General features: G+C 52.2%; 2 protein-coding genes and 1 long non-coding RNA gene across 31 annotated transcripts; 2 read left to right on the top strand and 1 right to left on the bottom strand.

Annotated features, from left to right (window-relative positions):
• Positions 1 to 9991: 9991 nt before the first annotated feature.
• On the bottom strand, positions 9992 to 27507 carry LOC105492431 (uncharacterized). Of its 2 annotated transcripts, none has more exons than XM_071072540.1 (4): positions 27046 to 27507; positions 14820 to 14884; positions 11686 to 12851; positions 9992 to 10947 (listed from the first exon to the last, which is right to left on the bottom strand). In XM_071072540.1, the coding sequence occupies exons 1-3, from the start codon at positions 27190 to 27192 to the stop codon at positions 12773 to 12775; spliced, it is 291 nt and encodes a 96-aa protein (XP_070928641.1). In that variant the 5' UTR covers positions 27193 to 27507; the 3' UTR covers positions 9992 to 10947; positions 11686 to 12772. The 2 variants fall into 2 exon arrangements, with proteins under 2 accessions (XP_070928641.1, XP_070928640.1); XM_071072539.1 differs by having other exon boundaries at positions 11686 to 14410.
• An 11394-nt stretch (positions 27508 to 38901) lies between these two features.
• On the top strand, positions 38902 to 98224 carry LOC105492432 (bridging integrator 1). 28 transcript variants are annotated; one of them, XM_011759528.2, is made up of 20 exons: positions 38908 to 39251; positions 69168 to 69248; positions 75583 to 75637; positions 75752 to 75846; positions 76308 to 76403; positions 77216 to 77323; positions 77997 to 78089; positions 82246 to 82331; positions 82494 to 82569; positions 83975 to 84057; positions 85510 to 85554; positions 87097 to 87241; positions 88659 to 88787; positions 92181 to 92288; positions 92737 to 92760; positions 93820 to 93927; positions 94994 to 95083; positions 95322 to 95432; positions 95711 to 95812; positions 97616 to 98224. In XM_011759528.2, exons 1-20 carry the CDS (start codon positions 39168 to 39170, stop codon positions 97721 to 97723), a joined length of 1827 nt encoding a protein of 608 aa, XP_011757830.2. In that variant the 5' UTR covers positions 38908 to 39167; the 3' UTR covers positions 97724 to 98224. The 28 variants fall into 28 exon arrangements, with proteins under 28 accessions (XP_070928636.1, XP_011757830.2, XP_024651988.2 ...); XM_011759529.2 differs by lacking the exon at positions 38908 to 39251 and adding an exon at positions 42463 to 42546; XM_011759531.3 differs by lacking the exon at positions 38908 to 39251 and adding an exon at positions 63932 to 64008.
• A 36146-nt stretch (positions 98225 to 134370) lies between these two features.
• LOC139356949 (uncharacterized) lies at positions 134371 to 136829 on the top strand. The gene is made up of 2 exons (XR_011609490.1): positions 134371 to 134583; positions 136727 to 136829. It is a non-coding gene; the product is annotated as an uncharacterized lncRNA (long non-coding RNA).
• Positions 136830 to 140360: the final 3531 nt, after the last annotated feature.

The following is a 140360-nucleotide window of genomic DNA, read 5'->3' on the forward strand; positions in this document are numbered from 1 at the left end:
CAGGGAGCCGAGATCACACCATTGCACTCCAGCCTGGACAACAAGAGTGAAACTCCGTCTAAAAAAAAAAAAAAAAAAAAATCTAGCTATCCTACGTGGTTCAATGAATATGAAATATCCAGAATAGTGCCATCTATAGAGACACAAAATAGATCTGGAGCTACAAGGGGATGGAGCGATTGGGAGGGGTATTGGGGATGGAGCGATTGGAGGTGGTTTCTTTTTGGAGTAATGAAAATGTTATAAAATTGATTGTGGTGATGGTTGCACAATTGTGTGAATATACTAAAAGTCATTGAATTGTACACTTTAAATGGATGAATTGTGTGGTATGGGAATGATGTCTTAATAAAGCTGTTAAACAACACATGTGAATATCTTTAGGAGAAAACTTGAAACTCCAGGAAACCCTGACCCTGTGAATGCCCCTGTCAATCTGCATGTCCCATGCTGGAACAGAGGTGAATCCGGAAGTCCCAGGCGAAGTTACCAAGATGAGGGTAGACTTTCTACCGCTATGCAGCCCGTGGGGGCCAGGGTCACCCAAGCTGTTAGGATGCCTCAGCCCAGACCCTTGGAATTAAAGAGGCCTGTCGGCTGGACACACTTCCATCTCTGGCACTCTCAGAAGAGAGGCTTCCTGGAGCCCCTCGGCTTTAATCCGCAGCTGCAATGTGAGCCGGGCTCACTTGCTAAGCTCAGGAACTAGGCAGGGCAGCACAGCTGAGGGGCCAGCTCATCTTTCCCCCAGGACGTGCAGCCACAGCGATCCTGGGCCCTTCCTGCATGGCATGCCGCTAAGAATAGCGAGAGTACAGTATGTGTGTCTCTGAAGATCTTCCTGCGAGTCAGGAGTATTTACAGCCTTTCCTGGAATAGAGCTCCTCCACCTGCAGTACTGCTTGGGAGTGCCTTGTGGTCTCTCCCTTCAAAATCCAGCCTTAAATTCCCCTCCTCCAGGAAACATGCCTTGATTTAATCAAACCTCCCTGGTTGAATTTTTTGAATGACTAAACCTGAATTAGGCTGATGAACCCGTCAGTGCCCTTTGAAGCAGGTTTGTTGGGCTGTGAGGAAGGGCTCTGGCCCCAGCATTTCCTCTCCAGCCTACCCATCCTTTTTTTGTATAACCTGATGTACACACAAGTATTAGTTACAACTCTTTGGTTGCAAGTGACAGAAACCCAAACCAAACCTGGGTAGGAGCCAGGGTGATAGAACCAGGAACTCAGTGCTACCAGCACGCCATCTCCCCTGTGGCATGGATGTTGCCTTCTCTTCCATAGCACACTGGGCTTTTCTATACAGCCAAGGGAATGACTGTAGAAGCTGCTTTGCCTCCTCTTGTATTGGACGCCTAACGGGCTTCCTCCTGGCTCCTGCTTTGGAAAATCCCTGGGAAGGGCTCTGATTGGCTCTACCTGAGTCAGGTGCTCTCCTCTGAACCAATTGCTGAGCTCAGGAGGCGAGTCAGACTACCCGACGGAGGGGAGGTGCAAACCCTAGCAAGAGGGACGTCTGGTAGAGGAGTGCGAGTGGGGCTGGGTGCAGCGGCGACGGTATTGGTGCCTGGTGCTTCCCTGATTCTGTGCCGTGGAAGCTGTTCGGGATGTTAAACTCCTGGGAGATCAGGCTGAGGACGACAGTCACTACTTGTGCCTGTGTAGCATCCTCTTTGCCATAACAACAGCCCCAGTTTCCTCTGGAGACTACCCTGTTGGCAGCGGTATGGGGCCTAGGAGTGGAACACGTGGCCCAAACCATCAGCCAGCACAGTCCCTTTCCTGTGACCACAGCCCCGGCTCGCAGCAGACTGCCAGCACCTCGAGGACAGGGTCTGCACGCTGCTCAGCTCTGGGTGCGGTACAATAGTGGCTCCCAGACCTGGCCTACCAGACAAACCCCCGGGGACCCCTGCCCAGGCCTGGTCCCAGGCATTTATATTTTTAATAAGCTCTGTAGGGACTATGAATAATTAGGTTTGAGAATGGTGGCTGCATGGTGTTTGTATACAGCAGGTGCTTTTTAGTTGCTGCTGTAATGGGAAAGGCTGGAGTCGGCTTTCCAGGAGTGATCATCCTGGCTGTCTTTGAGTTGCCTGTGGACACAGAGCTGCCAGGACCCTCTTTGCATGTTTTGAGGTGGTCCTGTCACTCTGGGCGGGAGACCCTGGCCCTCCTTGTTGGTAAGATGGCACTTGCTGACAGGAACAAGACCTTCCAATGCCAGGAGCTGGCAGAACCCTAGAGGGTTGGGACACTTGAGAAGACAGCCAGCTTGAAAAGGGCTCACCCGATTAGTTCCAATCAGGCCACCTCAGGATGACTCAGTTAGAATGTCAGGGCCTTCTAAAATTAATCACAGCCGCCTCTGAAATCAGCACCTTACGTGAAGTCCCCAGCCCTTCTTGGCCCCACAGAGGGCCTGGGACCTTGGGGAAGCTGGGTCTGGCCTAGCACCATCTCTCAGCCCCTCAGACATTCATCTGAATTTAGATTTGCTAACAGGCAGTTTTCCTTCTGCTTTTCCTTTTCCTTTTTTTTTCCTTCTAATCCTCTCCCTTCTAGCTGCAAGCAAAGGCTATTTTTATGACCAGGGGTTTCATTTCTCAAAAGGAGGATGACAGGAGGTGGATATTTTAGTACCGTGTCCTAAGCTCTCATTAATGGAAGTTGAGTACAAATTTAATCCAATATATTCAGTTCTTTTTTTCCTTTCAAGATGGGTTTTTCTTTCTTCTGAATAAAAAGGTTGACTGTGAACATTGTAAAAATTCAGGTAATACAGAAAGGTCTACAGAAAAAAGGAAAAATTGCTGGAAATCCCTTATCGAGAGAGAAACAATTGTTGGCAGGTGGATGCATACGTATCAAAAAACCCTCCCAGTGCTTTTCAGAAAACCCCCTAAAAGTCCATAGATTTTGAAAAATAAAAATGCGTAATTTGCATATATGGAAATAAATGGTAATTCCGAGAAAGTCTTTGGCTTCTTTGTGACAAGAAAATCTGCTAGAGGAAAGAAATCAGTTATTTGGAGGCTCTACGTCAACGTCACTTTTAACCTTTCTCTCTGGCTGATTGTTACATTATACATTTAGATTTAATTCTTCTGGAAGACCATTGGATCCACGTATATATACAAACAGACAAACCTGCCTCTGCGGCAGCAAACACAATGATAGGAATTTGTCTCAGAGCAGAGTTTCCCAAGCTTTCCTGGTTCTTGGTGCCTTTAGTTCTTTTCTGAAACCTGTTCTGAAAACAGTTCAGAAATGTTTCCATGGCTTTTCCTAGGCCAAAAGAAGCACCTCATAGTTCCATTTAAGTAGTTAGGTCCAAACAACAATTTAGTAGTTGTTTGAAAAAGTCATACACACACTTTGAAAGAATTTTTAAAATTTCATAGTTAAGTAACATCAGATGGCAACAATGGCCAATAGGAGGCAATGGAACAATGCCTTCAGTGTTCCGAGGGACGGAGGTTTGCCACTTGAAGGACTGCTCATCAGGGGGCGGTACCTGCCTCATCTGCATGCTGCCAGCACTGCCCCAGGGCTTGGCTCAGCCCGAGGAGATGCTCAATGCGTCTGAGCTGAATAAGTGAATGAATAAACAAATGGATGAATAAATGAATTTTTAGGGTTGTCACACTTTCCAGTTTTTCTTCAAAGTCGTTGGAGAAGAAGGCGTTGGTCCCTGAAGCTCCAGCCTTGAAAGTTTCCTCTGCATCAGGAGCCAGGAAGGCCCTGGGGCAGACGGCCCAGGAGAGAGGGCGGGGCAGGCAGGCCCAGGAAATCAGTAGCCCTTTGCTTTCAAAGCCTGGTTTGGAAGAGAGTATGATTCAGTGGTCAAGGGGCCACAGACCTGACTCCAAAGTCTCCCTCTGTGTCTCAGTTAAATCACCTGCAAAACAGGAATAACACCCGTCTCTGTTCTCATAGCGAGAATGACCTGTGTGTGTCTAACAGCTTCCTGGTACAGAGCGTTCCTTAAACACTAGCTATTAATATTAGTGGTTGATGTCTTAGAATGACTTTCTGCTCTCTAAAATGGAAATGACAACATGGAGCTCTCAGTAAGAATGAGACACTTGTGGGTCGGCCGCATCTCTCCTCCGCCCGCCGTGAGAAGGCTGTGATCCGTCTGTCTGTGCTTTCCCTGAGTGTCCCTGTCTCCCTCTGAACTTTCTCTCCTACCCTTCCTGGTTTCCGCACTAAAGAGGAACAGGAAGTGAAAGCAATAAAAGCGGGAAAAGAAAAGCACCTTTTCCTTTAAATTAGGGTTGTGCTCTGATGTTTAGCTCCTCTGTGAATTCTTCTCTCTTTTTGAGACAGAGTCTTACTCTGGGACCCAGGTTGGAATGATCATGGCTCACTGTAGCCTCAACCTCCCAGGCTCAAGTAATCCTTCCATCCAAGCCTCCTGAGTAGTTAGGGCTACAGGTGGTGCCACGATACCTGGCTAATTTTATTTTTGTAGAGACAGGGTCTCGCTATGTTCCCCAGGCTGATCTCAAACTCCTGGGCTCAAGCAATCCTCCACCTCAGCCTCCCAGTGCTGGGATTACAGGCGTGGGCCACCATGTCCGGCCTGTGAATTGGTCTGGATTTGGGTTCTTTGAGAGCAGCCAACAGGCTGTGCTGTGTGTGCTGTGTAGAATTCCTGGATAGCAAGGCTTCAGAAGCAGGAGAACTCGTTCCTGTAAGATCCTGGTTCTGGCCACTCCTCTTCATTCCAGAGCTGAGGGTCCAACTGACCCTCTTTCCACTACCCTTGACTTCTCACTCCTGGAAATCCTCCAGTCTACAGGTGCTCTGCAGGGGTGAGAGGACCTTTGGAAGAGCAGAAGGATGGTGGCAGTGGATAGCTGGTGACCCTGAAATCCACTTACACTGGAGATGGCTCTGTGTGTGTCACCCTCTTCGTGCTAGACTCAAGCTAATCCTTTGGGGAATGTTTGAGGTGGACCAGAGGCCCTCGTTTTTTTCTCTTTTATGCTAGGTTAGGACTCCTAGGACGTAGTGGTAACTCATCATTATCACCGTCACACAGCAGCTGGAACCAGCAGCCTCACCAGGCCTTTCTCCTTTAATAATGACAAACACAGCGTCCAGTCTGGACCACTTAATCCTGTTCTGCAGATGGGGACTCTGAGACATAAAGAGGTAAAGAGCATGCAGGTGACAAAGCCAGCTGAAGATTAGTATTATGAGATATGAGAATAGTAACTGAAGGGTTGATTTGTAAATGTGAAAAATTGGAAATCAGCCTTGATTTCCAACAACAGGGTATTGATGTGTAATACAACCACACAGTGGGGTATTGTACAGCGATTAAGAATGGTGCAGCAGTATTTGTTGACATGGGAACATTTTTCACAGTATGCTTTTAAAAAAGATAGATACGCGCTTATTAATAATATAGGTACAGGGACTCAGGTCAAAGTGGGGATATATTCTAAACTCCGGTGACCAGTTTCCTAAACCATGTAGTTTTTGCTATAGAAAACATCTCGTTGTGGGTCTGCTTGTAAAACTCAGTAAATTACCTTATTTCATATGCCATTTATTTCTTCTTTATGAAAATGGTGTCATTCATCTTTATTAATGTAGTTGAAATTCATAAACTTTCTGTGTGAGTCATTTAATCAAGGAAAATATGTTGCAGGGGATAGATTTTATATAAATGAGAATGAAAGAAATATTTCATTGAAATATGTATACATTGCCCAGTATATCTTAAGGAGAAATCATATATATAATATTATTGTATTTTTGTAAGACAAAACAAATGTAAGACCTCAAAAATATTGTTAGGAAAAAAAAAATACATGTATGCATAGAAAAATGTCTAGAAGGATAAATGCTAAAATGTTAATCCTGGACCTCTGCAAGATGGGACTATGGGTGATTTTTTACCCCTTCCTTTATTGTTCACATGTATTTTCTAATTTTTTCAATAACATTCACGTACTACTTATTTTAAAAAGACAGGGGATGAGTGTTTAAAGTGATGGATATGGTAATTATCCTGACTTGATCATGATACAATGTATATATGCACTGAAACATCACACTGTGCCCCAAAACATGTATGGCTATTATGTATTAGTTATAAATAAAATATTAATAAGAAATAAAAAGATAAGGGGGGTACTGGGCTGGGAGTAAGGAAATCCTGCATTCTGACAGCAGCTCTGCCTCTAACTGACTGTGTGATCCTGAGCAAGTCCTTTCCTTTCCGGTTTTGGAGTCTTCATCTGTAATATGAGGGGTTGTTAGCAGACAGGAAGTTCCGCGAGAGCTGGGACCATGTCTATTTTGTTCCGGCAGTGTCTGTAGCACAGGCTATGCTCTGTGTACACTACATTAATGAGTGCGTGCATGAGTGAATGGAGTTAGCAGCTGTGATGGGTGGGAGAGTTTTGGAGACATGGCCTGCTGCAGTGGTCCTCCAATGTGTTCCAGAGGCGGAAGCCTGGGAGGTTGTAAGGCTTTTTCTGGATGCTTTGGAAAAATCACAGGGCAGAGCTTTGCATTTGACTCATCTGCATGAGACGGCAGTGGGCTTAGTGTTGAACAGAGTTGAGTTCGGGACCTAGTGCTGCTCTTTGCCGGCGGTGAAATCTCGAGAAAATTCTGTATTTTTTTGTCTAAGCTTGTCTCCTTACCTGTAAAGTGAGAGTTATTACTAATACCTAACTCAGAGGGTTGCTCTTTAGAAATTAGCTAAATCTCTTTAGAAATTAGCTAAAAATGGCAGACTGAATCCCAGCCACTTTTTCCTATCCCAAACCCTTAGAAATACCAGAAAAGGTAAATACATATCGTCCAAAAATGTTCTAGGAGATAAGAAGGGGCCTCGGTGGATTTAAAGTTGTGAGGAATTCTTGAAAGAAGAAAATCGGTGGGGTTGAAAGGAAGAAACCACTGCCCAAAATATGTACAGGGAGACCTGCTGTCATAGGCGGTTTGGAAGGGACTTCAAGCTTGAAGATGGTGAACAGGGTGGTGGGGACTGACAGGTCATGGGTCAGGATGTTGCAGTAGGAACCACAAGCCAGTCAGCTACCTCCTCCTCCCACCACACCTTTCCCGCTTAGTCAAACAGCAGGCAGCAGGGATCTCTGTCTCCCTCATGCCAGTGCGGGTGCCCAGCCTAGGGAGGCAAGGCGACCCTCTGGACAAATAGACCTCCGACGCGGGCACGCCACGTCCACCAGCTTGTCTCCCACCCACGGTCCTCTTTCCCACACTGTGGCTGGAGGCATCATCCATAGACTGGGTAAGGAAGAACCTCAAACACAAGACAAGCACACACCAGAGCCGCTGAACACTGACCGGGACGCAGAGCACAGGAAACGGACTGACACCCAGAGAAACAGCAAGCAGAGCACACGGACGAAGCACAGTTAATCTCAGAGAGCTGTGCGAGGACACCGTGTGAGGCCTTAGAAATAAAACATGGGACGCTCAAAAGGATACTCAAAAGGGGGCTTCTGGAGCATGATCAGACTGGACGTAGGTCAATAATAGCATATTAGGTGAATTGGAAAATCGAATTGAGGACTTCATCTAGAATGTCCCGCAGAAAGAAGAGATAGAAAACAGAAAATAAAAGTGAAGATACATGAAGAATAGATTCAGAAATGTTAATACCTTTTAAACAGAAGCTCCAGAAAGAGGGACTAGAGAGGTTGGATGTGGGAACGCTAAGATTAATAGAGAAGGAAATTTCTCAAGTCTGCAGAAGGCAAAAGTCCTCCTCCTGAAGGGACCCACTTCATGACAAGCAGAACAGAAAATGATAGACCAGCTGGGCTGAAACTTAGAACATGAAGGACGGAGAAAAGGAAAACAGATTACTCATAAGAGAAAGCAGACTAATATTAGATTTAGCTACAATACTGCGTGTTGGAAGATCTTCAGAGACCCAGGGGAAATATTTTTAGAGATCTAAGGGACACATGTTTGAATCAGCTAAAGCTATCATTCAAGTGTGAAGGTAAAATATGCACATGCAATTTCAGACATCCACAGATGAGAAAATGAGTCACCTTCCATCTTACCTGTAGGAGGATGCACTTCAACACAATGAAAATAAATCCAAGAGAAAGCTACAGATTCGAGAAGCAGTGGTAAGTAAAGGAATTAGTAGAATTTGCTGCTAAGTCTAAATAAGTAATAATGGAACTGGAACTAAAAGTTCAAATGGCATTAACATTACAGGTGGGGAGGAGAAGGAGAGGATGGAAGTCCAAGTGGGCCAAGGTTTGTACTTTGCTGAGCATAATGACAAGGGGCACTATACTCACATAGGCTATGAAGGGAAAATGAAATAATGGTCAGATGTTGGAGTTAAAATTTAAAGGTAAGCACTTAATCAGAAATTAAATGAAGAAGAGCCAATTGATAAAAAAGGAAAACCATGGGGAAAAATAGAAAGCATGGTACATATATTAATATAAAACAATATGGCAGAAACAAGCTTTGACATGTCAGTAATCACAATAAATGGGAATGGTTTGAATTGTCCCATGAAAAACAACAAATCAGGAGGAAAAGAAATCCTTAAAATGCAGCTACATGCTAATTCTGAGATACAAAGAAAAAAATGACAGAAAAATTGAAAACGAAAGGATGGAAAAAAGATACATCAAATATATGCTAACAAAAAAGGTAACAAGTCTAATAATGTCGTAAAAATGGATTCAAGGCAAAACAAAACTAAAAGGAAAAAAGAAAGTATTTCATAATGATATAACAATTATGAACTTTTATTCAGCTAACAACCTTACATCAAAGTATTGGGAGAAAAGCGCACCATGCTGTTTTGTTTACTATAGCCTTATAGTATAGTTTGAAGTCAGGTAGCATAATGCCTCCCACTTTGTTCTTTTTGCTTAGGATTGTCTTGGCTATATGGGCTCTTTTTTGGTTTCAGATGGACTCACAGGAAACTGGTCACAGTGCCTACTCCCAGGGAAAGAATCTGGGTGATTGGGGGATGAGAAGAAGAGACTGTTCTTCTACTCTATGCCCATTGGTACCTCTTAAAATAGATATTCCTTTGACTCAAAAAGGACACAAAATGCATAGGTACTGGAAAGGAAGAGAACTGTTTTATTAGCAGATGGTACAACCTTCTACCTGGATAACCCAAAAACATTATTTGGCAAATGATTAAAATTAATGAAGGAATTTAGCATGCTGGCCAAGTTACAATAGCAACAAGCTAACGTAGGCCTCTCCTATGTTCCAGCAATAATCAAGTTGAAAATGCCACCGCCACTGCCACAGTACACTATTAGGGATTTATTTTCTTGAGCAGGCTGCTCTTTCAAAATGAAGCTTTCCAGAAAAGCCGTCTGGAATCTCCTGATGCCTCAGCTTGAACGTCTGTCTCTGGAGTGGCCAGGGCAGATGGGAGAGCCTAGCCCAGGGTGGAACCAGGGAGGAGGGAAGGGGTTCAGAGCGGATACAGCCAGGGGCTGTGGAGACCTTGGTTCTGCCTTGAGTCTCCCTCGCCCCGGAAGAGTTGCTGTTTTAGGCAGGACTAAGTGCTGGTACCCAGAGTGGGGGGTCTGGGAGGCCCCCGGAGGAAAGTCAAGAGGGCATGCAGCCACAGTCATGGGACCCTGCTGTCGGGCAGTGGGAAAGGTGGCTGTGGCCAGCCGTCCCTCCAGACCTCGGCTTGCCCGAAGTGCATGACTGAGCGCAGGGCAGAGTCCGAGGAAGGGAGGGTGCATCCCAGCAGAAGGGCTAATGCCTAAGCCAGTGGCTGTCAATCTCTGGTGCCCGCAGGGCCACTATGGGGTGAGGGGTGGAGGTGGGGGTGGGATGTCTGCTTAAAAGGCCAGTGGGCAGCCCCAGAAGCTGACAGTGAGAAAGGCAGAGCAGAAAGATGTGCAAACCCCTGGGATTGTGTCCCCACCCCACCGCCCCCACCCCCACCCCCGCCCCCACCCCCACCTCCACCCCTGCCCCCACCCCTGGCGTCCTGTTGCTGTGAGGCCGAATGCCCTAGTGCTTGAAGTCCATTTGGGCGAGGGTTCATGACAGGATGTTCTCAAAGGTGTTCCTCCTCATCGGCTGGTGCTGCAGCCTAACTGGGCTCAGCCTGCCTGCTGGGTGAGCGGTGGTGACCAGTGACCTGCGTCCCGCCCTGAACTTGGAAGACAGCCATCTGCGAGTGCGGCTGAGGAGATGTGCCCAGCACTGCCAGGTGGGCCTCTGTCCCGTGGCCGGCAGGGCAGGCCATGCCCACACCTCCACGCGTGTGAGTGGCTCTCCGGGAGGTGGCCTCAAGGAATGGGTTGCCCCCAAAAAAGCTGATGTGACAGACACGCCATGAGTGGCAGGCTCAGTCCGCAGACATGGTCCTTGTCACACCCTGCCATCTAGGTGAATGTGAGGAATGGAGCTGAAGGAAGCGTGTGAAGAAACCCTGAGAGGGAGCGTCAGGACCTGGATGTAGCTCCAGGACAAGGGCCGTGGAGTTTGGCCAACCATTACCCTTTGCACTGAGTTGGTGTCACCCAGAACTTCCGAGTGGTCATCTGGCTTCCTGTGGCAATGCCCCTGCTGCGAGAGGATGCAGCAGCTGCAGAGAGTGGGACAGGCCCCCAGCAGCAACATTCTCTCTGTCAGTTCATGCGCTGGTGTCTGGCTGGTGCTTGCGTCTGTGATGAGCCCCCAGGCCTGTCCCCTGGGACTGATTGACATCAGGGGCCCTGTGAGCTTGCCAGGGTGAGCCCTCCACAGAGCATGCTGCCCACTCTCAGGCCAGTCCATCTTCTTCTGCTCTCCCAGCACCCCTCTGTGGGCTTGGGCCACGGTGCTGCAGGGGCTCTGAAGGAGGAGGGTGCTTTGGCCCTTGCCTGCAGGGGCAGGTTCCTCCTCAAACTGCCTCCTGTCTTTCTGCAAGAAAAGCAGCTGCAGCCCAGTTCTGCAGGAGATTATTAGTATGTCAGGGACTTCAAAGGCTGAAGGGAAAATTGCCACAAGCCCCATGACCAGCCTCCACTGCAAATTAGGCCTTGCTGGTGACCTAGGCACTGGGGACAGGCAGGTCTGAGGCTCTCAGAGGCTGCCCACGATGCTGCCCTGGCTTTCAGACCAGGACTGCTCCAGTGTCTCCCAGGTTCATCCTGGGAGTTAGTCAGGCCACAGATGAGATCCCTCAGCTCCCCACACCCCATCTACACTGACCAAGCAATGTCCTTCCTGTCCTGTTTCTCTTCCCTCCCCATGGGGGCTAACGCCCCTCCTGCACCCCTGGATCTCCTGTTACATGGCTAAGATGAGGTTCCAGCATTAATCTTTGGGCAGACTTCCAAACTTTCCTTCCCCTATGGCCGGAAATGGACACTAGACCTTCCTGTGAGTCCCTTGGTCACCCCAGCCCTATCTGTTCCATCTTGGGTGTGGAGATGGGGTCAGCAGACTCCAGCTTCCTGCATGGCCCCTTTCAGGCCTTCGCTCTTCCTTCCTCATTCCTCCCCACCCCGTCCTCCTGTACGTGCATCCCATCCCAGGATGCCTCCTCTCTCCATCTTTCCCCGTCTCCCACCCCATGCCCTTCTCTGCTTCTGGATGCCGGGGGCCCTCCCATCCCAGCATCAGGGGCCAGCGTGGCAACTGCTCACATGGCCTCTTGGATGCCCACAATTCCCTGACTTCCCACCTTGCACTGGGCACTGGCAGGCACTTGCCCGCCTCATCGTATTTCTTCTGCATCAGTGGCGGGTCTGCTGTGCCCTAGGCGGCGTCTGACAGGGATCGCTGCGTGAACGGTGAGGCCTCCATGATGCTTGGGACTCTCAGGGCCTGGGTTTCAGGGAAGAGGATGAGCAGACCAACTTGTCAAGACAGACGTCCTGCAGTCCTGCAGCATAGTTAGGGGTTGGCGAGCTGGCTGTAGAATGCTAGGCATTGTCTCTAGGTACCTCCTGAGCAGGCAGCTGAAATCTCCCCAGCCCTTCCCATCCTTCTGTCTCTCCCTCCCCTCATCCATCCATCCATGAAGCCACATAGCTCAGTGCAGAGTCACTGTTCACAGGGCTACGTGGATACCATGAGTGAGTGGAGTGGACCAGGAAGAGGGTGAAAAGTGGCCTTTGATTCTTGTCTTTGGTGTTGGAGGTACAATAGGGAGTGGTGAGGACTGGGGCAAACGAGGCAGAAGAGTCTGATGTAAAGGCGTCGGCTGCTACCCAGCTCAGCCAGTTATTCCCAGGAGGAAACATAGGCCCAGTGAGGCCTGATGTCCTAATTTTTCTAGAGAATTCAGAAATGTGAGGTTTAATGTTAACTCTTCTGATTGCTAAATGTTGACAACGAATAAAATTTAAAACAGTGAGGAGGCCTCACGTGTGTGAATCAAGCGAAACCTGTGTACGGGCTGAACCGGCCTGGGGTCCGCTTGCAACCTCTGGCATGGGATCCAAACACAGGCATTGCAGTCAGATTTCAGCTTGTCTGACAGCGAGTCACTCAACCACTCCAAACCCCAGTGTCCACCTCTGTAAGATGGGGTGGGATTCACCTACTCCACAGGGCTGGTGTGAAGGTTAGGGCAGATTATGCTTGAAAAGCACTGAGCACAACAGTCACCTAGAGTGCCTGCTCAAGCGCGGGCAGCTGTCATTCTTATCGTCTGTCATGAGTGTCTGCTGTGGCCTGGCCCAGTGGCAGGTGTGGCCTGTGAGGACTCTCCCAAGGCAGGGGCAGTCCCTGCAAGCTGGACGCCTGAGGACGAGGGGGCCTTGCAGTCAGCATCGCGACTTCCCCTTCGCCTCTCCCTCCACCTTCCCATTCCATCCTGTTTCTAGTCTTCTCTGGTTCCTTCTTCTGAAAGTAAAAAGGGGAAAAGGGTATTTTTAAGAAGCAGAACAGAGATTTCTTTCCTTTTTAAAAAATCCTATTTAAAGTCCCAGTTTCCAGAAAAGTCAGCGTAAGTCACCGGCTACACGTAGGGAATAAAAGAAGTTGTCTTAGTAGGGCTCAGGGGCTGGGGGTGGGGGGTCCCTTGCACTCAGAAGCCTTTGCCCCTCCAAGTGTGTCTGCTTGGAGGGTGCTCTGGGGGATGAGGCACTGCAGTTGGGGGGCAATTAGGTGAGTGCGGGGCCAGGAGGCCCCTCGATTCCATCTGCACCCATGGCAGACTGTTCCCTTGCTGCTGGAGTCGGCCTCAGTTTCTGTTGTTTGCAACCAGAGGCACTTGTTTTGTTTCAGGGAACAGTGAGTGGCCCACATCCTCACAGACCGAGGAGGGGGTCACTGTGGGTCCCCAGTGGCTCCACTCTGGGTCTGAGCACCTCTGGGTCTCTTCTTGCCTGTTACGGTTTCATGGGGGCTATCGGGCAGGGGTAGGTGCCCTGGGACCTGCTGCACTCCTGCCTGTGTGTGCTGCTCACTCCCATACTCTCTCCTTTTCTCTCTCTCTCTGTCTGTCTCTCTCCCAGTCTCTCTCTCTCTGTCCATCTCTGTCCCCCAGCACGGTGTTCTCTCACTCCAGGGTGCCTCCACTTCTCACCTTCCACTTCAGTGTCCCTTGCCAACCAGCTGTTTTTCTTTGAGCTTCTCATTTAAAGAAGAAAGGAGCCTGAGGGAAGAGGTCTGCAGACACGTCTTACCATTCGGGCTGAGCGCCATCATAACTCATGTCTGGTGCTGGCCTGCTCATGCATCGGTTGCCCGAGACAAGAATATTTATTTTACAGAATTGTCTGACGAACACACATTTACTCCTAGCCCCAATGCATTCACGTCTGTATCCTTAGAGCCAGGTTCACATCAGCGTTCAGTAATTACCTGTTAAGTGGATTTGTTTGTGACTGGTGGGTGTAAGCATCCGTGAAGAGTGTTTTTGCTACAAGAAACAGAAAATCCTTTTGCTAGAGGCCTAGTCATGGAACAGGAGCGCCCAGTCAGGGAACTGGCTACACTGGTCCGTCAAGCCCTGATGTCCGTGTGGCCTTGTCTGCAGGCCTTTGCTCTTGCTCGTTGCCTCATGATTGCAAAAGACCTGCTGCAGCTCCAGACATTGTATTTGTGTTCAAGGCAGCAGGGAGGGGGAAGAGAAGGTACCAGCTGCATATTTCCCTTTAATCAAGCAAAGCAGGCCAGGTGTGATGGCTCATACTTGTAATCCCAGCACTTTGGGAGGCCAAGGCAGGAGAATCACTTGAGGCCAGGAGTTCAAGACCAGCCTGGACAGCTTAGTGAGCCCCTCCCCCCATCTCTACAAAAAATAAAAACATTAGCTGGGTGTGGTGGCATGCACCTGTGGTCTCAGCTACTTAGGAGGCTGAGGTAGGAGGATTGCTGGAGCCTGGGAGGTTGAGGCTGCAATCAGCCATGATTGTGCCACTGCATTGCAGCCTGGGTCACAGGGTAAGACCCTGCCTCTGAAAAAAAAAAAAAAAAGGGGAAGAAAAAACAAACCTTTCCCAATCCTGGAAGATTTTCACTCAAGTCTCATTTCCCAGAGCTGTGTCAAATGTCCACTCCGCTGCAGGAGAAGCTAGCAAAGCAAGTCTCTGCCTTTCCCAGGCTCTTTAGGGGAGGCGGCAAGGGACAGGGGCTGAAATCCTCACTTTCCTGCCTGCAGTCTGCCTTAGGTCCTCCTGCCCTCCTCTTTCTGATGGGACTGTGCCGTAGAGGCATTTTGGGGGCTTGTCAGGAATGTGCCTGGAATACAGTACACGACAGAGGAAGGCCAAGTGCAGAATGTGGGCCTGGGGCAGGAGGTTGGTGTTATCGGAGGTGTGACCCTCAGCTAGTTCCCTCCCTGGACCTTGGCTTTTGTCTCCGTACCGAGCTGTTGGATGCGGTGGCGTCTGAGAGCCCCTGTAGATCTTATGGTCTGGCTTCGTGAGGTCCTGTGTGGAGGCCAGAGGGAAAGAACAGAGTGAAGGACAAAGAGAAAAAATACGCATGTGTCTGAGGATATATGCGTCGACAGAGATATATTTGTAGGCAGCGGGAACTGAAATGTTAGATTGAAGCATCCCCCGTGCTGGGTCAACCAGATGGAAGTGAGCAGGCTGTGGTTATGTGTGTGGCCTGAGCAGCAGCGCTCAGCACCCCTGATGTGGCTTTCAGGCTCAGAATGGCTGTAGCAGCCATGGCTGGACCAGGGTTTTGAGGGGCACAGGGCAGCATGGGCAAACAGTTCACTCTGTCTTGGGAACGCGTCGGGGCATCGGGGCTCCTTCCTCTCTGCCTTTTCTTTCTAGGGAGGCACTGATTTATTATTAGCCCTGAATCAGAACATTTGTTCTTTACTCAGCTTGTCTGTGTTTTCTGCTCTTTCTCAATTTGGACACGTATTATTCAAAATTGAAAAAAAAAAAAAAAAAAACACCTCACACACAACAGAAGATATATATGTAAAATAAATCAAATCTTAACCTCATCATACGTTTAAATACCGCTCACCTTCAGGTCACTTGCAGTTACTAGTTGACTCACAAAAGCCAAGTCTGGGCCTGTGGTCGTATTTGTCATCTTTTAGAGGAAAAACTTACCACTTATTCCAAATGTGGAAGTGTGGGCTTAAATTATATTTAAAAATGGCTTGTTAAAATATTATTATTTTTAATTTGTGAGAATGATACAGGTTCATTATAAAGAACTCATTTATAAAAATATTAAAAAACTAAATTTATAAATTGTTAAAAACTAACTTTGTACATTTTCTTGCTGTTCAGGAAAGAAGACTACAACAAACTTCACTGTGACATGTTTACTTGAAACTATGGCCTAAATGGTTTTATTATGTCTTTTAAAGGTATATAAATATAAAATTAAGCATAAACTTCTTACACTGATAGCTCTTACAATACTATAAAACCAAAGCAAATTTAGAAATCATGTATAAACAATTATACAACACCAATAAAATACAAAAGAACAACATGAATTTAACATGAGGGCTGATAATGTTTTAATGAAAGTGAACAATTTATAATATCACCAGCAGGCATAAGGCTTTCTTTTAGTTTATTGTTTTGTTTTTGTCTTTGTTCAGCAGGTTTAGTATTCTGACGTATTCCAAGGTCAAAAAGCGAAAAACAAGTCTTAAACGTCACTTGCTAGTTTTAGTCCTCCAAGTAATATCAGTGTTGTCATTTTGAAACTATTTGATGCATGTTGTAGGTGAAAGTAAATAAGTAAAAATACTAACCGAAACTAAGATTTTTCAGCTTGAGGGAAAAGAGATATGAAGATAAAATTTAAAAAAAGTTAAAGGGGAAGAAACTCTAGAATATGAAAGCTGAATTGGAAATATTAACATGGTTTTTTAAATGTCAACTTTCTGCAAACTACCTGGACTGGGTGACTCATAAACAACAGATATTTACTTCTTACAGTTCTGGAGGCTGGGAAGTCCAAGATCGAGGCACCAGCAGGTTTGGTGTCTGGTGAGGGCCCACTTTCTTGTTCCTAGATGGCCGTTTTCTCTCTGTGCCTTCACAGATGGCAGAAGGCAGAAGGGAGCTCTCTGAGGTCTCTTTTCTTTGGGCACTAATCCGATGACCTAATCACCTCCTAAAGACTCCATCTACACATCCTCTCCATGGGGGGATAGGATTCCAACATATGAATTTTGTCAGGGGACACAAAGATTTAATCTATATCAATGAACCTGAAGTATGTCAGGAAAAAAGGGAACGTTCTGTGTTGGAAAATTTCGTGTGTCACCTTAGACTATGGTGCCCAGTCGTTTTGTCAAATAGGAGTCTAGATGTTGCCATGAAGGTGTTTTGTAGATGTGAGTAACAGCTATAATCCATTGGCTTTAAGTAAAGGAGTTTACCCTTGATAGTGTGAGGGGGCCTCATCCTATCAGTTGAAGGCCTCAAGAGCAAAAACTGGGGTTTCCTGGAGTAGAAGCCATTCTGCCTGATTGTAGCATAGAAACCCTGCCTGCATGTCCAGCCTGCTGGCCTGCCCTACAGGTTTCAGACTTGCCTCCCTCCACAAATGTGTGAAGCAAGTCCTTAAAAAAAACACATATGTGTGTATATATATGTATATATGTACATGTATCTCTCTCTCTCTCTCTCTCTCACACACACACACACACACACACACACACACACACACCCCTCCTTTGGGTTCTGTTTCTCTAGGGAACCCTCACTAAATCACTTTCAAAGACTAATAGGGACATACCAAAGGGACAAGGAACCAGCTAGAAGGGATTCCCGCTGGCCAGATTTGAGATAATATGAGCATCAAAAAGAATAAGGACTGAATTGCTTGGAAACATAGAATAAATAGAAACCCATGAGTCCATAGCAAGTTTAAAAAGAAAGAGAGAGAAAGAAAGAGGGGAAACCCATCTCGTTTGCCCCCATCGATGACTATTCTATCAATTCCTTATTCTGGAAATAAAGAGAAGGAATGAAGCATTTATACTATCTTTTTAGCAAGGCTGCATTTTAGAAAGATTGACAGAATTAGAAAATAACCACTTGGCAAACCCTGGTGAAATAACTCATTTGGAAATCGATCCTCCAGAGATGGGTAAGCCACTGGTTAGAGCGTGCTGGGGGTCAGGATACTCGCATGGTGCCACATGACCATCCCACAGTTCATCTGCTAATTGCAAGACGAAAATAAACCTTGACGACGGAAGGAGCAGGTTGTCACCAACTCTGCCAAGTGATCAACCCGAGTCTCATTAACAACGGGACCAGCTGACATTAGGCACCTCCTGTTGTGATGCAGTGTGAAGTGTGTCTGCTGGAAAGGATCCAGAGCTGACTTCCAGTTTGTGATAAGTCCAGGGGAGCAAGTTAAACCAAAGGCCAAGGAAAGAACATGCAGAATATGGAACATTCTTTAAGAAAACTGACCTGGTTTCCTCAAACAGGTAGTATCATACCGTCTCAGAAGCTGGTGGGGGCTGTTCAAAACAGCCTAAAATATCCCAGCAACAAATCCAATGTGTGAACCTTAACTGAATCCTGTTTTTAAGACACCAGTGTGACAACTGGTAAAGTTAAATTAAATTTAATGTGGATTAGATATTAGATAATAGACATATTATTGTTAAATTTCTAAGGCATGATAATGGCAGTGTGTTTATGTAGAAATTCTTAGGTGATGCACACTGAAATCTTTATTTATGTATTTATTTATTTATTTTGAAACGGAGTCTCCCTTTGTTGCCCAGGCTGGAGTGCAGTGGTGCGATCTTGGCTCACTGCAACCTCCACCACCCAGGTTCAAGCGATTCTCGCCTCAGCCTCCTGTGTAGCTGGGATTACAGGCGCACGCCACCCTATCCGGCTAATTTTTGTATTTTTTAACAGAGATGGGGTTTTGCCATGTTGGCCAGGCAGGGTTTGATCTCCTGACCTCAGGTGATCCACCGGCCTGGGCCTCCCAAAGTGCTGGGATGACAGGCGTGAGCCACTATGCCTGGCCCACACTGAAATCTTTAGGAGTGAAGTGTCACCTGCAATGAACTTTCAAATGGTTTGTATATCTATTGATAATAAATGTATACTTTTTCACCACAGATATGTGTGACAAAGTGGTCACAACTGTTGCATGGAGGTCATGGGTGTATGAGTGTTTGCTGTGTTGTTTTTTCCATTTATTTACTTTCAGATTTTCCATTAGGAAAAGTTAGAAAAAAATCGGTAAAACCCATAAAATAAAAATAACAACATAAATTGAATGTGATGAAGGATATTGCTTTATTATCCTCTTTGCAGAGGCACAGGCTGTAGCTGGCATGCCCGTAGAACTTGCTGTCAGGAGAAGACTCAATTCTCCAACTACTTTACCCAAACTATTGTGAAGCCTTTTTAATGGGGGATTATGAAGTTGTTCGGCCTTCTCTTGACTTGACGCCAACTTTGACATTATGAAATCTGTCCTGTTCTCTTATATTTACCTTGAGACACAGAATTCTGGTTGGTGCCAGTACGATCTCAAACAGAAACTGAAATTCCACGCAGATGTGGCCAACAAGACCTTGCTGTCACGTGGTCAGGCAGGTAATCCAGGGCGCCTGCACCAATTACCTACTTTGCCTCCCTCTACACTCTCAGCAGGGTGGTCAGAGTGCGGTGTCTGCTTTAATACTCACTTTCCCAAATCTCCTTGTTGCTAAGCATGGTGCGTGACCCAGGTCTGGCCAACAGGATGAAAGCAAAAGGCACTCATTGGATGGGGCTTCTGGATATCTGTACAACGGACACCCTTGGGGGGCTGTCGCTTTGACTCTTTACTTTTTGCCCCTCCCCTCTCCCTAATTAATGCAGGAGGCACAGCAGCTGTCCTGCGGCTGTGAGGACAAATCTCTCACAAACTGTTATCAGAGAGACTGAGTTGGAAAACGGAAGGAACCTCTGTCCTTGGTGGCACCCTTGCACAGTTGCATCTGCCCAAGGCTACCTTTCTGCAGAGTTATTATTATGTGGGAAAAATAAACTCGTGAGTGTGTAATCCCGTGTTCACTGACTTAACTTACAAAAAAGATATTCTCAAATGATTCACTCAGAAAATACTGATGTTAAATGTTTAGATGATAATATATGGCATGCATATGGATGCAAAAATTCTTAATGAAAATATTAGCAAATAGGTTCAGCAGTATATACAACGGTTATACATGATGACCAAGTGGGATTTATTCCAGCAAGGCTGGTTTAATATTCAATCACATGATCCTATCAACTGATCTAGAAAAAGCACTTGGCAAAATTCAACATTTGTTTATGATGATAACTTTCAGAAAACTAGAAATTTAGGAGAACTCCCTCAAGTTGACAAAGAACATCTACAAGGAACCTACAGCTAATATACTTGGTGAAAGACTGGTGCTTTCTCTTAACATTGGGAACAAGGCAAGGATGCCCACTCTTACCACTGCTATTCAACATAGTACTGGAGGCTTTAGCCAGGGCGGTAAGTCAAGAAAAGGAAATTAAAGGCATACAGAGAAGAAAGGTAGAAATAAAACTATTCCTATCTGTAAATGACTTGATTATCTAATAGAGAACTCTAATGAAAGTAGTCAAAGAAGATCTAAATAAATGGAAGATATGTAGTGTTCATGGGTTGGAAGATTCAACCCTGAAAAGACGTCAGTTCTGCCCAGACTGATATACAATGCAATTCCTATCAAAATCCCAGCTGGAAATTTTGTAAATACGGACAGGATTATCCTAAAATTTATATGGAAAGGCAAAGGGCCTGGAAGAGTTATTCCATTCAACCAACCCAAACTATTCTGACACCAGTGAGGTATACTGCAGGACAATTCTGGTAGAAGCTATCCAGAGTTAGCACAGACCTCACAAATTAAAGGGCATGGACCTCAACAAGACTGCTTTCTTCCAGACACCAGCCACAGTGGGGTTCCCGGAACACCTGCACTTCTGACCAACTGGCTACAAACCTGGGGGTTTCCCATGACCTCCTCAGATTCAAGAATTCACTAAAATGGCACTCAGAACTCAGGAAAGCACTATATTTATGATTACCGTTTTTTAAAATAAGGGATACAAATCAGGAAAAGCCACATGAAGAGACACATGCGGAGAGGCCTGGGAGGTCCTGGATGTGGAGCTTCTGTGTCCTCTCCGTGTGGAATCAGGATGCATCATGCTCCTGGTACACCGATGTGTTAACCAATCTGGAGGCTCCACCGAGCTTCTGTGTCCAGACGTTTTTTGGGAGTTTCGTCACAAAGGCATGACTGATTGAACATGGATCATCTGATTGAATGCATTCTCCAGCCCCTTCCTTTCTGTGGAGGTTGAGCTGGCTCAAAGCCTGGACCCTCTAACCACATGGTTGGCCTTTCTGGTGACTAGCCCTATCCTGAATCCTTTCATCTCTCTTCATAAACCCAGGTGGGATCCAAGGCGCTTGTGAATAACAGACATTCCCCGTCCTTGGAAAATTCTGAGGAGTTAGTCTCCTTCCCAGGAATCAGGGACAAAAGCCAATCAAATTCTTTATTATACAATAGCTAGAGCAACTTCAAAAAGGAAGAATAAATTGGGGAAAAACCTCTCTACCTGCTTTCACATAGGTACAGTAATTAGCTCTACATGGGATCAGCAAAGGAACAGACACATAGCTAAAGGAACAACATAGAGAACCACCCCCAAAAAAGAGAATCCGGAAATAGCCCCTCAGAAGTGTTGCCAACTGATTTTTGACAAAGGTGCAAAGGTTATCAATGGAAGGATGATAGTCATTTCAATGAACGGTGCTGGAGCAATTGGGTATTGAGAGGCAAAAAAATAAACCTTGCTCTAAACTTCACATCTGTTGCAAAAGCTGACTCAAAATGGATCATAGATTAAATGTAAGTTATAAAACTAGAAACCTTTTAGAAGGCAATATACGGAAAAATCTTTTGAACCTAAGGCTTGGTGAAGAGTTCTTAAATATGACATCAAAAGTGCAGTCCTTGAAAGAAAAAAAAATGGATCAATTGAATTTCATCAAAATTAAAAAATTTTGCTCTTCAAAAGACCCTCTTAGATGGATGAAAAGACAAGCTATGGACTGTGAGAAAATACTTGCAAACCACATATTCTACAAAGGACTATTATCTAGAATCTAGAAAAACTCAACAGTGAAAAAAAGAAGCAATCCAATTAGAAATTAGGCAGAAGCCATAAAGAGACATTTCACTGAAGAGGAGATACAGATGGCAAACAAGCACATGAAAAGATGTTCAGCATCATCAGCCATTAGGAAAATGCAAATTAAGACCATGATGAGATATCACTATATGCTTATTAGAACAGCTAAAATGGAAAACAGTGACAACATCAAATCACCCAATGCTGGTGAGGATACAGAGAAACTGGATCTCCCATACTTTGCTGGTGGGAATGGAGAATGGTGCAGCCAGTCTGGAAAAAGAGTTTGACAATTTCATAGAAAACTAAACATATACTTGTGATATGATCTGGCAGTTGTACTCCTGGGTATTTATCTAGAGAAATGAAAACTTGTGTTTACACAAAGATGTGTACACCATTGTTCAAAGTAGTTTTACTTGCAATAGTCAAAAACTGTAATCAATGTACATGTTTCCCAATAGGTGAATGGTTGAACTGTGATCCATTCACCTACACCATGGAATACTACTCAGCAATGCTGAAGAATGAACTACTAACAGATACAACAGCCTGGAGCTTGGATGGCTCTCCAAGGTGTGGTTTTCAGTGAAAACACATACTCTATGATTCCATTATACAACTTTCCTTTCTTTTTGAGACAGGGTCTTGCCCTGTTACCCAGGCTGAAGTGCAGTGGTGTGATCATAGCTTACTGTAATTTTGAACTCTTGGGCTCAAGGCATCCTCCAACCTCAGCTTCCCAAGTAACTGAGACTATAGGTGCATGCCACCATACTTGGCTAATTTTTAATTTTTCTTTTTTGTAGAGGTGAGGGTCTCACTACGTTGCTCAGGCTGGTCTTGAACTCCTGGGCTCAAGTGATTCTCCTGCCTTGGCTTCCCAAAGTATTGGGATTACAGGCATGAGCCACTGCTCTTGGCCATACAACATGCTTTTTCTTTTCTTTTTTGAGACAGAGTGTTGCTCTGTCGCCCAGGCTGGAGTGCAGTGCTGCAATCTTGGCTCACTGAAACCTCTGCCTCCCAGGTTCAAGCGATTCTCCTGCCTCAGTCTCCCGAGTAGCTGGGATTACAGGCATGTGCCACCACGCTTGGCTAATTTTTGTATTTTTAGTAGAGATGGGGTTTCACCATGTTGGCCAGGCTTGTCTAGAACTCCTGACCTCAGGCGATCTGCCCAACTTAGCCTCCCAAAGTGCTGGGGTTGCAGGCATAAGCCACCATGCCCAGCCCATATAACATTCTTAAAATGACAAAATCTTAGAAATGGAAAACAGGTGAGTGGTTGCCAGGTGAAGGGTGGTAGGGGAGGATGACTGAGGGGTAGCACCAGTCGCCTTGGGAGGTGGTATTTCCATGGTGGCAGTGGTTACTATTGTGGCAGGCCAGTTCTCACTAATGCAAGCCTCCGTAACAACTGATTCAGCACTGAGTGGTTAAGTTAAACATTAAAAGCCAGTGTCCTTATGCAAAGGCTGGAATGTAACAAAGAGCCCACCAAGAGTTTTGCTTAGGCCTTTCCTGGGCCTTAACACATGACAAAATAATGAAGGAATTCTTAACATTTAGGATTAAATACATTTTATTGTGGGTCTGAAGAAACTCCCCAGGCCTCCACAAACAAGCTTATTGAGAGTCTGAAGGAATTCCCCACACCTCTGTGATTTAGCAGGAGACAAGATGAGGGTAATCACCCCAGCACCTGGACCCATTTAGAGGAAGTAAATTTACTGAGGCCCCAGAGGAAGGTCTTCAGGACTCAGACCTTCGTTATACATTAAAAGAAGTTAGTCACTTATGTCTTTAGATGAATGAACTTACACATAGACATATAGCTTAGAAGGTAGGCTGGGCACAGTGGCTCATGCCTGTAATCCCAGCATTTTGGGAGGCTGAGGTGGGTAGATCATCTGAGGTCAAGAGTTCAAGACCAGCCTGGCCAACATGGTGAAACCCTGTCTGTACTAAAAGTACAAAATTATGGCCGGGCGCGGTGGCTCAAGCCTGTAATCCCAGCACTTTGGGAGGCCGAGACGGGTGGATCACAAGGTCACGAGTTCTAGACCAGCCTGGCCAACATGGTGAAACCCCATCTCTACTAAAAATACAAAAAATTAGCCAGGCGTGGCAGCGGGTGACTGTAGTCCCAGCTACTCAGGAGGCTGAGGCAGGAGAATCGCTTGAACCTGGGAGGCAGAGGTTGCAGTAAATTGAGATCGCGCCACCGCACTCCAGCCTGGATGACAAGAGAGAAACTCCATCTCAAAAAAAAAAAAAAAAAAAAAAAAAGAAGGGATATAAGTTCTGGAAAATTTTGTAATTTTGTGTTGGTCTGGCGATAATTTCCAGGCCTTCTCCCTGTACCCACTTGCAGAAATAAAAACTCTCTTTCTCCCCAGTTCATCTGCATCTCGTTATTGGGCCATGAGGTTGCAGCCCAACCTTCAGTATGGTCCAGGAACTCTATGATCTACACATTTCATAAAATGACAAAGACCTATACACATATATTGCAGCAACGCCAAATCCCTAGGTTTTATGTGTTACTGTAGTTATGCAAGGCATCACCGTTGGGGGACACTAGGTGAAGGGTACACGGGATCTCTCTATACTATCTTGCAACTTTCTGTGAATTTGTCATTATTTCAAAATAAAAAGTAAAAAAAAAAAAAAATGCAAAATAAAGACTTCTTGACCTGGCACGGTGGCTCACGCCTGTTATCCCAGCACTTTGGGAAGTTGAAGTGGGTGGATCACCTGAGGTCAGGAGTTCGAGACCAACCTGGCCAACATGGTGAAACCCTGTCTCTACTAAAAACACAAAAATTAGCCAGGCGTGGTGGCGCCGCACCTGTAGTCCCAACTACTCAGGAGGCTGAGGCAGAAGAATCACTTGAACCTGGGAGGCGGAGGTTGCAGTGAGTCTAGATCGTGCCACTGCACTCCAGCCTGGGCAACAGAGCAAGACTCCATCTCAAAAATAATTAAATGAAATAAAGACTTCTTCAGAAAAAAAACCGTAATAGAGCCTATGGGCCTTCCTGTGCATCTCCGTCTGCCTCCAGGGCCCGCTGTCTGGTTGCTGTTGAGGGTGCACTGGGGAAATGAGCAGTACCCTCCCCGGAGAAGGGCTTCATCCAGTCGGAGAAGGTGCAAGCAGCACAACCTTCCTTCCCCCTCCCTCCAGCTCTCCTCCTCTGCTTCTCCCAGGATGCACATTTGAGTGCACACACGCCAGATGGAGATCAGTGAAAAATAAAGGCATCTCCTTGTTGGGAGAGACAGGGGCTAATAGGGTGGAACAAGTGCTGTGAGACCTCATGACAGTGGTGCTGGCCCAGCTGGTGAACCTGAAAGGCTTCCAGGATGGCAAGGATCTTGAACTGGGTCAAGAAAGATGAGCGGGAACCAGTGAGGCAAAGTGCAGCTTCTGCCAACACCTGCAGGTGAGGGCTGGCAGGCAAGAATGTGCAGGGAGAGGGAGGGGCAGAGATAGGAGGGAGCTGGGCAGAGGATGGGGTTGGGGGTGGGCGTGTGGGAGGAAGGGCTGTGTACTAATCTGAGATGTTAGGAATTTATCTTAAAATCTCCTTGGGGAGGCAGTGAAGGGCCGGAGAGTTGCATGATCAGATGGACATTTTAGAAAAATCTCCTCTGGGCAGAGGAAAGGGTGGGTTGGAGGGGGAAGGCCAGGGTCCAAGCAAGACAGCAATGCAGGCAGGAGGTGGGGAGGCCTGAAGGAGGGCAGGCTACGGGCATAAGCAGAGCTTAGGAAGGTTGTCTTGGCGGGCGGTGTAGCCACATGCAGCTCTAATGGTGAGTGCATTACAGAGCACCGTGGGAGTTAAGTGCCCCAGCCAGGCCTCCTCCAAGAATCCTGGAACCCAGCTCCCTCCAGGCTGCCAAAGTGACCCCACCTGGGCCCTGGGGCAGGGTGGGCCTAGGCCTGGGCTGCCTCATAGCTCTCCAAGATGCTCCGCCAAGAGCAGGCTCACTGCTTGGGAACGCCTTAGTTCCTGCAGATGGCCTGCATGAGGGCCAGCCTTTTAGAATGGTAAGTCACAGCGTTGGCTGCAGGGACCTCCCCACCCCGAGACAATTTCAGCTGCCGTGAGTGAGGCCCCGGAGAGGTCTCACACAAGGCAGTTGCTTTCCTCCAAAGATGCTAAGTTTATGTGCCAATTTTAGATGTCTACCCCTGCTCAGGGTGCTCTCCTACTTGTAGGAATTTTGGCAACAGGCAGCACTTTATTCTGTTAATGATGATCATCTGTCTCCTTCCAGACTGTGGGCTGTATGTGGGCAGGGACTTAATGGATTCTCTTTTGTGTATGTCCCCAGTGTCCAGGCTTGCTCAGGGCTCAGTGAATGCTGACTGGGGAGATTTTACTGCCTAGGAGGCAGAATTCACATCAAACAGCTGTTTCTGCATTTAGGGGCAGCCTGCACTAGGTCCTAACTAGACTGCAAAAAACACGTTCATCTTCGAGTTTACAGTGGAGTTGGCATAAATGATCATATGTAAATATAGCTGTACGCAGAATAGTATTTGGAATGCTAGCCAACAAGTGGTCTCCGCTCTGCGTTTCCTGTTACCTCCACCCTCCTTGTTCAAGCCAATGAGCTCTCTGCCTTCATGACCTCGACGAATGGATCAAAATCTTGGCTTTTGACTTCTAAAAGCCCGGCCCTCTTTATAAACCGGCAGACTGGGGACAACGCCTGATGAGCTATCCCAGAGGAAGGTTTCCTCCTGCCTGACCAGAACAGCATCCTCAGGGCAAGATCTTGAAGAATCAGAGAGGAAGTGAAGAAACTTGGATGTTTTGGCCGGGCGCGGTGGCTCAAGCCTGTAATCCCAGCACTTTGGGAGGCCGAGACGGGCGGATCACGAGGTCAGGAGATGGAGACCATCCTGGCTAACACGGTGAAACCCCGTCTCTACTAAAAAAATACAAAAAACTAGCCGGGCGAGGTGGCGGGCGCCTGTAGTCCCAGCTACTCGGGAGGCTGAGGCAGGAGAATGGCGTAAACCCGGGAGGCGGAGTTTGCAGTGAGCTGAGATCTGGCCACTGCACTCCAGCCCGGGTGACAGAGCCAGACTCTGTCTCAAAAAAAAAAAAAAAAGAAACTTGGATATTTCTGGGTTCCCAGGAGAGACCCTAGACCCAACACCAATCTCCAGGCATGGGGAGAGGGCGACAGAAATCCCAGCCAGGATGAGGAGAATCTGAGAGCAGAGAAGACCTTGCCTGGAGCTGCCCCCAGCAGTCCTACAGAAGGCAGGAGAAACATCTGCCCCAGTCCGGGCAGTAGGCTTCAGGAAGCCTCGAAGTGTTGTCCCCGACCCCCACCTGGAAGGAGAAGCAAAATGACTCCTTATGTCTGTCTGTCCACCTACCTGAGACACCTACCAGATTTGAGCATCCTAAGTCCTGAGGGATGTAGACTGTTTCCCCGTGCCCCGAAACAGACCTGGGGTTCAGCTGTACAGGTGACACTTGAGCTTCAGGCAGGGCGGAGGAGGGAAGGGACACCCCAACAGGCCGTGCATGGAGCATCGGCTGGGGGACAGACAGGAGGACCAGCGCTTTCTAAGAATGGAGGCAGGGGACAGAAGTGACCTAGGGTGAAAGAAGGACTTGAAAGAGAAGAGTCGAGGAAGTCAAGTGTTTCTTGCACAGCCAGGATTGTGGGTGGAGAGGCACATATTTTCAGGCATTTTTTATTTAAGGCAGCATTGTTGTGTTGGGGGACAGAACCCATTGAATTGAGCATTGTCAGATGTTTACTTAGAACGAACAAAAACAGTGATTATGTTCTGTGTCCTCCTCTGTAAAATCTAAAACGCGAGAAACATGATTTCACTGCAAGAATGACGTGGACCACCTGCGCCCTGGTGAATGTTCATTTCTGTCTGTCCTGCCACGCTGCCACCCGAGGTTCCCCCAGTCAGGCTCGCTGGGTCCTGCGCTTCCTCCTGTGCCCAGAACACAGTAATGAGGTGGTGGGTAGATAGAAGCCAGCTTTGGAAGCAATACAGGTCAGCAGGGAAAAAGTTAGTTAAATATGTCCAGTGACTTATAAAACCCTAAGGTCATCCCCATGCCAGATGTCAGTAACAGAGAGAGACAAGGTGATAGAGCAGACATAAACAAAAAGACAGATAAGTAGGTGACTTTGGACGATGAGTCCCCAGCTCAGGGTGGGCGCCACCCTCCTGGTGCTGAGCCCCTTCCCTGAGGTTGGGTGGACCACACCCATACATTTGTTGGGTGCCTGATCTGCGGCCAGCCTCAGGGAGGGCACGGGGGTCACAGCTAAGCAGACCCAGCCCTGCCCCCAGGAGCCACAGTTGGAGGCCGTGGTTCTGAGCATCACGTCTACTGAAGGGCAGCCCACATTCCGTACAAGGTGTTGTCACTTCTCAACACAGCCTCTGAGCAGGAAGCGGTTTCATAACCTCCTCCCCCAACTCTGATCCTCAGCAGGCAAAGGGAATCCCAGTGGATGTACCCTCGTTCACTGCCAGAGTTAAGAATTGGGTCCCAGGGCACCTTCCCCCACTACTGCAGAATGACTGTTTTGGAGGGGTGCTGGGTGTGTGAGAAAGCGAAGCCCCGGACTCCGGGGGAGGATAGACGAGGGCCGCTTAGCCCCACTGAGACGAGTCAAAGAGATCTCCCTGGAGGAGGTGACACCTGTGCGTGTCTGTAAAGGTGAGGCGGGTTACCAAGTTGCCTGGGGAGGAGAGTTGGGGAAGTCAGATGTGTATGCCTATGTGTTTAGGAAGGACACATGCAAAGCCTCATAGGTGTTGGGGGCTGTCTGGGCAAGGCTGAGGTGGCCATGTCGGCTCTGGAGTTGGGGAGCCCCCTCCATCCAGGTATTTATTTGTGGTCACAGGGACTCTCATGGGGGTAAAACAGCAGCTGGGCCCACAATCAGATTTCAGATACGCACGATTAACTGGGGTAGGAGATGGCGCAGGAGGAAAAAAGAAAAGCGGAAATTCATCATGACCGAAGGAGGGCCCTGGTTGAAGGGACAGTGGCTTGGGTAGAGCTCCAGTTGCTCCCACTCCCACCAGCGCTGGGTGTTGTCAACCTTTTAAATTTAACCATTTTTGTGAGTGTATGGCATTAACTCATTGAGGTTTCAATTTGTATTTCCCTAAAGACTCCTAAAGTCAAGCATGTTCTCCCATGCCTACTGCCATTTGTATATCTGCTGTGGTGAGTCCTCTTTTCAAATCATTTGTCTTTTAAAAAAAAAATAGATTGTCTTCCTTATTGCGTTATGACAATTCTTAATTTGTTCTTGGATACAAGTCCTTCGTGAGATATCCGTACCATGAAAAGTTTTATCTGAGTGGATTACCTCTTCATTTTCGTAATGGTGTCTTTGGAAGCGCAGGCTTTAAAAATTTTCAAGTCTCGTTTATCAATTTTTAATGGTAGCTTAACATTAAAAATACAATTGACCCTTGGTCAGTGCGGCGGTTGGGGGCACTGACCCCTCACACAGCTGAAAATCCGTGCACGACTTTTGGCCCCCACAAAACTTAACTACTAATAGCCTATTGTTCATCAGAAGCCTTCCTGATAACATAAACAGTGGATTCATACACATTCTGTATACGTATTATACACTGTATTCTTACACTAGAGTCAGCTAGAGGAAAGAGAATGTTATTAAGAAAATCGTAAGGAACAGAACATGTATTTACTATTCATTAAGTGGGCATGGATCATCATAAAGGTCTTCATCTTCACGTAGAGTAGGCTGAGGAGGAAGAGGAAGAGGAGAAGTTTGTCTCGCTGTCTCAGGAGTGGTAGAGGCGGAGGGAAATTCACGTTATGTGGATCCATGCAGGTCAAACTCATGTTATTTAAGGATCAACTGTATGGATAAACCAAATTTTAAAATTAGCAAATTTAACAATCCATGCTTGGACATTTAGATTGTGTCCAACTTTTCACAGTTTGACTCATTGTGAGGACATCACTGCACTCGTGACTATATTCTAAGGATAGAATCTCAGACGCGTATGTTTGTAAGGCTTTGGTTAAACACGTGAAATTGCCCTCCTAAAGGGCACCTAGTAACTTGTAAATGAAGCCCAGTTTCAAGGAACCAGTCATTCATCTTAGTAGCCTCATAGCTTGTCGGTGTGTTGATAAAAAAACGAGACCTTAGAAATGCTTAAACACGTAGGTGTGCAATCTTATCTCAGCACCCTGTTTAGAAAGCCATTTTTAAATAGATAATTAGGATAAATTTCCAGTGAGTGTTTCCAAAGTCTGGAATCTTCTACAGGAACTAAGCAGTGATTTATTAAAGAAGAAGTGCTGGGCAAAGGGCTGTTTGCTTTTCTGCACCTTTATCTGACCACCTGGAGAACCAACAGAGGTCTGCCCCCTGTGTCTCACCAGCAATGCGGGCACAGACTAGATTAACTAAGGGACTGGGTGTCATAACAGCAACTATGCTTCACCAAGCTCAATCGGCCCTTACCAGGGACTGCCTGGGATCCCTAATCCTCATCGGCAGCCTTTCCTGGTGAGTATGATGGCCCCACTTAAAAGAAGCAGGCAGTGATTGGCCCAGGGCCACAAGACTCATACCGATGGAGCCAGCCTCTGGCCTAAAGCCTGTGTTGTCATTGTCAGCATCTCAGTCTACTACCTTTTAGCCACTGCATAGACCACGCAGGTTTAAAGACATGCAGGACAAACACAAGCAAGCTGATTATTATTATTATTATTACTTTTGAGATGGCGTCTTGCTCTGTCTCCCAGGCTAGAACGTAGTGGTGCAATCTCGGCTCATTACAACCTCTGCCTTCCAGGTTCCAGTGATTCTACTGCCTCAGCCACCCAAATAGCTAGGATTACAGGTGCGCACCACCACACCCAGCTAATTTTTGTATTTTTAGTAGAGACCGGGTTTCACCATGTTGGCCAGGCTGGTCTTGAACTCCTGATCTCAGGTGATCCACCCTCCTCGGCCTCCCAGAGTGCTGGAGATTACAGGCTTGAGCAACCGTGCCCGGCTAAGCTGATCATCTTGAAAAAGGTTTTGCTCTTGGAGACTTCACTTGCTGGTGGCAAAAGGAAGTAACTCATTGCTGGAGGCCTTGCTAATATCCTGGAGTTAGTTGGGGGTCCACTCACTGGCTCACTCCACAGGTCTCTCCTACACGGCCTGGTGGAATTGGATCTAAACATCTGGGTCCCTTAGAAGCCCAGGGACAGGGCTTTCCAGATGGTTCTGTGGGGAGCTGTCTTTTTGTCTCTGCAACGATCGCCTCAAGGAAAGCTGGACGGGCTGGGGAGGCTGCACAGGCCTCAGTGTTCCGTGCCAACCTGAGCACAGTGTACCATGTCCTCAGCCTCTTTGCCAACCTTCATTCTGAACTCCTACCTCTTAACCCAGCTACTCACACATCCATTTGCCCAGGACAGGTCTGGCTTACACCTGCTACCCAGGTGTAATTATTATTTTTTTCCCCTTTCACTCAAAATTGTCCCAGTTTGGACACTCCATATTAATACAGATGGGTCAGGTGCAGGCAGTCAGGAGAGACCAGTTTGATGATACCTATAGCATAACAAATGAGTTAGAATTGGCTCTCTGAAGGTCTTTATTTTTTATTTTATTTTTAGTTTTTGAGATGGAGTCTCGCTCTGCCGCCGGGGCTGGAGTGCAGTGGTGCGATCTCAGCTCACTGCAACCTCCACCTCCCAGGTTCAAGTGATTCTCCTGCCTCAGCCTCTCAAGTAGCTGGGACTACAGGTGTGCACCACTATGCCTGGCTAATTTTTTCATATTTTTTTTTTTTAGTAGAGAAGGAGTTTCACCATGATGGTTGGCCAGGATGGTCTCGATCTCTTGATCTTGTGATCCGCCTGCCTCAGCCTCCCAAAGTGCTGGTATTACAGGCATGAGCCACCATGCCTGGCAAAGGTCTTTATTAAGATAATGGTATATTGGCCGGGCGTCGCAGCTCACGCCTATAATCCCAGCAGTCTGCGAGCAGATCACCTGTGGTCAGGAATTCAGGACAAACCTGGTCAACATGGTAAAACCCCATCTCCACTAAAAATACAAAAATTATCCGGACATGGTGGTGGGAGCCTGTAATCCCAGCTGCTCGGGAGGCTGAGGTGGGAGAATCATTTGAACCTGGGAGGCAGAGGTTGCAGTGAACTGGGTTAGCGTCACTGCACTGCAGCCTGGGTGACAGAGTAAGACTCCATCTCAAACAAAACAAAACAAAACAACAACAAAAAGATAATAGTACATTAGTCATGATTCTTGATTGCAAGTGGCCTCAAATTAGCTTTAGCAAGGAAAAAATGTCTTGGTTCCTATGGCTGATAGTTGGTGGTCGGAGTGGACAGGATTCGGGCATCACTGGGACCAGGTTCTCAAGAAATATCATTAATTCCGTTTCTCTCTGTCCCTGTCTCTCCATCTCTTCACTCGTCTTGACCTCAACTTCTAGGCAGGTCTTTCGTGTGGTGGGCAAGCTGGCGTCTGGTAGCTCTAGACTCACATCCTTCCAACTCCACGAGTCCAGCAGAAAGGGGAACTTCTGGGTCCCACAAGTATAGAGCATCCCAGGAAAGCTCTTCTTGGGCTCTTCCCAAGAGAGCCCAAACTTCACGTGGTCATCCCTGAGCCTGGGCTCTGTGCATATCACAGTGTAAGAGACAAGGCTCATCAAAGCACATCCACTGAAGAAGGAGTTCCAAAGGAAAGCAGGACAATGAGCAGGGCACACCACAGTTAGAGCATCTGCTACCCACTATAGATAGCCATCATCTGCAGAGTCACTTCTGATACTCCAGGGGCTGTAAATATAGTGTTCGTCATTTCTACCATAACCTAAAGAGGATAATTTACCCCCACATTATAGATGAGGGTTGAACAGCTTAAGTAACAACATACCCAAGGATGGAAAAGTGGTAAATGGAGTAGCTGATTACTTTTCTTTTTTTCTTTTTTTTTGAGAGACACGGTCTGGCTCTGACACTAATGCTGGAGTGCAGTGGTGCAATCTTGGCTCACCGCAGCTTCTTGGGCTCAAGCAATCCTCACACCTCAGCCTCTCAAATAGCTGGGACTACAGGTGCACACCACCACCCCAGCTAATTTTTTAATGTTTTGGTAGAGACAGGGTTTCATCATGTTGCCCAGGCTGGTCTTGAACTCATGAGCTCAAGCAATCTGCCTGCCTCAGCCTCCCAAAATGCTGGGATTAGAGACATGAGCCACTGCACCCAGCCGAGGAGCTGATTTCTGAACCCAGGTCTATCTGCGCTTTCCAAAATATCATGGAACTTGAGAGTGGTGACATTTTACATGTGAGAAAGGTGGAGGACAATTTTAGTCAGGGAGCTCTTCCTGAACAGCACATCACACTTATGCTGCCCTGAAATAATGGGTGCTGCCTTAGAATCTTCTGCATCCTAAGCAAGACAGCCCCCTCCCTGTCTCTGTAGGAGGTGAAGTCTTCTGTCCCAGGAGGGAGGCACAAAGCTGGTCTGTTCCAGACACCACAGATGACCAAGTGCTAATTGATCTCAGTATAGGACCTACCAGCTGCGTGCCTTCAGCTAAGCCCACTTTCTCCAAGTTTCCATCTATACAAGGGCAGCGAAAGGTCTATCAAATGCAGGATTGTTATGAGAGCCAAGATAGTATAAACAAAAATTGCTTTGTAATATAGAGTGATGATGAGGATAGTAATATTGCTAGCTCAGAGCCTCTTAGTTCTTGAGTTGGAGAAGAAAATGGGGCAGGTGATCTTTTCTCTCCAAGGGATAGGAGGACTGTCCTTTGCTTGCCTCTGTTCTTCATGGTTAAAAAAAAAAAAATCATTCCCCAAACGAATAAGATATTACACACCTACCAGAATGGCCAAAGTCCGGAACACGAAATGCTGGCAAGGAGTTGGATGGAGCAACAGGAACTCTCATTCATTGCTGGTGAGAATGCAAAATGGCCCAGCCACTTTGAAAGACAATTTGACAGTTCCTTACAGAACTAAACACACTCTTAACCATACGATTCAGCCATCATGCTTCTTGATATTTACCCAAAGGAGTCAAATACTTATGTCCACACAAAAACCTGCACATGGATGTTTATAGCAGCTTTATTCATAATGGCCCGAACTCAGAAGCAACCAAGATGTTCTGCAGTAGGTGAATAAATAAAGTGTGGTGCATCCAGAAAATGGAACGTTACTCTGCGCCAAAGGAAATGATCAAGTCACGAAGAGACATGGAGGAAACTTAGATGCACATTGCTAAGTGAAAGAAGCCAGTCCGAAAACGGCTACAAACTGTATGGTTCCAATGATACGGCATTCTAGAAAAGGCTAAACTATGGAGACAGGAAAAAGATCAGCGGTTGCCAGGGGCTGTGGGGTGGAGGGAGGGATGAACAGGCAAAGTACAGAGAGGATTCTTAGGGCAGTGAAACTATTCTATATGATACTATAATAGTAGACACGTACCATTGTACACTTGCCCAGACCCACAGAACGTACAAGCCAAGAGTGAGTTCTCACATCAACTATGAACTACAGAGGATGACGATGCATCAACGGAGGTGCCTCAGTCGCAACAAATGTCCCACTGTGTTGGGGATGTTGATAGTGAGGGGGGGTGTGCATGTATCGGGCAAAGGTTATGGAAAATCTCTGTCCCTTCTGCTCACTTTTGCTGTGAACCTACAAGTGTTCTAAAAGCCTGGCCAACATGGTGAAACCCCATCTCTATTAAAAATACAAAAATTAGCTGGGTGTGGTGGTGGGCGCCTGTAGGCCCAGCTACTCGGGTGGCTGAGGCAGGAGAATGGCATGAACCCGGGAGGCGGAGGTTGCAGTGAGCCGAGATCAAGCCATTGCACTCCAGCCTGGGGGACTGGAGCGAGACGTCATCTCAATAAATACATACATACATACATACATACATACATACATACATACATAAAAAATAAAGTCTATTTAAAACAAACAAGCAAACAAACACAGAAACATGGCTTCTCCAGCTCTCACCATTTAGATGCACAGCACACACCCTCTGCCTCTGTGCTTTATCTTTCTATTCTGCCACACTGAGGCTTCCCAACTATTGCCCCAGGGGACATTGTCCTCATTTCAATTTGTATTTTTAATAGCATTTCTTTCTGATGACAAAAAGAGTACACGTACAAAGTTTGGAAAAAGAAAAAGAAGTAGGAGAAAAAAAAAAACCCACCCGGAATTGCTCCATCCGGAGATACCAATCACGTTTTGGATAGTGGCTGGTACGATACTGTTTATACTATTTAATAAACTGTATTATCCTGTGAACATCACATTTCCTATGATGAAAAATTTCAAGAACATATTCTTTTGGTAAACATTTCATACGTGGCCATACCATAGTTTAGTTCATCATTCGGCATTCGGGTGGTAATATTTAGATGTGTTCAGTTTTGCATTGTTATAAATAATAGGATGAACATCTGTATGGAGAAAGCTTTGCCAAATTTTTGAATTATATCACAGGCTTGGAATTATAGGGTGGAAGAATATGGATATTTTGGTTATTCTTATTCTATTACAAGACTGCTTTCTAGACATTCTGTTACCTGTTTATACTCTCAGAAGTAGAATGTGAGAGTTTCTGTTTCTATGGTTTTATTAAGTAACATAATTTAAAAAATAATTTATTGATTTGATGAAAGTGAAATCAGAAATGGTATTTCATTGATTTAATGAACCTTTCTTTTTTTCCTGGTAAGTCTGATCTTTGAAAACTTATTTATTAATTATTTGAATATCCAATTTTATAAATTGTCCATTATATATTGGGGTCTTAATGTTTTTCTTATACATTTGTAAGAGTTCTATTTTATTGTCAAAAAATTTTTCCCTAGTTTCTTACAGTTTAATTTTTACGTCAAACTTATTTTCATAATGGGAATAACCCTTTTCCTGGTAATTAAAATAACAGGCTCTCATGGTAAAAAAAAGAAAAAAAACACACTATAGAAAATTATACAGAAAAAAGTAAAAAGCTTCTACATTCTACCCCTTGAACTTATACTAACATTTTTAGATCATTTCCTCCCAAACTTTTATCCTATGTTTTTATGGTATTTTTTGAAGTTCAAGAATTTTAATTTTTATGTATCTCAAAGCAAGCATTTAAAAATTTCAATATATTCTCCACTGCTTTTGTGTTTAGAAATGTCTTTCTAATCTAGCGATCTGATAAAGAACCACTTCTAAAAAAACAGAGCTGTGATTTTTTTTTTTTTTTTTGAGACAGAGTTTTGCTTTTGTTGCCCAGGCTGGAGTGTGATGGCATGATCTTGGCTCACTGCAACCTCTGCCTCCCGGGTTCAAGCGATTCTCCTGCCTCAGCCTTCCAAGTAGCTGGGATTACAGGCATGCGCCACAACGCCTGGCTAATTTTGTATTTTTAGTAGAGATGGGGTTTCTCCGTGTTGGTTAGGCTGGTCTCGAACTCCCAACCTCAAGTGATCCGCCTGCCTTGGCCTTCCAAAGTGCTGGGATTACAGGCAAGGCATTATGTCATATTATAGAATATTTAGGAAATTAAGGGGGAAAGAAGTCAGCCTTAATGCCTGGACCGTAACACATCTACTTCCTTTACGCATTGTTCTTTCAAGACATTGATCATGAGCTTTTAATGTATTTTAATTTATTTTAATGTGGTTGCAAGTACAATTTCCTATCTTTTCCTTTCCTTCATAATTATGCCCTAAGCATTATTTTCTTGTTGCTACATAGTCTCGGTAACAGTTGTTTTAAATGATTCCCTAACAGCCCCTCTTGTGGCTGTGCTGTCACAGCTGACCCCATCCCACTGATGAACACTTCCGTTGCTTCCAATTTTTCGGTCAAGCGATATTTTGAAACACCAGAGTCCAGTGAAGCAGAAGCTCCCGCTGTTCCCTGGGGGCTGACTGTAACACAATTTGACTTTGCTCATTTCCTCCTTTCCTCAGAGGAGTGTTGGAAGAAAGCGCTTTTAGAGAATGGTTAGAAAAACGACCAACAGAAAATGAGGAGGAAGGAGATCATGAGCTGAAAGCATGTTGAGCTTTTAGGAGGAAGCTGCTTTAGAAGCCCAGACTGTGTAGGTTTTGCTTTTGTGACTCACGAATCGGGCATGAGTTCACAATAATTTTGACAGATGCTTTTCACTCATGCAGCGCTTGGTGCTTTTGAGGGTTTTGGCTCAGGAAGTCTTGATGCAGAATCTCTGCTTATCATTTGCTGTCTGTGTGACCTACATCAGCGGCGCCTCAGTCTGTCTTCCTGCAGAATAGGAATACAGTCAGCCCTTTATATCTGCGGGTCGGGCATCCATGGATCCAACCCACTGTGGATTGAAAATATTTGGAAAAATACAATAAAAAGTAAGAATACAACAATAAAATAACATAAATAAAAAACAAGACCGGGCACGGTGGCTCACGCTTGTAATCCCAACACTTTGAGAGGCCGAGGCTGGTGGATCACGAGATCAGGAGATGGAGACCATCTTGGCCAACATGATGAAACCTCGTCTCTACTAAAAAGACAAAAATTAGCTGAGCGTGGTGGCGCCTGCCTGTAGTCCCAGCTACTTGGAAGGCTGAGGCAGGAGAATCACTTGAACCCGGGAGGCGGAGGTTGCAGGGAGCCCAGATCGAACCACTGCACTCCAGCCTGGTGACAGAGAGACACTCCATCTCAAAACAAACAAACAAGCAAACAAAAAAGCGTTAACAACTATTTACATAACATTTAAATTGTATTAGCCACTACAAGAATCTAGAGACAATTTAAGGTATTTTGGAGGATTTGTGTAGGCTATATGCAGATACTGTGTCAATTCATATGAGGGACTTGAGCATCCCTGGATTTTAGCATCCACGGATGTGCTGGAACCAGTCCCCCGGGGGATACCGAGGGATATCATGATAATAGGCCCAGAGGAGGACAGATGAACATACTGGGTGGGTCATGGGGCAGCACTGAGCTGTGGTGGAAGAACCCCCAGTGGCCAGAGAAAGAGCAGGAGGGCCTTCCAGGAAAGAAGGAATGGCCTGTGTGAACCCAGGCTGAACCTCTCATTCCTGGGACTCGGTTTTCCATTTGTACAAAGTGCTTGGTTTTTGGTCTGCAAGAGCCCTTCCTGTTCCTCCAGGAAGCTGCTCAGGGACCTCCGACCCTGGCCAGCTCTGCTCCTCTGACCGCTGGGGGTCCTGCAGGCCCTAGCCCTGGCTCCTGTGTGTGCACCAGGCACGTCTAGGCCTCTTCAGCGGGACCAGTCTCTCTGCTCAACTCAACCAACAGTTCCTGAGAAATTTCCAGGGGCAGCAAAGTGCTGTAGCCCCTGACATGTTTTAGGGCTGAATGGGAGGTGGGTATCAGCAGACTCAACACGTATTTATTCACTTAAAACAAGTGTCACTGGTCTACTGGCAAAGCTGGCTAGCAATAACCTTATCTTCTCCAGGAACAATGATCATTAATCATTCCTTCCTGCTGGGCGGAGGAGACGACTCGGCGTGTAGTGGTGGAACAACTGGGTGGTAGAGGCAGAGATCTCGTTCCCTGATCCCGGCGCCTTAGTTGTAAAGTGGGAACAGTAATAGCACCTACCTCTAAGGCCACGGAGACCGAATGAAACAACGCCTGTCAAGTCCCTTAGTACACAGTAAGCGCTCAGTAATGCTAGGTTGTTGTTATTATAATAAATTGTTAGCGAACGGGAAGACCGAGCACCGGTTGGTACTGGGCTAGGCGCCGGAGGCAAAGACGTGGAGATGTCCCGGAGGCGCCTAGGGGATCCGGGCGAAAACCCGAGCGGCTAAGGCCGGGAGGAGGCGGAGCGTCGAGCACCCGGCGGGCGGTGAGCCCGTGGAAAGGGAGGGGGCTCCGGGCGCGCTCTCCTAGCAGCCGCGGCTCCTCTGTTCAGGGCCGCACCCCCTTGGCCGCACTTTCTCTTTGATTTCGAAAGCACTCCTCTCCTCCACCTAGTCTCCTTTCCTGGGTTGCAGGAGGTTACTGCTTGCGGGGGAGACCGAGACGCCAGGCCCGCGGATTAGTCCCCGCCCCGGGGCGGTGTCGCTGGAGCGTCAGGGGAGTCCCGCTCGCCGCAGCCCCAGCGCCGCGCGCGCCCCTCCCTCCTCGCGGACCTGGCAGTGCCGGCGCCCGGAGTGGCCCTTTAAAAAGGCAGCTTCTTGTCCGGAGGGGGCGGGCGGGGGGCGCCGACCGCGGCCCGAGGCCCGGCCCCTCCCCTCTCCCTCCTTCTGTCCCCGCGTCGCTCGCTGGCTCGCTGGCTCGCTCGCCTGCCCGGCGCACGCTCCGCCTCCGTCAGTTGGCTCCGCTGTCGGGTGCGCGGCGTGGAGCGGCAGCTGGTCTGGACGCGCGGCCGGGGCTGGGGGCTGGGAGCGCGGCGCGCAAGATCTCCCCGCGCGAGATCGGCCCCTGCCACCGGGCGAGGCCTGCGCCGCGATGGCAGAGATGGGCAGTAAAGGGGTGACGGCGGGAAAGATCGCCAGCAATGTGCAGAAGAAGCTCACCCGCGCGCAGGAGAAGGTGAGAGAGCCGGATCCCCAGCCGCCGCGGAGTCCCAGCCGCCGCACAGTCCCGGCCACCTGTCCCCCTACCCTCCCACCCTGGGGCCTGGTCCTCCGCGGGGATCTGACGCTGTCACCTCCAGAGGAGCGCTTTCGAGGGGCTTCGGGGTCCCCAGGTTGCGTCTCCCGGCGCTCTGGGTGCCCTCTTCGGTTTGCGTCCTGTCTCCTCACACTCGGCCAGGGCAGGACAGGGCCTCGCTTTGCACCTTCGTGGCTCGGCTGCACAGCAGTGGCCGGCCCTGCTCCAGGATTTTTCTCAGGCGCGCGCTCCAGGCTAACCCGCTTTGGAGGCCAAGGGCCGGGAGGCTGGGAGGCCAGGTGGTGACCCCCCGCCCTCCAGGCCCATGCAGGCAACCCAGGCGGGGCCGGCGCTGGGGCGAGAGGGAGTATGTCTCTCCACCCGCGGGGCCACTGTTCCCCCGGACTCCCAAGGCTGCTTTTCGAACCGGCACCCGCAGTTCCCTCTTTCCCACTGCTTCTCCACTTTCGTTCTCCGCGGGCCGAAGGAGGGATGGGGTTTCCTTTCCCGAGAGGTGCCTGCGGCCTGGAAGCTCCCGCCCAGCCTGGCCCCACCGGGAGCCCGGGGCTGTGCACCCCGCAAGGAGGTGCCCTCGCCCCAGCAGGGGCTTAGCGTTTCCGGCGGCCGGGGAGCGGGTGGGGGCACTGGCTTTGGGAGCCCACCGCCGGGTGGGGAGCTGGCCTAGAGGAGGGGCGTGGAAGGCGCCACAGGAAACCCGACCCCTCCTCGCGGAGAGCTGGAGTGGGGGAGGGAGCCGGGGCCTCCCAGGGTGTCCAGAGCGTGCAGGAAATGCAGGGATTGAGAGGTGGGGGTCGGCACCCGGTCAGCTGTCTATCGTAAGCCACCTCTGGTTTATTGAATTGGATCACGCCAGCTGCTGACGCCACTTCCCCTGCCGACTCCGACTCCGAAATCTGAGATTGCAGAATCTGGGTTTCTGCCAGGGTGGCCCCCCAGTGCCCCGCGGCCGGGCCTGCCACCTCTCCCACCCGTCGCGCAACCGCTGCCGCCGGGTGGAGGCGCAGGGACAGGCCGGCCTTCCCCTGCCAGGCCTGGTGGCTGTTTATAAACAATGACTTTTGCTTCTGAGACCCGCGGGCTCCCTAAGGATGCAACCACGTGATTGCTGGGGGAGGGGGGAGAGGGGGGCGCCTAGAGCTTCCCTATACCTCCCTCAGAGTCCTACTGCTCATCCCTGTGTTTCCTGGCTAAGGAGGTGGGTGGGTGTTCATTGAAGGAAGGGCCCTCAGCTAAGCTCCAAATTTGCCCAGACCCAGCTCCCCCACCCCCCACCCCAGGGGAGCAGGAGGAGGAGGAGGAGGAGGAGGAGGAGGAGGAGGGATTAAAGCCCCAGGAATAGCTGGCTGGTGGCTGGGAAGACTTCAGGTTGTGGGGTGGGGGGGTTGGCCGTGGCAGCACAGATGCAGCCACCCCTGCTCCCCGCTGCCTTGACTGGGTAATCCATCTGGGTGCCTGGAGCAGGCAGCCCTGGGCCAGAGCCTGCTTCCTTCCCTAAAGGGCCAGGGCGATGAATGGGAAGCTTGGTTAGCTGAGATGCGTTCCCTGCCCCCATCCCACTGGTGTCCCACTCCTTCCTGGCTCCCCGAGGCTCTTGGTGTGTCCCCTTTGCCCTGGTTGTCTTTTCTCTGCAGCGGCATCTTTGATGTCATTCTCAGGGCAGTAGGCATGGGCTGTGTCTCCTCCAGGGAGGTGGTGATGTATCACTGAGCCCCTGAGCCACCATCTCTCTCACTTGAGCCCTGTTCTGTGGCCACGGGCAGTTGGCTGACAGTTGGTCAGTTATGCATGCTGGTCTTGGCCAACAGCTGACCTTGCCCATACCGGGCTTCCTGAGACTGGAGTTGTTTAGTGTTCCAGCTGCTCTCTGCCTGCTGGAGACTAGTTAGGGACCCTCCCCCCTATCAGGAACCAAGGCAGTGTGACCATCACGACAGGCATCCCGGCCAGGTCTCTGAAAGTAGCTTTCGCCTCTCTTTGGGATGCAGGCCCTGCTCAACCCACAGCAGCCTCTGCTGTGTGCCTTCCTGGAGAGTCTGTGCCATGGCGGGAGGGGCATCCTCAGTGTCTTCGGGTGGTGATCAGTGCGGCATCTAACTCCCACTGTCAATGCAACTGGAATCCTAGTCTCTTACAGGCAGCCCCGCCACTACACCTACCTTGCCTTAGTGGAGTCAGTGGGTCATGGGGCAATTCGTTTCCCTGTGGCCACAGGAAGGCGTTTCCTGAGCAAGGATGGCAGGAGCTGTGCTGGGAGGCCGGGCGAGTCCTGGCATCCTGGTGTAGGAAGAAGGCCCCGTATCTTTCATCCACCCTTCTCCCCCAGCCTTCCCGCATCCACTTCCAGCCCAAACATCCAGACTGTGAGGGTGACAGTGTGGTCAAGGGCAGCCTGCACTCTTGTACCCTGGGCCCTAGGGTCCCCAAGCCAGCTCTTTTTTGACTGTTGTTACCTGTTGACCCTCTTGCCTCCACCACTGGTCTGGCTGCTCCCTGAGGGCAGGGCAGGGCACACATCCAGGTGTGTGCATTGAGGATGTTAACTGGCCCCAGTCGGTGCTTAGTGAACGTTTTTGAACAAGGGATTTGGGCCCGACGCAGGCTGATGGTGGATTGATTTGTGTTGTTTGTTCTCTGCCGTCACTCATTCATCAAATCCTGCCTGGACACAGGCCCGGTGCCTCGTCCTGGGCTGAGCCCCCGATGCTGTCTCAGGCAGGGTGCATGTGGCTCTGGCCTGCCTGGAGCTTTTTCTTGAAGGTCCCATGGCCTGTGGCCTTGGTGTGAGGAGGGCATGAGAATAAATTGGAAGGGTTGCCCGGACCTGCCAGCATGGCACCATTGCTCCTGGCCCCCCAGCCACTGCCCCCCGAATGCCTGGGGTGCACTGTGTGTGCTGGGATCTCGAGCCTGTGGGCACCGTGAGGTCATCTTCCCATTGCGTTTGGCTTGTCGAACCCTCTATAAATGATTGTGTCCATTTTTGGGCCTCAGAAGGGTGGCTAGGCAAAGCCAATGTAGGGTGGAGCCTGGGTCAGATGACGGTGAGGATTAGAGGTTGGCAGGCTGGGCCCCTCGGGGGATGGGGCGGCTGCGGAGAAGGACAGCCGAGGGGGTGGGGATCTGGCCTGCTGGCCCCTGAAGGCGCATGGCTTGGGAGTCCTCATGGATCGGGCCTGACGGAGCTGGGCCTTGCTCTGGCCGCGCCGGGCTGACAGTGAGCACAGGAGGAAGGCTCTGGCAGGGTGGGAGTGTGCATGCTGTCCCTCCCTCCCTGCAGGCCCTGAGCATGCTGGAGGGGTGCAGGCTGGACAGTGGGGGGGCCAGCTGGGAGGAGGGAGGGCCCAGGGTTGTCAGTGCACAGCACAGCGCTGACAAGATGAGAAGAGGCTCACTAAAGGAAGGTGCAGTGGTGGCGATTCCTACAGCCTCGATGCATGGCCACGGATTGCACTATGCTCAGCTGCGTGGTTAAGGTCTCCTCATGCAGTAGCCACCTTAGCCTCCTCCGGAGGAGCCAGGCCTGTACACCAAGCCTTATCTTTGCAGCAACCTTAGAAGCAGCAATGCTACACCTCAGAGTGGGTGCATGGTCCCTGTAACAGAAAGGACAATGGGGACATAGGCAGGCCCAGCCACCTGCCCAAGTCACCCAGGCCCCCAGTGACGGCACTGGGAGCCCACCCAGAAGCCCTGGCTTCCCCACCTTGGCCACTGACTTTGCAGGGGTCCCGCCCCCTTCCCAGGCCCTAGCACAAAGCTGCCCCCCTCTACCCACATTCCCATCTCTGTCCATCTTGGGGCCCATCTCTGTCCTTCTGTCCTTGAATGTCTGAGGTTCTTCCCTGCCAGCTGCTGTCCTGCCTTTTTCTTTGTCTCTGTCTGTACCTCCCTGCTCCAGGCCTCTTTCCTCTGAACTTGCTCAGGCCCTTCCTGCATCTCTCCAGTCTCAGCTTCCCCTGGACCCGCGTTACTTACGTAGATGGTTCATCTCACCCTGCAGGGAAGGCTTCTGAGCTGGGCATCTTCTGTGGGTGGGCCAGGGTGTGTGGGGGCTCTTGGGTATTCGGTAAAGGTGTTTGGGCGTGGGAGGTTGGAAGCATGGCTTCTAGACTTCCCCAATCCCCCAGGGGCCGTGGATGGCCTGAGTACAGCCTTCTGGCTCATGCAGGGACCAAGTCGGGCACAGGCTACTTGTCCAGGAAGACAGAGAAGGGAGCTCGGTAGGCTGCATGGGGCATGGGGAAGGAGAAGGCATTCCAGGAGGCGCAGGCATGGTCCAAGGTGTGGAGAAAGGGGTGAGGGCATTGAGGATGCCAGCTCTCTGAAGAGAAGGGGTGCCTGGGTGGTAGATTCCCTCCAGATTTCATGAAGTTGTGAAGGCCAGGAAGCTCTATGGATCTCAAGGATTCTCAGAGAAGCTGAGGTTTGAACTCTCTGCCCCTTCTTCAAGATCACCACATCGGAGCTCCCTTCTCACGGGCCTCTGACCAGGTCCTTGCCCCTGAACTCAGCGTCTGGCCCAGCTGGTCCCTGACAAACTGTGTGACTGTCCCTGAGCTTCCAGAATCCCCGAGTCCTACCCTTGGAGGTAGGCCCTCTGTCCTCCTGTCTCTATAAGGAACAGCAGAGCGTGCACGGGCTCTCGGCTTCCCTGACGTGCTGCGGACCCTTCCTGAGCCCTGTTTCTTCGTGTGTCAAATAGGGGATAAGAATGGTTCCTCTTCACACATGTGTTGTGGAAAGTAAAGCCCTAGGCAGGTGCTTGGGGCATAGCAAGTGCTTGTTGAATGCCAGCTGTGTGGCAGAGCAGCACCTTGAGTCCACATGAGGCGCCCTCTCCCCGCATGGCCCCACTTCCCAGCCCCGGTCCCCGGAGTGTCCATTACAGGCCTCTATAGACAGCTAATCCCTCCTGAGCCTGGAGCTGATCAGGCTTATGATGCCCACAAACCCGGGGCAGTGAGTGTGTACGTGCACGCGTGTGTGTGGGTGGTGTGTATGGGGGGGGAGGGTTTGGGCTTGGGAATCAGAGAGCGTTAGAGTGAATCTTGACTACTCCCACCATAAACTGTAAGTTCTTTTTCCTGTCTCTGGGCTTAACTTTTCACCACTGGCATATGATGAAGTTTGTGTATTCATTCCTTTATTCATGAAACAAATATTGAGCACCACCATATACTGGGCACTGTTCTAGGGAGTGGGGACCCAGGGGTCAACAGAACCAAGCCCCTGTCCTCCTGGAGCTGACATTCTCACCAGGGGAGATGGTGAAGAAACCACCAAGTATGGTGGTGGGTGCGTAGAGGGGCGGTGAGGCAGGGACTTACCTGCCCTCAGGACTTCCTACGTGTGTCCCGTGTGGGAAGCCTGTGCTGGGCTGAGGATTCAGGTGTGGACATGACTGTGGGCGCTCACACAGCAGGAAGATTGGGTGGAGAGAGGCAGGTGGGCAGCTCCCGTCTCAGGTGAGGGGCACCCACGGGAGGACGGCTTCCTGTGGGATGCCACCTTGGTTTGTTGTGTTTTCCTAAAGCTGCCTCTTTGGCAAGCCTCCTTTTAGGATTAAGAGTGCGGATGTGCAACCTCGCTGGGTGTTTGTGCAGGGCAGGTGGGCAGGGGCTCCTGCCCAGGATGGAGGATGGGGGAGGCAGGAGGGGCTGCTCAAGGACAGGAGGAGGGCGTCAAAGATGGCGTTTGCTGCGGAGGGCCACTTGGAAGATTCTCATGCCAGGCGGCAACTGTGGGTGCGGTAGAAAGCACGCTGGCTCTAGACAGCTGAGTTTGAGTCTTTCCCTGCACATTCCTACCCTTGGGCAAGTCTCACTGAATTCTTGGAATCCCAGTTTCCTCATCTGAAACAGGGGTCATGATCTCCGCCACTGGGACTGTGGTGAAAGTGAAATGGAAGGTGGGGCTCCAGGTTCTGCTCCTGCGGAGACCGCTGGAGGGACTCGGCCTACGGCTGTGTTTGTGCTGTGGGAGAGGCCAGCACCCGGGCTTCTGAGAGGCCGCCACCTCCTCAAGAGGCCGCAGGATTGTGGACCTGCCAAGGGCTGACAGGGGTCAGGGTTGGGGAGCCGAGGAGAGAAGGGCAGGCTCTTCCTGCTCCAGGGAAGCCTTTGTCAAATATTAACTTAAACATAATGGCATTGTTTCCTGCATGCCGGCTGCATGCCGTCATCACTTTGGATGGGTGAGAGTGTTATCCGTCCCATCCACACGGGAAGAAACTGAGGCTGGAGTGGTTGTGTGACTCTCCAGTGGGCCGTCGGGGCATCCTCCTCCCTTGTGGTCAGTAGGATCAGTAGCGGAGTCTGGCCTGGGGCAAGGCCTTGGAGACAAGCAAAGGAGATGGAGGCGTCCAGCGAGCTCCCTGCGTAATGCCCTAATGGTGAAGGGGCGTCATTGTGACGGACTTTGGTCCCCAAGACCATCCCCTGTTTAACAAGATTTGGGGCCCCTGCAGCCCCCCAGCTCCACCTGGGGTCTAGGCTTACACTTTGGAGTGTGTGGTAGACTCTGGGGTGATGGGAACACCTGGGGTTTCTAGGTACAAGTCCAGAGATGGGGGTTCATGCACGCAAATGAGGACAGACGGGACCCTGCGCCGTGTGCTTTTTCCCACGTAGTAAAAGCTGTCTCCAGTTTATTCCAGTCTAAAAGAACACCCTTGACTGGGCGCAGTGGCTCATGTCTGTAATCCCAGCACTTTGGGAGGCCAAGACAGGTGGATCCCCTGAGGTCAGCAGTTCTAGACCAGCGCTGGCCAACATGGTGAAACCCCGTCTCTACTAAAAATACAAAACAAAAATTAGCCGGGCGTGGTGGCGGCGCTTGTTATCCCAGCTACTCAGGAGACTGAGGCAGTAGAATCGCTTGAACCCATGAGGCAGAGGTTGCAATGAGCCGAGATCGTGCTGCTGCACTCCAACCTGGGTAACAGAGCGAGACCTCAGTCTCAAAAAAAAAAAAAAAAGGCCGGATGTGGTGGCTCGTGCCTATAATCCCAGCACTTTTGGAGGTTAAGGCGGGCGGATCACGAGGTCAACAGATCGAGACCATCCTGGCCAACATGGTGAACCCCCGTCTCTACTAAAAATACAGAAATTAGCTGGGTGTAGTGGCGTGCTTGCCTGTAATCCCAGCTACTTGGGAGGCTGAGGCAGGAGAATTGCTTGAACCTGGGAGGCGGAGGTTGCAGTGAGCCGAGACTGCGCCCGCCACTGCACTCTAGCCTGGCGACAGAGTGAGACTCTGTCCCAAAAAATAAATAAATAAGTAAGTAAAAATAAAGCTTACATCCCTCTAATTTTGTTTCTGTTATTGCTACAGTATTTCTTTAATGAGATGATGGTCATACTCGTTGTTTCTTAATGTTCCTGGAGAGGAAAGAACCATGCTGCTGACCCTGCCCCCCACCACACACACACACACGCACCCTGAAAAGATTTGCTGGGGGGAATCCCATGCTCTGGGCACTTTGCTTTGCTTCCTGACCCAGGCAGGCCCATGTGTTTCTGGCTCCTGTGGTCACCAAGGCATCTCATCCCCTCAACTTGGCTCTCAGTAGGTGCATACTTGTTGCACGTGTGGCTGCATGGATTCTTCAGGCAGTGGGGAGACAGCACGGATGGCTGGCAGAGGTCCTGGAGGCTCCCTGGGTTTGAGGGTGCGGGGTGGGAGGGGGAGGGATACTGTGTCTGCAGGATTTAGGTTGGGGCTAGGCTAGTGGATGCAGATCCCACCCCGCCCCGGAGGGACCCAGGATCGCTTCTCATCACACTGTCCTGTGGTAAAGCAGCCGTGGTCAGCTGCTCAGGGCTATGGTGGGGCCTAACCCGAGCCAGTGGCTGTAGCACTTGGTGCCCAGGAATGGGGTTCTTGTGATTGGCCCGGGCCCAGCCGAGGAGTCCTGCCTGATTTTAGGCCAGATGCCAAATAGGGCTTGGCCTCGGTCCTCTGCAGGGGGCTGTCCTATAAGAGAAAGCTTTCAGGTGACAGCAGCACTGGGCAGTGCTGACTGGCGGTTCAGTGTGATTTGCTGGACCCAGACGTCACTGTGAGAGCTGCTGCCCTTGGATACATTTTGCTGGCTTTTTGCAAAGCCTCTTCCGTCTGCTTCCTGGGCCTGCACCTTCAGCCCCAGTCATGACCCAGATCCCAAGTGCAACAGCAGGTGGGGTGGGATTGGGGTCACAGGAACAGCATGGGACGTGGGGGTGGGGCGGTTGGGCCTGGGAGCCCAGGGGCACAGTGGCCTTGGGGCACTGAGGACTGTCCTGTGGTGCCCCTGGGAGAGGGCATTTATGACCCCATACTATGCCCAGCCCCTACTGCTGCCTCCAACCTGCAGACATCTCCCCTCTGCAGTGTGAGGGCCGCAGTGTTGGGTGTCGAGCCTGGATTGTTACGAGGAGTGAGTGGGCGGCTGCAGCAACCGCCACAGGACTGGGTTGGGGGCGGGGGAAGGATTTATCACTACCGGGGTCCATGGAGCTCAGGCCTTCCGTTCCCTGCAGGCCTTCCCATCCTCAGAGACCCTGGGGCATCCCCGCTGGCTCCTGAAATATGGTCCTTGTTTTGTGGGTCAACTTCTTACTCTGAATGAAGTCCCCCGAGGAGCCTCAGATCACTGGGGTAGAGGCTGCGATGGCTTCGGATTTATACCCTTCGTCATTCTGTTGTCTGTGGCCTGCCCACTGTGGGTCCCTGCTCTCAGGAGCTCCCAGCCTTGCACACAGCACCCATCCCGGGACTGTGGGTTGGGAAGGGCACTGGAGCCTGAGGAGCTTTCCATCAGGCCTTGGCAGTCAGGGAAGGCTCCTCGGAGGAGGTGGAACTGAGCCAAGTTCGGAGGGCAAAGGAGGCAGGTGGTAACGTGGGGAGAGATGCTCGGATGGCAGTGGGAACAGTGCTTGTCAGGGCCCATTCAGGGCCTGAGTCTGAGAAGATGGGCAGAGGCTGGGCCTGGGCCATAGTCTGGGGCCCCTGGGAGAGGCAGCCTCTGCCCTGGGCTCTTCAGCTTCCCTCCTCATGTTGCCTGAACTGTTCTTCTATCTCCTAGTCTGGCCTCAGCAAAGGACTGTGTCTTAATTGTCCTGGGTTGCGGGTGAGGGGATGAGCCTGGAGTCTCCAGAAGGAGTGGCCTGGGCCAGATTAGAATCCAGTTGTGCCCAGAGTCTGGGGCAGGGGTTGGGCCCGGAGTCCACCCCTGTTAGGGCTGGGGACACAGGGGCCAGGTGACACCTGTCGCTGGAGGGGCAGGTAGAAAACATCCTGTACCTGCCCTGTCTCGTGCGTACCTGCTTCTCTACCTGCTGCACAGCCCAGGGTGACACCAGGAGGGCTGGCGGCTGGGAGGTCCATCAGTGGATCCGCTACCCTTTTTAGGGCACCCCTGTATGCACGGCCCTGTGTGGCCAGGCCATTGACTGGGATGGCCATGGGGGTCCTTTGGCTTCCAGAGCTGGGTCAGAGCTAGGAAGGGGCCTTAGGGGAGTGGTCCTGCCAGCTGTGGGGAGCCCTGGCTCCAGGATAGACCCCCGAGTGGGAAGTGGGCGCAGTAACGTGAATGACGCCGCCGTCTCCGTTGTGTGGATGGAGATGGGGGCAGTGACTGGCAGCGAGGGGTTTCCACCAGGCCCGTGGCTGGAGAAGCTTTGTTGGAACCGCAGGGCTGGCAGGAGTGGGTGCCAGGAGAGCCTTTGCCAGCCCAGCCCTTTTTTCCAACAGCTGCTGCTACTTTCTTGGGACCTTTGCTCAGCTCGCCATCTCCCTGGGGCTGCGGCCAAGATGACTGAGGCCAGGGCAAGCTGGGGCCCTTCTGGCACAGAGAGGCCTGGGGTCTTTGGCCTCCTATCCCTCTGGCCCATGGCAGCTCCCCTTTTTTCTCTGACCTGAAGTGGCCTGAGGTGTCTAATTACGTGTCAGGGGCCAGATGCAGGTGATGAGGTGGATGGAGCTCGGAGCTGGACCCTGCCTGGGACCACGGGCAGATGGGCAAAGGGAGGGGAGACGCTGAATGAGAGAAAGGGGAAGAGGAAAGTTAGGATGTAGGGAGGAAGGAATTCATCCCCTTGGGTCCGCTCCCCTGCTGTGGCGCTGGGCAAGTCACTTGCCCACGGCTTGGTGGAGGGTCTGGGTGTGGGGGAAGCACAGAGCTCTGCCCTCCCTGGTGGGTGATGCAAACGCTCTTTCCCAGGGAGCATCTCATGACAGCCCACAGGTGTCGTTCTGGCTTTTGTGTTTTGAGCTTGTTGTCTGTGCTTAGGACAGGTGTCTTGAAAGTGAACGTCCGTGAGCTTCCCCGCCATTCTCTCCCCACCACCTGCAGAGGCTGAAAAAGCTAAATCGGGAGCGGATGGTCTCACCTCTCCGGGACAGAAGTCAGCTGTCCTTTGACTAGAGCCTGATGGAATGGGGAGGAGAGGGCAAAAGATTGCAGGTGGGGCCGAGGTTGGAGGGGGCCAGATGAGGGGCACGGAGCTGGGGTGGAGGTGAGGGTCTGCCATCATTTATCCATTCACTCACTCACTCACTGACTGGAGGAACCTGCTGTGTAGCGGAAGACCACAGGCTCCAGGTGGGCCACTGAGCCTCAGTGTACCCACCTGAACCGGGACGTGGGATACTCCTCTCTCAGCAAAACAAGGTGAACTCCCGACTCCTGTAAGTGAGAATGGCAGCAGCTGCGTTCCTGCTGGGTCCGGCTGGGTCTGGAAGGTTCGGGGGGCAGAGCCGTTGCACCTCTGTTGCATTATGTAATTTACTAGGAACCATCACACCCGCCGCTTTCCATTTGTTTCTCTCTGTGCCCTGTGAGGTAGGTGGGACCAAACTACGGCCCCATCTGGCAGGTGAGAACAGAGGCTGGAGAGTGGGGAGTGGGCGCAGTACTCTGGGATTCCCTCCCTCCCGGGCCTCAGACTTGGCTCCAAGTTGGCCGTTCCCAGGCGCTGCCACCCCCATCCCCGAGTCCAGGGAGTGGGAAGGAGGTGGTAAGAGGAGCTTGGAAGGGACTGTTAAGGTGCAGATGTCTTTGTTATCTTCAAATGCAAGTCAGTGCGGGGGCTGCCTTTGTTGGGGAACACCTGGCATATGCTTGGGGGTGGAGTGGGGCTCCTGGGTGACTCCAGGAGGCTGGCACACCAGAGGGAAGGTGAACCCACAGAGCCGGGCCCCTCACTTTGGGATCTACCAGTGACCCCGCCAGGGAAGCGCGGTGCAGGGGACCTGGGTTCCTGCAGGAATCCCCGGACCTGGGAGGATCAGATTTGAATGAAGCTGGCCTGACTGTGCTCCTGAGACGCCCATGAAGAAAGAGTTGCAGGGATCCTGGGGGATGTTAGTGGCTTGGGAGGGGACCCCAGGACGAAGAATGAGCTGACTCTTGTTCTAAACTGAGAATCCACAATTAATTGGATGCATTTGCTGAACCTGGGACAGGACCCAAATATTGTTCTTTTTCTGAAATATGAATCAAGCCAGGAGTTTATTTATTTGTGTCCCCCTCTCCCTGCAAGGACTCGGTGAAGCAGCCTGTCCTGGAAGGCAGCCTGGCTGAGCTAGAATGTCACCGCCTTCCCCAAGTTGACCCGCCCACCCTGTCCTCCTGGTCTGGTGAACCATGGGCCTGGAGGAGGCCCCATCTGAGGGGGTCCTTTCCTGAGGGCATTGGGGGCAACACCACCCGGGTGGGCAGGGTCTGTTGATCCTGGGCTGGTCTGGCCTGGGGCCGACTTCAGAAACCTCCCTGAGGAATGGGTGTGGGCTGCAGGGCTGGGCCGGGGGAGCTGAGTCAGCACTGTGGGAGCCCTGCTCACAGCAAGGACGGAACCTGATGCCAGTGTCCGGCTTTGTGCCACTGCACTTGCGGGTCACCCTGCCCGCTGCGCTGCGAGAGACTAAGGAGGCCTCCCCCACAGTCTGCAGTCGGCTCAGCGCCATTCCAGTACTCAGACTGTGTGCCTAAGCCATGCAGGGAGAGAGGGACCTGGAGCTCCCACGCTGCACTGGCCTCCTGGCTAGCAGGGAGCGGGAGCGCCCAGGTTCCTGCTCCTGCTCTCCCTACTCATCTCCTTTTGACTTCCATAAAATGGGCTAACAGCCCTGCCTGCTGGACTCAGTCCTGAAGGGGGAGGGTGGACCCATTGTGCCTGTGTTCCTGGCTTCTGGCACATAGTAGGCACACAGTGCCAAGTAAATCGGCGTGTGAGGCTTTGGAGGATAAAAGCTTTTGTATAAGGCTTTGCAAAGCACCTTACACAATGCAGCCAGGTGGAAAGAATATGACTTTCAAGTCTCAGAGCCCCGGGTTCAAATCCCAGCTCTGCTCTTCCTAAATGCTTTGACCTTGGACAAGTTACTCCCCTTCCAAGCTTCAGTGTCCTCTTTTGTGAGGTGGGATAATGTCCTGCGTGGGAGGGTTGTCATGAGGATTAAACGGAGAACAGGTGTTTCCATTTCACACACGAGGACCCTGAAGGTCGGGGTGCCGGCTCGTGGACTAGCCCTGCTCCAGGATGGGGAGCAGAGCCTGAGGCCAGTGGGGGGTGTCCAGCTGCACCCATGCCCTCCGTGTGTATCCTCTAGGGCCGTCCCGTCTGAGGCTAGGCCTGGGCCCCCCAGCACTGGAGGAGTCCAGGGAGTCCAGGCCTAGCTCAGGATCCAGATGGTAGGGCTTGAGGCCTTGGGAAGGAAGGAAGGGGAGGGGATTGTTTAGAGAGAGCGGCAGGGGCGGAAATGTGTAATATCTTTTTCACCCATCATAAGGGCTACAGCTGACACCACTGGAACGAAAGACAGGTTTCCAAGTGAAAAGCATCACATTTCCTTAATCAACATTTTACATGACACGGGAGCCTTCAACAGTGAAGATCAAGGACCCAGAGAGAACTGTCGGTTTTCAGGCATGAGTTGGTGAGGAATGGACAGCCGTGTAGACATGTGATGGGACAAAGGGTGTGACCTCATGGTGACAGTCCGAGGGGAACCCAGCAAGGCCTGTCGGCTCGGCTTCTTTCCGGCCTCTCTGTGTTGTGTGCCTTTCTCCCACATGGAGTGCAGGACCCCTGTGGAATGAGGGTCTTCAGGGGTGAAGGGAGTGGGAGAGAGCGAACTTTCTGGGTTTCATGGCTGGCTTTGGGGAAAAGGGGTTTTGGTCTTTATGCTTCACCTTAGGAAAGAAAAATGCCAGTTTTGATGACTCACCTGGGCAGGGAAAAGGAGGGAGAGAGACAGAAGGGCGGGAGAAGGTCACGGAGAGCTTGCCTCTGAGGCCTTTTGCGTGCCCTCTGTTCAGAGTCTGTGGCCAGCCACAGCACCACACTATGGGGTGCTGTGTTCTGAGCCCCGACAGGGCCTGGTGGGGGCCAGGCCCCAGGTGATACTGTAACCCCCCCCACTTCCCCTTTAGCCCTCCCGCCCTGACCCCTCTCTCTGTGGACAGCCCTAGCGTGGGGTTGGCCGGGGGCTGACCTCGCATCTGTGGGCGGCCCCCAGGCTGCACCCCACTCCTTTGGCTCCCTCCTGGGGTCTTTTTTCTTTTTTATTTAGAGCGAGTGGCCCCTCTGTCTGTCTGCTCAGCCCCTTACTGTTGAACTGTGCTGCTGTTGGTGGAGAAGGCCCTGGGGAGGAGGGGACAGTGCGGGAGGAGCTCCTCTTCCCTGCGGGCACAGGGAGTGCAGGCGTGGGCTGTGGCTTCTGGGACCTCTGTCCTCTCTCCTGCATGGGGTCCCTGCCTCCCCTTCCCAAGCGCACTGCACTGTGTTGGAGGAGGCCTGGATGTGTTAGTGAGGGGACCTGGGCACACTCTGGGGACCTTTCTAGACGATGACTGAGACTGCAGGGCGCATCATCTGGAAGGGTGGTGACCTGCCCGGGCTGCGGGTCCGTGGGAGGCCCTTGCTGCCCCCTGCAGCATGGCCCTGAGCTGGTGGCCGGCCTCGGCGCTGAGCCTGGTGGTGCCAGGAACTACGGGCAGCTGTTCAGGCCTTCAGTGAGCAGCGCTGCCTCCCACACGGGGCGGCCTGCTGAGCAGCTGTCAGCGCCTCTGGGCCCCGTTGCTCCTGTTACCTCCCTCTAAGGTCAGTGGGACCTGGATTATGCCCAGAGAGGGTTGGCACCTGCTGAAGTCATACAGCCCATTAGGGTGGGGCTGGGCCATGTCCACTTCTGTCCCACTGTGTGCTGACGTCCTGCATCGGGTGGGGAGGGCGCAGTGCCTTTGTCCCCCATATCCATGTCCCTCTAGCCCTTCACATTCATCTTATTCTGCTCCTTCTTACCACACAGCACAGGATGGGCAGGGTTGGGGGAGGAAGCCCGGAGCCTCTCTGCTCCCCTGAATTCATTCCATCTGCCAGGGCCTGGGGCAGGGGCAGGGGCAGGGACGGGGGGTAGGGGTGGAGGCAGGGGTGTGGTGGAGGGTGGCATGGGGGTAGGGGCCAGGCGGAGAGCTGGACCAAGAGCCTGGGGAAGGGGCAAGGCTGGGGGCAGGGCTAAAGGCAGGGGCCATGGGGTAGGGCAGGGGTAGCCACGTGACTCCCTCCACATGTTCTTGTTCCCTTTGGCTCCCCGTTCCATTTCCCCCACCCACCAGCCCCTATTCTTTTGTTGTTTTTCTGAAATGGGATCTTGCTCTGTCACCCAGGCTGAGTGTAATGGCACAATCATAGCTTGCTGCAGCCTCCAACTTCTAGGCTCAAGCGATTCTCCTGCTTCAGCCTCCTAGGTATCTGGGACCACAGGTGCATGCCATCACACCTGGCTAATTAAAAAAAAAAATTCTTTTTTTGTAGAAATGGGGTTTCCTTATGTTGTCCAGGTTGGTCTTGAACTCCTGGCCTCAATCAGTCCTCCTACCTTGGCCTCCCAAAGTGCTGGGATTATAGATAGCCATGAACCACCACGCCCGGCCAGCCAGCCCTTATTCTTGATCTGATTACCTGTTGATCAAACACCTCGTCCCCTTCTGGTTCCTCCCCAACTTTCCTCCAGCCTTGGCTTCCTACTTCTGGGGCCAAATACAGTGGAAACAGCCTTGGACTCGAAGTAGGTCCATCCTCCTCTTCTCTGGGACTCAGAGCCTGCCAGCCTTGGCTTTTGTTTTTGCATCTGCAAAGAGGGGGAACCCCTGTGGCTGAGAACAGCACCCACACTTGTGTGGAGCGGCAAGGTGTGCTGGACAGGCCAGGCTGAGGCAGGGAAGCCCCTAGAACAGCCCTGAGCAGAGGAAGGCCTGAGAGTGCCCTGGGGCTGGGGTGAGGGCAGCCCTCCTCAGTACTATGTTGCATGGGGTGCCTGTTGGCACCTCAGTGGGCACTTCTGGGTGGGCGCTATCTAAAGCTGACTCTGGGCATTCACTCCTTTGCGTAGCAGAACTGACAACAGTACTGTTTGAAGTAATACCTATGATGTGTTTGAGATAAACACATATCTCCCGTAGGCGGCATTTACTAGTTCCAGTGTCATAGATGTAGAAACCGAGGACTTTGATTAAGGAATGAATAGCCTGGTTGCATGTTTAGGTTGAGCTTCTCAGACAGGAACAGATATGTAAGAACCTGAAGGCATCCAGAAGAATAAGTCAGCCCCTGTTCCTGGAGTGGAGTCGGGGAAGGCTGCCTGGAGGAGGTGATGTGAAGGGCCGGCATAGTCTGGCATTGCTAGGGAGGCAGAGTTTCCTAATGAAGACTATGGGGGTGTGTGGTGACCCATGGTCGGTTGCCCTCCCACCCAGCTCAGACCTTCACTTGGCCCCAAGGCGGGTGGGTGCTGGCCAGACCTTCCCCCTCCCCTGCCCTGGTTGCTGGGAGCTGTCACCGCCCCCCACCCACAGCTGTGTCCTGGCTGGGGCTGGGCTGGTGCTCTGCTCCTCCCCAGCACAGGCTGTTCCCCGACTGAGCTCAGGAAGCAGGTGATGAGGGTGGGAGGCGGGTGGGCTGGAGAAGCAGATTCCACCCTGTGTTTATGGCCAGCGTCCTGGAGCCGGGCTGAGAATAGCACCCACACTTGTGTGGAGGGACAGGTGGGCGGAGGGCTGGGGCCAAGGGTGGGGTGCGTGCCTGTGGAGACAGGCTGTCCTCAGCGAGCCCCACCCAGTACAACTGAAGTGGTGGAGGGTCGCCCTGTGTCACTGACGCCCCGCGGCCATGCCTTTGCTGCCGGCCTGCGGGGGTGGCACTGGGATGTGGAGTAGTGGCAAGGCCTGTCAGGGCTCCTCATGTGGCCACACAGCGGGTTGCACCAGGCTGGCGTTGCTGGGATGGCCACGATCTTCAGCTGTTTGGTTGATTTCCATAGGGCCTTTTATTGGTTTACCCTTTTCCTGAAGGGGCCCAGGGTAATGGGGTGGCTCGCAGGGTCCCTAGAGAGCTGCAGGCAAGGAGACTGCAGAGGGGAGCTTGACTGGAGAGAGGAAGGTGGGTGGTTGGTATGTGCTGTTCCAAGGAACTGGCCATGCTGCAGTGGACTGTGAGCCGCAGGAGCAGGTGCACCGGGCGGCAGGTGCGGGGAAGGCTAGTGTGGGCTGGGGGTCGGGGGAGTAGGGCATTGGGGGCTAGGGTGGGAAGACGGCAGGAACTTTCAGCCCTGGGTGGGGGGCATTGGGGGAATCCAGTGCCAGTGGCTCTGCAGGGCCCTCGTACCTGATCATACTTCACCCTTAAACACCCTTGAGGGAGTTCTTGGCTGTGACTAAGTGATGAGACCCAGTAGGTCAGGGAGTTGAGCTTACCTGCCCGGGGCTGCACAGCCCGGGCCTGCTCCCTGCACCTCTTGCCCCAGCAGCGTCTCCTACCAGAAGGGGTCCCTGGCCAGCTGCCCAGACTAAACGCCTTGAGCTGGTCATCCAGAGTGGGCAGTGGGAGGGATTGAGGGGCAGGTGGGTGGGGCCGGGGCGTGATAGAAACCTGACAGTGGGGTGTGTCCAGTTCACCCCAGCGTTCCTGGCCATTGTGTACCCGCCTTCCTCCTGGACATCTCTGGGCACTGCAAACTCACTGTGACCCCCAGCTGTTACCCCAACACATGTCCCCATCTGGGGTGATGACCGTCCCTTCCCTCTCATAGCCCAGGTCACAGAGTGTCCTTGCGTCCCACCTGGGTCAGTGCAGTCAGCTTCTGAACAGGCGCCCTGCCCACTGTGCTCCTGAAATCTGCACATGTGGCAGCCTGGGAGCTTTGCAGGCTGCAAAATCAAGGCTTGGCTCAGAGCTTTCCAGGGTTCCACGTTCCATGCTGGATTTTAAGGGCCAGAGTCTTCCGGGGCCTCCGTAGTCCTGGCGGCCGAGGCTGCATATGCAGCGGTTAAAGCTTCTCACCACTGGACCCAGGCCTGTGGTTGGGATCCTGGGTCTGGCTGCATGGCCCTGGGGAGTCGGTTAGGCTGTGCCTCAGCTTCCTCACCTGCAAAGTGAACATAGAATAGTATTTCCTTCATGAGGTTATGGAGGGGTCCACCATGAGGCTATGGAATCATGCCCAAGGGCTCAGCATGAAGCCTGGCACCTGGTGCTTCAGGGCCTCCTGGTCCTCCCTGCCCCCTGCCACTCTCAGCCACGCCGGCTTTGCTGTCCTTTGGTGTTCCCCCCGTCCATCTCAGGGCCTTTGCACTCACTGCGTCCTCGGCCTGGTGAGCTCTACCTTCTTCCTTCTTCCTTTCCAGCCTGGTGTCTCGCTCCTTCCTCAGGTCTCTGCTCAGCTGTCACTTCCCCGAGTTCCTTCCTAACAGCAGCCGCCCTCTCCCCTCACCCCCAGCCCTTCAGTGCTCTGCTGCCTTTTTTTTTTTTTTTTTTTTTTTTAAGAGATAGGGTCTTGCTCTGTCATCCCGGCTGGAGTGCAATGGTGTGGTCCTGGATCACTGCATTTTTTGAACTCCTGAACTGAAGCCATCCTCCTGCCCTAGCCTCCCCAGTAGCTAGGACTATAGATGCACACCATCACACTCAGCTAATTAAAAACTATTTTTGGTAGGGGTGGGATCTCACTATGTTACCCAGGCTGATCTGGAACTCCTGACCTTAGGCGATCTGGCCCCCTCAGCCTCCCAAAGTGCTGGGATTACAAACAGGAACCACCACACCCACCCCCCGCTGCATTTTTGTTGGGAGGCTCACAGCACCTTTCAACATTGCCTCCCTCCTAGAGCGTTGGCTCCTCCAGGGCACAGACCTTGCGTGGCTCCCCATAGAGCAGGGCCAGGCACACGGCCACCAGGGCACGTTGCTGAGTCTCCAAATGCCTGTTGTGAGGTCAGAGCGCAGAAGGGGAAGCCGCCTTCATCTTTGGGTGGGAGTTGGCAGGGGAGGCCCTGGTTCTGCGCCTGTCCTGTTCTCAAGGAACTGAGTTGTTAGAAGATCCCTCCTGCGTCTGGCCAGCTCACCCACAGTGTGACCACCGCAGCCACCAGCCTCCACAGCCGAGAGGCCACGTCCCAGCTCCGGGGCGGGACTCCTCACAGTGGAGGGGCTGGTGGCTGGGTGGGGAAGAAGCTGGAGAGGGAGGCCTGGGTGCTCGATGGTGGTCTGGGTGGGCCTAACCCTTCTAGAAACTCCTGTATTTGCTGGTGGACACCTGGTTCTGCTGATGGCTAAGAATGGACTCAGCTTGGTGGACGGTCCCGAGGGGAGGAGAGCCAGTCATGATTCAGGGGGTCCTCCAGCCCTCCTGAGTGGAAGGTGGTGGGGTGGCTGATAAAAGCCATGGGCTTGGGACCGGTGGGCCGCGTGTGGATTCCAGCTCATTGCTTACTGACATGGGAGTCTCGGTTTCCTCACTGTGAAACACCTGCCTCCCCTGGTGGAATTTTGAGCACACATGGTCTTTGGATGAGCGGTTCCTGCTCTGCCATCCGTCCTGCACTGCCCTTGGCTGGTCCAGCCCCACTGGTCACTCTGAGTGTGCTCACCCCAGCCCCTCCCGACCTGACTCTGGCCCCTGCTGCCTCCACTTGTGCTGTGTGCTCTGCTCTGGGCTCCCCAGGCCACCGCAGCCCACCCTGGCTTCCTCTGGGGTCCACGTGGTACCATCCTGGCTGCAGTCCACAGACTTATCTACAGAACCAGCTGGAATTTCAGGCACCCTGAGAGGGATGAGAGAAAGGACGGGGAGGGGGCCTTCCTGGCCTGGAGTCAACTGGACACTCCTCTGGGGCGAGAGCCTTCGCTTCCAGCTGCAGAGATGAGTGTGGTGGAGGAGGCCCTGCCACTTCCCCTTCCCTCCCCATCTTTCTCAGGGGCAGGCCCGGGCTGCCGGCTCTTATGCAGAAAGGACTTCCAGGGGGCCAGCCGGGCTGGAAGGGCTCTCTGGGTTTTCGTTTTTGACCAGCAAGGCATTGTTGTAGGGCTGACGTAATTGGTCAAGTTTTTCTTGTCAGTTAAGGATGTAAAAGAGAACACCCAGCACCACTTTTTGCTCTCACCAGTATTTCACAAAGGAAAGGGAAAATCACCAAAAAGAGGAAGGAGATGATGATTTTAGGGTGACAGCCTCCCGAGAGAGGCCAGGCAGCTTCCTCAGTCAGCCGTTCTGAGCAGGCCACCACGGAAAAGCGTGATGAGTCTTCGTGGACGGGTGTCGGGGACGGAGCATGGGGGCTTGTCAAAAAGGTGGATCGCCACGTGGGGGCGAGGCCAGGGGCTTCCTGGGGGTCAGGGACTTGTGAAAAAGATGGATCACTGGCCGGGCGCCGTGGCTCATGCCTATAATCCCAGCACTTTGGGAGGTCGAGGTGGGCGGATCACGAGGTCAGGAGTTCGAAACCAGCCTGGCCAGCACGGTGACACCCCCATCTCTACTAAAAATACAAAAACTAGCCAGGCGTGGTGACGTGCACCTGTAGTCCCAGCTACTCTGGAGGCCGAGGCAGGAGAATAGCTTGAATCTGGGAGGTGGAGGTTGTGGCGATCCGAGATTGCACCACTGCACTCCAGCCTGGGCAACAGAGCAAGACTCTGTCTAAAAAAAATAGATGGATCAACACGTTGGGGCAAGGCCAGGCCTTCCTGGGAGGAACGTCCTCCCGGTTTTGTATTTCATAGCGAAAATATTTGTCAGCTTTGCATTCTAATCCACAAACTGTCTGTGTTTGTTATGTCACAAAAATGTTTTCTTTACCAGTTCGATCTTTGGATCAAAGCAAGATGGAGTGTGAATCTAATTCAGCAAGCTCCAGACACACCACCCCCTCCCCCCAGGGTCTATGTGCCCCAGTTTGGGAGTCAAAAGTTGAGTCTGGGCTTTGGAATTGATCAGGTGTGGCATCCTGGCTCTACTGTTCATTAGCTGAGTGACCTCCCTGACCCTCGGTTTCTTCATCTATAAAATGGGACCAAGAGTTGCCCCCTCAGGGTGGCCTAGGGATATGAGCCCAACGGGGAGGGGGTTCAAGGGTGGTGGGCGCCCCAAGGTGAATTCTTGGAGGAGAGATTACCTGGTGGTCATGCTTTACGCTACGAGCTTTGTGGAGCTTACCTGGAGGGGCACATGTGGGGCCCTCAACTGGGCTCCACAGGGAAGGAATGGGGAAGGGGTCCTCTCTGGAGTGAGAACCGAGCTGGCAGCATCTCCCTCAAGGGAAGGCAAGTTGACAGACGCCTGTCCCCAAAGCCAGCCCCTCCTGCCACCACCTCATATCCAGCCCGGGGGACGTGGAGGCCCCAGGTACGGGGGCACAGAGGAGCCAGGGAAGGGGGCTGAGGCCTGGCTCAGGTCCCCCTTTCGGAGCAGCCCTGAGAGTGTGAGCTGAGGGGGAGGACCCCATTCCCCCAGAGGTGCTGGGCCCTTCCTGGTGGGGGTGCGTCTTGCTGCCCTGGGCTCGCTCTTGGTTTCCCCATCTCTGGTTTTCTTTCCGGCTCCTTCCTCATTATGGGCTCTCCCCGGCCTCCCTCTGCCTCTTGCTTCTTCGTGGTTCCCCCACCTTCCTACTGTGCCTAGGAGCGACTGGAGGGCCGTGAACAGGTGGCTGTGCCAGGGAGGGTGTGCGTGAGCGTGTGTGGGCGTCATCTCACGCTGGGGCGCCTGCTGCGTGTACACGGCCGAGCTTGCTTTGCTGTGTGGAGCTCTGAGGGCCGGGGAGCATTCTGGCCTCCTAATGGAATGCACTTATCTATAAAGTCGTGCCTTTGAGAAGTTGGAAGGCATAGCCTGAAGGGTGGCTAGCCACTCCGAAGTGTGCTGTGTGTTCTGGGCTTGCTTCCTGGGACTCACTTCCCGGTGTCCCTGGGCTGTGCTCCTCAGCAGGAACCTGGGTCACTTCTCCCCTTTGCAGCCACAGCTGGGGCTGCTGCAAGGGGTCCAGCTGCCTGTAGCTTTCTCAGGGAGTCTGGGACCCTCATTCTAGCCCCTCTGTCCTTGGCTGCATGTCTGGGTGCCCTCCCCTCCCAGCCTGAGGGTGCAGCAGCAGCTCTGGCAGGGATGGACGGGGGGCGGGTGGGGAGAACAAGGCCTCAGTCGTCACCAGGAGAGTGCTAGCTTCTGGGTTAAGCACTGCTGCTCTGAAGTGGCAGAGCTGCCGACACCTCTGTACATGTGACTTCACTGGGTTCTGAGGAAGGAGAGAGTTTCCCTGGGCTGGCTGAGACCAGGAAGCTGCCCCTTGTGCAATCACCAGCCTGGGGCAGGTGCCACAGCCCACAGGCAGTGTGGGCTCCGAAGGAACACTGCGGTGGACTCAGAGGGCAGCTGCTACAACATGGGTCTGTCTCCTTTCCCACTTCTTGAAGCAGACAGACCTGAGTGATGATGCTTGTTCGCCGCCACCACAAGCCACAGAATCTGATCTCTGCTGCTGCTTAGCTGCAGAGCCAAATCCTTTAGTGCCTCAGCCTTTCCTTTCTTATCTCTAAAGTAGGGGTAATAATCTGCGGCTCTGAGCACGATGGAAAGGTGAAATGCCTAAGAGCGATGAGCACGCCTCTCCACTAAAGGAAATCGGGGCTCCTTGGAGTAATGGCTGATTCCAGGGCTGGGGCAGGGACAGTGCAGGCTGAGCCTGGAGCATCTGCTAGTGCCAGAAAGTAAGGAAGCGCCCGCAGACGAATGAGGACGTGTCCAAAACCTCCCACTGGTTGCACTTGGGACGTATGAGCATCAGAATGAATAATGAACGCACAACGAAGGACTCACGATATCCTCACCGCCCTCCTCACAAAGGCGAGACTAGGGGAAGCTCGTCTTTGTGGAATGCCGGGTCACGTGGAGGAGACTGGGTAACAGCGGGTTCCAGCCAAGATGATATTGCAGTGCTTCTCAGACTTCACCGCGCATATGGTGCGCCAGAGGGACGTGTTAAAGGGGACACTCTGGTTCAGCAGGTCTGCAGTTTTTCCTCTCCCCCAGGCTCTCGGAAGACTGTGATGCAGCTGCCCACAGACCTCACACTGAACAGCAAAGAATGATGGATAGTAAAGGCGGTGTGCAAAAAGTTCAACAACTTTTTGCCTTGCCACAGTGACCGTGATTGCCCTGCAGATGACTAAGAGAAAAGTGACCTTTCTTTCCAAGAGACCCGGCAAACACGACTCAGGCCCAGCGGTGGAGCTTAACACAGCTGTAATGTGGTCGGAAGGCTCAGCCTCCCCCTGCAGGACTCTCGCCAAAGCAGCGTTTAACCTGAACTTCCTCACAAGGAAACAATCAGGTGGACCCAGAGTGTGGGGCATCCTCTAGGCGATTGGTTTGCACTCTTAAAAAGATACCAGTATCGCGAAAGAAAAAAATAAAAAAGGATAGCATTGATAAATAGGCATACGGGGAATATTGTGGACTTAAGGAACGAGAGACCCGATAACCAGAAGCAATATGTGAGCCACAGTTGGATCCTAGACCCAGACACAAAGAGCATTTGGGGGACACCCAAGGATATTTGAATGTGGACCGTGTGTTAGATGGTATTTTAAAATACATATTGGACGTACTGGGGGTGCTCATGGTATCATGGGCATTTCAGAGCGTGTTCTTGTTCTTAGGAAACCTGTTGGAGTATTTAGGGGTGAAGTATTCTGGAGTGAAGGTCATCCCAGTGACCGTTCCGCTGCTTACCTTCCGTTGGCTGGGCAAATATACAAATGCAGGAACTGTTTATATGAGAGAAGAGTGACTGGGCGCGGTGGCTCGTACCTGCAATCCCAGCACTTTGTGGGGGCTGAGGCAGGAGGATCACTTGAGGCTAGGACTTCGAGACTAGCCTGGGCAACATAGTGAGGTCCCGTCTCTACAAAAACTAAAAATACTAGCTAGGCGCAGTGGCCTGTAGTCCCAGCTACTCGGGACACTGAGATGGGTGGATCGTTTAAACCCAGGAAGTCTAGGCTGCTGTGAGTCGTGATTGAGCCACGTACTCTAGCTTGGGCAACATAGCAAGAAAAGAGAAAAGCAAAATAAATAAATAAATAAATAAATAAATAAATAAATAAATAATAAAAAGGAAAGAAAGAAAAAAGCAAATGAATGTGACCAAGTGGTAACAGTTGATTGCGAATCTGGGCGAAGGGTAGAGGATAGTCCCTATAGTATCCTCTCCACATTCTTTGAGGTTTATACTTTGCAAATAAGGAGGTGGGAGGTTCACATGAGATGTGGAGGTGAGTGGTGGGCTGAGAACCTCTTTTCCTCCCTCTGCTCTCTCGCTGGGGCTGCTGCGGCCTCCTGCATGGAGGCCTAGATTGTTGGAGGCCACCGAGACCCTCCAACTGGAGGTGTGGAGCAGGCTTAGGCGGCTCCACTGTCAGAGTGGGGATGGGGAGGTGTGAGCAGAGCCGGGAGACGGGGTCCCGTGTGTCTGGATGCAGGGGCAGCTCGCATTTGAGAGATGGGCTTGGAGGAGGGTTATGTGCTGGGGAACTAGGTGACTATGGGGTCTGCAGGACTGTCCTCAGACTGGCTCCCTCTGCCCCTGGGAGTTTAATACTCCCCTTGTACCCCTTTCACCACTGCCACCCCAGCCTGATGTGCCAGACAGCAGGCAGCCTCTCGGGGCAGGAGAGGGGAGGTGGAGGGCCTTGTATCCCTTCCCCTGCCTGGGTGCCCACCACGGCCTGCCCACACCAACCCTGGTCTCGGTGCAGACTTGGCCTACGATGTCCCTGGCATCTCCAGCTGAGTCCCTGCAAGACCTCAGAGCTTGTGACCAGGGAAGCCTTCAGCTGGCCGTCCTGCCCTCTGTATCCCCTGCAGGGGCCCCTGGAGCACCAGGGCAGAAAGACCCCCAAGACCAGTCCTGTGTCATCAGCCACAGCTCCCCAGCTTGGCTGACCCGAGCTGTGTGTGGGAGAGGGTGGAGGAGGAGGGGCGAGGAGAGATTGACAGAGGGACAGCTCCCAGGAATCAGGGAGCGAGCCTGGACCCAGAGGTGGGGGGCGGGGGTTGGGGGAAGTATCGCCTTTGTCCTGTTCTAGGGGCCCTCTCTTTCGCCTCTTGGGGTGTCTCCCTTGGGACTGGGCCCAGGGAAAGCCTGGCCGGGTATCTGACAGTGGCCTTCCCCCTGCCCGCCCTCCCGTCCTCTGTCTGTGTCTGCCTGCCTGGGGAGCCTCGGTGTGAGAACGCCAGGGCGGCAGGGTGTGCATCCTGTCCCTGTGGCCCCTAACCGCAGGCTCTGCTGGGAGGAAGGGGCGAGACGGGGCTCACTACTCAGCCCGCCCTTCCTCTGCAGGCAAGTGGGGAGGAGATGATGCGGAAGGTGAGGGCCTTATGCATTTTCTGGGGTCTCAGCAGCTGGTGGGTGGGTGCCTGGGAGGGAGATTTGCTGGATGAGGCCCCCCTTCCATGTGTGTGGCTGGGGTGGGGTGTTGGGAACTCTGCAGCCACTGAGATGCCTCCAGCCGCAGCAGGGACAAGGGGTGCCGCTGGCTGGTGGAGGAGCCCCTAGCTTTCTGCCTGGCCCTGGCCAGGACCAGAGTGGCTGGGAATGTGGCCCTCACCCCTCCTCCCCTGGGCTTTCCTCCTGGGCCCCTGGGCTGGTCCTTCTCACGGCCCAGGGAAGTGCTTATCCCCTGCCCTGGGCTATGCCATTCAGACTGTGGGTGTGCGTCCCACAAGTGCCGGGGTCCCACTGGTCTCTGGGGCCGACGGAGGGATCAGAGACCCCAGGAGGGGCTGCTGGGGCCCAGCCGGGTGAGCCCGAAGACCCGGCCCTCCTCACTGTGGCGGCTGGAACTCCTGGCCCCTCCTGCCTGGACGGTGTCAGGCTGTGTCCTGATTTGTTTGTGCTCACCTGCCATCTGTCACATGGAGATGAGGACACTTCCCTTCTGAGGAGGTGGCCCTGGTGACTTGAAGTGCGTGCATGGTGGGTGGGTGCTGTATGTGGTGAGCTGCTCCTGGCTCAAACAAGACAGGCCTGGGCGCCCTTCCTCCCTCTGGGTTCGGTGGCCGTGCACTGACTGTGCCCCATGACTCACGCTGTGGGTCAGGGCCTTGCCTGCCACGCGGGGGCTGTTGTGAGGGTGGCAGGACTCCCTGTACCCACAGGGAGTGGCTGATGCCAGGGCCTTCTGCCCTCTCACTGGGCCATGAAAAAGGCCCTGGCGGATGGCTGGGGAGGGGCCCCCGCCCACGGGACGCTCCCACTGAGCCCCTCTGGGCCCTGGCGCCAGAGGCACGGCGCCAACTCAGTGAACCTCCCAGCCTTTCTAGGGAGGAGCCTTGGGCTGGTTGCCTTCCACAGCCGAGGCTCAGCGAGGCTGAACTCTGTGGATGTTTGTAGGAGGAGGTTCTGGAGCTGGCCACGGGGCCACACTTCGTCATTCCTGCCACCTGCCCCCCCCCCGCCCTGCCCTGGGGTGTCCCCTCCAAGGCACTTTAGCTCCACTCACATCTGACCTTGGGTTGAGGACGTGGTGAGAGGAAGCTTTGATAGGAGGTGACTGGGCGTGGCACTGATAAGGCTGTTGGGGCTGTTGGGGCTGTTGGCTCTGTGACTGCCTCTGCTTCCTGGGCCTCTGTGTGTCCTGTCCTCTGCCAAGTTATCAAAGGCTCCCCTTTGTTTATCCCAGAGCGAGTGTGCCTGATAAGTGTGTGATGAGTGTAGGTGGAACTGACTAAGGTGCCCTCCCCCAGTAACCCTGGACAGAGTGTAAATCCTGGCCTGTGCCGCCAGGCCCTCCTCCTCACCCAACTCCTGCTCATCCTTCAAAACCCAGCACAACTGTCCTGCCCAGCTTTCCTGAGTCGCTGCTGGGCCAGCCCCACCTGGACGCCTGGAGTCCCCTGTGTCCCTCAGTGGTCTGCCTGTGAGCTCAGCACAGGGGAGGCCCCACTAATCAGGTGTGGAACGGATGGGGTGGGAGATCTGTGTCCCAAGCCTCATGGCCTTGTCCCAGCTCCTGTTCTGGGGCAGGGGGTGCCCAGCTTGTTTTTCCCTGTGGTAGCCACACCAGGAGCTCCTTGAGGATGGGGACCCCAGGCCACATCCCTCATGGATGAAATGGGGGTATGTGCAGTGAGGATGGCATGTGGTCAAGGCCAACCTCGCCCATCAGTCTTCCCTGGGCCTTGGCCATGCTACGGCCTTGTTGTTCCTCCCATTTCCAAGGTAGGGGCACTGGAGCACCGAGAGCTTCAGCAGCCTGAGGTCCTGCAGAGTGGGGAGACCGGCTCAGCCTCAGGCTTCTGTGCTGTCACGCTGTCACGCCCTCCAGCCCTCAGGGCTGAGGGCTTTCTGTACATTACCCTTCCATTTTGCCTGGGAGGAGCCTGAGACTGAGACGCAGGGTGTTTTGTTTAGGGTCGTGTCTCTGCCCTCAAAGCCCACAGCTCAGATGAGCAGCAGCCTTGTGGCTGTCCTGTGCTTAGCCCTGTGTGGGTGTCAGGGACACAGAGATGACTGGAAGACTGTCCCTGACCTCAAGCTCTTCCTTTAGGGTAAGGGAGCGAGGCGCACAGGCACATCACATAGCAGTGAGGAGGGTCCCAGGCTCTGAGTGTTACAGAGTGTTTGGAGGGAAGGAGAGATCAGGGACAGTTCACACTGATGTCACCGAAGTAAGGTTTTGAAGGATGCATAGGAGTTTGCCATGTGCAGGTAGAGCGTGTGCATCTGTGACTTCTGTCTCGCATCTTGGGATGCCATCAGCCTGGACCCGGTGTGAGGGCTGGTGGTGTCAGTCAGGCCCGTCCCCCAGCTGTGTGAAGGCTTCTCTGCAGGCCTTTTAAGGATTTGCCATTTCTTGAATATCATGGGCCAGGTACTGCTTTGCACTTCATAGACATAATCTTTGTGATCCTTGGTGAGGGTGCCAGTGTTCACTTCATTTTGTAGATTGAGGCTCAGAGAGTAGCTGTCCCTTTTCCCAAGGGTCTTCTCACTGATGGCTGGAGTCTCACCTGGGCTGGAGAATCTCCCCGGTTCTCCGGCTGTCGGTGCAGAGCACACAGCAGTGTTTGGGAACTGGGTCGAGAGTGTGTCTGTCTCTGCCCACCTTGGGAGCCCTGGGGGCCAGTGTGGGAGGAGTAGACCGGGGACGTTTGCTGGCTGAGTGTCTGTCTTCCTGGGGAGAGGGACAGCAGGGCGTGGAGGGGTGTCCTGCCTGGTGCTCCTGCCTTGGGAGCTGGCCAGCCCCTGCCCTGTTTCTGGGAGCTTCTGGCTCTCTCTGGTGGCTCTGGTAGACTTCTGGGAGTTCTTTCCCATCCGGTGGTCTAGTCCTGTCTTTCGATGGGGAGATGCTGTGGGGCGGGCGCCTGAGCAGAGGGGCTGAGTCGCCCACCCAAGCTCTGTGCTGAGCCGGGTGAGGCACCTCCCCAGCTCAGCCCACCTTCTAGACGGTCCCTTCTGGATGTGGCTGCCAGGGAGGGGCGGCAGTGGGAGCCTGTGAGTTGCGCAGTGTCCATTTTCTTGCTCATGTGGGTTTTGTTTTGGTTTTTCTCTCATCCCAGTGTTAGCCCTTGGCATCCAACTGCACTTGCCCCATGGGCTGTGTCCTGACCGCTGTAGAACAGCATCATCGGTGGCTGCCTCCCGGTGCCCACCTGCCCCCTGCTGCCACTCTCACCTTCCCACACCATCCTCTGTGACCTCTGGTCACCTTGAGCAATTCAAAACTCCCCAGTAAGATGCTCCATCTCTGTGGTCTCCTTTCCTTTGTTGCAACCTCTCCCCTCTGTCTGAACTGCCACCCACTCCAGGAAGTCCCACTGACTGCCCAGGCTAGATGAGATCTCCACCCCAGGGTCCCACAGCCTTAAGTGTTCCCTCATGTCAAGACAGAGACCCACATCTCATTCCTCTCTGCTGCACCAGCCAAGGTGCCCAAGGCCAGGCACAGAGCAGGTGCTTGGTGAGAGATGGCCAAGAGCAGCTGGCCTTGCCAAGGCTCCTGGACTGGGCAGGGGAGGTGCAGCGGGCAGCATAGGCCTTGAAAGGGCCAGCAAGGTGGGAAGGGTCCTGGCTCTGTCCTGGTACCAGGCATCCCTTGGTCCGGGACCCTGGCCTGGGCCCTGGGCAGGCAAAGCTGATGTTCCTGGCAGCATGGGCTGGTTCTGGGTCTTGGAAGGGAGGGTATGTCTGCCGGCCTGCTGGCCTCAGCAGCTGCTGGGCTGGCCTCTTGCTCCTGGGGCTCCCCTCTGCTCCTGGACCCACCTTTTTCTCCCTTCGCTTTCCACTCACACCCCCTACCCCCATTTCCTTCTCGTTCTTGTGAGGCCTTGCCCACTGCCTGGGAGAGGCCTCTGCCGAGACGTCAGTGTTGGCCTTTCTGCTGCCATGACGGAGATGCCTCCTGGGCTGCGAACGGGTGTGTCCCGCCGCCATCCTGGTCTTCCTCTCTGCTCTCCTGCAAACACATCTGGCACTCCTCATCCCTTTTCTGTTCCTCAGCTCTGTCTTTTTCTTCTCCTGCTCTTTCCTACCATGCCCCCCTCACCGCTCTTTGCCTCTGTATTTTGTCTCCCTGCTCCCACCTCTCTCTCCGTCATGTGGAGCTCTGGGGTTGGAGGAGCAGGGCCCACAGAGGGAAGTCTGGGAGAGCGTGGTGGTCAGCAGATGCTCTCAGGGTCCTGGGCCAGCGCCCTCCTTTCCTAGAGCTTTCCCCTCTCCTGGTGTGGCTCCCTTTCTCTGCCCTTGCCCACCCATCCTTCACCTCCTTCACCTCCCCCTTCTCCTCCCAACACAGCTGAAGGAGGAAGACAGCTGCCACTCATCATGGGGGGCTGTGGAAAGTCCACCTCTGAGATTCTTGGTTGGGAGCAGAGCTAGTGGCTGTGAGCTCATGTGTGTGCCCTTGTGTGTGGGGTGTGCAGAGCAGAGTGCCCGGGGCAGGTCACATCAAAAAACCCAGTCAGATTGGAAGCAGACTCTGCGTGGCCCCCCGGCAGTTCCTGGCCACCCCTCGCTGCCCTCCTTGTTCCGGGATGGCTCCTGCCGGTTCAGGGCCTGCTCTGCTGTTGCCTGTGGCGTTCATGGGTCTTGGACCCAGGGAATAGAGTCATGCAGAGAAGTGAGGCTGCCCCTGCTTGGCCCCTCCCCTGCTTGGCTCACTGTTCACCTGCCAGGGTGGGGGCAGAGCACCCAGGGGTACAGTGTGAGATCAGCAAGGAGGGTGCCCAGTCCTTCCTGCTGTCTTTGAAGCCTCCCTCCTCCTGGCTGTGGTCACTACGTCAAGCCTGTCCTGAGCTCCATTTTTGGCCTATTGTCCAGCCCTGGGTAGGGAGTGGGGAGGCCTGAAGACCTGGTGGACCCAGCCATGCCCTGGGGGATTGCAGCCCTGGGTGGGGACCCTGGGCTGGGTAATGGTGGCTAGAGGCTTCCCAGACCCGGTCTGTGCTGCTGGTGACTGAGCACTCTTGGTTTGGCCACTCTCCTTTCCAAGGTAACACTCTCCCCTTCTCTCTTGGCTTCGGCAGGTTCTCCAGAAGCTAGGAAAGGCAGATGAGACCAAGGATGAGCAGTTTGAGCAGTGCGTCCAGAATTTCAACAAGCAGCTGGTGAGTGTGGGTGGCCCTTGGCCTTAGGGAGTTTGTGAAAATTCGGCTGCCAGGTGGAAAATGGCACAAGCTGAATTTGTGGAGTACGAGAGCTTGGAGGAGGATAATCAGTTGGGCTGACAAGATCATGTAAGGCTTCCTGGAGGAGGCAGCCCTGGCAATGCATGCTGGGAAAGAAGAGGGTTGGGGTATATATGCTTTAGGTCCTTGGTAGGAGGCATAGTAAGGGTAGTTGGGGGAGGGGGAGGGTGGGATAGGAGCAGGCAATAGATTGTGGCCAGACTCGAGGAAACTTTGCATGTCAGGGGCAAGTGGGAGCTGTAGAAGCTTCTTGCCAGGAGAATGGCATCTGCAGCAGTTAGTGTGGGGGCAGAGCTGGCTGGATTTGATTCGGGCATCTGCTGAGCATGGCATGTGCCTGGCTCTGTGGCAGGCTCAAGGCTGGGCTGTTGGGAGGCGTCCACAGCCATCTCCAATTGGCCCGGGAGCATTCTGAGAGAGGGCTGAGAGCAGCTGGGAGGGCTGGGGAGCAGCTGGGAGGGCCTGGGAGCATTCTGGGAGAGGGCCAGGGAGCATTCTGGGAGAGGACTGGGAGCATTCTGGGAGGGCCTGGGAGCATTCTGGGAGAGGGCCAGGGAGCATTCTGGGAGAGGACTGGGAGCATTCTGGGAGAGGGCCAGGGAGCATTCTGGGAGAGGACTGGGAGCATTCTGGGAGAGGACTGGGAGCATTCTGGGAGATGGCCGGGAGTAGCTGGGAGGGCTGGGAGCAGCCGGGAGAGGGCCGGGAGCAGCTGGGAGAGGGCCGGGAGCATTTGGGAGAGGGCTGGGGAGCAGCTGGGAGAGCTGGGAGCATTCTGGGACAGGACCGGGAGCAACTGGGAGTGCTGGGAGCATTCTGGGAGAGGGCGGGGGAGCAGCTGGGAGAGCCAGGAGCATTCTGGGAGACAGCTGGGGAGCATTCTGGGAGAGGACCAGGAGCAGCTGGGAGGGCTGGGAGCATTTTGGGAGAGGGCCGGGGAGCAGCTGGGAGGGCCAGGAGCATTCTGGGAGATGACTGGGGAGCATTCTGGGAGAGGGCCGGGGAGCAGCTGGGAGGGCCAGGAGCATTCTGGGAGATGGCTGGGGAGCATTCTGGGAGAGGACCAGGAGCAGCTGGGAGGGCTGGGAGCATTCTGGGAGAGGGCTAGGAGCAGTGGGGAGAGGCCCCAGGGCCAAGTCGGCCCTGGCTTGCCAGAGGGGCTCAGCCTGACAGGCTTCCCTGGACAGGAACTGGAGAGCCACCTTGGCTGCTTGTCCTTTAGGCCAGTTATGGGAGGAGTTTCAAGGCCCAGGTAAACCCTGTGGCAGGGATATCTACTGCCTCTGTGACCCTGGACAATTCCTTCCCAGGGCCCCTTGGGCCTCAGTTTCCTCACCTGCAAAATAGAGGCTTGAACAAGAAACATGGTCTTAGGTTCTTTTTTTTTTTTTTTTTGAGACGGAGTCTCGCTCTGTCGCCCAGGCTGGAGTGCAGTGGCGCAATCTCGGCTCACTGCAAGCTCCGCCTCCCGGGTTCACGCCATTCTCCTGCCTCAGCCTCCCGAGTAGCTGGGACTACAGGCGCCCGCCCCTGCGCCCGGCTAATTTTTTCTATTTTTAGTAGAGACGGGGTTTCACCATGGTCTCGATCTCCTGACCTTGTGATCCGCCCACCTCGGCCTCCCAAAGTGCTGGGATTACAGGCGTGAGCCACCACGCCCGGCCGGTCTTAGGTTCTGATTCCGTCTCTGGGAAGTCCCGTGGCATGTCCCTACTCAGCTGGCTTCATCGGGTTGTGGGTTGCTCTGAAGGCCCTTTAGGAGTTGCTGTGGCCGTGGGCCAGGAACTGCTGTGTTTGACAGACATCTTTGCAATCCTTGAAATGGGGGCTGATATTCTCCTCATTTTGCAGATGAGGCACTTGGGTTTCAGAGAGGTTACGCACAGCTTCCAAGGCTATGTAGCTGGTGTGTAGCTCTGCGGCCTTTGGCTCACTCTCGAGTTTCCTCTCTGGAGCTGATCCCTTTTCCTGAGGGCAGCTGGCTAGGCTGGGGAGACAGGTTGGGGTGGAGTTGGTGGGAGCCCCTTAGAACAGGCTGAACTGGCCGGGCACTGTGGCTCATGCCTGTAATCCCAGCATTTTGGGAGGCTGAGGCGGGCAGATCATGAGGTCAGGAGTTCAAGACCAGCCTGGCCAATATGGTGCCTCTACTAAAAATACAAAATTAGCCAGGCGTGGTGGCATGCACCTGTAGTCCTCGCTACTCAGGAGGCTGGGGCAGAAGAATCTCTTGAGCCTGGGAGGCAGAGGTTGCAGTGGGCCGAAATCGTGCCACTGGACTCCAGCCTAGGCTACAGAGCGAGCCTCCGGTCTCAAAACAAACAAACAAACAAAAAACAGGCTGAGCTTTGACAGAGTGAGGGAAGCACAGTTGGGAGCTGAGGCTCTGTGTGGCCTGGCCCCAGGGCCGAAACCACAGTGTTGCTGTGTCCACTGTCCCTCAGAGTCACCCTCTCTGGGTCTCTGACTCTGGGCAGGCAGTCACTCACTGCTCCTTGGACAGAGGGGTTAGACAGAGAGGCCAGGGCTATAAGATAGCCAGTGCTTCAGGCTGCCAGGTGGCTGCCGGGCTGTGGGTGTGGAGCAGTCCTGAGATGGGCCTCTGTCTGCCCTCGGGCTCGGGTTTGGTGGGGTGGCTGGCTTTTCAGGGGCCAGGGCTGGCAGTTGGGGTGGGGGTTTAAGGTCGTGTTCAAGGCTGGAGCTAAGGCAGTCAGCCGGTTCTGGATTTGATTGGTGTGTGGGGATGGCAGGGTGTGGGGGTGGGGGTGGGGACCAGGCAGGAATGGGGTGAAGGTCACTGTTGTTGTGGGAGTGAGTTCAGGAGGCTACAGTGGGCTTGGGGGCCCTGGGAAAGGAGAGAGAGAATGGGGCGTGGGAAGACTGGAGGCAGAGCTTTTTTTTGTCCCTTATTCTGTGAACCCCAAGCCTAGTGGGCCCAGCGCTAGGAGGGACAAAGATGGCAGGTGATTCAATCTTTAAAGAAGCGAAACTCCCACCACTTCCTATGGCGGTGGGGGGCCCTAGGTGAGGGTGTAGATCACCCTGCTGTCACCTGCTCTCACAAGGACCCAGGTGCACAGCCCCTCCTGGGCCCACCGGGTGCTGGTCACAGGAGCACCCCTGCCTTCTGCCGCTGCTCTGAGAGCCCATGGGGCCTGCTTTCCCCTCCCCCAGAGTACCGTACAGCCAGCACAGACCCTTCTGGAAGCCAGCCTGGGTCTCCAGGGCATCCCAGCTCTTCTTCCTAGGGGCCGTCTGTAGCTCTCCAGGCCGCAGGGCTGTCATTGCTGTTTGTCTGTCACTGAGGTGGGGCAAGTCTGATTCCTTCTTGTCCCCAGGGCCTCCCCAAGGTTTTGCTCAAAATGGGCATCCCTGGCTATTGCGTGAAGGTCGTCCCCTGAATTGATGGCCGAGGGGTGAGAGTCAGAGCTGGAGCCAGAGGGGTCCATGTAGGAGGGCCGTCCCTGCCCCTAGACCCACTGGGAACACAGGGACTTGGGTGCTCAGGCCACCCGTGAGGACTGATCTCCAGGGTGGCCCGGAGAGGGCTTGCGGATGCTGGCTGAGCCTAGCTGCACTGGAGCTGCTCCAGGCCCTTCCTGACTCCCCCAAGTCCTGTAGCTGGGACACGGGCCGAGGTGGGCAGTGGCTCCCAAATCTTATCTTCCCCTAGCTGGGCTCTGTGAACTCTGGGACCTCCAGATAATTCTTTCTCAGATCCCTGTTTAGGGGCTGAGGGAGCCGGTTTGGAAGCAAACACCACTGCTCTGTACTGGCCTGGGCGCTGCTCTGCAGGGGGCAGCTGGCTGGGCCTCCGTCCGGGGAGGGCTGTGTCTACCCTGGGGACTGAGGAGGAGCTTAGGAAGCCAGCTGCAGTGGGCACAGGGAGGCAGCGCTCCAGCTGGCCCCTCGCACATCTGCGTGCCACGTGCCGGCGCACAGCCCAGTGTTGTTTGGGAAACACAAGGAGCCCTGGTACGGCCTGAAGGCCAAGGCTGGGGGAGCACAATGACCCACCCCATGGGGACTCCTGCTGCCGGGGGGTGGGTGAGGGGAGGCCTGAGAGGTGTGGCTGGGATGGTGGAAGCTTGGCAGGGAGAGAAGCTGGATCAGGAAGATTTGGTGACATCAGGGGACACAATAGCATCCCGTCATGAACACACTAATCCTCGTCTCAACCAACAAAGCCTTTAATTGTGAAGACTTAGGGTGGCTGTGTCAGGAGTGAGGTGGACCCTTCTTCATTCGTCGGCCCCGCAGGGTCTCCATCCGACCCCCGAATGGAATTCCAGGGAGGTCTCCGTGTCCGTGGAGTGCTCTTCTGTTTCTTCACTCCGTCTCACATCAGCGGGCCTTGAACTGGGATGTTCGTAAAGATGATGATTAGCCAGTGTTTTACACCCTACTCTACGGGGGATTAAAGGAATTGTAGAGATTTTTTTTTCACATGTCCTCTCTTTAAATTATATATCCTATGTGCTGCTCTGAAGCTCTCCCTGTGGATGCCTCTACTGTCACACAGAAGCATTCATCATAGTAGGCAGATCTGCGGGTTCTCAGGGATGCATCACTACCCATTACCCACAAAACACGCTGCGGGCTGCGTGCCCAGGCTCGGAGGGTCTCGTGGGCTCTCCCAGTCTCTGTGTGACTGGGCCGGTCGCCGACCCTCTGTCCGCTTCTTTGCTGCCAGGTGAGGCAGTGGTGTTGAGAAGACCATCTGGAAGGTGCTGGTCCCCAAGGCACCAGGGCAGGAAGAGCGGCCCCAGCTAAGGACAGGGAAAGACCTGCAGTGGGGAGACAGAAGGGGGTTTGAGGGTGCTGGGGGTGAGCCTGTGGAGGTGGCCGGGTCCCTGCTGGCCTTCGCCTGGAGATTGACCTGAACGGATGGGGCCCACCTTCCGGCTCTTGCGCAAGCGTGCAGCTGGCCAGACTGGCGCTCTGCAGGCATGCTGGGTCTCCTGGGACCATGGCCAGCTGCCTCTCCTCCAGGGCAGGAGGTGTCCAGAACATGGGTATCCCTAAGGCTTGGGCTGGCAGCAGGCAGAGGAGGCCGGGGGGTACCCTTCCACTATGAAGGTCAGCCTCAGCCACTGTTGCTCTCCCAAGCCGCCTCTCTGCCTCGTGTTCCTGTCCTTAGCACGAAGCCCATCTCCTGAGGCCTTCCTTCAAGATCCAGAGCCTCGCCTGTCTCACTGGATCTGAGGAGAGCCAGGCAGGGATCATTCACCTTCCATTGAAAGACGAGGAGAATGAGGTTCAGAGGGGCTCACTAGCTTACTTAGGGCTGCGTGGCTAGTAAAGGACACAGCTGGGTCTGCATGGCCTCAAAGCCCATGTGCAGCCCACTCTTTGCACATGGCTTCTGGAAGCTTCCACAGCTCACTGAGCATGGTCTCAGACCTCACGGCTGGCATCACCTGTTGTTCACCCCTCCTGGAACCTGGCGTTCTCCACTTAGCTTTCCTGGCTCTGGTTTTGATGTCCCAGAGGGACTTGAGGCCTGGCCCATGCTTCTACCCTCTCCGCTGGTCTTGTTGTCTCAGGAAGCCCCTGGAGGCTACTCTCCCAACTCAGGGAGCTTCACCACCCAGCCCGCTGCCCCCTCAGCCTTTTCCCTCTACATCCTATGTCCCTGCTCTCAGCTGGGCCAGTGAGTCCTGGCCATGACCCCTGCATTCTGCCGCCCTGCTCTGATGCCATCTCTTCCTCAGGTCTTCTGTCCCTGCACAGGCTTGCACTGGGCCCTCTTTTCCTAGTGTGAGGCAGTGGGAGCTCTCTGTCCTTGGGCACCACCTGAGCTTGTGCAGCAGGGGGCCTGGCGGTCACCACACCTGCCTTGTCCATACTCCTGTGCTCGTTGCTTACTTGTCTGCAGGTGTCTGAGGGCAGGTCTGTGAGTGCTGGTGCTGCTGCATACTGCTGCTGTGCTGTGTGTGTGTCATTCAGCCGTAACCCCAGCATATCATCCCGGAGCGGGGGGGTCTTTGTCTTCCTGCCTTCCTTCCCAGGCTGAGAATGGCATCTGGAAGAGGGCAAGTGCCCACAAACATGGGCAAGGGTGCCTGTGGACACAGGGCTCCTTAGGCAGGAGTGGTGGCCGTAGCTGCTGTCCTGTTGGGAGGTCAGCTGATCAGTGGCTGCTGTCAGGAGAGCAGCCTGGTTCATTTGTGTGAGGATGGTAGGAAGGAGAGGGGTCAGGGACTGGGTGTGCCATCAGTCCCTGACCTCAGCCTTGACCTTCTCTTTGCAGACCGAGGGCACCCGGCTGCAGAAGGATCTCCGGACCTACCTGGCCTCTGTCAAAGGTAGGAGGCAGGCAGGGCGCACCTGGCCCATGTAGAGCTGGTGGGTACAGAGCTGGGGAGGGTGGGACAAGGGCTATCAGTGGGAGGCCCACGTACTTCCTTTCTGCCCCACAGCCATGCACGAGGCTTCCAAGAAGCTGAATGAGTGTCTGCAGGAGGTGTATGAGCCTGACTGGCCTGGTAGGGATGAGGCAAACAAGATCGCAGAGGTGAGCATGGGACAGGTGTCCCTGCCCTTCTCAGAGGGCCCTCTGGTCTCAGCTCCTGTCCCACTCTGCCGTGCCCTCTGGGACAAGGCTCTCTGGTTCTCAGGCATTCGCGTGCTGTGTGCCCTGGGGCAAGCTGCCCTCCCTCTCCGAGGGCCTTTCTCCTGACTCGCCCTCACGCCAAGATGGGGCAGATGGTGGGTCGTGGTTGTCCTTATTTGTGTGTTATGGCTCACGACTCACAAGACCTCCCTGGCTGACCCCAGTCCTCAGTGTATCTGATCCTCACAGTCACCCCAATAGGGCAGGAACTTTTACCCCACCTTACAGATGGGGAAACTGAGGCTCTGAGAAGCCACCGAGCTGTGAAGAGATGGGGCTGGGGCTGGTCCCTGCGAGGAGAGCACTGGGGCGGGTGTGGCCCAGCACCCCTGGTGGCACTGTCGTGCTCTTGCCTGTCTCAGAACAACGACCTGCTGTGGATGGATTACCACCAGAAGCTGGTGGACCAGGCGCTGCTGACCATGGACACGTACCTGGGCCAGTTCCCTGACATCAAGGTGAGAGGCCCACTTACTGGGACCTTCCTGTCCCTTTGGGTCTCAGGGCTATGGGAGGAAGCCTCACGGCACGTGTGTGTGTGTGTGTGTGTGTGTGTGCGCGTGTGTGTGTGTTGCTGTGGAGTGGCTGGCTCTATGATTGTGGAAAGTGTAGAAGGGTGAGTAGGGCCTAGGCGTGTGTGTGCCTGCAGGCCCCCTGTGTTTATACCATGTGTGCTTGGAAGGGTATGTGTGCATGTCACCTGTTGTCTGGGTCTACATGTGTGGGTGTGTTTGTGTGGTTGCTTGCATTCACAAAGCCTGCTGTCTCTGCTGGGCCTGGGTGAGTGCTAGGAGCTGGCAGTGTCTCTGGTCTCCACCGAGGTGAGTGGTCCCCGGTGATGTGCACATGGAAGCCTGGGTTGACCATTGGGTTGGACGAGATCCCCTTGGTGGGCAGGATGGGGGTGTCATGCTCATGCTGGCCTCAGGGGCCCCCGGTGCAGATGCCTCAAGCTCCCCGAGTCTGATTGTTGGTGGCTCTGGAGATGAGAAGCTACGGACCAGGCCAAGGAAAAGACTTGGCTGACACGTCACCAGCTGGTGGACACAGACACATGGGCTCAGTGCAAGGAACTGGTTTCACACAGTGGGACTGGGCTGCCGGGAGGGGGCGAGCTCTGTCACCAGGAGGGTTCCAGCAACAGGGGCTCGAGGGGTCCTGTGGAGCTGGGGTCTCCTGCCCTCCCTGCGGGTCCATCCAGGGTCCACTAGACCTGAAGCCTCAGCAGGGGTGCCAGGCCCCGCTCAGCACCCTCCTCTGTCTGCCCTAGTCACGCATCGCCAAACGGGGGCGCAAGCTGGTGGACTACGACAGTGCCCGGCACCACTACGAGTCCCTTCAAACTGCCAAAAAGAAGGATGAAGCCAAAATCGCCAAGGTAAGGGCTGGAGGCCGGTCGGGGCCGCGTCTGCAGGAGGCTGAGAGAGGGTGGGTGTCTAGGACCCCAAGGGTGGAGCCTTCCTCCTGCCTGGCCCTAGGTGGCTGAGCTGGGGGTGGGGACGCTGCTGGGCCCAGGCCGGTGAGTGAGAGGCCCCTGTGGGTGCCTGGGTGAGGTCCACTGTAGGCCCATTCCTGCCCCCACCCCTGTGCCACCCCGGCCCCTCAGCCCTGATCCAGGCCACCAGCCAGCCTGAGAATGGGCCTCTTGGGTTTCCCTGGAACGGCGCCGCCCTGCCTGGCGAGCCGGGTGGAATTCGTCACACGATCCCAGGCAACCTGTCCCTGGCTGGAGCGAGCCAGTAGGTGCAGAACTGGCCCCACTCATCCTGTGACGCGGGGCTGGGGCGGCCCCCTCCTCCAGGCAGGGCCTTGCTTGCTGGCCCCCTGTGCTGCTAACCACAAGCACCTTTTGCCTCTGCAGTTGGAGTTCACCCCCTCTCCTTGCCCCCTCGGGCTCCCCCTAATTCTGTCGGCCTCAAGGGCCCACATCTGCTTGGGGCGGCCCCCGCGCGTGGGGCGTGTGGACGTGCATTTAATCTGTGTGTCTCTGTTTCTCTCTCCCTACCTCCCTGGTCTCTCCACCTTCCTTTGCCTTGACCTCCCCACCCCAGCCTGTCTCGCTGCTTGAGAAAGCCGCCCCCCAGTGGTGCCAAGGCAAACTGCAGGCTCATCTCGTAGCTCAAACTAACCTGCTCCGAAATCAGGTGACACTGGCTTCTAACCTTGCACGTGCTGGCGCCTTCCGGTCTGTCGTCCTGTCCTCTTGCCCTGCGGCGGAATGCAGGGCTGGTGTCTGAGCCCGGCTGGCGCAGGGTTTTTCAAAGGCCTTCCCTGGGAGAGCTCCTGCTTCAGAGGAGACCTGAAGTCAAATGTAGGGGTCAAAGGAACTGGCTGAGGGGCTCTGTGTGACCTGGGTGGGGGCATAGGTGTGCCCACTCCGTGTCTGCGTCTGTGGTCATTCCTGGAGACTCCTCTGAAATCCTAGTGGTCCAGGAATGCCTTTGAGCCATTTGTCCTCTGTGAGGGCTCCTTTGGGGAGGGAGGTGACATCTTCAGGCCCCTGTACTGCCATACCTGTCCTTCAAGCCTCGTGACAACTCCGAGATCATCTTGAATTTACTGAGCAGACAAAGCTGCCCAGAGAGGCACATCACAGCTTCCTCCTGGGGCCCCAGAGCCAACGGTTAGGGGCAGGGTTGGGACTGTCCTGACTGAAGTCCCTGCATCCTTTTCCTGGGACTTGCGGTCCCCATGGTGACTCTGGAGGAGTTACTGGGAGGACCCTCCAGTCTGGCTGGGATGCTGAGACCTGGAGGGGAAGCATGGGTCCTCGGCCTTTGGGGATTCATGGAGGGCAAGTGACCAGCACCGCAGTGTTCCTGAGGGACTTCCTGGAGGAGGCTCTTTTTACAAAACTCCTGGGCCATCTCACCATCCTGGCCATAGAGCTATGGTCTTCTCAGCCCCTTGTCCTCCAAATGGGTCACAGTGTGGCCAGGGACCTCTGGATGCAGTGCCCTATGAGAGGTGGGTCTCGTGGTTTTTTCTCCAGTGAAACTGAGGCACATTTCGGGTCAGCGTAGTCACAGCCTGGATGCGGCCCTCACACTTCTTCATATTCCCGAGGGGCCAGCGACAGGGGCCCGGCCCAGGAGGTTGGGTTTCTCTCTGGGCAGCTGCCCCATTTTTTCAAAGCTGCCTGTTGATTTCATCATTTTCCTGGAGTGCCTGCGACATGGAGCGCTCTGGGTGGGCTTAGCATGGCTTGCTGTTCAATTTCTTTTTCTTTTTTTTGAACGGGTCTCACTTTCTTCCCCTGGCTGGAATGCAGTGGTGCGATCATGACTTACTGCAGCCTTGATTTCCCCAACTCAAGCAATCCTCCTGCCTTAGTCTCCCGAGTAGCTGGGACCACAGGCACACATCACCGTGCCTGGCTAATCTTTTAAGTTTTTTGTAGAGACTGTGTCTCATTCTGTTGCCCAGGCTGGTCTTGAACTCCTGGGGCTGAGCGATCCACCTGCCTCGGCCTCCCAAAGTGCTGGCATTACAGACATGAGCCACTGCTCCTGGCCTGGCTGTCCAATTTCTCACCTGATCTGCTGCCTGATTTCTTTTAGGCCAGCGCTGACTTTGGAGGCACTGAGCGCTGACAGCCTCATCCTGAGATCAGGGTGCCCATGGAGAGCCAGGGGCTGGGGGTGATGCCTAGGGGCCTTCAATAGGCCTGAGACTTCATCTGCCTCTGGAGGTGGAGGAGGAACCAGGGGCTGGAGTGGGTGTGCCCTGCCAGTCAGTTTAGCACTTGGGCTAGAAGGGAAATGGGACTACTGACTGAGGGCTGGGGTTTCTGAATAATTTTCCCTGAAACAGGTGAAACATTTTTTTGTGGATGGGAGAACTCCTTAGGAGGCTATGGGGCCTGCCCAGTGCTTTTGGGCTCCTGGGACAGGTGTGGTTGGGACTCTGGAGGGAGGGCCTGCCCCCACGCCCATGCTCCTGGGGGAGCAGCAAGAGGGTGAGGCAGGCGATCACATCTTTGGGTGCTGTGTTGTGAATGTTTCACAGTTTGGCCAAACTGGCTGTCTCAATTGGGTCCCATTTTTCTTTGAGCACATCCTCCTTGTACCCACCTCACTCATACCTGGCTGGAGGCTGGAGAGCCTTTGGAGTGACCTGTGGGCAGCTGGCTGGCTGTGAGATGGGACAGCTGGGACTCCGGGGCTGCCCTGCTGGGGGACTTGACTTTGGGGAGACAGTGCATCCTCTCTAGGCTGTACCAGGGGAGCTGGCTGGCTCCATGAGGACCTGGGACCAGTTCTGAGTTGCTCTCCACACCTGCCCTAGCGTCCTGAATGCTGTCCTCGGGACCCCGGGCCCACGTGACTCTGCTCTCCTCCACTGTTAGCTTCAGTGGAGCTGGGGTGGGGGCACTCTCTCCTCACGGCAGACATGGCAGACAGCCCTCACCTTACTCCCTGCCCCTTCCACATGCTTCCGAAAGAGCCAGAATATGAGGAATGCCAACCAGAGGGAATACAAGACACAGGTCCTGACTTCAGGAACTCAAGCGGCACTGTCCGGGCTCTGGCTTTCTGTAGCGTTGCTGAGCTGTGAGGGCATGGCTGGGGGCAGATGTGCCCCCTAGACAAGCTGCAGTGCTGTCTTCACTGCTGTCCCCACCATTGCCATCTGGGCAGTTGTGGGGGTGGTGGCTGCATCCTCATGGAGAGGGGGTCCTAGTGGGTAGAGAAGCCGGGCGGTTCAGGCAGGTTCATGTAGAATGTGGGACTTTAGACCCCCTCTTGGCCGTTGAGGGCGGGGAGTATGTGTGATGGTGCTCGGCTCACAACAGTACCCCTAGGAGTTTCTCATTTTATGAGTTCCATAGAACCATGGTTGGCAGCCCCCCTTCCAGGTCCTGGGATGCCCAGAGGAGTAGGGCAGAGATGGCCCAGCCACAGCCTGGAGAGGCAGGAGGGACAGTATTCCTCACCCCAGCCTGGTGTGGGTTGCCCAGGGCCCCTGGATCTAAGAGAGGCATGCATGTTTGAATAGACATTCTCCCTGCCCCCCAAATCTGCCTTTACATTTTTATTAGATTCTAAAAAATCAGGCAAGGAGCCCACACCCACTCTAGCGAGTAGCCGGAGGTCACTTGTGAGAAGCCGTGGTGGCCCCTCCTCCAGTCCCAACCCAAGTCCCTGGGGCTAGGGGCTGACCTGGGCTAGTCCTGCTGCCTGAGACTGGATGGGGCCCAGGCTGGCTGGGCTTGGGGCAATCGTGTGCTTTGTGGTTAAGTGGCCTTCTGGCCATCTGGCTGCCGTTGCCAGAAGGCAGCCCAGCCCGGTGCCTCAGCCGGGGCCTGAGAACGTGAGGCTGCTGGCGGGGAGTTTCCCTAGGCGGGGCCTGACACGTTCCTGGGCTGTGACTCACACCCCGAACCTCTGAGTCACTCTCCCCGGCAGTGTCCTCCTGCAGTGAGCCAGCAGAGCCCCTTCCCCAGGCGGGCGGGTGGGCTGGGCACCGGGCGGGGTCTGTGACTCACCTGCCGTCTGCAGTCCCTTCCCCAGCACTCTGTGGCCGTGCGATGGGGCCTGAGCGCCACCGCCTGGTGGGTGTGAGTGGCCTGGAGGGTGCAGGGCCTGCCCTGGGGAAGGTGTGGGCCGGGAGTAGGACCAGGCACTGCCCAGCTGCCCGGCCGCCTCCTCCCTGGCCCTGCACCCTCCTCTAGGGTCCCCCTGACGTTCCTAGAGGTGCCTGAATGGCTGCCTCTGGTCTCCCTCTAGTGGAGACAGGTCCCAGGAGACAGAGGGCTTTGTGGGAAGGACTGTCCCTGGGAGGTGAAGTGAAGGATGGTGGCTGAGGCTGCCAGGAGCTGGCCCTCAGAAACGGGGAGGGAGCACTCAGGGGCAGGGGCGGTGGGGGACGGCGACAGATGCTGCCTTGAGAGCCAGAAGGCAGCGGCAGGGCTGGTGCCAAGCCTGAGGGGGTTCATGTGGAAGTGGGCGGGGTCCCCACTTGGCTGGGTCTGGGGTCTGCCTCTGTGCATGTCCTGTGTCCAGCTCACCAAGCCCCGGACTGGCCCCTCTTGTGCCCTCCTCGCCGCTCACTGCCCTCCCGGCCACCTGGGCCTCTCTTTGGCATTGGCTGCTCAGCCCTCCCTTTCTCAGACATCCTCAGGGTCCCGGAGGGCTGCAGGGGGAGGTCGCCAGCGTGGGTGTCCGCATCCAGTTCAGCCTCTGTCTTGCCCAGAGCCCTGGTTCTGGGGCACTGGCCAGGAGGGGTGGGCAGGAGGTGGGTGGATTGGCCACGGGGACAGACACCCAGCAGAGGGGAATGACCCGTGCTGCTCTCCAGGCCGAGGAGGAGCTCATCAAAGCCCAGAAGGTGTTTGAGGAGATGAATGTGGATCTGCAGGAGGAGCTGCCCTCCCTGTGGAACAGGTGAGGCCCGGCGCGGTGCCCAGCCTGTGTGCTGCGGTGCCTGGGCACTCTCGGGTTTGTGTCTCTGATGTGCATGTGTGGTTGCTCGTGGGTGAGTGTGTTTCTGAGTTGCTGCCTTGACCTGCCTGTTCACCTGGCCCCCATCCTTCTGCCCTTCTGTAGCCGCGTAGGTTTCTACGTCAACACGTTCCAGAGCATCGCGGGCCTAGAGGAAAACTTCCACAAGGAGATGAGCAAGGTAGGCCCTGGGGACTCCTCTGAGAGGCCACGTTCCACCCTGGCCAAGGGTCAGAGTCAGAGTTGTGGGAGGGGCGGCCTGAGCTCCTCCTTCCCTGCCAGGTTCAGCACACACTGGTGACCACAGCGCTCCCTCCATGCCCCGTGGAACAGCCCCCTTCAGGAGTGCCTGGGCCCAGGGAGCGCAGCAGGGCATGCCGGGAGGCTGTGAGCGTTTTCTGGGTCCTGGCCTGGGCAGACCACCTGAGAATGTAGACCAGGCCCGGGCAGACCACCCAAGAATGTAGACCAGGCCCTCTCAAACTGTGAATGTGTTCTCTAGCAACCTTGGCCCAGGGAGTGCAGTGTTAGACAATGGTGGCAGTTTCTCAATTTGTAGGAAAAAAATTACCAGCATTTTCTCCATTTTAATTTTACTCCCATGTTTTTGAGACATTTAAATAGGCCTGTTTCATCTGCATGAATCCACTGTGCGACAGGGTCTGGACTGATTAGCCTACCTTTCTCTGTTGTGTTATTTTCATTTTAACCTATCTGGCAACTAAAACGCAAAGGTGTTGAACTTTGCAGTTGGAGAGACCCAGGGCTGGCACCCCCGCCCCCAGTGTGGGTCTGACTTTGTGTCTCGGGCCCAGAGGGATGAAGTGATGATGGTGGATTTCAGGCCCAGGGTCGGAGGAGGAAAAGCAGCTTGGGGCCTCTTCTGACTCACACCCCTGAGTATGGTTTCTTGCCTTTTAGACTTTCTCTTTCCTTCTTACCTTTTCCCCTTTCCCTTTGAAGATTTGAGACAACTTATGAAAAGTTTAAAAAAACAGAGAGAGGTGTTTTAGAGAAGAAACATTTATATAAAATTAATCTGTAAAAATATATGCCACAGGACATAGTTGTTTATAAATAGGATGAAAATTCAGCTGTGAGCTCCCTCGTGGCCAAATCAAAGAGAGGAATATTCTCAGTAATGAGAATCACCATGTGTGAGGAATAAACCTTCTCTCGTGCCTGTGCTTTCAGTGAAATATCCAGCAGTTGCAGTGTGGTCTGAAAGCATCTTGGCAAAATGACCTTAACAATTAAGATCAACAGTCCGCCAAAACAATTTTTAAGAGAAAAGTGTAAAAATAGTTCATGCTCTGTGTGGCATTTTAGGATATCCCTATAAGTTGGAGGGGAAAAGATAGCTTCCAGAGACAACAGGCATTAGTGATGTAGCCCACTGGCCCCGTTTTGTTGCCCCTTGGTTTTTCTAGGTTTGGTGTGCTGGTTCCTTGCTCTCACAGATGGGGAAAGAGGAGCTTGTTCCTGGCCAGGGGCCGGAGGTGGTGGGCAGAAGCAGAGGTGTTTGGGGAAGGTGGGGCTGTTTGGTGGCCCTGGAAGCCCCCACCTCCTCACTGTCTCTCCCACAGCTCAACCAGAACCTCAACGACGTGCTGGTCAGCCTGGAGAAGCAGCACGGGAGCAACACCTTCACGGTCAAGGCCCAGCCCAGGTGCGTGCGGGGAAAGCCCTGGCACACGTGACCGTGTGCACGGCAGGGGCAGGGCTCCTTCCTGTGACCCTGTTGGTGCCCTCCCTGGTCCCCTGTGAGTTTGGCCTTGGAGGTCTAGGGACCTTCCTGTCTCGGCCTCTCTGTGCTCAGGGAAGCAGGTGAGGGCAGGTCTCTGTCTCGAATGTCCCTGTGCCTCTGGCTGTGTTCGTTGAGGAAGGAGCACTCTGGGGAGTTCACGGGTCCCTGAGCTGGCGGACCCCATCATTGTGGAGCAGGAGCATCCGGGGTTGGAGTGGGCAGCCTGCTCAGCTTTGGGGACTGGGGGGTGTGAACAGGACTGAATGACTCTGGGGTGTGCAGTCCTCTCAGAGCAGGGAGGTAGCGCCGCCCTTCTCTCTCCTGCTTCTGGAAAAGCTCATGTCCCTGGATGGCAGCATTCTGCTCACCTGCACGGGCGTCCTCTTCCTGTCCTCAGCCTGGGAAGCCCAGCTGCAAGGAGATCTCTGTTTCCTGAGGGGGAACCATGGGGGAGGAGGGAAACGCCTTGCTCTCCTGGCTGTGGATCAGAGGAAGCAGCGAGCCCGGGACTTCCCCTCCCTTCTGGCCGTGTCTGCGTGTGTGTGTGTGAGGGGGACTGTGTGCAACAGGTGTGAGTGTGTGCATACACACACGCACATCACAGCAGGGCGCAGAGAGCACCGGGGAACTCTGTAAAACGGGGCGACTGTCTGCTTCCTGGGGTATTGCCTGGGATGATGAGGGTATTGGGTGGTGGTGATTGCCCCCTCCTTCCCTGAACATAAAATAGTTGTGGCTGAGAGAGGGGCCGTGGTGACCTGAGGCTGGGAGTGGGGAGGTGAGGAGGGAGGCATTGTGGCAGTGGGGGGGTGTGGGAGGGTTGTAGAATAAAGGCCAAAATGTGAATCCAAGGTCGGGCAGGGAGGGGCAGCTGCCTGGCCTGTAGGCACAGGTGGGAACACTGGGATGGGTCAGCAGGGGGTAAGTGTGGCCGTCCTGGCCAGAACCATGGCTCCCCTCAGGAAGGAGGTGGAGGGAAGAGAGAGGGACAGTGGAGGCCCAGGAGCCTCCCTTCCAGCCGAGTGGCCTCTTGTGCACTCTGTGCTGGCCTGGGGGCCTTTTCTGGCACTCTGGGCACACCTGGAGCTCCTGGGGACTGGGACCACAGGCAGGGTGACTCTCCCCTGCCCCGAGCATCCTGCCCCTCACCAGGCCCTGTTAGCATCACCCCGGGCACCTGGCCACATCAGGGGCCTGCCCGGGCACCCTGGGATAGCAGGCCCAGGCCCTCTGCAAGGCCTCTGGCACTTAGGAGAGGCTTTTGCCCCTTTGTCCTCTGAGCAGAGGGGTTGGCAAAGAGGGAAGGGGACGGGCCAGTTCTGTCCCTGGCCTTTCTCCAGAATGAAGGCCTCCACCTCCCGTCCGTCCCCACAGAAAGAAAAGTAAACTGTTTTCGCGGCTGCGCAGAAAGAAGAACAGGTACCGGCAGTGAGTGCTGCGGGGGGGCGCAGAGGTCCGCGCCCTGGCCGGCCCTGTGCATGCGCCTTGCGGCCCGCTCCCAGACGCCACTAACCCGTAACCTGGCTCTGTGTGCAGTGCTGCCCGGCAGGGCTGGCGTGTGTGTGTGTGTGTGTGTGTGTGTGTGTTGGGTGGGAAGGCGGAGGCGGTGCGGGGCGGGCAGGCCTCTGAGCAGCTGGCTGGATTTAGCACGTTCCTCTGGGCGCCCCTCAGTTGTCTAGCCCTGGGTGTGCCCGGGCCACCAGCGCACTTACCAATGGCGGACGCGGCTGGGAAGGAGACCTGGGGAGGGCCAGGGAGGTGACACTGCGGCACGGTGGGGATTTTTGTTTTTCAAAAAATTCTGTGTGTATACTATATACTTATATATATATACACACACACACTTATATATACTATATACTTATATATATTCTTTAAGGAGAATACATTCCCATAAAACACAGATTCCAAAAGGAAAGATGGTGTCAGCGACATCTCTTAGGCTGTTCCACGGTTTGCCCTCAGGTGACTCGGTCACTGGTTCCTGCTGGATGCTTCTAGATCTGCACTGTCCAGCACAGATGCCAGTTACCCCATGGGGCTATCGAGCACTTGAAACTGGCCAGTGTGACTGGGCAGCGGAATTTTTCATTTAAATTACACGTAAATTTCACTGATTTGAGTTTGCATTGCCAAACTCAGGTTTGGTGGCTAGTGGCAATCATATTGGGCAGCGCCTTTCTAGGCCTCTCTATGCAGGTTCTGGTAGAGAATTTTCTCCCTGCACCCTTGACCCTGTGCGGGGTGCACAGCATCACACCACCTCCCCCTTGCGTTCTGGCACTGAATGCCATGGCTCAGGACCTGTCCCCTCCATCGCCAGCTGCCCACTCCTCTGTGATGAGGACGCCTCTCTTAGTTTGTCCAGGCCCTGCTTTTGGCCTCCAATGGCCTAGAGGACAGGAGAGCCAAGGTCTGGAGACGTGTACCAGGGTTCTGTGATGGACAGGCAGGGAGGGCAGCGAGGAGGCCTGGGGGCAGCAGGCTGGGGAGCGGCCCCCAGAACAGAGGGGCTGCTGCCTGTGGTGTGGGAGACTCACTGTGCCTCTAGGATGTCTGGCTTCCTCCTGCTGTGGATCTTGGGCTGTCAGCATGGGCCCTGGTGGACCCCATGGAGCCTGTGGTGGTGTTGGTCTGGCCTCTGCGACAGATGGTTCCAAGGTGCCTGCCAGCACTCCTGGGGACCGTAGACCTCCAGCCTGGAGTCCTGCCTTGGGCTGTTCCTGTCTCTGAGGCAGGCTCCCCACTTCCAGCCCCCCAAGCCCAGGTCCCTTGGCTCCCCCCACCCTCCCGCTCTCTCTCTCTCTCTCACACACACACACACACACACACACACACACACACGGCCTCACACCTCCATATGCACACACCTCTTCACACAGATGTCAACACATTTGCCCCTCTGTCTCCTGTGCCTCAGTCCCCCAACACTGGGCTCCCTTTCTTGTCCTGCCCCCACAGTGACAACGCGCCTGCAAAAGGGAACAAGAGCCCTTCACCTCCAGATGGCTCCCCTGCCGCCACCCCCGAGATCAGAGTCAACCACGAGCCAGAGCCAGCCGGCGGGGCCACGCCCGGAGCCACCCTCCCCAAGTCCCCATCTCAGGTAGGAGTGATGTCTCGGTGGCAGGTCCACTGCCCTCCCTCATTCTCCTCTGGCTTTGCTGTTGTCCCCCATCCTCCCACTCCTCTGTTCCCTTTCTGGCCTGGGCAGCTATGGACCCGATGCTTTGCCCAGTGGGGGTTGGGCCTGGACTTGGGTCTCCTTCCCCTCATCCAGCCTGGCGTGCTTCCGGGAGGCATCTGTGACTGCTCGCCCCTCCCCAGGGCCCACCCCTACTGCAGCGCCCTCCCCTTCCCTCTCCCTGGTCTTTTGGCTGCTTGACTCTTTCTCCATCTTCTTTTCCTCCCTAGCAGAGGCTCTGGGCGCTCAGCCCACAGAGCATCCAGATCTCCGGAGCGGGCTGCTTGTCCCTCTTCCTGGCCTCTCTGTCTTAAAGGGGCCTGAGGGAGGAGCCCAGCCAGGTGGCCACGCAGGGCCTTTAAAGGGACAGAGAGAGGAAGGGCTTAGTGGAGAGTGTGGGGTGGCTAAGGGGGCAGGTCCTGGGCTTCTGGACTGTCCCCGTCTCCACCCCACCGGTCCTCAGCGGGCTCTCCAGGTGTCTGCAGGGCCCTAGGCGCTGGCCGACCAGGTGGCGGTGTTCTCATAGCCGGGCCTCCTGCAGCTCCCAGTTTTCTGCCGCCACCCTGCCCTGCTGCTGACTAGGATAGCAGGGCTAAGGACCTGGTGGGAGCCTGCACCGAACAGCACTTCCCCTGACCTGGACGTGGTGCCAGTGCCTTCTGGGTTTTCATTCACTGGGTCCCCACAAACCCCCTGTGAAGCAGACGCTGTCATCACCCGACACATGAGGAAGCCCAGCCTCGTGGGTGCGTGACCTGCCTGAGGTCCCCCACCTGGCGGGCAGGGGTGTGGCCTCTGCCCCATCCTGGTGCCATGCTGGCTTCCTCTGGGACACACTCGTCTGAGCTGGGCTCCCTGTGGGCAGCCCTATGCCCTGGGAGGTGGGGGGAGGTGGAGAGAGGTGCCTGCGGGAAGGGCAAGGTGGGCAGAGCGAGCCTGGGGCCTGGCTGTCTCTCAGCGATTGTTTCCTTGTCCAGTCTTCTCGCCAGGCGGGTGGAAGCCAGACCCTCCCACAGTTGGCCAGCGGGCAGCCCGGGGCCTCTCTCCCTCTTCTTCGCTCTCCCTCTCTCCTCTCCCCTCACCTCTCTCTTATCTCTCCACACAGCGTTTCTGGACCTCCTGCCTCTGTGTCCCTCTCGGGGGTGGCCTGCGGTCTTGATGTCTGTGTCCTGGGGCTGGGAGGGCAGCGAATCTTCATTTGCTGCGCCCTGCTCAGTGGCCTGGGTGGGGCTGTGGCCTGGGGTGTGACTAACCGTGTCTTTGTCTCTGTCTGTCTCCCCCAAACCCCGTGCTCTGCTGTGCCTTCCCGCGCGGCCCCTCACCCGCCGCCGACCCACAGCTCCGGAAAGGCCCACCAGTCCCTCCGCCTCCCAAACACACCCCGTCCAAGGAGGTCAAGCAGGAGCAGATCCTCAGCCTGTTTGAGGACACGTTTGTCCCTGAGATCAGCGTGACCACCCCCTCCCAGGTCAGCCGCGGCCGCCGCGGCCCAGCTCTCCTCTCTTCCTGCCCTCTCAGGGCGTGCATGGCCTTCATCCTCTATGCTTCTGTCTCAAGAGCCAAGAATCTGGCCAGAGAGACTGTCAGTTTCCCTCTCTCACCCTTCCTTCCCTCTGTCCATCATCCTCCATCATCATCACCCATCTCTGAGCATGTACTAAGGCTGGATGCAGGGCCCCAGCGGGGAAAGGTGCCCATCCCTCCCGGCACAGCAGTCACGTCAGCAGTGCCCTTGCGGTGCAGTGGGTACTTGGCAGAGGGGATCGGGGAGTGTGGAGGACCTGTGGTGTCAGGGAAGGCTTCCAGGGGCAGGGAGAGTTGGAAGGCCCTGGAATGGCTGAAGCACCTGGACTTCAGCTCCCACAGCTGCTGTCAGTCACTTGAGGGCGGGGGCAGCGGCCAGGCTTCAGAGCACAGCTGCTGCGTGCACACTCCCTGAGAGGTGTGGAATGCCCAGATGCAGCAGGGAGCCACCCAGGGTGACTTGGGTCTCTCCCAATGGACCCTCGGCTCAGCTGTGGAGGTGCCTCTGGGGAGCCCGGCCCACTGCCCCAGGTCTCACGTCCTTCCTGGTGGGGGCCTGGCGGGAGTGTCTTGCTGGAAGCGCCACTCGCCAGTGCTGGAGTGGGCTGATGTGTTGTCAGATTTGCCCAGGGGTGGCCGGCCTTCCCTGCACTCCCCCAGAGCTGACTGCCTCCTCAAGGCCAGCCATCCAGGCCTCGGCCTCCCTCCTGTGGGTGAGCCAGGGCCCTTCCCAGATGGGGAGCCTCGCCTGTAGGGGAGGCTGTCCAGTCCAGGCTGTGGTGGCCTCCAGCAAACCCCTTCACACAGCTCAGATGCCTAGTGGGGATAGGTTGGAGGGTGTGAGTGTGGGGAGTGGCTGCTGGGAACTGCGAACAGTGGTCGCTGCTAGGAAGGGTTGGGGATGGTGGGCCTCAAGCCCCTATGCAAAGACTAGGGCTAGAACTAAGGAGCTTTAGATCCAAGGCTGCAGGTGTCTGGGTGAGTGACGCAGGTGTCAGGGACCTGGCAGGCTTGGGAGCCCCTCTCTGTGGGATGGTGGCAGAGGGCGATGTAGGAAGAGCAGTGTGGGGTCAGGGCTGAGGACCTCCCTGGCTCGAGCGTGCCTCCGCCCTGGGGATGCCCAGTGTGTGTGCAGGTGAGGGAGATGGGATGGCATGGACACTGGCAAATACTGAGCGGGGAATGGTGCCAGCCACTTCCTATATCCCATTATGCCCCCATTATGCATCATGCCCCCATTTAACAGGTGAGGCAAGGAACCTAGGGCCTGTGCCGCAGGCCCATGCCAGAACAAGGTGTGCCAGGCCAGGAGGTGGCCCAGAGACCACCCGTACCCAGGTTCTGAGTGCGCCTGTCCCTCTATACCATACCTGCCTCCCTGGCCACCGTGTGTGCCATCTCCAGGCAACTGGTTTTCCTGGTCTGGGGTGGGGGAGCCATGACCTTTGGGTGGGGCATGGGGCAGGGGTGGGCGTGCCCTTGTCCATGACGCTGGTGCCCACGGGCTTCCCAGCTGTGGGGTGGTGAATAGCCTGTGTCCTTGCATGGAGGGACAGTCCTGGGCCTGCATGGCGAGGTGCCACCTGCCAGGGCAGGACAGCGAAGGGATGGTGAGCTCTCTGGCGGGTGACCCTCCCCTCGGCACATGACGGGTGTGGCTGCCTGGGTTGGCTGACTTCTCTGAGATAGGAGGGAAGGGTGTTGCTGGGGCAGGGTGGGGGCCACTGGGGAGAGACGCTGGCCGCCCACTGGTTGGAGGCACCTAGGAGCTGTGCACAGGCGTCCTCACGGCTCTTTCTTCAGAGACGGCCGGTTATGGGGCAGAGCAGTGACCTCCCCACCCTGGCTTCCCCAGACAGGGCTGGACCTAAAGGGCAGTCAGCTGATGGGATGGGCCCAGGGCAGGGCTTGGGGCCTGGGGCCCCTGGTTGTAGGAAGTGAGTCCATTTGGCCTGGGCTCTCTGACACCTCGGCTTGGCCATGTGGACTGCTCCACGCCTTGTCCCCTGAGCTGCGGGACAGCTGGGTGTTCTTAGGACTGAGGGCCTTGGGTCTCTCCCAACGGGCCCTCAGCTCAGCTGTGGAGGTGCCTCTGCGGAGCCCGACCCACAGCCCCAGGTCTCACGTCCTTCATGGTGGAGGCTGCGTGGAAGGGCGCCCCGTCCGTGCCCAGTGCCTGTGAAGAGTGTGTGGAGCCGGGAAGCTGCTGGCCTGGGCTGTGGGGCTGGGGCTTTTCCAGCACTGCCTGAGGGCCCGGGAGGGGAGCACCCCAGTCACATCCCTCTCCTTTTAAACCTGGGCAAAGTTATCCCTGGCCCCCAAAGGGAAGCCCCAGGTACAAGATGGAGGCCGGAGCCGAGCCACTCCCCGCTCCTCAGAAGGCAGCTTGTGCCCTGGGCATGGGCGTGGGCGTGGGCGCTGCCCAGGGCTCACTGGAGTCATTGCTCCTGCCCGTGCCGGGGGCTCTAAGGAAGCCCCTTCCTCCCATGCTAGTCTGGCCCAGCTTATGGGAAGGCTTGTCACAGTGTGGCCAGGGCCACCGTGTCCCATCCCTGGGGCCATGCCTGTCACATGCCTATTCCTGGGCTCACTGGAAGGGGATCTTGGGGGGTGGCTGCTGGGGAGGGGTCAAGGGCCTGCAGTTTTAACCCAGGTGCCCCAGGTGGTTGTGAAGCCCCTGCATGTTGAAGACCCCCACTTTGAAGCTTGGCCTCTTGGGCTTTGTGGGCTGGGTCCACCCTTTCCTCCGTCCCTGGAGCTGGCCGGTGGTGGTGTTGCCAGAGAGTGACCGGCCTGTCTGGGGTTGAGGAAAAGCCAGTGGGAAGTCTCTGCCTTTGGAACTTTCCCAGTCGGGAGCACTGAGGGTGGCTGTGGCCTGGTGCCACTCTTGCCACTGGGGAGTAGCAGAATCAGCTACTCTTGGGCGGGGAGTGGAGCGGAGGTGCAGGCACGGGGCGGGCGGGGGTTGGGGGGCACCAGCCTGTGGATGGAGGCGGGAGAGAGCTGGGGCCTGGCACTGGCCCTGTGGGGTGGTGGCCACGGGTAGGCCTATGACTGGGAGTTTGAGGCAGGCACTGGGGTCCTCCTGGTATGGGCGGGAGCCTGTGCAGGGGCGCGTGGCTTTGGGCAGTGTTCCTGGGTGTGAGGTGGATGGGCTGGTGCCTGGGCTGTGTGCCAGCGTGTGTGCATGTATGTGCGCTTGTTCTGTGCATGTGTGTCGCGTGTGTGTGTGTGTGTGTGTCTGTGTCTATGCGTGTGCCTGCGCCTGCAGTGTCTGCCTGGGGTGAGGGCTCCCAGCTTAACACTAACTGCTTCCTCCTCTGCTGCTGCTGCCAAGTTTGAGGCCCCGGGGCCTTTCTCGGAGCAGGCCAGTCTGCTGGACCTGGACTTTGACCCCCTCCCGCCCGTGACGAGCCCCGTGAAGGCACCCACGCCCTCCGGTCAGGTTGGTTGTGCCCACCATTGCCCAAGGGCCCACCAGCCTCCAGGTGCCCAACCCTGGGCTCATGTTGCCCATTGGCCATGTGACCCCATCTAGGCCTGGGTCACTGCCCTTCCCCTGGCACCCCAGACTTCGGCCCTCATCACCTGCTGGTCGTAGGGCGGGGAGCAGCCCCTTATCAGCTGGGAGAACTCTCAGTAGGAGGTCACTGAGCACCACCCGGCATCTCTGTGCTCATCTTGCATCCTGGCCTGGGGTCTTGAAGCTCCCTGGGAGGTGTCAGGAGCTCAGTCACCTGCAAACCTTGGAGTCTAGCTGACTCTGAGCCACTCCTGCGCCTGCTGGGCTGGAGGGCCTGGGGCGAGCGGGGGTAGGGTCCCTGGGGACTGCTTACCACCCTGTCTCTAACCTCTGTGCTAACTGTCCTTCTCGCCCTCACTGCTGCGCTCAGTCAATTCCGTGGGATCTCTGGGAGGTAAGCTGTGTATCTGCTCTGTGTCCAGCCCCTGTGGGAGCCACTCTTCGTATGCATCCGGGCCCACATGCCTTGGCCTCCTCCTAGCCTGTTCACAGGTGCATGCACCCCACACACACCCCACACGCAGCACACACAGGCATGTGCTCAAGCACAGGTAGCTGGTGAGGCCGTCCATCTCCAGCCATTCTGCTGCTGCTCCCTCTGGCAGGCCCTTGGAAAAGGGGATCCTCAGTTTAGTTTGAGACAGGGGTCCCCTGAAATCTGGTGTCGTTTTCATAGCCTGTGAGTGTTTGCCTCCGGACAGAAGCGGGCCGGTGACCCAGGATGGACGAGCGTCCTCAGGGTGTGGGGCAGGAGGGCCTCGGGTGGAAGTCTTGCCCTCTGAGCTGTTTGGCAGTGGGGAGCTATTTGGGAGGAGGGGGAGAGGGGAGGAATGGATGGTTTGAGAGCGTCAGGGAAGACAGGGTATGGCTGGGTGCCTTCTGAGAGCAGGGCCTGCAGGCAGGTGCAAGGCCAGCTCACACAGGACCCGTGTCGCTGTCACCTGATAGCTCAGGACACAGAGGCTCAGGGAGGGCTCGGTACTTGCCCAAGAACTGGTCATGGTAGAGCCAGAATTCCAACAGGGTCTCCTGGGCTGTGTCCCTGAGACTCCCTGATAAAGGCAGAGACGCTGGGAGGGGCAGGTGGGTGTGCAGGTGCTCTTGGGGCACCCGCTGGCAGCCCAGGCTCCTGGGAGCTCTGGAGGCTCCACGGCAGGATCTCCCTGTGGAGGAAGCCAGAAAAAGCCGGCCTGGTGTGGGCTGTAGGACCATTTTGACAAGTGGGTTTTGGTAGGTGCTGAGCTTGGGCAGCAGACACACTGCCTGTCCCTTTGGCAGTGACAGGAGAGAGGACGTGGGAGGCGGGTGGCCAGCCGGGCTCTGCTGGTACCCACCCTGCCCCACCAACCCCAGCCGCTGGTGACATCTTCTCTTGTCTTGTGATCCTGCCCATTGTCCTTCCATCCCGGCCTCCCCACCCCCTCCCTGTTCTCTCCTCGTGGCCTGTTACCAGCCCACAGAGAGTCCAGCCGGCAGCCTGCCTTCCGGGGAGCCCAGCGCTGCCGAGGGCACCTTTGCTGTGTCCTGGCCCAGCCAGACGGCCGAGCCGGGGCCTGCCCAAGTAAGTGCCCACCTCCAGCCCCTGTCTGGCTTGTCCCCAGTATCTGGGGCTGCAGCATGGAAGGAGAGCCCCGAGGAAGGGTTGCAGGAGGGACCAGGCCACCATGGATGTGAGTGTGAGGACAGTGTCCTGAGCTAGGCTGCCCCAGCATGGGCTTGTCACCAAGGCTGCCAGGGGTGAGTGAGCACGGCTGGGCACATCAGCCCCTCCTGCTCGCCCACCCCAGCCCAGCCTCCCAGCACAGCCTCCCAGTGCGGCCTCCCAGCTCAGGCCTCCCAGACCAGCCTCCCAGCACAGCCTCCCAGCTCAGGCCTCCCAGAGTAGGAGGAGGAGCGTTTAGAGCACCTACTGGTTTATGCCAGGCACTTTCCAGAATCTTCTCGTTTAATCTCCATCGTCACCTTGCCAGCCAGACACTTCCTCCTTTGACAGATGAGGAGATGGGGGACTAGAAGGGTTGAGTCACTTGGTTCCAGCACTCAGAAGTGGCCAAGTCTGAGTGTTGGCCCAGGTCAGCCCAGCTCTGGGGCCCCTGCAGGGCCTGCCATGGTGCCCGTGCTGTGCCACACCCTTCTTGGGTTTGGGCTGCACACAGGCTGCACCGCACAGGCAGTGCTTGGTTGTGCTCAGGCTGGGACAGATGTGTGCTGCTGTCCCCTGCCATGGACCATCTATAGGTTCAGAAAGCTCCTGCCACCTGCCAGGCCAAGCAGGGTGGGCGGGCGGTGGCTGTGGTTGGGTGAGGTCTTGGTGCCGAGAGGGAAGGGCCTGTGAGGCGGGGTTGGGGGTGGCACTCCGGGGCTTGCACTGGGCTTCTTCACAGCATGCCACTCACATCCCTGGGCCTGCCAGCACCTACTCTTCAGCTGCTTCCCGGGCCCAGGGCCTGACCTGTCCAGCAGGGGCTCCCTGGATTCTTCGAGACACTGGGCGGCTCTAGACCCTGCTGCCAGCCCGGCGATGCCCCCAGCCCTCTCACTTGGGTGCTGCCCTCCTGTGGCCTGTTTCCTGTGTCCTGATTGTGTCCTGTCGTGTGTCTGACCCCAAGCCGGCATTTATGTTGCAGCCAGCAGAGGCCTCGGAGGTGGCGGGTGGGACCCAACCTGCGGCTGGAGCCCAGGAGCCAGGGGAGACGGCGGCAAGTGAAGCAGCCTCCGTAAGACAGCAGGGACGAATCCCTGCCTTTTCCTCCCTGCCACCCGCCTGCCTGCCCGGGGCTCCCCTGTGGCCCCTGCTGGTGCTGGTCCAGGCCTGGCTCCTGTTGAGGAAGCTGGAGGCGGGCTGGTCTGGCACCAGGCACAGACACCTTTCTCCCCTCCCCGCCCCTCTTCTCGGTGGCCCTGGCTGTCCCTGGACCACCTCCCTGCCCAGCTGACCCGAACCTCTGCCACCAGAGCTCTCTTCCTGCTGTCGTGGTGGAGACCTTCCCAGCAACTGTGAATGGCACCGTGGAGGGCGGCAGTGGGGCCGGGCGCCTGGACCTGCCCCCGGGTTTCATGTTCAAGGTGAGCCCAGAGCCTCCGACTACTGCAGTCTCTCAGTGCCCTGTGGGCAGATGAAGACCCTGAGCCTCAGGAGGCTCTGTGGTTTGCCCAAAGTCGTGCGGGCGCTACTAGGTCACTCCCAGCTGGCGAGGTGGCATCTGAGCCCCATCCCGGCCTGCTGCTTTTGAGCACTCCTGGTCTCCAGATCGCCACCCGCACCTCCCATACGCGAGGCCCTTGCTCTGTGCAGGGCTGGAGGTGGGACGGAAGGTCTGACGCGACGTCCGCATCCTCTGCAGGTACAGGCCCAGCACGACTACACGGCCACCGACACAGACGAGCTGCAGCTCAAGGCTGGCGACGTGGTGCTGGTGATCCCCTTCCAAAACCCTGAGGAGCAGGTGAGGGCTGGGCGGGGCCGCCAGAGCTCAGGGGCACCGCAGGCAACCTGGCTTCGGCTGGCACCGCCGCGGCAGGGACAGGCCAGCAGGGGGCAGCAGAGGCTCGCGAGCACCAGGCCACCTGCGCCGACTGCTCCTCCCCGCCCTCCACGTCTGGCCTTTTCCTCTCCTCTCCCTTTCCTCCGCCCCTCTCCTGTTAGGCCTCTCTCTCTCCCTGTCACCATACCCCCTTCTTCCTGTAGCCTCTGCTTTCTTCTCCCCACGTCCCGCTTTGCTCAGGCGCTCTCAGCTCTGCCTCTGTCTCTCGCCTTCTCTCCTGGCGGCGTGCCTGAGGCCTGCCTTCCTCCAGAGGCAGGATGCTTGACTCCTCCTGCCCCGCCCACAAGGTGCCCACCCCGCGGTGGCTGGAGCACTGGTTGGGCTCATGAAGCCCCGTATGCCGCCCCTCGAGGCGGGCCTGCCCTGTCCACGCAGGGCCATGGGTCTCCCAGCTGTGTCCCCAGCTGAGGCTCACCCGAGATGCCTTCCAGACCCTTCTCCTCCTGCCGTGGCTTCGTGTTAATCTCCTGGAAGTGAGGGCTCCTGCTGAGCCTGGGCGGGTGCTAAGTGTGTCCCTTCTGGGTCTGGAACCCTCCTGGATCTGGGTCAGTTGCCCCACCCAGGGGGCCGTGGACTCTTGGCAGGAGCCTTCCTGCTGTGTAGCGCCAGCTTTGCTTATGGCGGGGGGGGGGGGGGGTTGGTGGTGCATGTGGGCATCCGGCTCCCTCCATGGCTCAGCCCCTGAGCACCTCGGGCTGTGCACAGAGGGCCTGGCCGGCCTCTTCCTGCTTCCAGAGAACATGTTTAGCCGTCAGTGCATCTGTAGGAATGGGTTATCAGAGCGGCTGAGGGTGACAGTGGGTCTGGCTGGGTCTTGGATGAGGTCGACCCTACTGGGAGTCCTGGGCTGGGATGCAGGGGTACCGGGTACTTACTGAGGTCTGGGGCAGGAGGCCCGAGGGCTGAGGACCTCCTGGGCCTGGCACTGATTCGGCTCTTTCTCCTACGCCCCCAGATCTTCACGGACCTCCCAGTGGGCCAGCCCTGGCTGGGTAGGATTTCAAGCAGACCTACCCAGAGCCCACAGTGGGAGTTGCCCTGGGGTGCTGGAAGGGGCTCAGATAGGGCTTGAGTAAGGTCTGTGACGAGGTTGACAATGGCAGAGGGAAATAACAAAGACCCAGGTAGGCCCCAGGCACAGCCCAGCTGCAGGGACAGCCTCGGACCAGCCACTGTCAGGTGTGGATGGCCACGCAGCTCCCCGTCACCCGCCTGGGGCCTGGAGAAGCCCTGCGGGGGTCAGGATTGAAGCAAAGGGCAAGTCGAAATTGGAGGGACTGGTGGGGTGGCCCTGAGTCCCTCTAGAACTTGTAACTTGTCACTCCCAAAACACTCTGGGGTGGTTTGAGAAGCCTGGAAGCTTGGAAGGGCTGATGTGCTCTGCGTGCACCCAGGGGCGGGGAGCCTCTTGACCGGTATTGAAGGAGTTGTTTAGACAGTCAGACCAGAGAGCAGTGGGACTCACCAAAACCAGCCACCGGCAGACGACAGGCCAGCTCCTGTGGTGCCTGTGGGCAGGAGCCTCAGCCAGCAGCATCGGGGAGGGCTGCCTGGGGGAGGTGTTCTCAAGGTGGGCTTGGCAGGCTAAGGGGCCAAGAACAGCAGGAGGAGGGGCCGTCTTCCCAGTAGGTTGGAGTGGGATGCGTGCCCTGTGGGTTGGAGCCCCTTGCTCATGCCTGTGCGACCCGGTGCTCTGCCCCTCAGGATGAAGGCTGGCTCATGGGCGTGAAGGAGAGCGACTGGAACCAGCACAAGGAGCTGGAGAAGTGCCGCGGGGTCTTCCCCGAGAACTTCACCGAGAGGGTCCCGTGACGGTGGGGCCCAGGCAGCCTCTGGGCGTGTGAAGAACACCTCCTCCCGAAAAATGTGTGGTTCTTTTTTTCTGTTTTGTTTTTGTTTTTAATCTTTTGAAGAGCAAAGGGAAATCAAGAGGAGACCCCCAGGCAGAGGGGCGTTCTCCCGAAGATTAGGTCGTTTTCCAAAGAGCCGCGTCCCGGCAAGTCCGGCGGAATTCACCAGTGTTCCTGAAGCTGCTGTGTCCCCTAGTTCAGTTCCTGGCGCCCCTGCCCGTGCCCGCATGTGTGCCTGGCCGCAGGGCGGGGCTGGGGGCTGCCGAGCCACCATGCTTGCCTGAAGCTTTGGCCGTGCCACCCGGGCAAGGGTCCTCTTTTCCTGGCAGCTGCTGTGGGTGGGGCCCAGACACCAGCGTAGCCTGGCCCTGCCCCGCAGATGGTCTGTGTGCTGTTTGAAAATAAATCTTAGTGTTCAAAACAAAATGAAACCAAAAAAACCGATAAAAACACTCAGAAAACGCTTGTGTATTTGTTCTCCCTCTTCTTGTCCATGAGTGTGGATGGAGCCATATTATCTGTGGCTTTCTTACCAAGATGGTCTGCTCCCCAAGGCCCGCTGCTCTGGCTGGTGCACCCCAGGGCTTCAGCCCCTGGCCCCTGGGATTTTTAGGAGTGGTCAGCTGGAGGTCAGGGACTGTGGGCTTGGGTGAGGGGCTTTGGTGAGCCATCTGTGCCCGAGAAGTCCGTTGAATGCTGTCCTAAGTGACCTTTTTTATTTTATTGTTTTGGGATAGAGTTTTGCTCTTGTCACCCAGGCTGGAGTGCAATGGTGAGACCTCGGCTCACTGCAACCTTTCGCTCTTGGGTTCAAGCAATTCTCCTGCCTCAGCCTCCTGAGTAGCTGGGGATTATAGGTGTGAGCCACCACACTGGGCTAATTTTGTATTTTTAGTAGAGATGGGGTTTCACCATGTTGGCCAGGCTGGTCTCGAACTCCTGATCTCAGGTGATCCACCTGCCTCGGACTCCCAAAGTGCTGGGATTACAAGTGTGAGCCACCATGCCGGTGACCTTATTTCTAATAAACGCGTGAGAACCTGTGGGTCAGATACCAGGACTCCCTTTCACAGATGAGGAAGCCGAGGCCCACGGAGGTCCAGTTACCGGCAGGTGAGTGGTGGCACGGGGCTGTGGGTCTGAGCACTTGACCCCAGACCAAGGGCAATGCTTGTGTCTGGTGGGACCTGAAGGGCCTGGGTCGGGGGCAGGCATGCTGGCCTGGCTTGTGCCTCATCTCATGACCCCTGCCGACCCCGCCCTGGGTGCTTCAGTTCCATCGGCAGACTCCGACAGGTCTGAGCAGCCGCGACAAACAGCAGTGGAGCACCAGCTTCCCAGGAGCTGCGGGGGCTGTGCTCATGGGCCCAGGGAGCAGCCCTCACCCCCAGGTAGAAGGAGCTCATGGCTCCCTTTAGTACTAGTTACAGCCAGTGAGTGAGGTAACTGTCACAGTAGGAGCTTTATTCCAGGGTAAAGCCCCTGGGCTTTGCTTTAGGTGGCAGGATTGTCATTGCTGTGGCCCTGCCTGGTCCTGTGGGGGGCAGATAGTGTTGGCTTTGCCATCCATGGCTTCCAGGAGCAGTGGAAGTCGCAGCAGCTGGGACAGAGTCCCTTTCTGGTTGCCCCTGCTTGGAGAGCTCCCACCTTTCCTGCCTGCCTTCACTCCCTCCTTCGTCGCTTCTTCCCTGGCAGCCTCATGTCCCTGCCCAAGGTCCACGGCTCATTGTGGGTGGAGCCTCATTTCCCTGCCCAAGGTCCACGGCTCATTGTGGGTGGAGCCTCATTTCCCTGCCCAAGGTCCACGGCTCATTGTGGGTGGAGCCTCATTTCCCTGCCCAAGGTCCACGGCTCATTGTGGGTGGAGCCTCATTTCCCTGCCCAAGGTCCACGGCTCATTGTGGGTGGAGCCTCATTTCCCTGCCCAAGGTCCACGGCTCATTGTGGGTGGAGCCTCATTTCCCTGCCCAAGGTCCACGGCTCATTGTGGGTGGAGCCTCATTTCCCTGCCCAAGGTCCACGGCTCATTGTGGGTGGAGCCTCATTTCCCTGCCCAAGGTCCACGGCTCATTGTGGGTGGAGCCTCATTTCCCTGACCAAGGTCCACGGCTCATTGTGGGTGGAGCCTCATTTCCCTGCCCAAGGTCCACGGCTCATTGTGGGTGGAGCCAGCTTGGAGCCCAGCCCACTTCTGAGCTTGGGTGCACATGCCCTGGGCTTTGTGAGGTGTGCAGCCACAGTGCCATCACGGGGAGTCGTTGCTTTTATTTCAACCTGAAAATTAAAAAACAAAACAAAATAAAAACAAACTTCATCTAAAACACATTCTCCGGGAGAAAGCATTTAGGTCAGGTTTTATGACAATATAAGATTCCAAGAAGTGTCCCATGGCAGCTTTCGGCTTTACCCCCAGCCCTCCCCACTGGGGTAAGGAGCAGCCCTGCTCTGTACCACATGGTCAGTGCCTGCAGCGGGCTTCTTGCCAGAGGGAGCAGGGCCAGGATCGGGGATGGGGAGCCTGTGGCTCCAGAGGGAGGGAGGCCAGGTGTGAGGTTCCCACGCTGCTGGGGAGGGGCAGCGGCCCAAAGTCTGAACTGAGATGTGTGTCTGGGAGCCGGAGTGTCACTAGGTTCATGGCAGTGCAAGGGACATTCAGAGCCAGGCAGCATGAACGAACAGGCCAGTGAGCTGAAGGGCTGGGCAGAGCAGAAGGCCCAGACCAGGATGGGATGGAGGAAATAGCAACAGGCGGAGTGAAGGTGAGCCATGGTGGAGGCCGGGAGAGGTGCGGGCTGCTCTCCGTGCCTGGCAGCTGGACATGTAATGTCCCGGAGGGCTTGGCATTCTGGCTTGATTTGGGCTGACAGGTGGCCATGGAGGCCCAGACCCTGGGCAGGGCTCCTGACTCTCAGAGCAGGCAGGCCAGGGCTGTGGCTTCTGGGACTCATCTGAGGCCTTGCAGACCCCACACCCTGGGAGGGCCGAGTGTGAGCCTGGGAAGAGTTCCACCGCGGGCAGCCCTCTGTGTGGCTCCCCACCAGCCTCCCGGAGCCAGCGTGTGGCGGGCGCGACAGTGGGGGTTTGGAGCCAGGACTGGAGAGTGAGGTCTAGGAAGGCCGCCCCTCGTGTGGGGGCTGTGGGGTGGGCTGCAGCACCCCAGGTGCCTGCGGGAGGGCCGGGCCCTGCATGGAGGCTTCCTGGAAGGTGTGGCCACTTTTGAAACCCCATGGAAATCTTCAGAAAATCAATTTACTTATTTATTACTCTATGTTACAAACTCGTTTGCTGGCAGGAGCAGGATTTTGAGTCATGGAACTTGGAAGCTAAAATGATCCCACACACACCTTATCAGTGCAAATGGCCCCGAGGCCTCAGGCCCCGCACCAGCTCCGCTGTCAGAGTCTCTCAGAAGCATCCGTACTGGCGCAGGCAGCGACCCTGCTCCCCACTCTCCTGCCAGTTCCCCGGTCTTCCACCGCGGCCCCAACACTGGCCTTGCTGCTGGCACGGCCTCTCGGCCCTTGTCCTTGATTGGATATGGTAATCGTGTTGGTGTTTCTCTCAGTTTTGGTGGCCTGAAGATCCTTGGCCCTGCCTCTGGGAATTTAAGTACCCATACCTCTGGCCTCAGTCACCCCAACACCAGGCTGCATACAGGGATGTCATGAGGGGTGGCCAAACACTGGGTCCCTCTGCTCAGCTGCTGTGCCTGGTGCACTGGGTGCTGGGTGGCTGTAGCTCAGGCCCTCTGAGATGCTCTTGGCCCCCTTGGCCTCTGGGCAGCAGCTTCATCTTGGGGCTGAGTAGTTCCGAGTTTGATGCCTGCATACTTCCTTCTGAGAAGCACCCCGGAAATTATTTTTTTTTTTTTCATCATTGAATCCTGAACCAGTTGCTGTGGCCTGGGATGGCACTTGTAGATTGGCTCAAGACAAATAGGGTCTGGAGCTGGAGGTGGGCTGAACTGGGTGAGGGAGGGGTGAACACCTGAATGAAAATCGGGGTGAGGCTTCTGAGGAGAAGAGAAGACAGATTCTAGGAGCTCAGATCTGGGAATGTGCACTCCATGGTGGCTTCCAGAAAGGGCCCGGAGACTAGGGAGCTTGCCTGTATGGGAACTGAGAGGAGATGTGTGAACGTGTATGTGTGTGTGTGTGAATGTGAATGTAAATGTGGATAAGTGTGAATGTGTGAATGTGTTCATGACTAAAAATGTAAATGTGTAACTGTGAGTGTGAATGTGTGAATGTGTTAGTGTAAATGTGTGAGTGAATGGGTGAATGTGAATGTATGAGTGTATATGAGTATAAATGTGTGAATATATGTGTGTAAATGTGGGAGTGTGAATGTGTGTGTGAATGGGCAAATGTGAATGTGTGTGTGAATGTGTGTGACTAAATGTGTGAATGTGTGAGTGTGAAAGTGTGTGAATGGGCCAGATAATGTGAGAGTGAATGTGCATGAATGGTGAGTGTGAATGTGTATGTGAGTGTGCATGAGAATAGGTGTGAATGTGCATGTGAATGTGTGTGACTGTGTGAGTGTGAAGGTATGGGTGTGAGTGTGAATGTGTGTGAATGTGTGAGTGTGAATGTGTGCATGTGTGAGTGAAGGTGGGGATGTGAGTGAATGTGTGTGAATTAGTGTGAATGTGAGTGTGAAAGTGTGGATGTGAGTGTGAATGTGTGTGAATGTGAGTGTGAATGTGTGTGAATGTGAGTGTGAAAGTGTGGGTGTGAGTGTTAATGTGTGTGAATATGAGTGTGAATGTGTGTGTGAAGGTGTGGGTGTGAATGTGAATATGTGTGAATGTGTGAGTGTAAAGGTGTGAGTGAGTGTGAATGTGTGTGAATGCGTGTGAAAGTGTGAATGTGAAGTTGTGGGTGTGAGTGTGAATGTGTGTGAATGTGTGTGAATGTGTGAATCTGAAAGTGTGGGTGTGAGTGTGAATGTGTGTGAATGAGTGTGAATGTGTGTGAATGTGTGTGAAGGCATGGGTGTGTGAATGTGTGAGTGTGAAGGTGTGGATGTGAATGTGTAAATGAGTCAGAGAAATGAGTGTGAATGTGTGTGAATGTGAGTGTGAAGGTGTGGGTGTGACTGTGAATGTGAATGAGTGTGAATGTGTGTGAATGTGTGAGTGTGAAGGTGTGGGTGTGAGTATGAATGTGTGTGAATGTGAAGGTGTGGGTGTGTGAATGTGTGTGAATGTGTGAGTGTGAAGGTGTGGGTGTGAATGCGTGAATGGGTCAGAATGTGTGAATGTACATGTGAATGGTGTGAATGTGTGTGTGTGCATGAGAGTAGGTGTGAATGCACATGTGAATGTGTGAGTGTGAATGTGGATGTGTGAGTGTGAAGTGTGAATGCGTGTGAAGGTGTGAGTGTGAAGTGTGTGAATGAGTGTGAAGGTGTGAGTGTGAATGTGAGTGTGAAAGTGTGGGTGTGAATGTGTGAATGGGTCAGAGACTGAGTGTGAATGTTCATGTGAATGGTGTGAATGTGTGTGTTAGTGTGTGTGCATGAGAACAGGTGTGAATGTGCGTGTGAGAACAGGTGTGAATGTGCATGTGAATGTGTGTGAATGTGTGTGGATGTGTGAGTGTGAATGTGTGTGAATGTGTGAGTGTGAAGGTGTGGGTGTGAATGTGTGAATGGGTCAGAGAATGTGAGTGTGAATATGCATGTGAATGGTGTGAATGTGTGTGCGCATGAAAGTAGGTGTAAATGTGCGTGTGAATGTGTGAGTGTGAAAGTGTGTGGATGTGTGAGTGTGAATGTGTGGGAATGTGTGAGTGTGAAGATGTGGGTGTGAGTGTGAATGTGTGTGAATGTGTGAGTGAACGTGTGTGAATGTGTGTGAAGGTTTGAGTGTGAATGTGTGAATGGGTCAGAGAACGTGAGTGTGAATGTGTGTGAATGTGTGAATGTGTGTGAATGTGTGAATGTGAAGGTGTGGGTGTGATTGTGAATGTGTGTGAATGAGTGTGAATGTGTGTGGATGTGGGTGAAGGTGTGGGTGTATGAATGTGAGTGTGAAGGTGTGGGTGTGATTGTGAATGTGTGTGAATGAGTGTGAATGTGTGTGGATGTGGGTGAAGGTGTGGGTGTGAGTGAATGTGTGAATGAATGTGAATGTGTGTGAATGTGTTAGTGTGAAGGTGTGAGTGTGAAAGTGTGGGTGTGAATGTGTGAATGGGTCAGAGGAATGTGAGTGTGAATGGGCATGTGAATTGCGTGAATGTGTGTACAAGTGTGTGTGCATGAGAGTGGGTGTGAATGTGTGAATGGGTCAGAGACTGAGTGTGAATGTTCATGTGAACGGTGTGAATGTGTGTGTTAGTGTGTGTGCATGAGAACAGGTGTGAATGTGCGTGTGAGAACAGGTGTGAATGTGCGTGTGAATGTGTGTGAATGTGTGTGGATGTGTGAGTGTGAATGTGTGTGGATGTGTGAGTGTGAAGGTGTGGGTGTGTGAATGTGTGAATGAATGTGAATGTGTGTGAATGTGTGTGAAGGTGTGGGTGTATGAATGTGTGTGTGAAGGTGTGGGTGTGAATGTGTGACTGGGTCAGAGAATGTGAGTGTGAATGTGTGTGAATGGTGAGGTGAATGTGTGTGTGAGTGTGCATGCATGTGAATAGGTGTGAGTGTGCATGTGAATGTGCAAGTGTGAATGTGTGTGGATGTGTGAGTGTGAAGGTGTGGGTGTGAATGTGAATGTGTATGAATGAGTGTGAATGTGTGTGAATGTGTGAGTGTGAAGGTGTGGGTGTTAGTGTGAACTGTGAATAGTGAGGTGAATGTGTGAGTGTGTGTGCATGAGAATAGGTGTGAATGTGCATGTGAATGTGTGAGTGAATGTGTGTGGATGTGTGAGTGTGAAGGTGTGGGTGTGAATGTGTGAATGGGTCAGAGAATGTGAGTGTGAATGTGTGTGAATGGTGAGGTGAATGTGTGTGCGAGTGTGTGTGCGTGTGAATAGGTGTGAATGTGTGAGTGTGAATACGTGTGAAACAGTGAGTGTAAATGTGAGTGTGAATGGGTCAGTGAGTGCGAGTGTGCGTCTGTGTGTAAACGTATGTGAATGGCTGTGTGTGAATATGTGCACAGATGTATGTGCGAATGTGTGCACGTGTGAATGGCTGAGCGAATGGCGAGTGTGCATGGGAATGGGTGAGTGTGAATGGGCGAGTGCATGTGGGACTTTTCTGAGACCCTTGCTTTATCCAGGCTATGGCTGGCCTGGGGCAGTGTGAGGGCGGAGTGCAGCTGGGCAGCTTTGCTCCTTCTTGTGCCAGGGGAATGCTCACCCGACGGCCCCCTGCTCCTGGTCTCAGAAGCTCCTCCGCTGGAGACAGCATAGACGGATGAGCCCCTCCTGGGCTGGGCTGTTCGGAGGCTTGTGCGCTGGGGATGTGCTGCATCTGCAGCTTCAGTGTCCTGAATGGTCATTCAGTCACTCCGGTATCCATTCACTGGCCGTTTCCCAGGCAGGCACTGAGTTACAGAGAAGATTAAAATGCATTGCTCAGTGGACTCGGGACTGCTAGACGAGAGAGAGGGAGGCAGCGGGGCTGTAAAGCTCCCCGCTGGGTTCAACGCTCACGACTTGGGCGATGGGATCAACCATACCCCAAACCTCAGCATCATGCAATACACCTGGGTAACAAACCTGCACGTGCCCCCGATTCTAAAAGAAAAGTTGAAAAAGAGAAAATAAAATAATAAAATGTGGTTCCTACCCCTGAGATGCGCACAGCCTGGGGGAGGCAGAGCAGCAGTGGCCACAGCGGTGCCTTTGGGTGGTGCATCTGAGGTTCCCGGGACAGAAGTGGAGCCGCCACCTGTCTTCGCACAGGGTAGGTGCCCCGGTTGAGGGGCTGGCACCTGGGAGGCCGCCTTGGGCAGGGGCAGCCAGTTGAACAGGCAAGTGGACACCAGGTTGGTTGAGCTGGGGAGGCCTGGAGCTCAGGAGAGAGATGGGCTGGGAAGAGGCGAAGGTACTGGGAGAGCTTGTAGAGGAGGCGGAAGGAGGGCCGGGGCGGCTGGTGACTACCACAGTTAAAAGGAAGGAAGCCAGGAAGCCGGCCGGGGCAGTGGCTCATCCCTGTAATCTCAGCACTTTCTGAGGCTGAGGTGGGCGGATCACCTGAGGTCAGGAGTTCCAGACCAGCCTGGCTAACATGGTGAAATCCTGTCTCTACTTAAAAAAAAAAAAAAAACCAACCAAAAAATCCTCAAAAATTAGCAGGGTGTGGTGGTGCACGCCTGTTATCCCAGCTACTCGGGAGGCTGAGGCAGGAGTATTGCTTGAACCTGGGAGGCAGAGGTTGCAATGAGACGAGATCAAGCCACTGCACTCCAGCCTGGGTAACAGAACGAGACACCATCTCAAAAAAAAAAAAAAAAAAAAAAGGAGGAGGGAAAGCTGTAATCCTAGCACTTTGGCTTCGGGAGGCCGAGGTGGTGGATCACCTGAGGTCAGGCATTTGGACCAGCCTCACCAACATGCTGAAATCCTGTCTCTACTAAAAATACAAAAATTAGCTGGGCATGGTGGCAGGCTCCTGTAATCCCAGCTACTCAGGAGTTGAGAGTCTCTTGAACAGGGAGCCAGAGAACACAGGCGGACTGCTGCCACCGGTACTCCTCACCCTGATTATGCAGAAGAGCAAATCACTGAGGAGAGGCCCTTCTTAACGCAATTAAAAAGGATAATTAACAACGGGTGAGGAAGCTGTCTTCCTGACAGCCCCCGATGACACCAAGGATCGGCCACCCGCTGGAGGGAGAAGGGCAAAGGCATGCTCCTCTTTTCCTAGACAGCCAGGGCCAGTCCACAGGGGCAGAGGGCCCTCCAGGCTTGTCACAGAGAGGCTTCGAATCCCAGGCTGGGTAGAGACTTAAAGGCCCCTGTCAATCAGCCCGGGGTGTTTATCTCAGGTCCCTGCCCTGTGTGACCTGCAGGGGGTGGCCGGAGAGGGGGCACCACTCTTCCCTGAAGGAAAGGATAGGCTGGCGGTGGGCCAAGGTTGGTACACAGATGCCATTCAGAGCTAAGGCGGCAGGCTTTTGTCTCCCAAAAGCTGGTGCGTCTCCACCTACTTGCAAGTTGCCAGGTCTAGAGGACATGCCCTTTCCATGGAGCAGAGTCACTGATGGCTTGGAAGCTCCTGCGGCCATTCTTCATTAGGAACTGAGGACCCGAATCTGTGGCTCAGGGCAGTGTTCTCACCTCCTGGTATCCAACTGTCCATCTTCCCTCATGCCCGTGGACACCTGGAACTTGAAGTGCCCCTAAGCTGACGTGTCAAGTGTGGGCCATCCTTGGACTCACTCCACACCCTCCTCCTGGAGCAGATGCTGCTAGCTGCACATCCAATACTCATCCCCTCCGCCTGCCCAGCTGAATTCTGCTTTTGTTCAGGGTACCAATGCAGTCCACTAAAGTCAGTCCTTTTCCCAGCCTTCCTCGCAGCTGTGGGTGGCCTTATGACATAGTCCTGGCCAACAAGATGGGAGAGGGCATCCCTTTGCAAAGAAAACATCAAAGCCTTGCTAAGAAAAAGGTCTTTGGGCCAGGTGCAGTGGCTCATGCCTGTAATCCCAGCACTTTGGGAGGCCGAGGCAGGCACAGCACTTGAGGCCAGGAGTTCAAAACCAGCTTGGCCAACATGGCGAAACCCCATCTCCACTAAAAATACAAAAATTAGCTGGGCATGGTGGTGCATACCTGTAATCTCAGCTACTTGGGAGGCTGAGGCAGGAGAATCACTTGAACCTGGGAGGTGGAGGTTGCAGTGAGCCGAGATCGCACCACCGCACTCCAGCCTGGGAGACAGAGCGAGACTCTGTCCTGCCCCACTGCCCCCCTGCCAAAAATAAAAGGAAAAAAAATAAAAGAAAAAGGCCTTTGCTTCCTTCTGCCTGGAATGAGAGCCGGAGGTGCAGCAGCCATCGTAGCACCCTGAGGCCACACGCAGGAGGATGAAGAGCCACTCACTGAGGATGGCAGAGCGAGAAGGTGGGGGATGGCTTTGCAGAGAGTGTGCAGTCCAACCCCATTGCTCTCCGTCTGGCTTGTTTCTGTGTGAAACAAATAAAGGCATCACATCTGTGGGGGTTTTGTGGCTCGAAGCCTCCCTGATTGCTGCTGTGTCCTGCCAAAGTCCTCAGATTTGGTCTCTCAGAGAGTTCTGCGTTGGTTTCTCCCTCCGCACTGGCCTCTCTTAGTTCAGGCCTGGTCAGGCCTGCAGCCTCTGCGGTGTCTTCCTCTAGGCCAGTCTCTGGAGGGCACCGTGGCTGTTGGGGTGGTTTTTCTGAACCTCCTTTCTGGCCTCATCGTCCCGTGTTTCAACCCTCCAATAGTCTCCATTGCTCATGCAAGCCCAGATCCCATAACCAGCTCTGGCCCCTGACCAGCTCTCCAGCCCTATCTTCCACCACCCCCCATCTGAATGGCCTGTCCTGGTGACCCGGATGAGCTGCAGGTCTGCTTCCCAGTGTCTGCCTTTCCTCCGCCATGGTGGTCCTGCATCTTGGAGGTGCCCTCCCCCTCCCAGCTGAATCCCCCTCCCTTCCAGGGTGCACGGGCCCAGCCCAAGAGGGGCCTGCCTCCTCCAGGTGCACCGGTTTGCCCGCCTGTCAGTTGCGGCACTGGTCACACTGCGTGTACCTGCAGTTGAGCTGCCCACTTCTCTGACTCCGCCTGGACACTGCCTCCTGTGCAGCTCTGTGGCCCAGGCCAGGGTCCAGGCTCAGCGTGTGGATGACATGCTCAGCCTTGCTCTGCTCAGATCCCAGCCACGTGGCCACCTGCTGCTCACTGCAGAAGCCACAGGGCACTGTTCACTAATAACCAGAGAAAATGAGTCATAATCCCCTCGCCCCAACCCAGCAATCTTTTTCATTTTTGCCTGTGTGGATTGAAGCTTTTAAAATCTCAGGAGCAGGCTCTGGTGTTTCTCTTGGTCACATTTCACCTGGTTAGAGTTCACCCAGCAGTTGGGTGTTGTTGGCTCTCTGCACGCTCTGAGTCGGCCATGGCAGCCTGCATCCTAATGTGGTCCAAGCCTGTCATCCAGACTGAGCCCAGGTGGGTGGACAGATGGAGGGACAGGCAAACCCACTATGTAACCTCCAGGAGCCTACTTGCAGACCACAAACCCAGCTTCTCCATCCTTTTTTTTTTTTTTTTTTTTTTTGAGATGGAGCCTTGCTCTGTCTCCCAGGCTGGAGTGCAGTGGCACAATCTCGGCTCACTACAAGCTCTGCCTCCCTGGTTCATGCAATTCTCCTGTCTCAGCCTCCCGCGTCAGTGGGACTATAGGTGCCCACAACCACGCCTGGCTAATTTTTGTATTTTTAGTATAGATGGAGTTTCACCATATTGGCCAGACTGGTCTTGAACTCCTAACCTTGTGATCTGCCCACCTTGGCCTCCCAGAGTGCTGGGATTATAGGCGTGAGCCACTGTGCCTGGCTTCTTTTTTTTTTTTTTTTTTTTTTTTTTGAGAGGGAGTCTCACTCTGTTGCCCAGGCTGGAGTGCAGTGGTGCGATCCAAGCTCCCTGCAACCTCTGCCTCCTGGGTTCAAGCGATTCTCTTGCCTCAGCCTTCCGAGTAGCTAGGATCACAGGCACATGCCACTATGCCTGGCTAATTTTTGTATTTTTAGTAGAGATGAGGTCTCACCATGTTGGCCACGCTGGTCTAGAACTCCTGACCTCAAGTAATCTGCCTGCCTCGGCCTCCCAAAGCTCTGGGATTATAGGCATGAGCCACCGCACTCAGCCCAGCTTCCCCATCTTTAAGTGAGGAGTTTGGATGAACATGATGCACTGTAATAAAATCATTAAACTCTACCAGCAGAGCCCTGGGGCACACCACCATGGACTCTTGCCCTTCACGATCTTAGATATTCTCTTTCAGAATGTTGATTTTTTCAACTTTTATCCTTTTTTTTTTTTTTTTTTTTAAATTTCAGATAGGGTCTTGCTCTGTTACTTGGGTTGGAGTGCAGTGGTGTGATCATAACTCACTACAGCTTCAACCTCCAGGGCTCATGTGATCTTCCCTACTCAGCCTTCTAAGTGGCTGGGACTACAGGTGCACACCACCACACCCAGCTAATCTAATGTCTTCTTGATGTCCTGCAATCTGCTAATCTTTCTCCGTTTTGTTCACAAGCATTTTATGAGAGACCATGAGGTCCCACAGCAGGGATCTCACATTTTAAGATGTGTGTCCATAGTTTTTTGAGCCAACAGAAAGCACCCACACAAATGCACAAGCATCTAGGCAGTGTGCCGTGTGTGCGTCCTTATTCTAACAAAGGCTGTGGCTGTGCAGCGAATTCCAGAATTTCCTCGCCAGGATACATCTTCAGGCGAGCGGCAGTGTTGTTCAGACACATTCCATGCTGATGGGGTAAGGTCTTCTGTCAAGGAATTTGATGTTTGTGTAATAATAAGAAAATTTCTGTTCGAAAAGTTGCCTACAGGTTGAAGTTGGAATGGATTGGAGTAGAAAGAAGCAAAACATTCCTCTGATGGAGTCACAAGGTCGTTGGTTGGAAAAAAATGACCTTAGAGAGCATGATCAGTTCTGAAAGTGAATCCACCCTCCCCATGGGCTGGGTGGAAGAAACCAAAGAGGTGACTTGTTCTGTCTGAAAAAGGAATGACAATTTTGCCCCGCCTGTCGGGGACAGATGAGGGAGGTGGGTGGAGGACTCCCAAAAAGGGGTGGGGTAGGAAGAGCAAGAGGGGTAGAGTGTGGAGGGAGAGAGGGGCCCAAGGAGACGGCCTTTCGCCAGGGCTGAAGATGGGCCAAGCTTCGAGAAATCTCTCAGGCAGCAAACAGCGGGTGAGTCTGTAGGACAGCCACAGCTCCTACTCAGTTGTAAGTTACTTCTAGTTCTGTGCTAGGCTGAACATCCCACCTTTAAACCTATCCCCTGAGTGTGTCTGTGTTCCTTCGAAGGGCTCCAGGAGCTGGCTGAGTTCCGTGCTAGGTCTGACCCAGAGCCAAGAGGAGAATTGCTACAGGAGAGGAGAAGGTTTGACCCAGCAAAGGGAGAAATGCCACCTTCCCCAGCCCTGCCTGGAAAAGGTCCTAGGAGGGAGAGGGGCAGGATTTGAAGTCCTCACAATATATAGGAAGGTACCTTGAGCGGTTTTATTTGGGAGCAAAGAAGAGGATGATCCCAGAAGATACAAGGGCACAGAGCTGATGGAAAGGCAGATATTTGGGTTGCGTCCAGGAGCTTGGAGGCAGATGTTGAGTTGTCAAGAGCTGGGCTCTCCAGCCGGAAGCATCTTGCCTTTACGGTGAGACATTGCTTTGGACTGCAGTTTTTCTTCCTATAAGATGGTGGCCATAATACTTAACTCACAGGGTTGTTGTGTGAAGTAAGAAGCACTTTGGGAGGCCGAGACGGGTGGATCACAAGGTCAGGAGATCGAGACCATCCTGGCAAACACGGTGAAACCCTGTCTCTACTAAAATACAAAAAACAACAACAAAAAAATTAGCTGGGCGTGGTGGTGGGCGCCTGTACTCCCAGCTACTTGGGAGGCTGAGGCAGGAGAATGGTGTGAACCCGGGAGGCAGAGCTTGCAGTGAGCTGAGATCCGGCCACTGCACTCCAGCCTGGGCGACAGAGCGAGACTCCGTCTCAAAAAAAAAAAAAAAAAAAAAGAAGTATTACAGGAAAATTTTCATAAAAGGTAAATTCATTCGGCAGGGCACAGTGGCTCACACTTGTCATCCCAGCACTCTGGGAGGCTGAGGTGGTTGGATCACTGGAGGCCAGGAGTTTGAGACCAGCCTGGCCTACATGGCAAAACCCCATCTTTACTAAAAATACAAAAATTAGCTGGGCGCGGTGGTGTGCATCTGTAGTCCCAGCTACTCGGGAGACTGAGGCACAAGAATCACTGGAACCCGGGAGGCGGAGGTTGGAGTGAGCCGAGATTGTGCCACTATACTCCAGCCTGGCTGACAGAGTGAGACTGTGTCTTTAAAAAAAATTGTACATATACATATCCTTATATAGACGCACACATCTCATACAAAGAGAAAAGCTACACATTTTATTTAACTAATTAACGAGGAAGCAGTAAGATGTTACAGGCAGTTTAAATCAGAACTGGATTCACAGAGTTTTATATTCTCTACTGGACAAGATGCATGTGTGTTGCTTTGGCCCAGAATTATGTGCATAGCTAGGAAGCTAGGAACAGGAAACTTCAGCGTCTTCAGCAGCCCCGCACAAGCTGATGCTGTTCTGCAGAACAGCCCTGCCCAGACAATTGAAGGCATGTGTCCCCACGGAATCAGACAAGCTCTGAGGGTCCCTAGCCGGTGCCCAGAATCCATCAAAGGGACACTGAGTTTTTTGCTCATTTAAAGCCTATCACAACTGAACAATCTTCGTCTCCCTGCCCCAGGATCACAGCAGTCTCCAAAAATGATTCTCGATCACAAGACAGTGGGTCTCAGTTTGGCCTATTTACATAGGTGCGGTGAGAATGTTCCAGACTTTCCAAAACTCCTTGGGTTGGCTTTCTTATGTTTTTAGATACAGTCTCACTCTGTCACCCAGGCTGGAGTGCAATGGTGTGATCTCGGCTCACTGCAACCTCTGCCTCCCGGGTTCACATGATTCTCCTGCCTCAGCCACCCGAGTAGCTGGGATTACAGGCGTGTACCACCATGCCCAGCCAATTTTTGTACTTTTAGTAGAGATGGGGTTTCACCATGTTGGCCAGGCTGGTCTTGAACTCCTGGCTTCAAGTGATCTGCCCACTTCGGCCTCCCAAAGTGTTGGGATTATAGGCATGAGCCACCGCACCTGGCCCATAGCTTTCAAATCTAGAGTGTTGTGCAGCATTGAGAAACTGCCATGGCCCTGGAATTCACTTCTGTCTGTCTGCATAGAAAATCTTAGCTGGGATTTATAAAAGCTTCTTTTTTCTGCTAGGAAACCGAGTTCCAGGAACTGTCTCCACCAGATCTCACCTATGTACCTGTAACTTTGGATGACTTCCTGTCTTCTCAAAGTTCCCTACATTGGTTGATGCTCCTGGAGTGCAGGAAACCACCTTCCCTACCACCTGTGAGGATGGGACTCAAGGGCCTGGCATGTTCTCCTGCAATAGCTTTGTGGCATCAGTTCTGTATATAAAGTGGCTTATCCCCCCTGATTAAATGAGAATCGCTTCCAACTATGACAACCCCAAAATAACCCTTATTGCGTAATGCTATTTTATCCCAGCAAAAGAAGAAAAGTTCTCCATTGAATTTATGAAAATAACTATATTTCCATGAAAAGTTAAGACTAAGTCATTTTTTGAATTCTGGAGGGCTAGTGAAAATAAGAAACTATTTAAAAAATGATTCTTTTCAATTGACAAAAGCAAAGCCTATTAAATTGTAGGTTAAGAAGGAAGAGAAGGAGCTTCCTCACAGATCTAGAAATGAAAGAACACCAAAGCAACATCAGCAATATTCCAAAAAATAACCACAACAAAATTGCCTCATTCAATCCTAAGTAATAATTCCTGTTCTCTGGATCCCAGTCAAGAGAGAACTTTTAGGGAGCCCCTCCTCTGAGCCTAGAGGCCTAGAAGTCATGACTCCATCTGATGGATGATCTGAAGGTGGCGTAAGTGAGGTGCACTCGGGAGCCTGTCCCCGCGAGGCGATTCACTGTAGCGTTCTCAACTCAGAGCCCCCACCTGTCCTTTTGAGCCTCCAAGGCTGGCCCTCGTGGAAGATGCAGCCACTCGCCAGTGGCTTACAGCAGAGTCCCAGGTGCACATCAGAGTAAATACAAAACTACTAGTAGTCGACTGTTTAATTTATCACAGCAACCAATACAACAAAACCGCAGGAAAGTAAGATTCTCTATTGGGAAATAAGTATTTCATGAGCGTTTTGATCAGTGTCTCACTAAAGGTAAAGCATACAATGGATGGTGACGAGGGCACTGGCACACCTTCAGGGCCTTCCTACAAAGTGTGCAGTGTCTGAAATATTTATACTAATGACAGTTTACTGATACAAACTTAACCTAGGGAGGCTGAGCATCTCTTCGGATGCTGATGAAAGAATAACAAAGATAATTACTTCTGGCTTCTCTGACTCTTGCTTCATAAGGTGAAAGTACAAACCTCTGTGAATTTCCAGGGGCCCTCTGAGAAGTTTTGAAGAATATTTTAGTTCAAGATAAAAAGTTTTCTTTTACTCTTTCTATCTTTAGGATCTGATCTCTGGGAGGAAAAATCAAAAGAGTTGTCAGAGAAGATGTAGGCACTTGACTCAGAGCATATCATGGGTGCTCAAGAATTAATTCTTGCTTACTCTTTTAGTAATGCAAACAAATGTAAAAGTAAACAGAAGGTGACATGGGTTTAAAGAATCATCTCTTTCACAAGTGAGTTTTTGTATTTGTTTTGTTTTTAAATACTCAAGGACTGAATAAAATCAGCATAAAGCACATACATTTTTCCGGCAAGACACACACTATTGCTGTCAGGCAGACCACAAGGAAGGTGAAGAATAGCCTTCGTGCTGCAGGTCAGCGGTCCCCAGCCTTTTTGGCACCAGGAACTGGTTTCATGGAAGACAATTTTTCCACGGACCAGTGTGGGGGGATGGTTACTGGATGATTCAGGCACATTACATTTATTGTACACTTTGTTTCTATTATTATTACATTGTAACATATAATGAAATAATTATACAACTCACCGTAATATAGAATCAGTGGAGGCCTGAGCTTGTTTTCCTGCCACTAGATGGTCCCATCTAGGGTGACGGGAGACGGTGACAGGTCATCAGGCATTAGATTCTCATAAGGAGCATGTGACCTGATCCCTCGCTTGTGAGTTCACAATAAAGTTCATGCTCCTAAGAGAATCTAATGCCACCGTGACAGAAGGCAGAGCTCAGGCAGTACTGTGAGTGACAGGGAAGGGCTGTAACCACCGCTTACCTCCTGCTATGTGGCCCGGTTCCTAACAGACCATGGACTGTTGCCAGACCATAGCCTGGGGATTGGGGACCCTTGCTGTAGATGAAAGCAGTGACCAGTAAGCTAAGGCGGCAAGCCCATCAAAAGTGAGGAACCTTTGCTAAGATCTAAGATACTTCAGGTCTCTTTTCAGACTCAGGTATGAGAAACCAAGGCAAATAAAATTCACTTCTTTAGACCTTCATTCACTGTGTTCATTCGTATTCCGGAACAAAACTACATTTTACTGCGTGACAAAACAAAAGCATACACAGAGAGCTTTATTTCTTTGTCACTATTGCTTCGTGTATCAACCACCTACATGAAAGATAATTTTCATCCAAAGTAACCAACTTGTATTTCACAGGAAAAGCTGAGGAGGTGGCAGAAAATTGAGAGCTGCCCTACGCGAGCATTTCTGCAGGTGAGCAGAGCGCAGGAGCACACAGCCACATGCTTCCACATCCACACGGTTACTCCTTCAAGTGGCAAACATGAATACGTCTGTCAACACAACTCAAAAGATCCAGCCTTTCTGTAGAATATACAAATAAGAAGCCAAAGTGGATAAGCCTAAAACTATGCTTAGCAATCCATGCTTTAGTGTTACATCTTACTTAGTTTACCTAGGTATCTGATGATTATCTATTAACTCTATTCAGTGTCAGGTTTTGAGTTATCTAAAGATTCCAGGTTCTAAGTTATCTGAAGATCTTGGAAATTTATTTAATTGGAGAAATTATACTACAAAACATAGGTTGAGGTAACAGGTGTGTCTAAATAGTGATTCAATTTAGAGTAATACCAATATTCAGTTTTCATAATAGTGACATTGTATTAGACTAATGTTATCTTTTTGATAAACTATTTAAGAAGACCAGATTATTCTCTTCATGAGAGATTTGACCAAATACACAATTGAATTATACTTAACACGTAAATCAAAGACAAGACCTATCTGTATTTTAAAAACCAAAATTATTAAGCTAGTTTGACTTGCCACAGATTTACCTTAGTTACAGGAACGTGGATTTATAAAATGTATATAAGGTAGCAGTTTCTGTATGAAGGATATTTTAAAAAGCCTAACATGTTGAAAGCACTAGAAGCTAGAAATATGAGATGTATATGATATATAAATACCTCTTTTCCTATAAACTAATAAGAACAGAGCCCCCCTGATTTAAGAGACATAACAAATTCATTAATTTATTTCACACTCACATATCGAGGGATCAAGGCTTTTCTCAGTTGCAGACTTGCAGACACATAGATCCCAGATCACAGGCACACGGAGAGATTTTGGCTTTGGCCCTGCAACTTCAGCCAAAGGCCAGAAGTAAGCAACACACCTTCTTACCAATCCCAATTCTCAAAGAGCTGTGCTTTGCAGCGGGCACTAAATTTCTAACTGACTGGAGCTCAAAACAAACAAACAAGAAAGGACCAACAAACTGGGTTTCCTGTTGTCTCTCACTAGAAAGGAACTAGATCTATGTCATCCATCTACAGAGATGACTAAAGGGTCAGACCCAAAACCAAATTCTCAATCACTGTTGTCAGGAATAGGGGATAACTTACAGTCAGGAATAAACCAGAAATAAAACCACAAACACACATTCAGTAAAGATTAGAAAAATATAACTAGAGAAACAGAGAGTGAGTAAAATAGAAGTTCTGTGGCTGCTTGGAAGTCACCCTGGGAAGTGAGGGAGGACAAAGCTGAGGCTCTGGTGGCATCGGAAATGCCCTTTGGCAGCTGTGCAGCTCATCCGGCTCTGGCCGGTGAATCCACTGTGTTTCTCACAGGACCAGTAAAACTGCTAGAGGGTCATTTCCGAAAAGGTAGAATCATGACTCCGCTATAAATACAGAATGAATACATGTCAAATATTTTGTTTAACTAGTAATTCACAAGAGAGCCCGTTCAAATATTTATCTTCTCCATTGGATAAAACCCATTTGCATTGCTGTGAACACCTTTTGCGTTACCATAGACAGAAAACATCTGTTGCCACCCTCAGCCCTCCACAAGTTAGTTTCTGTCCCTACAGTGTTGCCAATTGGTCCAACTAAACAGTCACAGTTGTGCAGCCACATAGAATCAGACAATTCCTGGAAGGTCCACTAGACAACAGCCGAAATTCCGTGGAAAGGATCCCTGCCATCTTTCTTCTCCATTACAAAGTCTTTTTCCTGGGACAAGGATGTTAGAAGTGCATCGGTCACCGAGCAGAGGCCAGTAACTAGGAAGCAGTGGAAGCTGCTTAACAAGTTCTTTCAGACAGGCAGGTGCCATGGCTCTGGCGTGTTGTCCAGAGTGGCCCGAATCCCTGGCTCCTCCGAGTTGACCTCTTTCTTCCTGGAGAAAGAGACTAAAAGTGTTGGTGAGAGTGGTGGCAGAGAGGGGTGTTAGTGGAGGGGGACATCGCCTGAGGATGCAGGCTTGCGGCTTCCTGTGGGAATGTACACTTGGTTTTTCTATTTCCCCAGTTTTTCTGTGAGGTTGCCTGGAATGTTCACAAATAAAATGTAATCTTGAACGTGTCGGGGGAGTTGGCACAGAATTAAATACTATAATGATTTTTTAAAAATGAATATGCTTTTTTTCTTCCTGTAGAAGTGATTTAAAAAGTTCTCAACAACCAAAACAGCACAGGCAGTGACCATCAAGCTCCACCGCTGACCAGTGAGAAGCAATGTGAGCTGTGACCACACTCACTCAAGTCGGCTCCTCTATTTCCTTCCTGTAAATTTCAGCTTGCTTCTTCCAGGAAAACCAGAAAATGCCCCAAGTGAAGACAGCCTTGGTTAATACGTCCTCTGCGTTCTTTGCGGTCTATTTATCTATCTATCTATATATATTTTTAATTTATTTATTATTATTATACTTTAAGTTGTAGTGTACATGTGCATAACGTGCAGGTTTGTTACATATGTATACTTGTGCCATGTTGGTGTGCTGCACCCATCAACTCATCATTTACATCAGGTATAACTCCCAATGCAATCCCTCCCCCATCCCCCCTCCCCATGATAGGCCCCTGTGTGTGATGTTCCCCTTCCTGAGTCCAAGTGATCTCATTGTTCAGTTCCCACCTATGAGTGAGAACATGCGGTGTTTGGTTTTCTGTTCTTGTGATAGTTTGCTAAGAATGATGGTTTCCAGCTGCATCCATGTCCCTACAAAGGACGCAAACTCATCCTTTTTGATGACTGCATAGTATTCCATGGTGTATATGTGCCACATTTTCTTAATCCAATCTGTCACTGATGGACATTTGGGTTGATTCCAAGTCTTTGCTATTGTGAATAGTGCTGCAATAAACATACGTGTGCATGTGTCTTTATAGCAGCATAATTTATAATCCTTTGGGTATATACCCAGTAATGGGATGGCTGGGTCATATGGTACATCTAGTTCTAGATCCTTGAGGAATCGCCATACTGTTTTCCATAATGGTTGAACTAGTTTACAATCCCACCAACAGTGTAAAAGTGTTCCTATTTCTCCACATCCTCTCCAGCACCTGTTGTTTCCTGACTTTTTAATGATTGCCATTCTAACTGGTGTGAGATGGTATCTCATTGTGGTTTTGATTTGCATTTCTCTGATGGCCAGTGATGATGAGCATTTTTTCATGTGTCTGTTGGCTGTATGAATGTCTTCTTTTGAGAAATGTCTGTTCATATCCTTTGCCCACTTTTTGATGGGGTTGTTTGTTTTTTTCTTGTAAATTTGTTTGAGTTCTTTGTAGGTTCTGGATATTAGCCCTTTGTCAGATGAGTAGATTGCAAAAATTTTCTCCCATTCTGTAGGTTGCCTGTTCACTCTGATGGTAGTTTCTTTGGCTGTGCAGAAGCTCTTTAATTTAATGAGATCCCATTTGTCAATTTTGGCTTTTGCTGCCGTTGCTTTTGGTGTTTTAGATATGAAGTCTTTGCCCATGCCTATGTCCTGAATGGTACTACCTAGGTTTTCCTCTAGGATTTTTATGGTATTAGGTCTAACATTTAAGTCTCTAATCCATCTTGAATTAATTTTCGTATAAGGAGTAAGGAAAGGATCCAGTTTCAGCTTTCTACTTATGGCTAGCCAATTTTCCCAACACCATTTATTAAATAGGGAATCCTTTCCCCATTTCTTGTTTCTCTCAGGTTTGTCAAAGATCAGATGGCTGTAGATGTGTGGTATTATTTCTGAGGACTCTGTTCTGTTCCATTGGTCTATATCTCTGTTTTGGTACCAGTACCATGCTGTTTTGGTTACTGTAACCTTGTAGTATAGTTTGAAGTCAGGTAGCATGATGCCTCCAGCTTTGTTCTTTTGACTTAGGATTGTCTTGGAGATGCGGGCTCTTTTTTGGTTCCATATGAACTTTAAAGCAGTTTTTTCCAGTTCTATGAAGAAACTCATTGGTAGCTTGATGGGGATGGCATTGAATCTATAAATTACCTTGGGCAGTATGGCCATTTTCACGATATTGATTCTTCCTATCCATGAGCATGGTATGTTCTTCCATTTGTTTGTGTCCTCTTTGATTTCACTGAGCAGTGGTTTGTAGTTCTCCTTGAAGAGGTCCTTTACATCCCTTGTAAGTTGGATTCCTAGGTATTTTATTCTCATTGAAGCAATTGTGAATGGAAGTTCATTCCTGATTTGGCTCTCTGTTTGTCTGTTACTGGTGTATAAGAATGCTTGTGATTTTTGCACATTAATTTTGTATCCTGAGACTTTGCTGAAGTTGCTTATCAGCTTAAGGAGATTTTGGGCTGAGACAATGGGGTTTTCTAAATATACAATCATGTCATCTGCAAACAGGGACAGTTTGACTTCTTCTTTTCCTAACTGAATACCCTTGATTTCTTTCTCTTGCCTAGTTGCCCTAGCCAGAACTTCCAACACTATGTTGAATAGGAGTGGTGAGAGAGGGCATCCCTGTCTTGTGCCAGTTTTCAAAGGGAATTTTTCCAGTTTTTGCCCATTCAGTATGATATTGGCTGTGGGTTTGTCATAAATAGCTGTTATTATTTTGAGGTACGTTCCATCAATACCGAATTTATTGAGCGTTTTTAGCATGAAGGGCTGTTGAATTTTGTCAAAAGCCTTTTCTGCATCTATTGAGATAATCATGTGGTTCTTGTCTTTGGTTCTGTTTATATGCTGGATTATGTTTATTGATTTGCGAATGTTGAACCAGCCTTGCATCCCAGGGATGAAGCCCACTTGATCATGGTGGATAAGCTTTTTGATGTGTTGCTGAATCCGGTTTGCCAGTATTTTATTGAGGATTTTTGCATCGATGTTCATCAGGGATATTGGTCTAAAATTCTCTTTTTTTGTTGTGTCTCTGCCAGGCTTTGGTATCAGGATGATGTTGGCCTCATAAAATGAGTTAGGGAGGATTCCCTCTTTTTCTATTGATTGGAATAGTTTCAGAAGGAATGGTACCAACTCCTCCTTGTACCTCTGGTAGAATTCAGCTGTGAATCCATCTGGTCCTGGACTTTTTTTGGTTGGTAGGCTATTAATTATTGCCTCAATTTCAGAGCCTGCTATTGGTCTATTCAGGGATTCAACTTCTTCCTGGTTTAGTCTTGGAAGAGTGTAAGCGTCCAGGAAATTATCCATTTCTTCTAGATTTTCCAGTTTATTTGCGTAGAGGTGTTTATAGTATTCTCTGATGGTAGTTTGTATTTCTGTGGGGTCGGTGGTGATATCCCCTTTATCATTTTTAATTGTGTCGATTTGATTCTTCTCTCTTTTCTTCTTTATTAGTCTTGCTAGTGGTCTGTCAATTTTGTTGATCTTTTCAAAAAACCAACTCCTGGATTCATTGATTTTTTGGAGAGTTTTTTGTGTCTCTATCTCCTTCAGTTCTGCTCTGATCTTAGTTATTTCTAGCCTTCTGCTAGCTTTCGAACGTGTTTGCTCTTGCTTCTCTAGTTCTTTTAATTGTGATGTTAGAGTGTCAATTTTAGATCTTTCCTGCTTTCTCTTGTGGGCATTTAGTGCTATAAATTTCCCTCTACACACTGCTTTAAATGTGTCCCAGAGATTCTGGTATGTTGTATCTTTGTTCTCATTGGTTTCAAAGAACATCTTTATTTCTGCCTTCATTTCGTTATGTACCCAGTAGTCATTCAGGAGCAGGTTGTTCAGTTTCCATGTAGTTGAGCGGTTTTGATTGAGTTTCTTAGTCCTGAGTTCTAGTTTGATTGCACTGTGGTCTGAGAGACAGTTTGTTATAATTTCTGTTCTTGTACATTTGCTGAGGAGTGCTTTACTTCCAATTACGTGGTTGATTTTGGAGTAAGTACGATGTGGTGCTGAGAAGAATGTATATTCTGTTGATTTGGGGTGGAGAGTTCTATAGATGTCTATTAGGTCTGCTTGCTGCAGAGATGAGTTCAATTCCTGGATATCCTTGTTAACTTTCTGTCTCGTTGATCTGTCTAATGTTGACAGTGGAGTGTTGAAGTCTCCCATTATTATTGTATGGGAGTCTAAGTCTCTTTGTAAGTCTCTAAGGACTTGCTTGATGAATCTGGGTGCTCCTGTATTGGGTGCATATATATTTAGGATAGTTAGCTCTTCCTGTTGAATTGATCCCTTTACCATTATGTAATGGCCTTCTTTGTCTCTTTTGATCTTTGATGGTTTAAAGTCTGTTTTATCAGAGACTAGTATTGCAACCCCGCTTTTTTTTGTTCTCCATTTGCTTGGTAAATCTTCCTCCATCCCTTTATTTTGAGCCTATGTATGTCTCTGCGTGTGAGATGGGTCTCCTGAATACAGCAGACTGATGGGTCTTGACTCTTTATCCAGTTTGCCAGTCTGTGTCTTTTAATTGGAGCATTTAGTCCATTTACATTTAAGGTTAAGATTGTTATGTGTGAACTTGATTCTGCCATTATGATATTAACTGGTTATTTTGCTCGTTAGTTGATGCAGTTTCTTCCTAGCCTCGATGGTCTTTACATTTTGGCATGTTTTTGCAATGGCTGGTACCGGTTGTTCCTTTCCATGTTTAGTGCTTCCTTCAGGGTCTCTTGTAAGGCAGGCCTAGTGGTGACAAAATCTCTAAGCATTTGCTTATCTGTAAAGGATTTTATTTCTCCTTCACTTATGAAACTTAGTTTGGCTGGATATGAAATTCTGGGTTTAAAATTCTTTTCTTTAAGAATGTTGAATATTGGCCCCCACTCTCTTCTGGCTTGGAGAGTTTCTGCCGAGAGATCTGCTGTTAGTCTGATGGGCTTCCCTTTGTGGGTAACCCGACCTTTCTCTCTGGCTGCCCTTAAGATTTTTTCCTTCATTTCAACTTTGGTGAATCTGGCAATTATGTGTCTTGGAGTTGCTCTTCTCGAGGAGTATCTTTGTGGCGTTCTTTGTATTTCCTGGATTTGAATGTTGGCCTGCCCTACTAGGTTGGGGAAGTTCTCCTGGATGATATCCTGAAGAGTGTTTTCCAACTTGGTTCCATTTTCCCCCTCACTTTCAGGCACCCCAATCAGACGTAGATTTGGTCTTTTTACATAATCCCATACTTCTTGCAGGCTTTGTTCATTTCTTTTTCTTCTTTTTTCTTTTGGTTTCTCTTCTCGCTTCATTTCATTCATTTGATCCTCAATCGCAGATACTCTTTCTTCCAGTTGATCCAGTCGGTTACTGAAGCTTGTGCATTTGTCACGTATTTCTCGTGTCATGGTTTTCATCTCTTTCATTTCGTTTATGACCTTCTCTGCATTAATTACTCTAGCCATCAATTCTTCCACTTTTTTTTCAAGATTTTTAGTTTCTTTGCGCTGGGTACGTAATTCCTCCTTTAGCTCTGAGAAATTTGATGGACTGAAGCCTTCTTCTCTCATCTCGTCAAAGTCATTCTCCGTCCAGCTTTGATCCATTGCTGGCGATGAGCTGCGCTCCTTTGCCGGGGGAGATGCGCTCTTATTTTTTGAATTTCCAGCTTTTCTGCCCTGCTTTTTCTCCATCTTTGTGGTTTTATCTGCCTCTGGTCTTTGATGATGGTGATGTACTGATGGGGTTTTGGTGTAGGTGTCCTTCCTGTTTGATAGTTTTCCTTCTAATAGTCAGGACCCTCAGCTGTAGGTCTGTTGGAGATTGCTTGAGGTCCACTCCAGACCCTGTTTGCCTGGGTATCAGCAGCAGAGGCTGCAGAAGATAGAATATTTCTGAACAGCGAGTGTACCTGTCTGATTCTTGCTTTGGAAGCTTCCTCTCAGGGGTGTACTCCACCCTGTGAGGTGTGGGGTGTCAGACTGCCCCTAGTGGGGGATGTCTCCCAGTTAGGCTACTCAGGGGTCAGGGACCCACTTGAGCAGGGAGTCTGTCCCTTCTCAGATCTCAACCTCCGTGTTGGGAGATCCACTGCTCTCTTCAAAGCTGTCAGACAGAGTCGTTTGCGTCTGCAGAGGTTTCGGCTGTGTTTGTTATTGCCCTGTCCCCAGAGGTGGAGTCTACAGAGACAGGCAGGTTTCCTTGAGCTGCTATGAGCTCCACCCAGTTCGAGCTTCCCAGCAGCTTTGTTTACCTACTTAAGCCTCAGCAATGGCGGGCGCCCCTCCCCCAGCCTCGCTGCTGCCTTGCCGGTAGATCACAGACTGCTGTGCTAGCAATGAGGGAGGCTCCGTGGGTGTGGGACCCTCCCGGCCAGGTGTGGGATATGATCTCCTGGTGTGCCTGTTTGCTTAAAGCGCAGTATTGGGGTGGGAGTTACCCGATTTTCCAGGTGTTGTGTGTCTCAGTTCCCCTGGCTAGGAAAAGGGATTCCCTTCCCCCTTGCGCTTCCCAGGTGAGGCAATGCCTCGCCCTGCTTCAGCTCTCGCTGGTCAGGCTGCAGCAGCTGACCAGCACCGATCGTCCAGCACTCCCCAGTGAGATGAACCCAGTACCTCAGTTGAAAATGCAGAAATCACCGGTCTTCTGTGTCGCTCGCGCTGGGAGTTGGAGACTGGAGCTGTTCCTATTCGGCCATCTTGCTCCGCCCTTATTTATCTTTATTTTACTATATATTTTAAAATATGGATTAATACTTACCTGCTAGTTTGCAGTTAAAATTAAGCATGGTGAATATCATTTAATTGCACGTCTGAAACCCTTCTCTTCAGACTGATCATCTCCTATGCGCTGTGTGGATCTCCTCTCCTGTTGTCCACTCTTGCGCTGTTTCCAGTTTTAACTATTACAAACGTCACATCTGTAACTTATTCTCTGTTTACGTCTTTACTTATTTCCTCAGGACAAATTTTCCAAAATGGAATTGCTGGAACAAAGGGCATGCATTTAAAAAATGTAACCATTTTATTTTAGAACACTTTTAGATCTGTAGGAAAATTATGAAGATGGTATGGGAGCAGTCCCATATAACCTGCATGCAGTTTCTTCTCTTATTTACATCTTATATTAGTAAGATTCATTTGTTACAATTAATGAGCCTATATGGATATGTTATTTATTTATTTATTTGACACCAGGTCTCGCTCTGTGGCCCAGGCTGGAGGGCAGTGGTGTGATCTTGGTTCACTGCAATCTCTGCCTCCTTGGCTCAAGTGGTTCTCCCACCTCAGCCTCCTGAGTAGCTGGGACTACAGGCCTGTGTCACCATGTCTGGCTAATTTTTATATTTTTTATAGACATGGGGTTTCACCATATTGTCCAGGCCAGTCTCGAACTCCTGGGCCCAAGCAATTCGCCCGCCTTGGCCTCCCAAAGTGCTGGAATTACAGGCGTGAGCCACTGCGCTGGGCTTTGATACATTATCATTAACTGAAATCCATACTTTATTCAGATTTCCTTAGTTTTTCCCTAATGCCCTTTTTCTGTCCCAGGACCCCATCCAGGATCCCACACTACGCTTAGTCATCACTTTTCCTTAGCTTCTCTGGGCCGTGACAGATTCTCAGACGGTCCTTGCTTTTCATGACCTTGACAGTGTTGAAGGGTCAGGTCATTTTATAGAATGTTCCTCAAGTGGGATTTGTTTGGTGTTTTTTCTCACGGTTAGATTGGGGTTTTATGTTCTGGGATTGAAGACCACTGAGGCAAAGTGACATCTTCTTCCCTCCTATCAAGGGTGCATAGTGTCAACATGGCTTTTTACTGTTGGTGTTGACCTTGGTCACCTGGTTGAGATAGTGTTCAGTTTTTCCCTCTCTAGCCCTTTCCACCCTGTGCTCTCTGGAAGGAAGTCACTACGCACACCCACGCTTATGGGGTGGGAACTTACGTCCCGTCTTCTTGAGGGAGAGGTATTACGCAAACGTTTTGGAATGTGTCTGTGTGATGTTTCTCTGTTATCTCTCATTTATTTATGTATTCAATTGTTCATTTATATCAGAATGGACCCAGGGTTATTGATCTTATACTCTTAGTTATAAATCTGTGCTATTTTGTTGCTTAAATTGTTCCAGTTTTCACAATGAACTCTTTCAATTGGCTCTTTTGTCCTGTGCCAGGGCCCCATCATTGTGGGATATTGTGGGAGGTATATACACATATACACACATATTATATATCAATATCATATATATATCATATTTGTACTTTTTTACTTTCTGGCACTAGAAGATGCTCCAGGAAACATATTTCTTGCCTCAGTTCTAGATCTAGCCATCTCTCCAAGGAGCCCAGAGTACATCTTTTTAAAGGTTTTTGATACACGCTGCCAAATTATCCATCAAAAAGCTTACAGAAAGTGAAGAAGCCAGCCAGCAATGTGTGAGTGCTTATTTCTCATTACACTGCAATGATCTAAAAATAGTATTTTGTCACTTCTTTAATTTGATTCCTTTAACAATTAGTGACTCTCTTTAATTTTTTTAAGTTTATTACTGATTTGTAATTTGATAAATTGTTTTTTCAGGTTCTTAACCCATCTTTCTCTTAGAGTGTTCACTTGTATCTTGATATTTTCATAAGAACTCCATATCTAGAATGTATATTAACCTGTGATTATCACATAAAATACAAATATTTGTCCTAGTATCTTATTTGCCTTTTGAAATGATAGATTTTCATTCTACTATAAAGACACATGCACATGTATGTTTATTGCACAACTATTCACAATAGCAAAGCCTTGGAACCAACCCGAATGCCCATCAATGATAGACTAGAGAAAGAAAATATGGCATATATATACCATGAAATACTATGCAGCCGTAAAAAAGGATGAGTTCATGTCCTTTGCCGGGACATGGATGAAGCTGGAAGACATCATTCTCAGGAAACTAACACAGGAGCAGAAAACCAAACACTGCATGTTCTCACTCATAAATGGGATTTGAACAATGAGAACACACAGACACAGGGAGAGGAACAGCACACACTGGGGCCTGTCAGGGGGTGGGAGGCAAGGGGAGGGATAGCATTTGGACAAATACCTAATGCATGTGGGACTTAAAACCTAGATGACGGGTTGATGGGTGCAGCAAACCACTATGGCACATGTATACCTATGTAACAAACCTGCATGTTCTGCACATGTTTCCCAGAACTTAAAGTAAAATAAAAAAAAAAAGAAATTACAGATTTTTAAAATTAAAAAAAAATAAAAGACTTTTAATATGGGACATGCACAAAAGAGGATAATGTAATGAAGAACCTCATGTACATATTTCCCAATTTCAATAATTATAAACATTCTGTCATCTTTACTTGAGCTACCTCTTCTCTCACATTATTTTCTTTTTAAACTGGAATCTTTTCAAGTAAATCCCAGACAGTATGCCATTTTGCTTGTAAATACCACAGTATGTATCTTTAATTAACTAGAGCATTTTAAAAACAAGACCACCACACATTATCACAGCTATCAACATTAAATTAGTTTCTTAATATCATCTAGAACACAATTAATGTTCAAATTCTCAAAAAGATCTTTCAGAGTTATTTTGTCTCAATCAAGATACAAACAAGACCCATATATTGTTTGGTATATCTTAAATATCCTTTGTTCTTTTTGCTTTATTGTTTATGATTTGCAGATGCCACTGGTTCACTGGAGAAACTGGTTCACTGGATCTGTAGAATGGCCCTTATCCTGGATTTTGCTGATTGCAGCCGAGAGGGCTTTTAATACTTATTCTGCTGTCCCTCATATTTCCTATAAATTGGTGATTAGATCCAGAGACTTGATTAGATTTAGGTTCACTTTTTAAGGCAAGAACCCTTCATAGGTGGCGCTGCCACTTTCTGGTGGGTCCCATCAGTGAGACTCATCATATTTGTTCTACTTTTAGTGATGATAAGATTGATCAGTAGGTTCAAGTGTGGGTCCACCTGTCCCCCCATTGCAAACTTCTTCATCAAATTTACCTAATTGATTGTGTGTGGTGGTGTGTGCCTGTAGTCCCAGCTACTTGGGAGGTTGAGGTGGGAGGATCCCTTGAGCCCAGGAGTCCTGGGGCAGCCTGGGCAACATAGTGGGACTCTGTCTCTTAAAAAAAGTTTTACCTTATCAACTCTGGCCCCTCTAAAATATAATTTTGAAGAGGAGGACAGAATGAATGCTTGATTTTTGTCACTTCACCAATTTTCAGAGTAATGTGTTAATGTCCTAACAAATTCCAGGGATGACCAAAGAGTTTTAGAAATGCTATTATAACTCAGGGAGTTTTATATATTTGTTATGCTTCATTCCATTTCAATCACTTGACTTTTTGGTGCTCAAATGATCCCATCTTAGGGCAGTGGGAGCCCTTTCAAATTGACTTGTGTGTGTGTGTGTCTGTGTGTAGTATGTGTATGTCTGTGTGTGTGTTTACATATATGCATTCAAAAATGTATTTGGAAATGCAAAGGGCCAAGCCGAGCCACATTTTAAAAGAATAAGGTGGGAGAATTGAATCACGACACATCAAGATCTATTTTAAAGCTATAGTAATTAAGCAGCATGTTTTTGAGCATAGAAATATAGATGATTGACTCAAAATATAGGCTTTTGATACAGACCCGCACATTAAGAGACCTCTGGTTTATGATCTTGTAAATTAGAAGCTTCTCAATAAATTGACAATTAGAAACCCATGGGAAAAAACTGGAATCCCAACTCATGTCATAATCTCTTCTAGATGTATTAAAGGCTTTAATATGGAAGGTAAAGCTAAAGATTTTAGGGAAAAAGCAGAATATCTTTGGTATCTTTTAATATCTTTGATATTCTGTGTTTTTGCTATCTTTTAATAGTGAAATATTTCTTAAACAAGAAAGATAAAAACTAGCATTAACTCTAGAGGGGGAAAATAAGATAAATTGAGGTATTTTAAAAGTAGTATTGAGAGACCTGAGACCAGTGCCATCTGCACACTCTGTTTTCAGTTCATGACTGGGCAAGTAAATGCATCGAAAACTCAACTTTTAGAAACTTTTATGTCAATTTGACAGTGTATTTTCCTTCCCTTCCTACTTGCCTCCCTGCCTGCCTCAATATATTTTATGTCTGCTTAATCTACTGATTAAAAAAATGAGGCTTAGCCTGGGGGCAGTGGCTCATGGCTGTAATCCCAGCACTTTGGGAGACTGAGGCAGGCGGATCACTTGAGGCCAGGAGTTCGAGACCAACCTGGCCAACATGGTGAAACCCCGTCTCTACTAAAAATACAAAAGTTAACTGGGCATGGTGGTGCCGCGCCTGTAGTCCCAGCTACTCGGGAGGCCGAGGCAGGTGAATCACTTGAACCCGGGAGGCAGAGGTTGCAGTGAGCTGAGATTGTGCCTCTGCTCTCCAGTCTGGACGACAGAGTGACTCCGTTAAAAAAAAAAAAAAAAAAAAAGCGGGAGAGGGTGGGCTTAGATTGCGAATGCCATTAATTTTTTTCAACAATTTAATGTTTGAGCATTTCAGTGTGCCATTGATTGAAATAAAACAAACAAACAAACCAAAACTGGTCCACCGTCACAGATAATTTAAGACACACTGAAATGGACAACATGAAGTTCAAGAAATCAAAGAACTGAGAAATGCTACTAATGAAAAAGCAACATAGATGTGAAAATTGCAACAGATTGTCAAGAGAATAGAAGAATCAGTTCAAACAAATCAAGAAAATGGGCAAAAACAGTGCACAGATACTTTACATAAGGATTTCCAATACCCTATCAGTGCTTTCTTCTGGGAAATGAGCATGAAGCCACAGGAAGCTGCAGCGTCAGCCAATCGGCAAGGGTTAAAGACATCTCGCAATCCTGAAAGTAAGCGAGTACGCTGACCACGCTCTCTCAAGAACGCGCGGATTGGAGAGTGAGCCACTCAAGACCTCTAAAATCCACTCAAGCCCCGGGCAGCGTCCACCCACGCTAAACCTTCGCGCGCCTCTAGCAGCAATGCACGCCCAGTCCTGAGCACCAATAAGGATGCTCACGCAGGACCCGGATGGCGAGGCGGGGACCTTCGCAGCGGCGCCACTGGCAGTGGCTGCACAGTGAGAACATGCAAACGCCCGCCACCGGCAGGGTGGCCGAAAAATGGGGTGCGTTGGCGCTGCGGAGGAGTCACTGCCGTGAGGATGGCCCGGACACCGCTGCCGGCACCTGCGGGCGCAGCTCGCCAGTGGGGCGCAACTGGGTCCCCTCCGGCTTCCGCAGGGTATCTGCAGGGCGACTCCCTGCAGATTCAACAAACGTCCTGCTGGGGGAGCTCTTCCTATGCAAAAGGCCCGCCCCTGTCTCCCGTGTCGTGGATTAGAGAAAGGGTCCCTGAAAGGGTCTTGGGGTGGGAGGTCACCGAATAAGGCAGGGTCTGGCGTGGGTCCCAGGCCCAGGGGTCCCGAGGCCCTGGGGCAGCTGGGTAGCCCTGCTGGCCGCCCTGTGCAGGGACTCTCTCCCTCTGCAGGTCTGGTCGGAGCTGCAAGCAGCGGGTTCTGCTGCTGCGAAGATTCCCAAGGGCTGGTTGGGGAGGGGCTGCACAACCCCGGACCCCGCGGAAGTACAGGACCCGCAAAGGCAGGGCGTCGGCTCATGGGCCACGAGCATCCCGGGGTCCCGGCTGCTGGCTTGGCTGCCCTGGTCGTCGCTGCGGTTATTTGACGTTGCTACCGCAGAGCTAGCGGCCCCGGTTCTTGAACCACACCTACACTTGATGCTCCTGCAAGTTGAGTCTGCTAGTCAGGGTCCCCGCTCCTCGTGGGCTTTTACCTGCTCTTCTCAGAGCCTGTCTCCAGCTCCGGCTGCTGTCCCTTGCTGTAGACTGCGCTTCCTGCCGCCGCCTCCTGGGAGAGCGTGGGACGTTGGGGGATAACTAGGTACTGGCATCCTCACTCCTGTCTCTGCACACAGGGCTCTGCCCACAAGCTCTGGGATTTAAATCGCACCCTCCATGTTGTGCTTATTGAGGCCCACCCTGCTTTTATTGGGACCCTCCCTGCAGTCCCCACTCCCTCCTCCCCACGAGTCTTGCCGTCATCGATTAATCCCTTCATTACTGACCAGCTGCTGCAGGCGGGCCCCGTGCCGTCCTGTATCACTTTAACGTGACCTCATTAGTCTTTGATTTCTCTGTCACTTTCTGGTACAATAAGAGACTTGTATCCAGTCTCATTTTGTACATTTTTGGCCCTAGATTTAGAATCAGCCAATTTCATTGTTAAGTGTTATCTAGAGAGTTCAGCCGTGTAAGTGCGCTCGTTGTTACGGGTTTTCATTGCTTCTGGGTCTTTTCAGTGGACGGAACTAGAAAACACGTATTTTTTAAAGAGTAAAACACAATGTGAGTTCACACTGCAATTTCCAATTCACTTTTAAGATTACAAGATTTTTACTTAAACTTCCTCGATTTTATACTATGTCATTTTTATGCTGAAAATTATGGTTCCTAATGATGGAAACATAGTAATTTAATAAAAATGTCAATACTAATATATGGCTACTGAATGCTGTTTATGATTTCTTTCCTCTTTTCTTTTCTTTTTTTTATTGTCCGTAGCATATCTCTCACTTGGAATGTAGAGTCAAAACGCTGTGTTTTAAAGCCACCTTAAGTAATTGTTTCCTTTATGTGGTTACGCCAGTCACTTTATATGCAGGAAGGCTCATTCATTTGTTTACTTTAATTTTTAAAAATCACATAAAACATTTATAGTCCTCCCAAACTCTCTATTTATCCAGTTACAGTCACAGAAATCTTGCTTCTATAACTTCCCGTTCACCTTGTTTCTTTTTCCTCCCAATAGATAACCATTAAAACATTTTGGTTTGGGGTTTATCTGCCCATGGTTCCTTTTGATAATATCAATTAGTATCTATCTATCCACTGTGAACTGAATTTCCCCAAAAACTGTATTTCCCCAAAATTCATATGTTGGAGTGCTAAGCCCCAGTGTGATGGTATTAGGAGGTGGGGCCTTCAGGAGGTGATTGGGGTTAGATGAGGTCATGAGGGTGGGCCCCTCATGTTGGGATTAGTGTCCTTATAAGAAGAGAAACCAGAGAGCCTGCTTACTCTCTCTCTTCACCTGCGACAGCACAGTGAGAAGGCAGCTGTCTGCAAGCCAGGGAGAGAATCCACCGGCAGCTTGATCTTGGACTTTCAGCTTCCTGGACTGTGAGAAATAAATTCCTATTGTTTAAGTCACCCAGTGTATGGTGTTTTGTTGTGGTAGTCCCAGCTGACTAATGCTCTACCATCTAGCTATCTCTCTGTCATCTACTTCCCCATCACTTGCCTAAAAATTACCATATTATATTACTCTGTTTGCTTCTTTCCTTTATTTATTTTTCCCCGTATCAGTATACAGAGACACTTCTCATTCCTAATTACAGCTGCTCCATATTCCATTGTGTGGCTGAAGGGATAGTTTATTTCATCAGTCAGTCCTGTGTACTGTTTTAAACCTTTATCGAGACTATTTTTCTTACCATTTGAGTCATTTAAATAATTTTTAAAATGAAGAACTCAAGTAAATAATAAAAATTCCTCCCACAGTTTATTTTTTTAATTTAACTTTTTTTTTTTTTTATCAGAAGTCCTTAAATGAGACATTTTAAAAAATTCTGAGAGCCCACAGTTACGAGCGTGCAGGAGGCAACTGCAGTTGCCATCAGATGAGAATGCCCCCTGCGGGCTCTTCATGTATGACCCCAGGCCCTCTCAAGCCCCTCCCTGCTGTGTGGAGTGTTCCCTGGCCACCAGTTACATGCCCCGCAGTGCGCTGATAATCTCACATGGTGCAAATATACTGCCGAGCCAAATTAGGGTCTTTTTTTTTTTTTTTTTTTTTTTGAGTCTCACTCTGTCTCCCCAGCTGGAGTGCAGTGGCGCCATCTTGGCTCACTGCCAGCTCTGCCTCCCGGATTCATGCCATTCTCCCACAATTATTTTTAGTAGAGACGGAGTTTTACCATGTTAGCCAGGATGGTCTCGATCTCCTGACCTAGTGATCCACCTGCCTCAGCCTCCCAAAGTGCTGTGATTACAGGTGTGAGCCACTGCGCCCGGCCCAAATTAGGGTCTTGTAGAAGGCGCAGTTTTCTGAAGCAGTTAAATGTGACTTTGGTGAAATTCTCTGTGCAATAGGCACATCAGAATGGAACAATTTGGGCCAGGTACTGTGGCTTATGCCTGTAATCCCAGCACTTTGGGAGGCCGGGATGGGAGGATCACTTGAGGTCAGGAGTTTGAGACCAGCCTGGCCAACATGGCAAAACCCTATCTCTACTAAAATTACAAAAATTAGCCTGGTATGGTGGTGTGTGCCTGTTGTCTCAGCTATTCAGGAGGGTGAGGCAGGAGAATTGCTTGAACCCGGGAGATGGAGGTTGCAGTGAGCCGAGATTACGCCACTGCACTGCAGCCTGGGTGACAGAGTGAGACTCTATCTCAACTAAAAAAAAAAAAAAAAGAACAATTTGAATATCAAAACCATGAGACCTGGGATAGGGTATGAGTGCACTGGACAAATTGAACATGAAGCCAGGAACACTTGGTCACACTCAATACTGTCTGCACATACTTTGTAGAAAAAATCGTATCTTGACTCCCTGTTCATTCTAAGAGTTAAAGTTAATCAACTCATGAGCTCTAACTTGGAGTTGAAAGGAAATACAGAGTAGAGGAACAAATTAAATGACATCGTGAAGAAAGAATCGGACAAAATCCAGAAGGTGGGGCATTCTACATAACAACTGGCCTGATGTCTTCACCAGGTCAATGTTATATAGAACCCTACGTAGTAGCCCCTAGGGCCAGGGGAATGTTCCAGATCAGCACAGTCCAGTAAAATTTTCTGTGGCTACAGAAATACTCTATCATATAAGTGCTGCCAGTAAGCACTGGAAGTGTGGCTATGAGTCTGAGGAGCTGCATTTTAAATGCTATTTATTTATTATTTATTGATTATCAATGACTTTAGACGGTGGCATGTGGGAAGCGTCTACCATGTTGGGAAGTTGATTATGTATATTAAAAAGGCCTAGGCTGGGCGTGGTGGCTCAAGCCTGTAATTTCAGCACCTTGAGAGGCCAAGGCGGGTGGATTACCTGAGGTCAGGAGTTCAAGACCAGCCCGGCCAATATGGCGAAATCCCATCTCTACAAAATTCAAAAATTAGCTGGGCATGGTGGCGGACGCCTGTAATCCCAGCTACTAGGAAGGCTGAGGCAGGAGAATAATTTGAACCCGGGAGGTGGAGGTTGCAGTAAGCCGAGATCATGCCACTGCACTCCAGCCTGGGCAACAAGAGCGTGACTCTCCATCTAAAAAAAAAAAAATTGCCTGGAAGTCATAGCAACTCCATGCAATGAGTGGTTCTTGATTGGTTCTATGTTTGAACAAACCAACTATATGACATTTTGGGGACTAACTGGGGGAAATGTAAATGCGATTTGAGTATTAGATGATATTAGGGATTTTTTTTTGTTGATTCTCTTATGTATGATAATGGCTCTGTGTTTATGTAGGTAAATGTCATTTTTTTGAAATGATTCATATTGAAAAGTCATAGTAACCTGTAATTTACCTTAAAATATTTTAGCCAAAAGAAGTAAATGGAGAAAAATGTTAGCAACTATGAAATCTAGGTTCATTCTCTTTTCTGTTCTGCTTGAAGTTTTTCATAGTAAAAAGGAAGAGATCCCCAAACAGAAGTAAAGGATCATTATAATTATAAACCAGGTTTTATTGAACATAAGATGAAATGCATTCATAATTTTTTATTTTATTTTTCAAAATAAAGTCTAAATATAAGCTTTTCTCCCCACTGTTGCCTATGGATTACAGTTCCTGCTTTAAACAGATTTACCTTTAGTGGACTATTTTTTTGGTGCCAGCATCTTTGGGTAACAAGGGCCCTGTATTCCTGGGTAAAGTGCTTACAAGCTTTGCAGCAAAGAATTCTAAAACAATTCCCTTTGAAAATGAGAGCAAAAACATTCCTTTTGAAAGCAGAGCCAAGGCCGAAGATGTAAATTTGAGCGTTTCATATTTCACTGCAGACGGGCCGTGCTGGCCCATTTCCCCGGTGACTCACTCGTGCCATCTCCCTTCATAGACGCCGGATTCTACTGTGTCACAAACAAGGGCTCCTGGACTTCCTGTCTCTCAGATGGCGATAACCCTGGTCTCCCAGGAGACAGTAAGGATTAAATGAACTGGTGTTGTCAACCCCACAGCAGCCTCAGGCTGGGTCCTGAGTAGCCACTGATGGAGGTGTGTCCATTGCAGAGAGATGCTGGGTGTATCACACCTCCAGAGCTTCCTTTGGCTCTCAGGTTCACTGTGCAGGCCCTTTGAAAACAAAAACCACCGGAGGAATTTCCAAGAGGAGATTAACTGGGGTGAACAGGTCTGGACAGCCGGGATGGTGGGTAAGGTGGTGGGCAGTACAACTGTAAGAACCCACTTGGTCTGAGCACGGAGAAGGGAATAGAGTATGCGAAGACATTATTTTGTTGGGTAAATCCTTTAACTTCCAAGCGATATTGCAGTTCCCTGGGTCGGCTGTATTTTGTGCAAAGAAATGAGCCAAGCTTTATCCTCCTCAATGCTCCCAACCTCTGCTGAAGGCCATAGCCTTGAATGAACCTACACCTAGAAGCTGTTTTAAAATGCAGTGACCATGTTTATTCAGATGACTCACCATTTCTTTTCATCTCCAGCCCAGACTCCTCCTCTGAGCTTTAAACCTCAGTGTATAGCTGCTTACACAGGAACTAACATGAATTTCGCAAAGGCGCCTCCAGTCTGGCCCACTATCCAACACAAAATGCAAGGCTTGAGGCCTCCTTAAATGAAAGGTATCATTTTCCATGCAGAAGCCTAAGGCATTCTTTTTTATTTGAAATTGAGTTCCCCTCTTGTTACCCAGGCTGGAGTGCAATGGCGCAATCTCGGCTCACTGCCACCTCCTCCCGGGTTCAAGCGATTCTCCTGCCTCAGCCTCCTAAGCAGCTGGGATTACAGGCATGCACCACCACGCCTGGCTAATGTTTGTATTTTTAGTAGAGACGGGGTTGCTCCATGTTGGTCAAGCTGGTCTTGAACTCCTGATCTCAGGTGATCCGCTCGCCTCGGCCTCCCAAAGTGCTGGGATTACAGGTGTGAGCCACCGGATCCGGCTGCCTAAGGCATTCTGATCCCCTTCTTCCTTCTCTTCCCTCCCAGAGCCAATCTTAACTAAATCTGGTCAGTTTCTCCTCTACTGCCAGAATGCATACACTCTTGTTCCATTTTCACCCTCGCCATCTTCCAAACACTTGGCTCTTCATATATCACCCCTCTACTTAACATTTCTTCAACAGCTGTCCGTTGCTGTTGGGATATTTAACAGGGCCAAAACCTTATGTGATCTGATCCTTGCCCACCTCTCCTGCCTTATCTTGTCTCATTCTCTGCTCTGACTCTAGTTCAATAGTGGAAAATGGACTTGGCCAGAAAGGGGATTATTTAGCACCAGCCTGTGGGACACAGACTTCAGTAGAAGAGAAAGTTTTTTCTGGTTTCTTATCACAAATCTACCACCTGAAAAGCAGAGGGACCCCACTAATATCACTGGGTTTTGACAACCTGAGCTGGCTCCTTTAGCTGCCAGTTACCTCCCTTTTCTGGTTTGCAAAGCTCCTGCCTGTATGTGCGGTTGGTGCCTTAGGGTGGATGTGTGGGTTGACCCAGGCGAGAGTGTGACCTGGTTTGAAGCCTACTGGCTTTCCATGGTTCCTTGAACCTGGATAGCAGTTGCATGGCATGGTAGATCAATCTTTAAACCCTGGCTCTTCCATTTAGTAGTTCTACAACCTTGGGCAGGATTGGAACCTCTCTGACTCTCAGTTTCTTCATCTATAAAAGAGACACAATCTTACGTGTTCTGCCTGCCCCCAACGGATTTCTCTGGGGCTCAAATAACTCATTCAGCCATCATGTGTGGTGATCACACAGGTTACTGTTCAAACTGGGCCAGTTTTGAGACTGCCAGGGTATGTACTTCATAATCACACAGAAAGTCACCCTCTGTAGGGAGAGTCCTCCTCTGTAGGGAGCACCATCTTCCTCTACACCTTGGCCTTTGCTTATAGGTCATCACCTGGGTGGAGGTGAGCAGGGTTGCCATGCATCCCAAAGATGATGTCAAATGTGCTTGTAAAGGAATACGTGCTTTTGGTCCTCACGGAGATTATTTCAACTCCTCAGATAATCCAAGATGAACAGTGAATTGGTTTTTAGAAGCTACTAAATTACACACTTTAGTACTGCTGAGATGGAACAGTCCCCCCCCTCCCTTTTAGGGGCCTACCAACCTGCAGGCATGGAAATAAGGAAAATCCTAAAGTTCCTTTAAGAGAAATTACAGGCATCTAGGTAGACCCAGAGGTAACTGAGTAACTTGTTAAACAACAATAGCAGCTTCAGAATAATAGCCAAGGGACTTAAAGCTCCAGAGATAATTGTTTTCCCCATAGAAACTAAAGATAATGTCTTAACATATGTCCCAGAGTTGCCTTTCAGAACCTTGGACCCCCCTGAGGACTCCCACTGAATGGACCAGCTGGCATAGAGACTGCAGATGAGGGAGAAATAAACTACGGTTCAACTATTGTCCTTTGTTCTAAGTTTCTTCGTGAGGGTCTTCGAGAAAGTCACTCTCCCTAGCAAGTTAACATTTTTCTACTGACTCCCTAGTTTTTTTTTTTTTTTAAATTTACTTTAAGTTCTGGGATACATGTGCAGAGTGTGCAGGTTTGTTACACAGGTATACATGTGCCATGGTGGTTTGCTGCACCCATCAACCCATCATCTAGGTTTTAAGCCCCACATGCATTAGGTATTTGTCCTAATGCTCTCCCTCCACTTGCCCCCCAACAGGCCCCGGTGTGTGTGATGTTCCCCTTGTTTTTATAGTAGCACGTGTCTTTATAGTAGAATGATTTATAATCCTTTGGGTATTGCTGCTGACCCGCTAATTTTTAAACAAAGCTTCTCTTACTTAACTAATTGCAAATCAGATCTTTGAATCCACCCATGACCTGTGAGCCCCCATTCAAGATGTCCCATCCTTTTAAGCTGGCACCAATGTGTAACCTCTGTGTATTCGTTTAGGATCTTGCCTGTAGCTTCTGTTCTCCTGAAACTTACCCCTGCCTTTAAAAACCCTGGCCTGCGAGCCATCCGGGAGGCCGATCTTGAGCAGTTAGCTGCCTGGTATCTCTTCGCGGTAAGCACCCTCCTTTCTACCACGGCAGAAAGCTTGGGGTGGGTATCTGGTTTTATTGTGCAGAGAGAGAGACCCCCAGTTTGGTTCTATAACACTGCCACTGTGTCTGGCAGATTAGAAATATTAGTTCTTTGAAGGGAAGCCTTGAAAGGGGGCGAGATGGGGTAAGAAACTTCCAGTAGAAACCAGAAAACCTGCTACACAAGTTCTAAAAGAGTTCTTTTTAAAAATTTTTTAATTTTTTAATTTTTATTTATTATTATTATTATACTTTAAGTTCTAGGGTACATGTGCATAACGTGCAGGTTTGTTACATATGTATACTTGTGCCATGTTGGCGTGCTGCACCCATCAACTCGTCAGTACCCATCAACTCGTCATTTACATCAGGTATAACTCCCAATGCAATCCCACCCCCCTCCCCCCTCCCCATGATAGGCCCCGGTGTGCGATGTTCCCCTTCCCGAGTCCAAGTGATCTCATTGTTCAGTTCCCACCTATGAGTGAGAACATGCGGTGTTTGCTCTCCACTTCTTTCTGCCTTTGTCCTTCAGTTTTCCTCGGTTTCTTTTCTTATCTTTGTCTCTCTCCCTGGTCTCATCTTCTGTCTTAATAACTTCAGGTGCAGGGCGGTTTGTCATGCCTCCTGCAGTGGGACAGCAGGAAACGACTTGGTGGGACCCCCCCTCCATCTGAGGGTGAACCATTCACCACCGTGGCTCTGTGACCAGGCTGCATAGAGTGAGTTGAGTGAGGCACTCTCCTGGGGACAAACATTTTAAAGGCACCAAAAATAGTCAGTGGTCAATATTTTAACGTGACATGAAAAAAATAGTTAATGAGAAATTTCCATGGTGAGCAAAATATCAAAAATTTAAATAAGGACAGGATCAGTGCCAGTGATATTGCAACCTGAGGGAAAAGGAAAAATCTGTAATATCAATTCTGTTTTCACTTAGGATTTTGATATTTTGTTTATCATGGCATTTTGGGGGAATTAAATCCGCCACAAGGGCGCTGTAGCGCTGAGCCTCCGTGGGAACTGCCATCCCACAAGGGTACGATGTGCTTCCACAAAAGGGCTGGGCCCAAGAAAGACCCATCCATTGCAAGCTACAAGGTGCAGGGGTAGAGGCGGCCCAGATGGAATTCCCATGGGGCCGCGGAGGGGAGAAGGCTGACCCTGAGGATGAGGGCCAGACAGGAGGGTGGGCACGGCCCCTCTTCCAGGCAGGAGCGCTGCTGGACGCCCGCGTGGGGTCCCCGGGACTCGTTCAGGGCCGCGTGGGACGAGAGGCTGCAGCCCACGCGTGAAGATACTGGGGCGTCCCTTTGCGCACGTGGACAGTGGTGGTCTCCAGGCGCTCCGGTCGTGGCCCCTTCCGAAGTACCTGCCAAGCCCCCTGTGGCTCCGGGCATCTAGAGAGCCACGGCCCAGAAGGAGCCTACCGTTGGGGAGCGTGGGCCTGGGGAGACACAACCGTAGCCCCCTCTGGGGGTAGAGACCAGAGCTATCCTCTAGCACCCGCACCCGCGCCCTCAGCAACTAAACCCTGCGCGGGCTCGTCCGCAGGGCTGAGACTAGGGTCTCTTCTCCCAGGCCTTTCCCTCTGGAGCCCTCTGGGGTAGGGGGGTCAGAGTTCTCAGGACCAAGCAGCTGCTGTGGTTTCCACTGGGGCCTGCTCTCCTTGTACCCCTCCCTCTGCCTCCCACCTAAGCCTGTTCCCTAAGGCTGCCCCTGCGGGGCCCTGTTGTCCAGCCCCGCTCTGTGCTGAAGGGGGCTCAGGCAGCCCCAGTCATGTTTGTGGCCCTACCCAACACTCTGCCCTGGAGGGTCTTCAAAACCCCTTTGTTGGCGCAGAGGAGCCCATGCTTACCTCCCCTCACCCAGGATCCCCTTGTCCCGGGAGGGCCACCCCACAGACCACTCACTCTTATTCCTCCCCCCAGATGCCCACACATGGAGGCCCAGGAGAGTCCCAGACCATTCCGGCCATGCCATGGAGCACAGTGCTGCTGTGCCCACTTGGGTGGAGGGGTTTTACTTGGGAGGTGATCCCAAAGGAAGTGGGAGAGAGGAAACGGGGCAGTAGGCAACAGGAAAGGAGGCAAGAACAACATAAGGTAGGACTTCGAGGTCACCACTGTGGGCAATGGGGACACTTCCAAGGATTGTTCCCTGAAAGGCAAGGTGCCTTCTACCAGGTCGCATCCACCACTGTTTGGGGTGGGCCCCAGGAGGCATCAAGGACTTGGGGAAGGTGCACAGACTCACAGCTGCTCCTGCTCATTCCTTAGGTCTCAGAGCCTCCTCCACCTGGCGGAGACCTGCAGTGCCCGCTCAGCACTTGGAGCTTCCTCATCCTGGGTTGTTACCACACCTGAGCACCTGTGGACAGGATCACAGGTCTTCCCTCTCCTTCCTCTTGTCTCCACCATAGTTCATGGTCTGGCACACAGACTGGCCCACACCAGGCCTGCAGTAACTGCTTTTCAGATGAAAGTGTTAACTCACAGAGGACAAACACTTCTGTTCTCTTTTGCCAACTCTTATTAGTCAGTAGTGGCTACTTTGAGGAATGTGTTAGGTGAGATTCTGAGGCCGGATTCAGCCTCGGCAGAGAAGAGTGTCTCTTATGGAGGGCTGTGGTGGTGGCAGAACTCATGTCCCCACTGACATTTCTGAAAGTTAGACTTTCTGTGAAAGGAGGCAGTTTTGTGGACACTAGAATATCTTAGGATTTGTCTAAGGAATCAGTGCAGTCTAGTGAACATGCTTGGACATGTTCGGACATGGTAGGTTTTTGTGACAAAGGGAAGAAGCCCCTTACCATGGTGATTGCCTATGAGATTCTAGAAACCCTGCTGGGTATTTGACATGTTTTCTCATTTAATCTCCATAGCATCCCCAGAAG

Source organism: Macaca nemestrina, chromosome 11 (assembly GCF_043159975.1).
Source record: "Macaca nemestrina isolate mMacNem1 chromosome 11, mMacNem.hap1, whole genome shotgun sequence".
Classification (NCBI taxonomy): Eukaryota; Metazoa; Chordata; class Mammalia; order Primates; family Cercopithecidae; genus Macaca; species Macaca nemestrina.

Excerpts from the sequence above, each read along its gene's own strand:
- LOC105492431 (XM_071072539.1), bottom strand. The coding sequence starts at position 11,738 with ATGCAGAAGAAATACGATGAGGCGGGCAAGTGCCTGCCAGTGCCCAGT. Across the intron at positions 10,948-11,685 it reads CTGCCAGTGCCCAGTGCAAG|AACTGGGCTGCAGCTGCTTT; the intron begins GTGGGAAGTCAG and ends AATCTCCTGCAG.
- LOC105492432 (XM_011759528.2), top strand. The coding sequence starts at position 39,168 with ATGGCAGAGATGGGCAGTAAAGGGGTGACGGCGGGAAAGATCGCCAGC. Across the intron at positions 88,788-92,180 it reads GCGTGACCACCCCCTCCCAG|TTTGAGGCCCCGGGGCCTTT; the intron begins GTCAGCCGCGGC and ends GCTGCTGCCAAG. Across the intron at positions 92,761-93,819 it reads TTCCGTGGGATCTCTGGGAG|CCCACAGAGAGTCCAGCCGG; the intron begins GTAAGCTGTGTA and ends GCCTGTTACCAG.